At 46.6% G+C, this 116,767-nt stretch overlaps 1 protein-coding gene across 1 annotated transcript; it reads left to right on the top strand.

The window, feature by feature from the left end:
• The first annotated feature begins 22,934 nt into the window (after window positions 1-22,934).
• Window positions 22,935-83,215, top strand: HK2 (hexokinase 2). The gene is made up of 18 exons (XM_079792354.1): window positions 22,935-23,459; window positions 40,231-40,393; window positions 57,124-57,272; window positions 61,133-61,252; window positions 61,855-61,950; window positions 62,768-62,867; window positions 63,187-63,370; window positions 66,326-66,481; window positions 67,733-67,966; window positions 69,422-69,726; window positions 71,409-71,557; window positions 71,779-71,898; window positions 75,072-75,167; window positions 75,616-75,715; window positions 75,813-75,996; window positions 77,291-77,446; window positions 78,864-79,097; window positions 80,895-83,215. Exons 1-18 carry the CDS (start codon window positions 23,397-23,399, stop codon window positions 81,037-81,039), a joined length of 2,754 nt encoding a protein of 917 aa, XP_079648480.1. The 5' UTR covers window positions 22,935-23,396; the 3' UTR covers window positions 81,040-83,215.
• Window positions 83,216-116,767: the final 33,552 nt, after the last annotated feature.

Consider the following 116,767-nt stretch of genomic DNA (forward strand, 5'->3'; position numbering starts at 1 on the left):
AGTGATGCTGACAGAGTGTAGAGAGGACATTCTTCTATGAAAGTTAAAGCCACTAACCAGAATACACAGAGGGCCAAGAGTCTGCCCCGAAAACTACTCTGGGTGTGTCCAGTACAAGCTCCAACATGCAGGGAGAAGCTTCAATTGTTCTTCATTCAAAAGCATCATTGTAACATATTTTTTTTCTGGAAAAACTTCAAAGAGTTGTGACCAATTTCTCAACATGGCCATAAAAAATCATCAACCAAGAATCCAGGGAATTTATAGTATTAAGCAATATAGCCTCCCACTGAATCTTCCAAAATTATAGTCATCTTTTTTATTTGTTTGTTTGTTTGTTTTTTAATCCTCACTGAGGATATTTTTCCATTGATTTTTTTGAGAGAGTGGAAGAGACACAGGGAGAGAAACATTGATGTGAGAAAGACACACTGATTGATTGCCTCCCGCACGCGCCCAGACCTGGATGGGAGATTGAGCCTGCAACTGAGTTATGTGCCCTTGACCGGAATCTTCAATCTGTGGGCCATCGCTCCAGCTAGGGCCAAAAATATACTCACCTTAAAATAGTATTTCCGTATGACTCAGGGATTCTCAGCCTTGGCACTCTACCTATTTTGGGCCAGATAACTCTTTGGCATGGAGGCTGTCCAGTGCATTACAGGATGTTAGTAGCTTCCTCAGCCAGCTTCTACATACTAGACGCCTGTAGCATCCTCTGCACACCCTGCCACCACTCACTCCTCTAGATGTGACAACCAAAATTGTTACTAGACATTGTCAAGTGTCCCATGGGGGGCAAAATTGCTCCCGGTTGAGAAATATTGAATAACTAAATGATAAAACTTACCGAATAAAATTGTTGAAAATGAGCCAATCAAATGTTGTAGGACTAAAGCCATGAATGACTATGCTGATTTTAGAGTGGTTGGTCTTGGATCATGCTTTCTGACAATTAGGAATTGGGCTGATCTGTTAAGACATCTCGTGGTAAAAGAAGATAGCATTCGGTCAGCAGTGTAGACCAGAATGGCTGCCTTTAGTGCATTCCTTTCAATTCTCAATAGCAGGAGCATATTCAGCTACACATCCCAAGGTGGTTCTATGTCAATATATTTAAAGTAAATACAATAAAGCCTAAGGAATTGGGGCTAAAATATGCCAGAATTAACTTGCCTAAAACTAGTCTCCAATCTGCCGGATTGTTCCTCACCCTGAAGGTGACTGTAAGTAAAAAGTTCTAAACACAGGAGTATTGCTCAGAGCCTCTGATCTTTACTATTTTCTGGTTTCAGTCTCAGAGGTAAAGATGTGGTCAAATAAATGCTGAAAATTAATCCATTTCTAAATGTGATGGCAGAAACAAAATAGATAATAAATGCTAATTATCTTTGTCATTATTATTGCTATTATTATTATTACTAGAGGCCCAGTGCATGAATTCATGCATGGGTGGGGTCCGTTGACCTGGCTGGCAATTGAGGCCTATTGGGGGGCTGGCCAGCTGAGGGGAGGGAGGTTGGCTGGCCAGGGCCCCAATTGGGACCTATGGGGCGGGGGCTGGCCAGCCAGGGGGAGGGGCTGCAGGAGGTTGGCTGTGGGAGTGCACTGACCACCAGGGAGCAGCTCCTGTGTTGAGCATCTGCCCCCTAGTGGTCAGTGCGCACCATAGCAACTGGTTGACCAGTTGTTCTGGTCATGCGGTCGCAACGGTTGCTTAGGCTTTTATATATATAGACTACTACTACTACTACTACTACTACTACTACTACTATTACAACTGGCAATCACGGAGTGGCTTTGCTGGAAGCCTTGCATGCTGATAGTATAGAACATCTCTCCGCCTCCTAGTTCATTAAAGAGGAAATTTGAACAGAGTATAATCCAGGCTCTTTAACAGAACCTTCAAGACCCTGAGTGATCCAGCTTCTGCCTAAATCTATCCTGATCTTTTTTAGTTAATCCTCACTGTGGATATTTTTCCTCCATTGATTTTTAGAGAGAGTAGAAGGAAAGGGGAGAGACACAGAGAGAGAAACATTGATATGAGAGAGACATCCTCTGGTTGCCTCCTGCATGAGCCCTGACTGGGGCCGGGGATTGAGCCTGCAACTGAGGGACGTGCCCCTGACTGGAATTGAAACCTCAACCCTTCAGGAAGAGGGCCAACGCTCCAACCACTGAGCAACTGGCCAGGGCTAGCCTGATCTTGCCCCATCAGACTCTCTATTCCAGTTCTCTCCTTATATGCACTTCCTCCACTCCCTGCTTCTCCTACTGCAGAACCTTCAGGATTCTGCTCACACTGGGCCCTGGGAAGATGCTGCCCATTGGCCTCCCTCCAGCTTCCTATTCTTTAGTGGGGCCGGGGTAGAGCTCACTGCTGCTGTTTGAGACCAGTGAATCTTGTACTTGCTTTTTGGGCTTGAACTAGCTATGGACCCAAAGCACCTGTTGGGCAAACCCATATAAGTGATGAAAGCAGGACTTCAGTGACTAAAAACGAATGAGTAGGGGAAGGAAGGAAAGAGAAGGAAGGGAGGGAGAATGAGGCTGAGGCTGTTGAAGAGGCTGGTAAGAGAGGCAGAGAGCCAGTGCTCAGAGGTCTGGGAGCCAGTTCAGCCAGAACTAAAACAGGTCTGAGGATCTGATCGTTACCACCTGATGCCATCCGCAGGGCATGTCAGGAAAGCTCAACTAGGGGGTCCTGGGCCGGTCAGATTGAAATCGATTCTGCAGGGAGACAGATGAGAGGTGACCTGAGCTGGATATAGACTACATGCAGGTAGTCACTGTGCAGTGAGATTCAGAGCCCTGATTTTCTAGCTCATCCAGCTCCCTGACCTAGACACTTGCAGGGGATAGTGGAGACAGAGTGGGGGAGGGTACACCACTACAAAAGAAAGAGCTGCTGGAAGCGGTAGACAGTGTGCTTGCTTTTGTCAAGAGACCATCTCAGGAAGTGGTCAACCATGTTGCGGTAACAATGATGAGGCCTTGGTAGGAAAACCTCAAAAGCAGAGCCTGGAGCCAGAGACCAGGATTCCAGTCTTGATTCTGTTGATTAGACCTTGAGCAAGTCCTGGGCCCTCATTCAGCAAACACTTAACCCAAATAAGACAACATATGCCCAAAGTGCTTTGTAAATTGCTATACAAAAACAAGACATTATTCCCCAAATTGGGAAATTTTCATTAAGAGGGCAATCCTTGTACATGAGAGAACGCCTTCCTGAGGCGAGGGGGCTGCTGCTTCACACTCCAACATTTAAAAGCAGGCACTTGAGAGATTTATTTGCAAGCTTTCCTCCAACGTAACTTGCAGGCAACTCATTCCGTTCTTACCAGGCACACCCAAATGTCAGTGGCAGCTATCTCTGGATAGGATAATTAGAGTTGATTCTTATTTTATTTTTATAGGGCTCTGCATTAAAAAATAACAAAGTCATGGACATGTAACATAGTGGGGAAGGTTTGGGGGGACCACAAGAGGTCAGGTGTGACTGGAAGGTGGGGTATGTGGGGAAGTGGTAGATGGGGCGGGAGTTCGATGCCAGCAATAATGGATTATTGTTTGTGGGGTCCTTAACTGCTCTGCTCTGGGTTTAAAGCCTGGGCTCTCAAAGTGTGTTGCCCAGACTAGCAGCATTGACCTCACCTGGGAACTTGTTAGAAATGCAAAATTTCAGACCCAATCCTAGATGTATTGTACTAGAAAACCTGGGGTAGCCTGGCCAGGCATGGCTCAGTGGTTGAGTGTCGACCTATGAATCAGGGGATTATGGTTTGATTCCTAGTCAGGGTACATACCTGAGTTGCAGTCTCGACCCCCAGTGTGGGGTATGCAGGAGGCAGCCAACCAATGATTCTCTCTCACCATTGATGTTTCTATCTCTCTCTCCCTTCCTCTCTGAAATAAATTAAGAAAAAAGATATATTTTTTAAGAAAATCTGGGGTAGAGCCCAGCTCTATTTTAATAAGCCTGCTGGGTGATTTTGATGCATGTTGAAGCCCGAAAACCACTGATCTAAAGTGTTCCCAAGTTGGGACAATGCTCTCTGCCCCCAGGGAGCTAGCAAAACAAAGACTGTGCCCTTGATTATCTATTGGTCCATCCTCTGGTGTCTGGTCCCCTAGGTTGGTTCTCCAAGTCCCAGAAGTCCTCTTCTCTGACATAGTGGCAGTGAGGTGAGGACTTGCCTCTGAATGATCAGTTGGGATTTTCTTTACAGCCAGAGAAGTGGCTGTGGGGGACCGCCTTCACAGTGCTTGCTCAAATCTAGTTGCTTCTCATTTTGGGTTAAAAAGGTCTGGAAACAACCCAAAAGAGATCCCCAGAAGGCACTGAGTCATCTAGTTCTGAGTGTTACAATGTGTTCTCTGCTGGTTCTCCAGACTCTGTGGCTGTCCTGCTTGTTCCCATTATCCAAGGACAGAGCCTCCCACCTGGGCCTCCCACGGAACAGGAGACCAAGGGTGCATTGAATTGCTGTGAGTTCCTCGGGGCCAGATCTGCCACCTCTGACCCTCAGAGCCCTCACCTGGATGCCATCCCTGCTTCACCTGCACTTACTCTGCACCACACTACCTGGAATTACAGCCATCTCTGTATGTCTCATCTTCCTTACAGTTCACAGTGCTCAGCATAAAAAAATAAAAATAAAGGGCTCAGCATATAAGCTCAGTAAATGATAGTTACTACATTGTTATTATTGTTTTGTGCTAAACAATGGAGAAGAGATAAAGGGCATCTTTTAGAGGAAACAGGAGAGTCAGCTACATAATTTGTAGGGCCTGGTACAAAGTGAAAACGTGAGGCCCAATGTCCCAAACCATGTCTGATGGGTGACTCCAAGAGATTGCAACCTCTGTGCAGGGACATGCTTGGAACCTGGATCAGGGATGGGTGAGAGGCCCCCACTGAGTCACTTGCCAAAGACCATCACCAGGGCACTGCTAGCCAGGGCAGGGATGGCTGCCACTGCATCCTACAGGGAACATGCCCATCTTGACCCTGTCCACTCATGCAGGCCCTGGCTGGGGCTGGAGGGCAATGGAAGAGTGACCCAGTTGTTGCCCAGGCAGAGGGCAGAAGCTGTCATGGAGAGTCAGAGGTGTCAATTCTAGCCCTGAGGAACTCACAGCAACTCAATGCACCCTTGGTCTCCTTGTTCTGTGTCCCATGGAGTGGGAAGGGTGATATTGGACTCCCAGGTCAAGGACCAGGTGGCCAAGAACTCATCCCAGGGAAGTGGTGGGAGTGGGACCCCACATGAGCTGAGGCTTCAATCTCCTGGTGTACATCCCATTGGACTTTACTTACAGGTTCAAAGACATAATTATTAAGAATGTCAAGTCAGCGATCAGAGTATTAAATTGTAAGCATGGGGCCGCCTGAGCGCGAAGCCCTGTGTGACTGTACTGGTCCCATGCTCATGAGGCCAGATCTGTGGGACAGAATATGTAAAGATGTGGCATGTTAGTGGAATTGAAAGGTGTTCTACCACTAGAGAAGAGTAAATACTGAGGTGAGGAGGGACAGACACTGAGGTTGGGAAGGCAGATAAGGACATACTATTTAACAGGGAAAAGAAAAGCAATAGACTTATTTATGTTAAAGTATATAGTTTATATAGAAAATTTTGAAATAGGCAACTGTATTAGTCCTAGAGCTGCTGTAACAAATAACCACAAAACTGGCCTAAAGCAACAAACATTTATTCTCTCGTAGTTTAGGAGACCAGACATCCAAAATCCAGGTGTTACAGGGTTGGTTCCTTCTGGAGTCTCTGAGGGAAAACCATCTGATGTCTCTCTCCTAGCTTCCTAGTTGCTGGCAATCAGTCATTGGATTTTGGACCCACCTTAAATTCAAGATGATTTTATCTCAGGATCTTTAATTACATCTGCAAAGATTCTTTTTCCAAATAAGGTCATATTCTGAGGTTCCGAATGGACATGAATTTTGGGAGGGCACTATTCAGGTCACTATAGGACAGTAAACGGACAAAGGATAAATCACCCATGCTTCTGCTACCTAGAACAAACAATGTTGATAGCTTGAAATCAGCCATGTTGGAAGTGTTTCTGTAGAAATTGGCACATGCTACAAATCAGGACTTATTTAATAATTTTTAGAAGACCCAATTTACTAGTACATCAGTGGATTCTTACCTGTCAGAGAAGAGAGAGAAGAAGATTCTAGGCAGAGAAGATTTTAAGACATGAGGCAGGTTGACACAAAGGGGCTGGCTTGTTTGGGAAAGCCATCTCTCTGCTGTCCTAGAGAGGAGCTAACAGGACTAATGCTGGAGTGAAGGATGGAAGGTTGTATTGGGAGGGACCTTATGAGCCATGCAAAGGCACTGGGAGTTGTATTTTATAAAGATAATAACAGAGTAGTTGGTAGATGGATATGAAGTTGAACTGACATCAGCGAGACTGGTTAAGAGGCACCTGTAATAATACCGGTGACAACCACGAGAGTCTCAACAGAGCATCTCCAAGTCTCAGTTTGTGCTGGTCCCAAGGCAATTCTAACAGCAAGATTTCCTTCTGGACCTGAGCCCAGCTAGTCCCACCAAACTTCAAGTAAAAGTATAGTAAAATTCATGCTATTAATTAATTAATTAATTAATTAATTAATTAAATTTTAATTGCTTTTGAGAGAGAGAGAGAGAGAGGTGAGAAAGATCTATCGGTTGTCTCCCATATATGTCCTGACTGGGGATCCACAACCTGGGTATACGCCCTGACCAGGAATTGAACCCACCAACTTTTGGTGTACAGGACGACACTCTAACCAATTGAGCCCCCCTTCCAGGGCCTTCCTTATAATTTAAAACTTCAAATGTTTGCTAAACTCAGAATTCAAGTCCCATTTCAATATATCTCTGGAACCTGGTTATAGTAACAGGTTCCAGACAAGCAAACAGAATTTGGTTCCCTCTGGAGAGCACGAGGCTGTTTATTGACCAGCTCCCATCTAGGGAGCTGGGGGAAGGTTGTCAGAATTCTTCTAGCATCTTGTTCTTCCTCCAAAGTTTTCCTCCACCCTCTTTTAAAGCCCTCTCTCCTTTGGAGCAGTACTAGCTTGTCTTACCAATGAGCTCTGTGGGTCTTCTTCCTAATCCTTGATGTCCAAAGGACCCAGATCATGAGGTTGATCCACCCTATATCTGGGTTCAAAGTTCCCTGATCCCATGGTTGACTTAATAAATCTGTATTAAATTTTGTATTGTACAAACAGAGAATACACTATATTTTCCAGCACTCCTGGGATATTTACCAGGAAGAAGAAGTTATCACTATTCTCCAAACTCTTTCCTAACACATCACTTTTCTACTGTCTCCTTTGTTTTTCAGAAACCAACTCTTTTGAGGACCATGCCATCTGATGATGCCACTTTGTCTCATCACTGACATCTATGGTTCATGGGCATGTGACAAGGATAGTCACACAGGGGCCCACACTCAGAAGCACCCCACACTTACTTTAATGCTCTGCTCTTGGCATCTTGAAATTCTTAATAATTCTGTGTTTGAACTTGTGTTTAATAAGTGAAATCCGCCAAAACCAGTTTGGCTCAGTGGATAGAGCATCAGCCTGCGGACTGAAAGGTCCCAGGTTCGATTCTGGTCAAGGGCATGTACCTTGGTTGCAGGCACATCCCCAGCATGGGGTGTGCAGGAGGCAACTGATCGACATTTCTAACTCTCTATCTCTCTCCCTTCCTCTCTGTAAAAAATCAATAAAATATATTTTTTAAAAAAATAAGTGAAATCCAATGGGACAAATGGAGCATGCATGTGAACAGAGGAGATACATGCAACATGTGTGCCCACCATTCCTTGCTGCCTCAATTGTATTGCATTTATGATGCCCCAGGAGCACAGAATTCTGGCATATTCATGATGTGTGGGAGTTCAATGTGACTTAAAGTGAGTACAAGGTAAGTGGGTTACGTCAATAACTGAGTAAGTGAGGGCATTTACAGCCCCAGAAGCCACACTTTTCTGTTCAACTACAACAGGTAGCAAGTGCAGAAAGAAGGCATTAATAAAAAAACAGTCAAGGAACCCCATCAAATCCTTTCTAACTGTGTCAGCCAACCACTTACTCTGAAAATGATGACATGGAAGGAAAGGGAAAGATTGGGCAACGCATAGTTCCTTACTAAGGTTGAGTGTTGGTAGAAATATGTATACATTGGGAAGTGAAATACAAGCAGGTGAGTTAGTTTTGTTTTGGTAAGAATGACATACACATGCATGTACCAGTTACAAAATACAAATTCTGTGATTTCAGTGATTCCATGTCTGTGTTAAATGTTTTTTATGTGCATTTATAACTGACATAGCACAACATAAAGATAAACAGTAAAGTTCCTGATAATAATTTAAAATTTTAATTTTCTGTACTCAGAATGACATTCAATAGTAAATTAAACACATCATGACCAGTCAAGAGAAAGAATGTGGAAGAAAAAGAAAAGCTTTACAGAGCCACGGGCTTCCTCTCTACTCTAAGACTTGGGATCACACCCTGCAATTTCAACGTTCATTTGATTGATCCACAGTCCAGAGATAAATGTTTTATTTTTATTTTATTTTTTCAAGTCATCATGGCAGGATATTGGGAAAAGTTTTCAATTAGCAACAATCGCGCCTCGGATAAACCTCATTGACTATGATACTGCCACTGTGCAAAGCTGAGAGAGATAAATGTTTTAGAAAAGACAATGTATTGTCTTCAGATACAAAGTCATATGTACATGAAATACTTAGAAAATGTTTATTTCAATATTTCTTAAAATAGCATGAGTTAAGAACCAGAGATAATGTGGTAGGTACATCAGGAATTTATAGTATTGAGTGGAAAGGCAGGGAAAACAGAAGGAATGATTCTTGAGTTCCATAAAGCAACATGTATTTACTGGGAATCTGCTAATGCCAGGTACAAAGCATGTGTATGAGTACATACAGGGTAACATGAAAGAGCCAGGTAATGTATACATGAGTAGTTGGTTACATTATAAGAGAAGAATCCCAAGTTCAGGGTCTTTTCTAATGGGCAGTAAGCCTACCTGAACTTTGGCCTGAAGGGATACACTATCTTTGTTATACCAAACAGTAAACAAATTTGCCCGTGCTTTGGAGGGATGCGCTATTTCTATCTTCCAAGACTGTTTGCTATACTGACATTTAAAAAAAGATAGTGTGGAATAAAGGCACAGTGGTGTCTGCCCCCAAGATATGAAGAAATGCCTGAGAACTGTGGAGAATTGCCTCTTAACATGACATGGCTCTGATCATGATGACAATTTCCTTCACTCCCTCTTTTTTCCATTGGATCCGTAATGCACAGGTGACTTTTCCAGTTAACAGAAAAAGTCAAACCTCTATTACACTGACATTCTTTACAATGTCTCAAAGATCTGACTGCTAGCTATTTGAAATTCTAAAGGGATGTTCAACTTGTTTGCACACTGTTAGTTTAATGATTCGTCACTGATCGGCTCTTCAAGCTACTTTGATTTGTTTTATCTCAAAGTTCTCAGATTCCTTACTAACTTGAAATTTATTTATTTATTTTTTGTTAATCATCACCTGAGGATATTTCTCCCATTGATTTTTAGAGAGAGTTGAAGGAGGGGGAGAGAGAGAGAGAGCAGCATCAATGTGAGAGAGGCACATTGATTGGTTGCCTCTCACACCTGCCCCAACCAGCAATGGGGATCCAGCCTGCAACCAAGGTACATGCCCTTGACTAGAATCAAACCAGGGACCCTTCAGTCTTCCAGCCAAAGCTCTAACCACTGAGCAAACCCAGCTAGGGCACTAACTTGAAATTTTATAAAACTGAATCAATCTTATTTACTTGGACCCAAATGCCCAGCTCAAAATTAAGAGATATATAAGGAATGTTCAGAAATTCTCCTACATTTTTTTTCTCAAGTTTGAGAGAAATAAAATGCATGTAGAGATTTTCAGATAGGAGTTGTATAATAGAGCAGCTGACACCCCAATGAAAGATTTTATGAGGCAGTTAAAGAGAGTAATTTTCCACATCTTGAAGGTCTTTCTAAGTCACCAGTCTTGTTACTTTACAATCTGACCAGACAGGAGATTCATACTCTGGCACCTTCAGATGAGGATGAGTTGTAGCAACAGCCTCAAAGGTAGAACCAGGCCAAGTCAATGCTCTACACGGGGTGTATCCTCAGCTTTTTCTGAGATAAGAACACTCAAATAGGGGCTGCATCCTATTATAGTGGCTCAGGCCTGTACACTGAGTGAAACTTACCTTGTTTCTATTATAATGATGGACTGCACCGGGGATCATTATCGATACCAAAGGCAACTAGGTACAGATTGGACATCATGGAGCTCGACCCATTGAGAGGTGGATAGGAGAAAAACCTAACTCAGTACAGGGGAGCCATATTGGATGGGACAAACAAGCTCAACCAAATCCTCTCTATTGAAGAAAAAATACAAATGTCAGATCCACAGAGAGATGTTGACATACCCTTAGTAAGCAACACTGTTGGCGTTTCAGTTCTCCCCGAGCCCAGGATATGTTGCAACCAGACAAACTGAAGAGTTAAGAAGAACAAACAAATCCTGCATGCCTTCACGGTCCTTGTTCTGCATCCATTCTGAAATCTTAGAATGTAAGATTATTATGCCCTGAAACAATTAAAGGGCCTTTGACTCAAGGTGTGACTAGAACCAGAATCAGAAGTAGAGAATAAATTGAGGATTCACACATATGTGAGAGCCGAGAGCCTGGGAAACAAGGCCTTCATTCTACTCCAGCCCAGGACACCACAAACACCAAGTTGGTGCAACACCTGCTGGTAAGGAGAGAAGTTAGCTTCACTGTCTTGTTCTGTTAAAGATGAAGGCGAGGACATGCTCCCAGCTGCTCAAGAAAAATGTCATGTGATGTGGTCCACATATGTGGGAGACTGAAAATTTTAAGCACGTTTGAAAATAAAGCTTCTTTGTCCACACTTCTCCTACCCCCAACTTGGGGTTCATCCTTACCCAAGGCTTTAAATGCAACCTTATGCTGACAACTCCCATATTTTATCTTCGGTCAGATCTCTGATACAAAGAAAAACTCATAGAACCAGCTGTCTACTTGTCATCGCCACTTAAATGATCACGAGCATTCTAGTTTAGCATGTGGAAAATGTAACTCTGGGCCTAACCACTAAATCTGATCTCTGCATATTCCCCTGTCTCAGTAAATGGTACTACCCATTGGCTTAAGAAACTTGGAGTCATTCTTTATCTCTCACACCCAATCTACCAGCAATTATTGTCAGCTCAATCTGTAAACATGTCTTGATTCCATCCATTGTTCTCTCTTTCTGTAGCCACCGTCATTTGCCAAGTCACTTTCATGTTTTGCCTGGTTGACTCTGTGATCTCTTAACTGGTTACCTCTTCCTCCTCCTCCTCCTCTTCTTTTTTGTTAATTCTCACCCGAGGATATTTTCCCATTGATTTTTAGGGATAGTTGAAGAGAGAGGGAAAGACAGACAGAAACATCGATGTGAGAGAAACACATCAATTGGTTGCCTCCTGCACAAGTTCTGACCAGGGCCCCGGGCCAGGGAGGAACCTGCAACCAAGGTACGTGCCCTTAACTGGAATTGAAACTGGGACCCTTTGGTCCACAGGCCAATGCTCTATCCACTGAGCCAAACCCGTTAGGACACCACTTCTTATTCTGCTCTCTTCTAATCCATGCTCCAGACATCAGCCAAAGTGTCTTAAATATATGTATACATTGAACCATGTTACTCACCTGCTTAGTACCCTTGAACCTTCCAATAGAATTTAGAATAAAAATCCCACCTTCCTCTCATGGCCTTCCACATTCTCCATGAATCTGAGCCTCATTTCCGCCCCTCCCCTCCCACCCCCCCCCCGCCCCCCGGCTTCCTCTATGTTGCCTCTATTTTGTATTTCTAGCAGTGGCTTCTCTGTGCCGAGATGTTTGCTATTCTGCTGCCTTTGGACATGCCTTTCCCTCTCCTGGAAGTCACTGTGGCCCCGCTCTGCCATGCACAGTTTTCTGTGTGCAATGTCTGTGCCTGGAGCTGTGCATCGAGAAACCCCTTGTTCCTGATCACACAATCTAAAATGGAATGCCGGCTTCTCACTCTCACGGCACATTTCCCCCCTCATAGCATGTAATATAATTTGTATATATTTATTTGGGTTTATGCTTTTTAACTGTCTGTATCTTCCCTAAACCATAGGCTCCATGGAGGTAGGATCAAAGCTATCACATTAACCACTGTCTCTCTGGGTTTGATATAGTGCTTGGCATAATAGGCAGTTAATGAATCCTCATGGAATGAATGAATGAATGAATGTCTAAAGGGCAAGGGGGACAGGGTCCTACAGGGCTGGGTAAGGAAGAATTAAACAGCTGCCCAGTATCAATATTGAGAAAACTTGGAGCTTGACATGCTGGGTGTTTCTCTCTGAGAGTCCCATCTGTCCAAGCTTTTAGAACTGTGTGCTGAGCGTTCTCTAAGTGGGGATAAATATTAACACACTATCATTACCCTGAGCGTGAACTCAATCTGCGCAATATTAGTTGAAGACATTATCTCTTGATATGATTGATCATCAGACACACAAAATAGAGATTGGTAGTCTCTACCTTGGCCACGCTGAAACTCTGCCTTTCTCTCTCCTCTTCTTTGCCTACTCCATACCCTGATATTCTTTGCCATCTCAAGGCGATGTGTTCTGCCTCTGCTACTTATTTATGTTTTGGGTACTCCCTTCTCCATGCCAGAAGGCTGCCATTTCTTTTGGTCACTGCGTTCCAGAGGGGTCTCAGGCATTTTGGCCCTTGACCTGGGTCATGACTGCGGAACCAACAACCCCTGTGCTCATGTCTTTCCCCTGGTCTTGCTGTCTTGGCTGAAGAGCCCCTGCCCCAACCTCCACTGGCTCTCACCGATCAGTGTGTCATATTTGAGACCTGGCACCCACTCTCTGAGGCTACATGTAGCTCTCTCTCAGAGGGAGGGAGAGCCATTTCTCATGCTCCTATTTGAGAAAGCAGGCATTACTTCATCACCAAGCGCCTGGAGAAACCAAACCCCAGAATAAAAACAATACACTCTCTCTCTAGTCTCTTTCTACTTCCTTTTTAAATTTCCCTTTTTTTGCTTGTTCACATGTACAGTCAACAGAAATTAGGACTATAACTCAGTGGATACCCAAGTTTCTGCTGGGAAAACTGGTAGCATTTGATAATATTTATTATTGTTATTTAAAATTTTATTTCATTTTATAATGATGCACATACTAGAATATTCAATGGATATAAAAAGGTAAACACGAAATGTTAGGTCTCCCTCCAATGCCCACACTGTCCCCACTTCCCCTCTGTCAGTTTCTTGTGTAACCTTCCTGAGATGTCTAGGCACTTACAAACCTGCATATACTAGTGTTTTCACGCTGCTTCGCCTCCCCCCTCTTACATTGCTCTGTGTCTTGCTCTTTTCTCTGAATATGTTCTGCATCAATAATCCAATAGCTTTACAACTTTTTATAGCTGCACAGTTTTGCATTATTTGGACATATCACAATTCACATTAATGAAATGATGTATGTAATTTCACACATATTTAAATACATTTGTGAATACATTCTTAGAAATCAAAGGACATGCTTATTTTTAATTTAATAAAGATTTGTCAATTGCACAATGGAGAAATTTATGAGAGTGCTTGTTTCCATATATTTTTGTCAGTATAGTTTCCAAAATCTTTCAATGTTGCCCATCTGTGAGCTGAACAATGCATTGCCATTGTAATTTTAATTTTTCTTATTATAAGGGATCCTGAGTATATTTTTATCCATTTAGAACATTTATATTTTCTTTTCTATGAATTATTCATAGTCTTGCCCCCCCCCTTTTTTTTCAAATGGGACAATGGTCTTTTTCTTAGTGCTTTGTGAAAATTATTTATATTTTAAGGAAGTTTATTTATGGTGGGTTTATCTTGAGGAATTAAAAATATTTTAATGTAGCTAAATTCATCTTTCATTGGAGTCATCTGGGTTTTTGTGTGATGCTTAGAAAAGCTTTAATTGGAAGTTATTACCAAAATTCTCCCATGACTTTTTCATATAATTTAATGCTTTTACATGGAGTTTGGAATTTATTTTGTTATAAGCAGTAAGATAAGAATCCAAAATAATTTTTCTTCGCAGATGGCCACCCTGATGTTCCAATACCATTTATTAGTCAATCTGTCTTTTCCTTGCCTCTTTGAAGAACTACATTAAGCATATACTAAACCCTTATGTGTCTCTGGATCTGTTTCTGGGCTTTTTACTCTGCCCACTGGTCTGTCTGTTTAATAAAGTCTGGCTGCATGTTTTAAACTCTTTAACTTCTATCATTATGTTAAAGGGGTTATATCAAGATTTTAGGCTAGTGTTAGGGATGCTCTTGATATCTGGCAAAATGAACTGGCCCTATGGGGACTGAATCTTTAATCCTGGCCCAAATCAGTCTTCATTCAGCCTTTGCCAATCACAATAATCTAACACTTAAGGAGCAATGGGCCCGGGAAGTCTAGACACCACATCCTGTTCTCAGTTAAGTCTCACAACTACCTCACAGGGTAGTGGGTTCCTCAGGTTATTTTGGTCATAAGAAGCAGAGACTCACTGGGGCTGGTTCAAATAAAAAGGGGTGCATTGTGTCTCTCTCTCTCTCTCTCTCTCTCTCTCTCTCTCTCTCTCTCTCAAATTTTAATGATTTATTGTAATCGGGGATATATATATATATATATATATATATATATATATATATATAGAGAGAGAGAGAGAGAGAGAGAGAGAGGAATCCCAGCCACCTTGTAGGAGAAGCCACACAAGCCCACATAGGAAGGACTCATGCTTTTTTTCTTTTTTAATTGCACATCACTTATGTAATTTAAAAACATAAGCGTACAAAACTCATTTTACAAGAGTGAAAATCTGCATATTTAAGGACTTATATCAAATGTATTATAGTGATGGCCTATGACAAGGGCTGGGGAGGAAAAAAATTTAGGAATCAGGGTTGAATGGTTTAAGAAAATGAAAATGAAAAGAAATAAAGTGCAAACAGAGGGAACTTTCATGGGTGAATGACATTGTGCTATGCATTGAAGAATAGCAATTTATATCTGAGGTCCTTTAAAAAATTAAAGGTCAAAATGTAAGAGGCCAGGCAGAACCCACAGTTTATTGGACTCCTTGAGTTAGGTCTCTAGTTGTTGGGCAGGTTCCATGGGGACTGAGGTAGCGATGGGCTCTTCTCATAGGACGAACAGAAAGCACAGGGCAGCTAGGGTCTCATGGACACTTAGTTCCTTATCATTCAAAATAAGGTCCATGGATCAGAAGTATGGCCATCACCTCGGAGCTTATTAGAAATGCAGAGTCTCAGGTCTCACTCCAGATCTATCTTTTTAAAAAATATATATATTTTTATTGATTTCAGAGAGGAAGGGAGAGGGAGAGAGAGATAGAAACATCAATGATGAGGGAGTCATCAATCGACTGCCTCCTGCACACCCCCTACAGGGGATTGAGCCTACAACCCAGGCATGTGCCCTCACTGGGAATAGAACTTGGGACCCTGCATTCCACAGGCCAATGCTCTATTCACTGAGCCAAACTGGCCAGGGCACTCCAGACCTACTTAACCAGAGTCTGTCTTTTAACAAGATCCCCGATTACAATAAATCATTAAAATTTGAGAACCTCTGCTCTCAGACATTTGTACTGTGGGAAGTGGAAGGTTGCTTAGGATCCAGTGTAGCTCAACCTACTCAGTCATCTCACTGTCCCTCCACAGTGGTCATCACAGCTTTGACTGCAGAAGGGAAGCAGTTCTGCGTGGTGATATGGTTTAGGATGTAGCCTCAGAGAGAGTGACCAGAGTACAAAGAGGGTGAAGGTCACTGGGTTTGGAAAGGTCAAGAAGCTATAAGGCCAGGATGTTTGATGGCTGTCCATAGGTCACTGAAGTCACCCTGGATTTGGCAGGACTTGTAGAAGACAGGAAACTATGATCCAGGTGCCCAAGGGGGCAGTGAAAGAGAAGATGTGACCAGATACCAGTAAAATGAGAAAAGAACTGGGGTGATCCAGCTGGAGGTCATGAGTCATGGGTCCCTAAGCCTGGCGGGTGATCTGGGCCGATTGGGGTCATCTCGCCCAGTCCGGATTGGGGCCTGCCGGTTGAGGGGAGGGACCAGCCTGGGGAGGGATGGGGGGAGGTTGGCAGGTCATGGGAGGTTGGCTGTGGGAGTGCACTGACCACCAGGGGGCAGCTCCTGCATTGAGTGTCTTCCCCCTGGTGGTCAGTGTGCATCATAGTGACTGGTCGACTGGTTATTCCAGTCGTTCGGTCTAATGGCTACTTAGGCTTTTACATATATAGATTTTTGCCAAGCTGCTGAGTAAAGCATGTATATTTAAAATCTTCACTTTTACTATTCTGAGTGATATTAATCATCTTTTCATACATCAAACAGCTATTTGTTCTTTTCCTGTGAACTTTCTGTATCCTTTACCAAAGGCTTCTTAATTTCTCTTTCTTATTAATTTGAAGAAGCTCTTTATCTAGTAGGAAAATGAGCCTTTTGTATCTGATATATGTTTCTGTCTAGGTTGTCTTTTGACTTTGATTAATAGAAACTTTTTTATGGGTCATTTATGACATTTGTGTTTTTAGTCTTTCTTAGCAAATGAACGAAGTTATTTGCCTTGGTTTGCAGAATTTTGGGTGATAGTCTTCTTTAATTTTTTGTATGAATGTTAGAATCAGCCTTTTTTCAATGCATTATTTTTAGTTGGATTGCATTTACAACTAAGAGGAAATGAAATTCAGTGAAGCAATGTTAAGCCTCCTTACTTGTTCTAGTCATCTGAGTTCCTTGTACCTTTAAATTCCTAGACATTTTGTCTTTTTGTTCACTATTACAATATAAGAAATCAAATTTCTTGATTGTTTATATGGCATCAGGATTTGTAAAAGCTCTCCAGCTGATTCTAGAACAGCCAAGGGTGATAACCACTGTCTTGGAGCCTTTTCTGTCCCCACCCCTCACACTCAATCATTTATCCTGTCTTATTTGGGCCATCTCTTACTTTTCTCACTTCTTTCACTTCTCTGTCCTGCCATAAGCCTAGTAGAGACCTTCGACATCCTGCCCTAGGATTCGGTCTCAGTCCCCACCAAACTGTCCTCCACATTGCATCCAGTCCAGGCGCTGTGTCTTTGAGTGCCGATGGGATTCTGTTACTTTTCTTTTGGCTGTGCCTTCCCTGCCAACCTGCCTAACCTTCCTCCTGCCATCCTCCTGAAATCATCTCTCTAGACTAGAGCATCACAGGCCATTGAGAACAAACCGATCTCTTCCATGTTCTTGAGATTCTGCTTTTGCTGTTCTTGACATCTGACATTTTCTTTAATGACTGAGTTCTTTTTGCATAGAAGACTTGATATCATGAATGATGCATTTAGGAAACTGGCAGTCAGGGTCTACTACGTACCAGGCTCTGAACTAAAGGCGTTGCCTATTCCATCTCATGATTTCCACTTTGCAGAAGAGAAAACCCCAAACCAAAAGGAAGGCCCAAGACCACACAGTGTTCCCATGCCAGCCTCAGCATGTCACCATGCTCTTCTCAAGCAGACTATTTGGGGGATACATGTCCCTGTGGCCACCAGAATGATAGGTTGAGCCATGATAGCCCTCAATATTTGGAATGGAATTGGAGGGGGCCTCCTGGCAGTATTTCACAATGGCCTTTTCCTCATTTACTGTGACACCGACTACATCATTTAGCCTATTGACTGCTTCCTCCCTAATATACCTCCCATTGAGAACAGATGTGCTATATTTTAATATTTTTGATATATTTTGGAATTTTAAGAAGCCAATTTGTCTAAGGGCACTTTAAATTTTCTGATGCAGCATATTCAGTGACTACTGGGTGTGGCAACTAGCTGTAAGATGTCAGTTTGGAAGCAAATACTGTAAAGAAGGAGGTGCTGTCCTGGTTGGTATAGCTCAGTTGGTTGGGTGTCGACTTATGAACCAGGAGGTCACAGTTCAATTCCCAGTCAGGGCATATGCCCAGGTTGCAGGCTTGATCCCCAGTGTGGGGCATGCAGGAGGCAGCCATTCAATGATTCTCTCTCATCATTGATATTTCTATCTCTCTCTCCCTATCCCTTCCTATCTGAAATCAATCTTCTTATATAATAAAAGCCTAATATGTAAATTGTCCCCTTGGGCAGTCGTTCGACGGGGGAGTTTGACCGCTCACTATGACATGTGCTGACCACCATGGGGCAACATGGAACATGGGGGGCGTTGGCAACATGACGCCGGCAGCAGGTGGCAGTGGAGGTGCTGTTGGCCACGATGGGCTCCGACGAGAGCAGGACAGTGGCAGGATGGTGAAGCAGGTGAGGAGGTGGCGCCAGGCTAAGGTGGGTGTGAGCAGGGGCCTGATTGCCCCACCGATCGCCCCGCAGATGGCTCCCAGGCGCTGAAGGAGCTGGGCAGGGGTCCCGGCCCCGATCGATTGCCCAGCAGGTGGGATGGTGGAGCAGGTGAGGGGGTGGCACCTGGCCAAAGCAGGGTGCCAGGCCGGGCTGCAGGGCTGCGAGGCTGGGGGCATGAGCTGGGGACTGATCTCTGCAGACCACCCTGAGGGACACCACCAGTGCACTAATTCGTGCACCAGGCCTCTAGTAAAAATATATTTGTCAAAGTTAGCTGTGGCATGTCCGGGCTCCTAGTTTAAAATCCTGTGCCCAGCATCAGTAGTGTGGGCAGAGATGCCTGAGCCCAGTGGCCATAGCACTAGCATTTCCACTAGTGGAGTTCAGTGGTATGACTTGGGTATCACTCTTGGATGGCTATCCTCTGAGCCTGATTCTCTGGCTCTCCAAAAGGTCCTGAAAGGCACTAAATATTCTTCTGTACACTCCCTTTCTGCTTAAACTAGCTTGAGTGGGTTCTATTTTCACATGTGACTGATAAAATGAGGTTGTTGTATATCCCATGGCTTCCTTTTTTTTTTTTTTTTCGATTTAAACTGCTTTTCAATGCCTTTCTTTCCCAATCTTCCAAATTCACACATTATAATTGAACCATGCAGGTTATTAGGACCCAGTATTAAAGACAACATGATGTGAGGAGTCCTATGTATTTACACTTAGGGCAGGCCCACCCTCAGTCTTTAAGTCTCTACATAATTCCACACGAACAAGACGCAGCAAACTTGATAAGTCCTAATTAGAAAAAGGAATCTATGGCAGATGATGGTCTTTTTAGTAAAGAAATATCTTCCAGAACAGCTTCCTGAAGCCTCAGCCGGGCTCAGGTCAGTCCTATGTGAGGCCAGACCCAGACTGGCATTTGTATCCACCAGACCACCTTTGGCTGGGGCTTGTTTTTCCTCCTCCAGAACTCCATCACCTATAAAGAAACACACACATCTGGCTCACGATGGTAGACTTTTCCATTCTGTAATCATTGTTTTATGTATGCATTTTATAGCTCCGATTAAGGAGATAATCCCCGAGGAGCCAGGACCACATCTTGTGTTTCTTTCGCATTTCTCACAGCACTGAGCAGACTGTCTAAACATCATAAGGGTTTGTTTAATGAATATTTGCTGATTGATTTCTCTCTTGGGGCTACGGGATCTAAATTACATGGTTGTCTCATCACTCTTCAATGAGAGAGAGAGAGAGATCTGAGAATCAATATATAATAAACGCCGAGCACGAAGTTTAGAGCCAGAAAAATTGAAGACACAAGTCTCAGCCTCGTGTGAGTAATCGACCTTAGTTTGTCATGTATAAATTGAGGTTGAAATAAACCTATTCCAACCACCTCCCAGGATTGGGAGCATTGTAAGATATAATATGCACTTAAAGTATATTGTGATTATTATCTTGTCCACGTAAAATGGGACCAGAGAGGGAAGTGGAGAAGACAATCAAAATTAGTGTGTGGAGAAAGGATTATAGCTGATATGACTCATTGGGTTTGGTCCCACCTGCCTGGGGCCAGCGGGTTTTGTAGCACAGGCCTATTGGGTTTCTAAGTATATTAGGGAGCAGGAATCCTTTTCATCCACCACTCCTAACCACAGCCATCAATTCTACCTCAGACTTTAAAATACCTAAACCCACGCCCTAGCTGGTTTGTCTCAGTGGTTAGAGCGTCTGCCTGCGGACTGAAAGGTCCTGCGTTTGATTCCAGTCAAGGGTACATGCCCGGGTTGTGGGCTTGATCTCCAGTAGGGGGCGTGCAGGAGGCAGCCAATCAATGATTCTCTCTCATCATTGATGTTTCTATCTCTCTCTCCCTATCCTTTCCTCTCTGAAATAAAAAAAAAATATATTTAAAAAAATATCTAAACCCATACCTCATGTTCTGTCCCACCCTCCCCTTGGTTCAGGCCCTGGTTCTCTCCCACAGCTTTGGCTGCTTTCTGTCTCTGGTCTTTGATCCTCCACACTCCCTCCCTCTCCCCCATCCACATGGAGGCAGTCTATATAGACTTAGTGGTCCTTGTCAGAGATTTGAATTTTCGTCTAAGATTGGAAGCCATTAAAAGTGGCTTTGAGAGATCAACCAAAGGACTTGTGTGCATGCATATGAGCCTAACCAGTGGTTAAGGACAACAGGGGGGTGGGGGCATGCGTGGGGAGGGGTGTGGGATGGGAATGGGGGGATGAGGACAAATATGTGACACCTTAATCAATAAAGAAATTTAAAAAAAAAAGAAAAAGAAAGTGGCTTTGAGCCAGAGAGAGATGTAGAATGATTTATATCTTAAACAGGCCACTTTGGCTTCCCAGTGAAGGAGAGCCGATAGGGGTCAGTGTAGAGATAGGTATGAACAGATGTAAGGGGCAAGGTAGGATGGTGTGGTATTGGCTCTGGCTGAGTTGTTGGTGGCTTGACTAGGACGTGTCCAAGGACATGGAGAAAGTGGTCAATTACAGGTTCTATTTTATGGGTCAAATTGACTGCTTGCTGATGGAATGACTAGATATGAGGGTGAATGGCAGGAAGGAACAAGGATGGCTGAGGGTGGATGGTGATGCCATTTGCTGAGGCAACTGGGAAAACAGTTTTGGGAAGAAAGGTTGAGTTCATCTTTGGACATGCTAAGTGTGAGAAGCCAGTCATTTTAGTGGACATGACACATGGTAGTTGGAGAAATATGTCTGGAGTTTTGGGAGAGGTCCTCACTGGATTTACAGGTGTGAGTCATATGCATGTAGATGATATAACAGTCATGGGGCTGGGAGGGAATACCAGGGGAGAATGTAACCAGATCAGAGAAGAGGGAGGAGGACAGCCCTCCTTACTCGTAGAAAAAAACCAGGGCTGAGTTGCCAGGAGGCTGAGGTTAGAGGGAAAGCAGGAGGGTGGAGCTTCCCGGGCTCCAACAGAGGAAGGTGTGTCCAGACGGAGATTGTAGTCAACTGTGCCTGACGTCCCTGAGAGGTGTAGTAAGACAAGGGAAGAAAAGTGATGAGAACCCAGGATCTGGTAACCCGTAGGTCCTTATGGTGATTATGACAAAAGCAGTTTGGGACCCAAGCCTGACTGCAGTGCAGAGAAGGAGGGCTGAGAATGCGTAGCTGGCAAGGGTACCTAGCTTTCAGGACGTTTTGCCGAGAGGCTGGATCATGGGTGCTTTTGCTTTTCCTATTGGTTTATTCTTATTTTCCAACCACGACCATTTATTACTTGTATAATATATACATTGCAGATAGCACTTCACTGTTTATGAGAAAAAGGATGAATTTCTAGTAGAATATGGCAGACCTTCATCTTCCTCCCTTTACCGTGACCTCTCCAACCCCAGGCTTGCTATTCTCCACAGGCACCAATCTCTTGTCTGCTGCAGTCATTATTTCACACCAGCTTCCACAGTGTATATAAATTTGGAGTCTGGCGCTAGGCATCAGTGGTGGCTGTGGCTCCCATTCCTCTTAGCACCCATAAGCCACCCCACCCCACCCCACCCCACCCCACACATGTCCAGGATCATTTGGTTACCCATTTGCCACCCACCCAGTTTCACCCACGCATCAGTCCCCCAGCTGCAGAAAAAGCTCATTTCCTCCTGCCTTCTACTTTCCTGGCTGGTAGAGTGGCAGGATGGGGTAATTGGGAAAAGAATAGGGCCTCCAAGTCGTACACATACGGATTCCTTCCTCCACCCGCCACTTATTATCAGTGTGACCTTAGACAGGTAAGTCTATCCCCTAAGGGCCCTGTGCCTCAGTTTCCTCACCTGTAAACGTGGCTAGTGAAAGCCACATCCTATTAGTTTTGCGATGCCTGGAATAAAGTAAGCAGCAGCAGCGGTGGCTCATTTTGCATCAGCGTTGCGAGGATGGTGGAGCCACAATAGGTGAGAACCAAGACGCTTCAGAAATGTGACCTGCCAGCGGGGCTCCTCACATGACTGGGAGATGCCAGACTGTATCTCTCTCCTCTCAGAGGGCGTGTGCTGGTCGGGTGACCCGTCTTTCCAGTCGCCTCACACACCAGGTCTGTGATCACGCGCCCCCCACCCATAGTTGAGCCTGACCTGGCGGCGGCTCATGCGCCTTTCCTGCCCAGCCTCTTGCCACGGACCACACGTCGCATCCCGGCCGCCGGCCCCGCCCCCGACCCCAGGCGCGCCCCTCTGGCTTGCAGGCTCGGGTGTCTGAGCGGCCGCGCCCACGGGCTCTGCGCGCTAATTGGCTGCGCCGAGGCAGCGGGCGGTCCGGGGCGCACACACCCTCCCCGCGCAGCCAATGGGCGTGTACGCGTCATTGACTGGGCGGCCCGCGAGCCGGCAGCCCCTCAATAAGCCACATTGTTGCACGAAACTCTAGCGCTGGACTCCCGGGCCGCCGCTAGCAACGCCGAGTCACCAAGCCCAGAAGATCTGCGGGCGAGAGCAGCGCGCGTGTGAGCTGGAGAGGTCCGATCACCCCAGTGGAACCGGGTTGAGATTCTTCCCAAGTTGAGCCTTAGAGATCCTGTGGCTGAAGTTAGCGCCTTGACAGCGGGGCAACCCGACACGTCGCCGGGAGTGATTTTTTTGGGGGAGCCTTCTAGCGGTTGTGACTCCCCAAACCTGATTCTAGAGACCGGAGACCCTTCAGCCGGCGGGCCATCGCTGTTAGCCTTCTTTGCGGGCCGCTCGGATTCACCGCTCCCGGTCCCACCAAAGCTGTCTGACCGCGCCGCCCTCCTTCCCCACAAGCGCTCCAGTCTTGGTTTCCCAACTCGGCGCCGTCGGGCCGTGGCAAAATGATCGCCTCGCATCTGCTCGCTTACTTCTTCACGGAGCTCAACCATGACCAAGTGCAGAAGGTAAGTAAGCGCGGGCGGGGGTGGCTGGCTCGCCTCTGGCAAAGTTGTGTGGTCCCCGGCCCGCGCTCCCGGGTCCCGGCCGAAACTCTCCTTCACCTTGCGGGGGCACTCTTCTCCCCCATTCGGGGCGGAGGACGTGGGAAATGTCTCGGCGGCCGGGGAACTCCTGGGCATCGGGAGCCACGTCCGCTAGTCACGGGCTGGCCGGTGCGCGTGTGCTAGGCAGGGGGCTCGCGCTCGCACCGCTCCCCCGCCCCACCGCCCTGCGCGCGCTCGCGCTTTTCTTTTCCTTTTTTTTTTTTTTCTGGAGGGGCGGGTCACTTGGTCAGTAGTCTTAGATTGATGGGCCCACGTGGGAGGAGCCCCTCGTTCGCTGCCTGAATTCCGGCGAGAGCACGTGGGGAGAATCGTGGCTTGGGGAGCAGGCTCCGCTGCCGCGTGGGGCTGCCGGGACGCTCCCGCGCCAAAGGGCCGCGTTTTGGGGAAGTGTGGTTCCCTTAGGACTTCCACAAGGCCCTGCAGAGGTGGGCTTGGGGAGAGGCTGACCCGGGAGAGAGATGGGAAAGAGGCAGGGGAACTCCGCCCGCCGCGCCCCCTCCCCGGAACTGAGGTGCCCGGAACTGAGGCTCCGCGTGGGGCGTACATCACCTCCCCCAAGCTGCCTCGGAACCGCCCCGCCTGGGGCCCCCAGGGCCCGCCTCCAAGTGAGGGGCGGATTTGGGATGTTACTTTTGGTACTTCTGCAAGTTACTCGGAGAGGACCGACTGCTCCCGCGCCCGTCTCCCAGAGATTTTTGTTGTTCCGAAAATCAGCTTTTTCCTGACCTTGGCCCTGACCTGTCTGCCCACTTGGCTCTCAGCAGCCCCCACCTCCCCCTGCCCCCACCGGAGTCCTATCTGCGGCGCGGTCATTTACATAAGAAAGCGCCTCTGCCCGGGCCGCGAGCCTAGCTCCGCGTGCCTCCGGGTCTGGGTTGGGGGTGGGGCTGGGCTGGGCCCGAGCCGCTCTCCCTCTGGGTTGAATTGTTTCTCAAATGCTCTGGATTTCAGGATTGGCTCTCCTGGCCTTGGGCTTCAGCTAGATTTGAGAAGAGGGGATGGGCTGGGGCGGGGTTGGGGGGGTGGGGGTGGGGTGTCCAGTGCTGTGAGGCTATGACAGAGAATTGCTCAATTACCTCCTTGAAATTTCTGTGTTTTAGTGGGAACGTATTTTTGGAAAAATCTCTTGACATTGTCATGTGGTGGGGCAACCTGCTCATACTCCCATTTTGGGGTTCCTGAGAGTAAAGGATAGATGGTGGGTTGCGGTTTGGGTATTTTTAGAGCCGTCGCAGATGATCACTCACGTAAAGCATGGCGTTTCCCAGCCTCAGCCTGGAGTAGGGAGCAGAGGTTGGCTGTTTGAGTTGAGTTTTACTCTTCGTATCTACAGCTGTCACTCTCTAACTCATTCCTGGGATGTCGCCGTGCTCTGCACTTTAGTTCAGTTTATTTAAGAACATGCCTGTGGGCCGGCAGGATCTTGGCAAACTACTTTGGGCTTCTCTGCCCAAGGAGTGAGTTAACACTTGGAAGACTGTCATCCCTTGGCAAGTCCTAAAATACAAAGCTGTTGTATCTTTCCTCCAAGCTGGGGGTCTTCTTTGTTGGGCAAATATCCATCACCCCAGGACATTTGAATTCTTTTACAAATTCACTTTTTACCCAATCCAGAGGGAGGAAGTTAGGGAACTGTGGAGTTGTACCACTCTCCGGTCTGGAAGAGGGGGCCATCTCTTCGGAAAGAGAATTAGCCAGGGTATCTGGGAATGAGTTCTAATCTCTGTTTTGTGGTGTGGTTTTTTTTGTTTGTTTTTGTTTTTGTTTTTGTTTTTAAACCACGCGACCCCTGAGCACGCCACTTTGCCTCTTTGGACTGTCGATTTCTTTTTGTAAAGTGAGGATGACAACAGCGGCCTTGCCCACTTTATGGAGTTGTGATGACTAAGCACAGCAATGAGAAAATGTCCTTCTTCTAGGCTTCTCTTCTCTACCCTGGCAGCTAGCTTTCTCCTTTCTGCCTGCGAAGTGTCTGGGTGTATTTCCTCTAAATTACCAATGGGGGCAGAGTTGAGTCAGGCCTTTAACTCATCAGGTGTCAGAACCTAAGACTTTGCCTCCTGACTTAGGTGAGCATACTAGTAGCTATTTGATTCCAGCTGCAATTACATAGGAAGGAGGAAGAGAATCAGAGAGAATACCGTGGGAGTATCTTTTCATGTTGCCGCTAGAAGAAAGAATAGGGAGATAAGACATGATTTTAATTTTAGAGTCTTTTGAAAAGGCCTTGATTTGGATTCTGCAGAAATCTCTATCCTCTCACATCTTCTGGGTTGTAGTCTGAGGCATGGAAAGCTTAGGTGCACCTGCCCAGAACTAGCCCTGTCAGAGTCACTTGTCTCTTGATGGACAAGCCTAGTGTTTTGTGCCTTTAAAAGGGGAGTAAGGGCTATTTGTTCATTTTTGCCCATTGACACTTTGAAAATCAAGAGAAACACATAATAGCATGTACTGTTTTAAGCTCTTCACATATGTTAATTCATTAACAACCCCATGAGGTAGATACAATTATAATAAGTCCTCACTTACTATAATAGGCATGGCTCAGTGTTTGAGCGTTGACTTATGAATCAGGAGGTCATGGTTCGATTCCCAGTCAGGGCATATGTCTGGGTTGTGGGCTCGATCCCCAGTCTGAGGCGTGCAGGAGGCAGCCGATCAATGATTCTCTCTCATCATTGATGTTTCTCTCTCTCTCTCTGTTTCTATCTCTCCTTTCCTCTCTGAAATCAATAAACATATATTTAAAAAAATAATAGGCTCTATGACTTTAACTTAAATGATGTATTATGTGGTTAAATGAGGTACAGTTTGTCTCTTATTCTTTCAACTTGTAACCGAATACTTAGTATCCTAATACTGTCCCTTCCATGCTCAGAAGATAACTGATGGCAGTAGGAATATCTTTTAGCTTTTGCTAACCATTCATTTGTTTTGTATTATCAAACTTCTATTTCAGAGAGCTCTAGGAAGCACTTTGTTCTTTATCCCCGAATGAATTAAAATTCCCTCAGAGGCTCCTCAGACAAAGCCAACATTTAAAAAAACACACACATTTTTACTTTCAAAGTTAAACGTTTTCAGCACCCAGAGGAGTTTGAGGGCAGTGAGGGGCCCTTTTACAGGGGGAATCAAAACAACTCAAACCACGACAGTTTTCTCGAAAAAATCTGGCAGTCAGAGTAAGAGGATCTGAGGTACTAAAAGAACTCAAGAACCCCAGAAAACTGGCTTCCTTTGTTCAGATACTTCTGGTTTATAAGACAACTCTTGATAACAGGTTTCTCATTATCATTGTTGGGTTTTGAAGTCAGCAAGTTTGGTTTGTTTTCCAACACTGTGTGTTGTCTGTCTTAGCCTTTCTAAAGCAGTAGGCGGGCGGTGGGGAGTGGGGGGTGGCAGAGGGGGGGCAAATCAAATCCCAGAGTTCATTGGCTGTGTCTTAATATCACACTCCATGGGTCACAAGGCATGCTTCCTTGCACTTGGGTGGCTGTTTCTGCTAATTTCTAAAGCAGGTCTCTCCACCTCAGCGCTATTGACATTTTGGGATGGATAATCTCATGTGAGGGGCTGTCCCACCCTATCTCAGAGCAAGAATTCCACTCTACCCAAATTTACAGGGGCAAAACCTGTTTTATGTTGTTGTTGTTGTTACTCTTCCTTTAGAGCAGTAGTTTTCAAATATTCATAATGTTTGGAAACATTTTTGGTTGTTTCAAGGAAGGTGGGTGGCAATGTGTTATTACGTCTAATAAGTAGAAGCAAGAGGTGCAGCGAAACATCCTACAATGCACAGGACAGCCCCGCCACAACAAAGACTTTTCTGGTCCAAAATATGTACAGGTTGAGTAAAAAACTGTGTTAGAAGATCATGGTCTGTACTCTACCTCGCCCCCCCCCCCTTCAGTTTTACAGTGGTCTTACAGCCAGTTAGCAGCTGCAATGAGCACCATAGCTCTTAGCCCTCAGTGTGCCATGCCATGGGACAGTCATGGTGGGAGTGGCCTTTCACAAAAGATGAATTTAAGGTGATCTCTGCAGATCCACAGTAACGAGAGCATCTTCATTACCCCTGGCTGAAGGGTGGGCTACCTGGGTTACTGTTTTTCTGTCTTCAACCAGGAGCATGTGAGCAATATCAGCATTCCAGAAAGCCAGTGGGAGAGAAATCTGCTCAGTTGTCCCCAGGAGAGTCTCACCCTGCTGTTGCTGGGGTTTCCATGGAGGCCAGGCCGCTTCCAGGTGTCTGAACAAGGCAGGTGTGTGTGCTGGATGAACGTGAGCTCGGGAGCTTCCTTAGCTGGGAGCAAAGAAGAGGGGCCATTGACACCCACTTAGGGACAGTCCAGCAGTCCCTGGAGAGGCTTCGTGGTGAGGTATAGAACCAGGCTCCCTGGGCTTGAATCCTGGCTCACCATGGAACCGGCTGTGTGCACTTGGGCTGGTTAATTTAACCTTTCTAAGCCTGTTCTTCCTCTAGAAAAATGGAGAGTGTTTGGGTAACACCTTGATAGGGCTGTTGTAAGGATGAAATAGAGAGTTAATATATGTGAAGCTCTTAGAGCTGTGCCTGACACATGATCAATACTTTGTGTGTGCAGGATCAGTACATAGAGAAAGATACACTTAGATACCCTACTGCACTATCCATCTGGGCAAGAGCAAGATACACTACTTCTTTTTTTCCCAAGGGCTTTTAGGACATACAGGTTTGGCCCACTTACGCTCTCTGTCTGATGTCGGATTAGAGCAGAGGACAGGGAGGGTGGACGAATGGAAAGCTCCTAAAGCTGAGGTATAAGGAAGCGTCCTCATTGTCCCTTCAACTGCTAAACCCTTCTCTTTCTTGGACAGAGGAGACCCATCTTTGAGCTCTTCCTCCATTTGCTCTCCTTCTGGTTTTCTGGGGAGATAGCACCCCTACTGGGGAGTCTCTGGGTCGTCTTGGTCATTGGTGAGCCTCAGATTGAAGCGTCCTCCTTGGGAAGCCATGAGAGACACAGTTGCACTGAAGAGTCACAGCATTAGTTCAACCTCTTTCACTGTAGAAACCTAGTCCCCTCCTCGATGCCCCTTCCTGCCCCCCCCAGCCCCCCAGAGGGCAGAAGGACAGAGGCTCCCAGGGCAGTTGCTGAGGCCACTTTTGCTGGCGTTGGCCAAGGAGACACTTGCCCATCCTTCCTCACATCTGGCCCTGGCTCTGGCTCTGGCTTCCCATGGGAGAACCTGCCTGAGTTGCCCTGGGCTGTCATAGGTCTAGGTCATGGTAGGTTTTGGTCCTACTGACCCCTGTGGTTTCCCTGAAGGGAACAGTCATTCCCACATTGTTTTGTCACATTGGGTGTAGGGTCCTTAGCCATTTTGGGTCTCAGCAGAGAATTTTTTGGCCCTCATATATAGAATCTGGACTGTCCAGTGTGGCCCCTCCTGACACTGGGATGTCTGGGGTTCTTGACAGAATCAAGAGGACCTTCTGTGTGGGACCCACACTCTACTCCCCTCATCCCTGTCCAGCCTTTGTCTTATCTAAACCCAGTGGGGAGTCTTGGCTTTGTTCCCACGGGAACAGAAGCCAAAGAATCCTGTTTCCCCTGGAGTGCTGCCCTCTTTTAGTGGTGGCTGTGCTTTTTGCATTTTCATCTGTGGATCTGTATGCATTTCCTTGATATTCCTTCCTTGGAGGGACTTTGATTAAAACTTATCTTGGAATTAATCAAGAGAGTGAATCAGGACCGAGAACTTGGTTGTGGGAGCCCATGGCACCCACCCACTCAGCCATCCTGCCCCTCCTCACCCTCAGCTCAGCAGCCCCTCCCTGGAGAGGGTCCCTGTTTTTGAAAGGCCTTATTCCCAACCTCTTCCTTCTGGCATCTCCATATTGTCTGATAAAGGAATGAAGCCAGATAAGCCATCCGGCGGCTTTAATTAGGGTTAAATGAGGGCATTTGAAGCTACCACTTTCCATCTGAGGGACTTTCCCCTGCTGCTTCCTGCTTCCTCCCCAATTTTCCTGTCTCAGCCCCTCCCAATGAAGCCTCCCAGTCTTGTCCCATCAGTTCCTTTCCCCCTCAATTCCCAAAGGTCTTAAAACAACAAACAGCAGCACTTACCCAGTGCAGGGCCCTTTACTATAACTCAGGCCTTCCGCACACAGCCCTCCAGGGTAGACACTGTTATTACCTAGTATTCAGACAAACACACCAAGGCACAGAAGGTACTGTTCTTGCCCAAGGGCAAGTCAGGATTCAAACCCAGGCAGTCTGACTCCAGAGCCCAGACCCTAATCCCCAGCCTGGGGCTCCCGGGATAACTAGAGATGGCCAAGTTGTGTTTCAGCTTCATGGGATTATGAGTCGGGTGCCAGTTGAGAAGGAAGACCATTGGGGTTATCTAGTCCAGCCCTTCATTTTACAGATGAGGAACAGTGTCCCTTAGTGCTGTGCACTGGGGACCAGCCCAAGCTCCAGAGCAAGAACCCATTTGCTCGGTTCCCATCCTGTTCCTTTCAGCACCCTTTGTGCAGTACGGGCTCTCATTGTTCGGGCGTGGGTTCCCTGAAAAGAGAGGCAGGCTTTGCTTTGTGGCCTGTACCTGGGGTGACCCAATCATTTATATTGTCCAAACTCGGTCACTTTTTTGTTTTGTTTTTTGTTAATCCTCACCTGAGAATAGATTTCCATTGATTTTAGAGAGAGTGGAAGGGAGGGGGAGAGACAGAGAGAGATTTGAAAGTGTAAAGGAGAGGGAGAGAGAGAGACAGAAACATCAATGATGAGAGAGAATTATTGATCGGCTGCCTCCTGCATGCTCCACACTGGGGATCAAGCCTGCAACCCTGGGCATGTGCCCTGACTAGGAATCAAACCATGACCTCCTGGTTCATAGATTGACGCCCAACCACTGAGCCACACTGGCTGGGTCAAACTCGGTCACTTTTTAGAGTGAAATGAGGCACCATGAATAGTTATTCTGCTACCACAGTGTGAGCTGAGATTGTCCCAGGCAAATGGGACCTATGGCGGGTGTAATTGTGGGTGGGACGGCAGACTGGGAAGGTCTGGGGCTGAACATGGTGCAGAAGCACAGACACAAATGGATCTGGTCCAGCAGGTGGACAGTGGGCACCAGGTAAAAGTGGGGGCTGTCCAGGGGAGACAGAATCTGACCCTTAGGGGACCTGGGGTATTGGCCAGGGCAGACAGGTAGATGGAGAGGAAATTGTGCTGCTGCCAGGATCGTGGACAGCAAGGACCCAGACCTGAAGAACAAGGTCAAGCTCAGAGCCCCTGGCAGTCTGGAGGAGCCAGTCCTTGCCCTTCACCCAAGTTACTCTGCTCCTTTCTTTGGCACTCCCGTGGCCCCTTGTATGTAACCGTAACAAATACGTCTTGGGCACCGAATATATCTCGGTGCTGAGATAGCTGCTGGCATCACAAATATGAAGTTGGAAACAGGGAGTCAGTGTCTTCAGTCCTTTGGGACCCATGAGGGTGAGAGACACAAGGTGTCAGAAGTGCCTTGGCGTCATGGCTGGGGAATTTGGGGAGGCATTTGGGGAGAGGCCCTGAAGGGCAAATGGGAGTTTGTTAGGCCAGAGGAGGAGGACATTCTAGGCATGGGGTCAGCATATATGCTTTCCTAACCTTTGCAAGACAAACACTCCTCAGAATTGTACTGATGTGTGTGACAAAAAGCAGGGGTGGGTGGGTGGGTGGGAAGAGATCTACCAAAGACCTTGTATGCATATATGTATAACCCATGGACACAGACAATAGGGTGGTGAGGGCCTGGGGTGGGGGGTGCGGGCGGGCTATAGGGGGTCCATAGAGAACAAAGGGGACGTATGTAATACTTTCAACAATAAAGATTTAAAACTTCTTTTTTTAAATAAAAAAGATTTAAGTTATTATGAATCTGTATTTTATTACAGTGAAAGAAACTGCCTAATCCCTGCCCTGACCTTCAGTTGGTAATTATTTGCTGACATATTTGCCTCCCACCAATGGACTGAGCTCCTTGCAGGCAAAGCCTGGGGTTTCCTTGATGCCGGTGTCCTCAATGCCTGTCCTTGGCACATTCACTTTAGTTTTCATTCAATATGTGTGGGTAAATGAACTGTGCCACTCCCATGCACAACTGGGACATATTATTCCTTTGTACTGCTCCCCACACTCGGAACAAAATGTTTGAGGACAGGAGGGTCCCGTGGTGGTTGTCCCAAATGCCCATCTCTGGACCCCTGACAGGTGCTGCTGCCCGAAGTCTGTCTGGCTGTAATTTGAGGCAGCTCAGAGCAAGAACTGGAAGAACAGGAAACCCTGTGACTCACAATCGCGCAACAGGATCCTGGAGGAGTGCCTGTCAGCTCCACACTTACCCTGCCACCCAGGGTTGTTAGTACACAGCGCTCAGAGCTGGAGTCTCCCAGAGGTGGCAGGGTGGGCCTCTCCCCAGTCAGGGTCCGCCTTGTCCCATCAAAGAGTGTTGTGGCTTATCTATTCCTCTTGGTTAGCTGTGTTTCAGAGGACTGGAGCCTTAAAGGATCCAGGATCTGTCCCAGCCAGTGTGGCTCAGTGGTTGAGCATCAACCCATGAACCCAGAAGTCCCCGGTTTGATTCCTTGTCAGGGTACATGCCCTGATGTGGGCTTGATCCCCAGTGGGAGCGGTGTGTGTGTGTGTGTGTGTGTGTGTGTGTGTGTGTGTGTGTGCAGGAGGCAGCCTATCGATGTCTCTCATTGATATTCCTATCTCCCTCTCCCTCTCACTCCCTCTCTAAAATCAATAAAAACATTTTAAAAAACAATAGAATCCAGAATCTGCCCTGTCTTTTCCTCCCCCACTCATCTTTTTGCTGCTGTTTGCACAGCCTTTGTCTTCTCAGGAGTCTGAAGGCATTATTATTGTTTTCTTCTCTTTCTTTTCCTCTTTTCTTTTCTCTTCTTTCTTCTTCTTCCCCCTCTCCCCTCCCCTCCTTCCCTCCCTCCCTCCCTCCCTTCCTCCCTCCTTCCCTCCCTCCCTTCCTTTCCTTCGAGAAAAGAAGGGAGACAGAGAGAGAGAGAGGAAAAAAACACATTGATGTGAGAGAGAAGCATCAATCACTTGCCTCCTGCATGCACCCTGACCAGGAATTAAACCTGCAACCTCGGCATGTGCCCTGACTGGGAATGGAACCAGCGAACTTTTGGTGCATGGTACTATACCCAACCAACTGAGCCACACTGGCCACAGTGACATTATTATTAATGAGGTCACTGACAGCAGTTACCTGGCTTTCCTAGGATGCTTACACCTGTGCCCCAGCTTAGGGCATTCACCTGGCCACCAGATGTGTGGGTCCTGCCTTGGTTTGGGAAGCTTCTCCATGCCTTGGGTTCCTCATCAAAGATTTGTAGTAAAACACTGGCAAAGGAATTGCACAAAAAAATATGAAATTCTTTCTTTTAAAAAAATTTTTTAATTGACTTTTAGAGAGAGGAAGGAGAGGGAGAGAGATAGAAACATCAATATGCGAGTGAGACATTGATTAGCTGTGCATGGGATGATGCCCAACCACCTGAGCTACACTGGCCAGGGCTGAAATTCTTTCAAAACTAAGTTGCAAATAGGTGTGAGCACATAGTCATTGGAAGGCCATGTGTGACTACATTTAGATTATGGCTCTCCCCTCTGGTTTGACCTCTCTTGAACTCTGAACTCATTTGGCTCTCTGACCATGCATAGTGGATAGACTAGGGCTTAGTCAATGCCTTGCCCTTGTTTCTTCCTACATTTTCATTATTTATTTATTTATTTAATTAAAATATTTTTATTGATATCAGAGAGGAAGGAAAGGGGGAGAGAGAAATAGAAACATCAATGATGAGAGAAAATCATTGATTGGCTGCCTCCTGCACAGCTGTAACCTAGGCATGTGACCCTACCAGAAATGGAATCATGACCTCCTGGTTCATAGGTTGATGCTCAACCACTGAGCCATGATGGCTGGGTTCTTCCTACATTTTTTAATTGGAGATTATATACACAGGAAACAACACCACCCAGATCCAGAACATCTCAGCACCAGCATCAGCACTAACCACTACTTAATCACTATGCTGACTTGTACCAGCATAGGTTTATTTCTGTCCTTAGTATAAATGGATTTAAATATGGTGTCTCTCCTATGTATGTTGTTAGATGTGGTGGTAGGTGATGCATTCTTTACGCTGTGTAGTATCCCTGCCCTGCACCTCCAATCCTGTTTTGACTTGTTGAATTAAAACAGAAGAGGCTTGTCAAGAGGGTATGGTGCTTCCTAAAATTCTTCTGGAGAGGCTAGGTTGGAGCCATATATATTTCTTGACTATTTATATTACCTTATTGTATCTTTAGGACAAGAACACGAGTACTAGGAAAGCTTAAATTCAATCAATTGGTCTACTTGAGGTCTAGAAGAAGCTGAAAGGTAGGAATTAGCTAGTGTTCATCAGCACTTCCTAGAGAGAAGGCTTTAGTTACTAAATCAGAGATACCCAAAGATTAGAGGAAGTCCAGCGGTCCCTCTGTGTCCTTGGCCCTGACGCTTATATACTTATGGAATTGCTTTCTTATCCGGTTTGGTCACTTGAGTTCATTCTTCTACCAGGAGGGTGTGTCCTGTAGAAATGAGCATTTGTTCAATCATGTATTTCTGTCTGCTTACTAAAAGGCTTAGGTGATATGGTTCAGCTTCCAATAAAAAAAAATTCCTGGCATAAAAAAATTCCTAGAACAAGAGTCAGAACAGGCAGGAATGATTGCCAATAAAACTTAAGACTGAGGGTGGTTCATTGGAGTTGAGTAAAAGGACAGCTCTTGCCCCATTGGTGTGGCTCAGTGGTTGTGCGTCGGTCGACCTATGAACCAGGAGGTTATGGTTGGATTCCAGGTCAGGGCACATGGTTGGGTTGTGGACTCAATCCCTAGTAGGGGGTATGCAGGAAGCAGTTGATCAATGATTCTTTCTCATCGTTGGTGTGTCTATCTCTCCCTCTCCCTTCCTCTCTGAAATCAGTCAAAATATATATATATATTAGAGGCCCAGTACACGAATTCATGCACAGGTGGGGTACGGCTGGCCCTGCTCCAATAGGGACAGGTCGGGGATCGGGGCCGGGTCTGGGGAGGCGGGGGGCGAGAAGGAGACGGCAGGAGGTTGGCCAGCTGGCTGGCAGGCCCACCCGAATTTGCCCGATCAGGGCCAGGTTGGCTGTGGGAAGGGGCCGGCTGGCTCCACCCCCCTTATCGGGCTGGCAGTGGCTTTTTATATACATATATATATATATATATATATATATATATATATATTTATATTTATATTTTATAAAAAAAAAATATATATATATATTTTAAAAAGAACAATTCTCCTTGAGTTGGTCATTTTAATTTCATTGGTCTGTAGCAAGAGGCATAGCAAGTCTGGGCAGCCAGACTTCCTCCTGACATTAACCCTACAGAGAATTGACTGGCCAGTGAACAACAGTGCAACTTTACTCAGTGGGGTGATCTTTATGATCCTTCCTTCCCATGATCCCTTGATTAAAAGTAATAGGATTAAATCATACTAATTATGAAGGCATTGCATTCAGGAGGCAATGTTATATAGTGATGATGGTGAGTAGCTTTCTGGTCCTAGAATTCATAGTCTCCTTCCAGGATCTTGGGCTTGCCCACATCTCTGAACCTTTTCATATGATCTCCCTACTATCTCCAGGTCAACATATACCCACTGACTTATATATGTGTATATTCTTAACCCAGAAGCAAATTCCCCTGAATGCTGATCTCACAGACCACTTATTCATACCTGTGACACTCCCCACGGGGGCCTGACATTGTGCTTGCCTTTGTTATCTACTGAAACCCATCCCTCCATTTCAGAGACATTTATTGGGTCTATAATATGAGCTGAGTTCTGTGCTATCTTGTAACGTTCTAGGGAATAGGAACCTTGATTTCTTTAAAAGTTTATTTTGTGTGTGTGTGTGCATTGCTATTGTTGTACTATCCATCTCCAGAATTGATTTCTTTTTAAATTATGTTCCTGTACACCATTGTGCTTTGCATAAACTGGTTTTCAATAAAGGCTATACAATGGGAGAAGCTGGGGTCCCAGCAGTGGTCAGTGACTCAGGGGTTAGATACTGAACTGCTTTGCAAAATCACAGCTTTCTGACCCATTTTATCTTGAAGCGTGATGGAACACACACACACTTGCCATCTTACAGAGACAAATATCCAAAAGAACAAAAATATTCAAAAGAGACTAAAATAAAGCAAATACAAAAGCCAACAACCCATTTGCAATATGATAAGGGAAAGAAGGAATTCAAAGAAAGAAAGTAGAATCTTAAAGATTTAGATGTTGAAATGTAAGGTTTCTTCTTCACTTCCCTTGGAAATCGCCTAAGGCAGTGGTCGGCAAACTCCTTAGTCAACAGAGCCAAATATCAACAGTACGATTGAAATTTCTTTTGAGAGCCAAATTTTTAAACTTAAAACTTCTTCTAACGCCACTTCTTCAAAATAGACTCGCCCAGGCCGTGGTATTTTGTGGAAGAGCCACACTCAAGGGGCCAAAGAGCCGCATGTGGCTCGCGAGCCGCAGTTTACCGACCATGAGCTTAAGGTATTCAAGGTAGGATTTACAGTACTTTAGATAACCAACTGTCAAAGTTGGAATAGTGCTCTATTCTACATATAAATAGTTTGATCAGGACCATTTTCCCACTGGGACTCAGGAACCAGGCAGTAGCACCAGCCATTAATAGGAATCAGCCTGCAGGATGACACGGGCCCTTATGGACTTGTAGTAGGATTGCCATTTATTGTTTTTAACAGTAGAGTAAGGTGTCTGGGGAATCCAGATTCTAATCTCAAGTGTGTGGCCTCGGGTCAAGCCTATTCCCTGGCCTCAGTTTCTTTGAGATCCCTTTCTAGATCTCAACCCCCAGGCCATTCCTAACAGGGCTTCCGCATACCTGGCACGGGCTGTGTCTGTCCCACCAGGCTACTGTACACTTTGAAGTGGAGCCTCCTCCAGGGTGACCTTCTACTCCCTCCATTCCTTGCAGCGTTGCTGTGACATGATTTCCTCTCCATTTAGTGCTAGTCTGGAGGAAATGAGGGCCCTTAAGGAGATGGGCTTCCCACTTGGGATGCCGTCCTATTTCATAAGGAGTTTGGGGTTCATTTCCCTTTAGAGCTCTTCCTGCCTCTACCCATAATTTTGTAGAGGAAGTGTGTGTTATGGGAAGAAAGAAAATGACCCAAATTGCCCCAATAAGAAGTTCCAATCTCCTCAGTATTGCTAAGTAGATGTCCTCTGAAACTTCTGTCTCTTTCTCTTTAGTGCACACCCTTGTCTGTGCAGGCGGGTGGCCTTCCCATACCTCAGCCAGGCTTTGTTTCTGGCCTACCTCTGTTTCCCCAGCCTGGAATGACCTCTTCTTTCCCTTTTTCTCCCCAGTAGAGATTTAAAGAGAAGTGGTCCAGGGTAATAGGCCACACACCCACCACAGAAAGAGAAGGGACATGTTGGAGAAACAGCCTCTTTTTGTTAATCCCGAATGTGACTAAATAGAGTTAAGAAATGTCTTTGATCCTCCAAGGGTGCCAAGGGGACTCTGGGAGAGAAAGGAGAAGGGATGCAAATAAAAGGGGATTTATAGAGCTTTACATTCACCACCCCATTTATGCCAGTGACTGTTGTGTAAGGCTATGCATCCCTGCATAGGGAGGAAATGAGCTCAGATGGAGAGTGATTCATCCAATATCACACACCTATACACATGCTAGAGCCTGGATTTGAACATTGATTTTTCCGGTGCCACAGCCTGCACTTTACCACCAGCAGCTACAACATGAAGTTTGGCCTGAATGATTCTGCTTTGATAATTCCCAACAAGTACAAGGTTTGTCTTTCCATTCCCAGCACCCAGGATCAACCATTTCACGCTTAGCCTAATATCTTAACTATACGGACTTTCAAAGACCCCAGGCAGAAAAGTGGTAAAAATGACCTTGAGCAATGTTGGCCAGAACACAAGCCCACCATTTTCACATTATTGACTTGGTGTGTATTAACCGAAAGAGAGGGGAAGATGTTCAAGCACCCAGCCCTAAAAGCATCAATTTGGTTAGTTTGAAACAGATCTTTGGAATTCTTAATGTTTCTTAAAAAAAAACTCCTCGTGTCATTCTGATATGCAGCCAAGTTGGGAACTCTTGCCCCAAGTGGCAGCATGGAGGCTAAAACAGAAGTTATCAGGAAATAGATTTATCTTAGACTGAAGAAAAGCTTTCTAGCAAATAGAGCTGACCAACAATAGAAACTAACTTCGAGAAGCAGTGAGCCTGTTAGCTTGGAAGCATTCAAACTCAGGCCCGATGACTTATTGGGGTCAGAGAGACACACCAGACAGACTCGAATGCTGTCTGTGTTCAGTGGAATTAAACTTGTTTCCCCAAGGGCCTTTCCTTTCTAAGAGTGAGTATTTTCTAGCCTAAGTCTCCCAGTCCCGTGCACATTTGTTATCTCCTAAATGACTTTCTCCCATGACTTTGGGCTTGGTGCTCCCTCCCTCTGGCTGCACTGTGGGTGAATGTTGGCAGGACTCTGCAAAGTGCATTCACTTCCTCCCCATTCCGGGAAAACTCTCTTTGTATGGAGGCTGCTTCTAGCTTCTGACTTCTGCCTCCCTTGGCCACCCTTCACCCAGCACAGCAGTGCCCGCCATGGCTGGGTGGGCCCCAGTGGTGTGTTTAAGAAGCTGTGACATTAGATAATTAATCATCCCTCCCTGAATAAATTCAGGGTGGATATGCCATCATGTTGTGCAAGAGGGGAAGTTTGGGCCAAGGTGCTACAGTCGCATTTTTCATAGCTGTTTCACATCTTTTCTTAGTTTCATGTGACAGAGAGGAAATTAAGGCCCTGGGGTCATCCAAGAAGCCACAGGGCAGAGAGTGTCTGCCCATACTAAGAGGACCCAGAGGACAGGTGAGAGTGCTGGTCCAGCGGCATGGCTTTAGAACCAGATATACCTCACTTTTAGCTCTGGCCCTCACAACCAAGTGACCTGTAACAAAAGGATAGTGAATGCCTGGCCAATGTGGCTCAGTGACCTATGAATGAAGAGATCACGGTTCAGTTACTGATCAGGGCACATGCCCGGGTTGTGGGCTCAATCCCCAGTAGGGGGGATACAGGAGGTAGCTGATTGATGTTTCTATCTCTCTCTCCCTTCCTCTCTGAAATCAATAAAAAAAATGTATAACACACACACACACACACACACACACGCACACACACACACGCACACGCACACACAAGGACAATGGAGGTCAAATCAGTAAAGCCATAGGTTGGTGTCCTGATTTTCTAGCCCCACCCTCCATAGCTAGCAGCCTCCCCTGTCGTGTACACTGTTGCTGAGAAGAGGGATATTGTGGAAACCTGTGTGCCTTCTTGGATGGATTTCTATTCAATCTTTTCCTAGTAGTAGAAAACTGGGAATATTTATGGCCAAAGCAGATGGGTGTTTCCAAGAAGGAAACTGTTTGAGAAGGACTCCCAATGCTTCTCCTGGTTTTAAATCTGGGAAAAGTTCATGTAAATTTATATTGGAAACAAGATCAATGAAATAACTATGGAAAGTTGCCTCTGAGGGGAGGGAGAGGTTGCATAACTATATGTGTAGAGTCTCTATTGTGCATCAGGCATTGTGTTATGCTCCGGGGATGCAGGGAGCAGAGAGACAAGGCTCTTTTTTGGTGCTTATATTTGGACACTATTAAATATATATTTCCAAACTGTGAATGGTTTTGTGAAGAGAAAGGTCTGAGTTCTTAGAATAATGGGAGACCTGACTATTTTATTGGGAGAAGGCCTCCATGGAGAGAGGTTTCAAGTATTGGTAGGAGGTCCTATGGCAGCTGAAGAATGAGGTGAGGAGCTGTAGGGCCCTTGTGAACAGGCTCCAGGGCAGGACGTGTGAATTGGGTGAGTTGGGGACTGAACCGAGGATAAAGTCTGCACAGGAGTGAAGAGACATGCCATGAGATTAGAAGGTGGAGGGAGGCCAGACCCTATAGGGCCTTGGAAGGATTTCCAAGGAGTTTGGTTCTAATGGAAAGCCATTGAAAGAGTTTAAGCAGGGGAACAATAGCCAAGTCTGCTGGGGGTGGAAAGTGGATGGGCGAGATAAAAGTAGAATTGGGGATTGTGTAAGTCCAGGCAAGAGGTGATGACTGCTTGGCCTACATTGAGGGGTGATAGGATTGGCATGACTGGCCTTGTGAGGTGTGTGTGGGGGCACAAGAGATGAGGGTCAGTAAAGAACTCTGGTTTAAGGGATGTCTTAGACATTAAAACTCAATGTTTCCAAAAAGAATTCTCCTTTTCCCTAATAGGCCTTTCCTCCATAAATAAAATTAAACCTATTTTTCTAATTTCAATTTTAGTTGAGTTTCTTTTAAAATACAAAATCCTAAAAAAAATAGATTCTGGTTAAATGGTCTTACATAATAACCTTCTGTTTATGACAGATTTTATTCTTTTGAAGAGCTGAGTGATGTTCTATGACATAGATGCATACTGTACTTTACTTAACTTATAGGTGTCTACCCTTGTTTTTCCCCTTCTGCAGGTTGACCAGTATCTCTATCACATGCGTCTTTCTGATGAGACCCTTCAGGAGATCTCCAAGCGGTTTCGCAAGGAGATGGAGAAAGGGCTTGGAGCTACCACCCACCCCACTGCTTCAGTGAAAATGCTGCCCACCTTCGTGAGGTCTACTCCAGACGGGACAGGTACTGTCCTGTGGGGCAGCGTGGTGGAGGGCATGGCTCTGGCTGCTCCTTTGCTGGTGGGATATTTGGATGGCTTTGCTCAGGGACCTAAAGAACTGTGTATCAGTGAAGGTTCTTTGGTTTGAAGCCTCAGAAATCAACACTGGCTAATTTAAGCATACAGGGAATTTTAACGAAGTCTGTGGGACGGGTTAGACAGGAAGACTAGGAAAGCAGGCAGCCTTGGCAGTTAAGGCAGAAGTATATCCTTGTCAGCCCAACCAGGGCCTCTCTGTCAGGCGTTTGTTTCCCGTTCGTGTGCTGAGAAAGGCTGCTTGGCTCAGTCTGTGATTTTATGGTCCTGCTGAGATTCTACTCAATGATGGTCACGAACAACAAACGTGCCTAAGATGGTCATGGCCATGGGCCACGCTATCTCTGGCCCACCTGACTGGCACATTCCAAAGTCTTGCTGGAGAAACAACATGGTACAGATTGTCCTGGATTGTTCTTGAACTCCATGAAAATAGAGTATTACAAGTCTGAATAAACTTAGGAGAATGTGAAGAGCCACAGTGCATATCAAGGTTTTAAAGGCTCTGAACTTGTGCAATAAGAATCTGTCAAGCTTTGTTTAACCCCCTTATTTGGATACAGAATTCCTATCTCATGGTGCAGCACCCGGCAGTGAGAATCAAACTGGAGAAAAGGGCCATGGTGGATTGAAATTGGAAGGTGGGCTGGGGCTGGATCACAGAAGGCCTTGCATGCCTGCCTGAAACATTGAGTCTTTCTCCAGTCTGCACTGGGGAGCAGCTGAAAGGTTTTGAGGGATGGGAGAACTGTCTTGGCGTAGCAGGTAGCATCAGCAGTACATGCAGAGTGTGGGAGGGGTGAAGCAGCCACAGGACAGTGGCGCAGGTGGGATATGGCGGACAGGGCTGAGAGAGGATTGAAAGTGATGCCAGGATGTTGGGCCCAGCTGTCTGGGGGTGGCAGCATCCTCAGAGAAGGGAACAGAGCTAAGTTGTGTCACACAGATGGTTTCATTTAAGCCTTCTAATAATCCTCCATTTTAGAGATGAAGTATCTGTGGGGCCATGAAGGGTGAAGGGTGTGGGACAGCTACCCACTTCTAGAGGGTGAGAGAAAGAGCCCAAAAGGGCAGCTGCCAGGGCAGTGGAGGAACCAGGAAGTCTGAGAACTTGAGGGAGAAGAGAGCCAAGAATCCGGTCACTAGTGAGGCATTTGCAGAGAAGGCCTGAGGATGGGGGTTGGGGGAGGACATGGGATAAGGCTTGTCACACGCCACGTGCCTTCGGTATTTCCATCACACCCGTGTCCTTGAGGCTTATGTGCCTGAGAACCTCTAAGGGACCTAGTTTGTCTAACAAGACTTTGTACCTTTCTATGATTACTAAAATAAGTATGTGTTTGCCAAGGCCTTGGGACCCAGCCTGGACCTGAGGGTGTGACCTTGTTCAGGATTGTTCTCTGTGTGTGTCTGAGCCCTTCAAAGAGCTCCTTGAGTGAGGGCCTCCCCTAGTTCTTGAGTATCCCTCAGATGCCCTCGATATTGGCACGTTTTTGGTACCTGCCGCTCCCTCTGACTGGCGGCCACACCTGTTTCTATTGTTTCCATTTGACATTCTGATAAATTTACCTTCTTAGGACCAGGGACCTTGTCTTTATTTCAGGCACTAGCACTAATCCGGTACCAGAATATTTACTAAATCTATAGTATGGGTAAGGGCTTTTCTGAGCTCCTACGTGCATTAACTCATTTACTTTTCACTAGACCCTACAAGGAAGTAGGTACCAATTTTGTCTATAATTTTTTCAGGTGAGGAATTTGATGCTTGGGTGATCAAATAACTTGCCTACGGCCACAGAGCTAATGAGGGGCTGAGTCAGGGTTCAAACTCATCTATGCCACAGGTCAGGCATCAAGAGCACAGATCCATCCTGTATGTGAGCACGAGCAGAGAGCACAGCACATGATTAGCTGAGATTTTTAAAAAGATGTCTTTTTATTGATTTCAGAGTGGAAGGGAGAGGAAGAGAGAGATAGAAACATCAATGATGAGAGAGAATCACCGATCGGCCTCCCCCTGCACGCCCCACACTGGGAATTGAGCCTGAAACCTGGGCATGTGCCCTGACCATGAGTTGAACCGTGACCTCCTGGTTCATAGGTTGACGCTCAACCACTGAGCCACCCTGGCTGGGCACAGCTGAGGTTTTTTGAAATCAGGTTGGGTTTGGATGCCTGGCCTGTAGTACAGGCAGGTGAGTAAGTTTGCTGGAGAGGACTAGGTATGGGACAGGCTCTTTTTCTTCTCACTGCTTTCCTGAGATTGCAGGCACGGAGATGTCCCTCTGTCTCTTGAAGTTTGCACTGATTGGTCATTAGTCTCCTTCCTTGACCTCAGGCAGAGTCCTGAGAGCCCATCTGCATTTGGCCTCTGTGAATGTGAGTTGCCTGGACTAAGGACGGGACCCAGAGGCTGACTCCTGCAGCCTTCTGGGGCTGAAGGGTCTGGGGAAGGACTTGGCTGCCTCACCTCCTTTCCATGCAGGAACAGTAGGACTTGACATGACTTTTGTGAAACTCAGAGTGCTTATTTATTTATTTAAATCTTTATTGTTTTAAAAAATAATTATTGTTGAAAGTATTACATACCTCTCCTCCTTTTCCCCCCATTGACCCCCTCCAGCCTGCCCCCGCCCCAGGCCTTCACTACCTATTATCTGTGGAGGGTGACTCTTTATAATCACAAATTCTACAGTGTAAATGGAGATGGTGTATTGGAATACTGGGTATTGATGTTTGATTCTCTAAGCAGAGCAAGTGTCCCCTGAAAGAACTGGAGACCAGATGGTAGGAAACCCAGCCCCCAGCCCCTTGGTTTTTCACTTGGTGAAGGGTCCATGGCCGAGCTCCTCACCCCAGCTCTCTGGGACTCAGCCTTTTCTCCTTTGTAAAGTTAGAGGTGGATCCAGCAGACACAATCTGTTCTGCACATGTACTAGAATTAGTGTGTTTGTGTATTAATGCACAGAGTTGCTTGGAAGAGTGTAAAGAGGGAAAATCCCGAATGCCCACCAGTTGAGTACTGGTCAATTATGCAGAAAACAGCCCTCTGTAACCATCCTAAAGCATGAGATAGATTTATCTGTTTCTCTATTCTGTAAAGTCATGTATGTATGTGCATGTGCACAGGTGTATGAAGTTTCAAGCACATGTCCTGAAATATTGATACTTGTTATCCTGGGATGTGAGGTTGGCAATAACTAATTAAGTTGAAAATGTGTGTATATGACAACTCAGCAATTCCACTTCCAACTATACCTTGAGCAAACTCCCATATGAACCCAAGGAGACATGTCCAAGAATGCTCATAGCAATGACGCTTATAATTGACAGCATTTTGGGAAAGTTTACGGAATATCCATGTGTTGGAGTCTATACAGCATTGTACATAAATGAGCATATATAAAAATGGGTACATCTAAAAAACAATGAGTGACACATTGTAGAAGAACGTGAACCTTGTAGTAGTTGAATGTTAGTGAAGAAAAAAAAAAAAATCCCCCAGAGCAATGCTATCCATTGCTTATGGACATACACACATAAGGTTATTTAAACTGGGAAATGTCCACCAGATAAATGATAGGGGTTGCCTCTAGAGAGAGCAATGGAACTGCGGAGGGCAGCATGAGACTATGTAATTGAAAGTGGTCCACATCAAGGTTCTCAGCCTGATGTTTTGTTAGTTCGGGCTGTGAGGTATGAAATGACAGCAAGGGCCAGGGACACTTCAATAGATAAAACCCTTCAAACGTGAAAATTCTGAAGAGCTCTCAAACAAAGACCAAAGTAGAAGTGCCTCTAGGACCACAACTGGGGCCAGAGGGGGATTTTCCCTATAAACTCCATTAACAAAGCATCTTCATTCATCTCTGTTTCATAGATTGGGGTCCTGTATTTTTAAAAATGAAAATTCTTGCCCGGGCAGCATGGCTCAGTGGTTGAGCATTGACCTATGAACCAGGAGGTCAGGGTTCGATTCCCGGTCAGGGCACTTGCCCAGGCTGTGGGCTTGATCCCCAGTGTGGGGGGTGCAGGAGGCAGCCAAGCAACGATTCTCTCTCATCGTTAATGTTTCAAACTCTCTCTCCCTTCCTCTCTGAAATAAATGAAAGTATTTAAAAAAAGAAATGAAAATTCTCTTTTGTTTATGGTTGGCCCAGTAAAGTGCTGAGAGGAGCAGAGCGTGTGGAACTGTTGTCTTTCTTTCCCCTGGATGTAGCCACACAGCCCAGGGGGCCTAGCTGGGGCGTCTGTGTCCAGAGCCTGGGCCTCAGTCTGGCCTATGCTGCTGTTATTGGTGATTCTATCCCTCGAAGGCCAGAGGCCTTTGCTCAAGAGGTGTCGACCCCACGCTGGCTTACTCAGAACCTTTCTCAGCCCATTCCTTTCAAGGATTACTTTTTAAGTCTGGGGAATGAAACCTCGGATCTAAATCTCTGATCTAGAGGGGCCTAATCTTTAAATCAGTGGCTCTCTAAATTTTCTGAACCACATACTCACAGCCAGAAACACGTAGGTATAAATACTGATACACCTTTCTGGGACCAATGTTTGTTCTTGAATGTGATGCAATCCGATCTACTGCCTTCTATTCTTTAAAAAGTTGCCGATTACGACCCACGACATTGTTTTCCGCTTGCAGTTGGAAAGCCACTGCCTTCAGTGCTCCGCACCAGCCTTGTGCTGGACGGGCATCTGTAAAATTGGCTGCTTCTTGCCAGGGACGAGAGGTGGTTTCAGAACAGTGCATGGTGAGGGGTGAAGACCAGAATTCTAGGTTTCAATGGGGTTGAATTCAAGCTGCGTGTTGTAGAGCATTTCATTTATGCCCCAATCCTCCATGTTCTTGTTTATAAAAAGGAATCATTAGAGGGTTGGCTAAACCAAGAATTAATGGACAATCAGATATGTGACTTTCTATAGACAATCCTGTGTAGCCACAACCCCCCCACAGCAAGAGACACGCCCAGCACCAGTTTTATGGAGAGAGGGTCAGTGAGCCTCCCAGGGTCCTTTTGGAGGGAGCAGGTCAGAGGGTTCACCCCCGTCACCAGAGGCCCTGCATTAGGAGTGAGGACCAGACCCTGGCTTTCTTTTACTAGGATATAGGTCCTAGCTGTCTAATGGTAGTCGAAGTCCTGGTAGAAATGTGGGAGAGATGTCAGGAAGTTTCAGGCCAATCATTTAAATGATGGAGACCTTCATTACACATTTAAATGATGGAGACCTTCATTACACATTTAAATGATGGAGACCTTCATTGCACTAAAGAACAATGAACCCCAAGCTATGGTTTGAGTTCTTGGTGGTAAGGAAGGGAATGGTAGAAGCCACTGAGCCCTGTGGTGGCTGATTCTAAAATACCCACGCTTCATAGACGTGTGGACTGCTCAGTGGGAATAAATATGGTTGGTGCAGATAAAAATGAAATATACAGCCCTCGCCAGTTTGCTTAATGGTTAGAGCCTCAGACTGAAAGGTCCGAGGGTTTGATTCCGGTTAAGGGCATGTACCTTGGTTGCAGGCTCCATCCCCAGTCAGGGTGTGTGCGGAGGCAACCAATCTATGTGTCTCTCACATCAGTGTCTCTCTCTCTCCCTTCTATTCTCTCTCTAAAAAAAAAAAAAAAAAAAAAAAAAAAAAGTGGGAAAATAAATATTCTCTGGTAAGGATTAACAACAACAACAAAACCCCCACAAAAAATAAAAAACCTCACAAGTGAAATATATGTAAATGGTCCAAGAATATCTTACTTAGATGACTGAATTTGGTGTCAGCCAGGATATGCATATAAAAAATGCTCTCCACCCCCACTCCCTGCCCCAAACAGTTTTGAAAAGTTGAAGAACTGTGTGATGAACATCCATACACAGGTCTATCTAGATTTTACATTGGTATTTACTAGGTTTGCTTTATGACATTCCTCCATCCTTCCATGTACCAGTCTGCTTTGTTTTCTTTGAGGCATTGCGGAGTAAATTGCAGTTCAAACCTAACACCTCAGCATGCACATTATTAAGTAGAGTTCAGTATTTTCTCTTGGTGCAAAATTTAGTATCATCTGATGATTTGACATACACCCACCTGTTTAATGCAGCCCCTGTTAAGTAGAGAACATTACCATCAACCCAGGAAGTCCCCTCATGCCCCTTCCCTGGCAATCTCTATGCCTAGAAGCAAACACCATTTAAACTTGTTCACCTCTATTAATTTTGCTTGTTCTAGAACATTCCATAAGTACACTCAAACAGTATTTTGCCTTTATGCAAGGCTTCATGTACCCACTACAATGCAGGCTTTATCCATGTTGTGTGTATCAGTAGTTTGTTCCTTTTTGGGTGCAGATTCCATGGTGTAATTGGAATCCTATATGACCTGAATATTGGCGAGTTTTGCCTAAAGCTTCTATAAACATTCTTGCATGAGAATGTCCTCTTTGTGAATACATGTTTTCATTTTCCTGGGTAAACAATGAGGACTGGAATTTCTGGGTCACAGAGTTAGAGTTATATTTAATTTATAAGGAACTTCCAGATCTTTTCCCAAAGTGGTTGAACCATTTTACAATCCCACCAATGATATATGAGAGTTCCACTTGCCCCATATCACCAATATTTGTTGTCTGTAACTCACCTTACCCTGCTCGCCGCCCTTTTGCTTTTGGCAGTGCAGAGTTGAGTAAAGAGGGTGTTCATTTGTATTCGCCAGGAATCTCACCATCATCACCTCTGTAGGCAATCCTAACCTAAGCTATGGCTATGTATGTGATTGTCGTGCCAGCCCCAACCACAGTCCTGGGGCTCACCACACACATCACAGGAGACTGATAGTTTCATCTTAAAGAGCAAATGCAGGAATAATTGGCACCATTTAATGAGCACCCACAAATGTCTGTGTTAGGCTGCTTACATAAATAATCTGTTTTACTCTCCATGCAAACGCTACAAGAGACACATTCCTAGTTTAAACATGAGGCAGCTATTGAGGGTTGGTGCCTGTGGCCAGTTAGTGGCAGAGTTGGGATTTAAGCGTTGGTAGTCCTGACTCCATGGCCATAGTCTATTTACATTGGTTTGTGTTGCTGAATACATCTCTAGAGCAAATCAGAAGGTTATCTTTTTAAAAAGATCATAGATATAGGTTGGCTTTGTAGCATTATAAGAAGAAGCTCAATAGAGTACAACCCATCTGAAAATCTTTGAGTAGTCCAAGTGCATGTTCCCACTTAGAAATAAATGATCTTTTCGTGTCTCTATCATCCTTGTCTTGACATTTAGATATAACAAATGTCTTATGGATAGAGTGAGATGAAGGTTTTCCTGTATTGATCATTTGACACTTCCCCACTTCCCTGAATCGTGAATTATTTTCACAGGTGAGTATATCTCCACCTTCTAGCCAGACTTAACCCCTTGAGAGCAGTGATGATGACAGTGATAATAATGAAAAGCTGTAGGCTTTCTAAATGCCAGGTACAGTGGTAAGCAATGCATTTGAGCTATTTTATTAATTCTCCCAGTGACCCAATGCTAAGCATTTTGAACCCCATTTTGTAGAAAAAGACTAGATTTAAAGAGATTAGGCAACTTGCCCAAAGTCACGTAGTGAGCAAGTGGAAGAGCTGGGATTTGAACCCAGCTAGCTGTGTGCCAAGCCTGGGCCTGGACATTCCACTAGCGGTGCATCTTATGCTTATCTACCACCTCTCTCGCGTCCAGTGCTAACACAATGCATTAATTTTTCTATTAGTAACTCAGCCTTACTGTTCAGTTCATTCAATAGAGACCCCTCTGAGGCTGGTCTTCTGTATGGCTGAGCTGCCATGTGTCCTGCCTTTGAAGAGGGAAAATTGGCCTGGGGAGGTAAGCTTACACAGGTGAAATGATTACAGAATGATATAGGCCATATAATGCAAGCACATGATATGATAAAGAGAGACTAGGCTCGTGATAGATTGCATGGAGGCTGGCAAACCCTGAAAGGAGCCCTTATCTTGGTTGCTCAGCATCGTATCAACAGCCAGGCCGTGGAGATAGAGCAATAGCACACACGCAAGTTAATAAGTGGGGTTATATGGTGCCTACAATATAAACTGAGGATTGTGTTGATAAATGGCCTCCTTATAGTAGTAGCTAGAGTTTATTAAACATTTACCTGCACCAGGCATTGTGCCAAACACCTATGCCTTCTTTGCAGCAATGAATCTTGACCAAAAACTTTGTATGTGTGTGTATGTTTCCCCGTGTCCTGGGTAGTGAAAGGGGGGAGGTGCTGGCTAGACAGGAGGTTATTACTATCCCCTTTTAGCAGATGATGAGATCCGAGTATCAGATTTCTAATAATTTATCCTAATTGTATGGTTAGGACCTGTTCAAACAGGATTTGAACCCAGGTCTGCCTGCGTAAAAATTTTAACACACTCAGCACCTACACAGTATTGAAACATAATCATGTTTTAGTCCTTCAAAGGGTGCTTTCACATCTGTGGAGCTAATGCAGTACCTCTCTGTGACTGGCACATATTTTGAGCTTAAGAAACATCTCCTGATATAAAACCACCAGGCAGGTGCATTCCAATGGTGTTCTGGATGCTTTGGGGTGGGGGGCACTTACAACGTGTTTATGTACTCCAGGCCCCTTCCTTCCATCGGAGCAGCTCTATTTTTCTCTATCTCTGCATTTTGGCATTTGACATCCTGTTGCTTAAAATAGTTAGAAAACCAATGACGGAGAAGATCAGATTTCCCCATTCCTTGACTGTGGTGGACACCAGCATTAACTGACTGTGTGATTTGATACCTTTAATAACATGGAGTTACTTTATTTCTGAACTATTGAATGGAGACCGGCCTTGTATTATAACGGAACCTTGGATTTTAAAAAGAGGCTGTCTGAAAATAGAGGCTGCCAGATGTGGTCATGGCTGTGGTGGTCCCAGGCACATGGGAAACATAGGTCTTAGAACCTGTGTCTGGCAAAGTTTGTTTTGCTGGATTACCTACCCCGGACCTGGAGATTTATCTTTTTTTATTAGTTTTTTGTTGTTGTTAATCCTCACCTGAGGATATTTTTTCTATTGATTTTTGGAGAGACTGCAAGGGAGGAAGGAAGGAAGAGGAGAGAGAGAGAGAGAGAGAGAGAGAGAGAGAGAGAGAGAGAGAGAGATTGGTTGCTTCCCCCAGGCACCCCAACCAGGGCCAGGGATCAAGCCTGCAACCCAGGTACGTGCCCTTGACCAGGAATCAAACCTGCTACTACCCTTTGGCGCCCAGGCTGACACTCTAACCACTGAGCCATGCTAGGGCTGAAGAGCTATCTTTTTAGTTCTCTTAATTGGAGTCCATGCCGTACATTCTTAGAGCAGTCCATTGAGGTGTTCTAGCAGGCACTGGAAAACGAAAGGCAAACAAGGTCTTCCTCAACCCAGAGGAAGATTAGAATGTTCAGCACAGTCACCTGGGGCCCCCAAACATTCCTGCTTTTGCACGGTAGGTAGGACTAGGTCCCTTTTGGGGGCATTGAATTATTAGAGAGCCGATTCAGGAACTTGATGGGAAAGGATGGCTGTGTGTCTTTGACCTACCTCAAAGTTCAAGGCCGCATGCCTGGGGCAGTGGGTGCCAAGGAAGGGCTGATGCCCCAATGGTTGGATCTAACATGGCTCTCAGGTGACCAGCCATCCTGTTTTGCCTAGAACTCTCCTAGTTTTAGCACTGAAAATCCCATGTCAATCCTGGGCCCACCAGAGTGGTTGACCACCCTACGTGGCCATGGAACCCAGGCCTTCAGCACTTGAAAACACAAATCTGACCCTCTGCCTAAAAACCAAAGTCCTTGCGTCCTGGCCAGGTGGCTCACATCGTCTGGTATTCCGAAAGGTTGTGGGGTTCAATCCCTGGACAGGAGGCAACCCATCTATGTTTCTCTGTCACATCGATGTTTTCTCTCTGTCTATTCCTCTTTCTAAAAAAAAAAAAATCAATAAACATATCCTTGGGTGATGATTCAAAAACACACACACAAAAAAAACAAAGTCCTTAGCATTGGCATTTACTGCGTTCTTGTAGCCATGTTACAGGAGCCACTCTGGATGTGCCATTCCTTGAGCATGCCACGGACTCTATATGTTTCCTTTTCTCTGACTGGCAACTTCATACCCGTCCACTGAGACCTGGCTGTCTCGTGTTGCCTCCGGAGAAGCCTTCCTTATCCGAGCAGAAACAATTGTTCCTTCTCTAGCACTCCTACCCCTGCACTTGCCCAGCGCATCTCACTGCCTCCTTTCTCCCTGTCCAGTCAGGGAGTAGGCTGCGCACAGCACCAGGCAGCTAAGGAGCTTTTAGTAACTGTCTTCAGTGCTCAGTGTCCAAATAACTAACCACAGTGGAAAGTATTTGGTTGGTAAATCCTAAAACAGATTCAGTGTTTGACTCCCAAATTAGTGATTTTAAAAACATTTTTTAAGTGTGGACCCCATGCTCAACTTTAAGCAGAATGAAATCTTTTATGTTGAATGCCATCTGAAAGATAGTAGGGAAAAGAAACAAAACTGGAAGTGAGGAGGTGGGAGGTGATTCTGTGCCTTAGTTGGCCACCCTTAACCCTCACCAAGGCAGACCTTGCCACCTTCAGGGACCCCGGAACTCTGGGAACACTGTACAAGCCACTGGTTTCAAAGGAGGCTTCTGGATCTTGTGGTTCTGAAGTCCATTTAATCACCTGAAGAAGCCCTGCGGGCAGAGGCTGGGCTCTGGCTCCAACCTTAACCTGAGAGCCATGTTAGGTCCAACCATTGGGGCATCAGCCCTTCCTTGGGCACTGCCCCTTCTGAGCACAGTTGCCGTCCACAAAGGGGCACTGCCCCTTGCAAATCCCAAACCAAGCTGAATCTGCAAGTCACTCTTAGAGCCCTGGCTGGCACACCGCTCCAAGTGCCTGATGAGAGGAACAGGTGGAGATCTATTTTAATTAGTGGCAAATACCTAACGATTGAAAATAGACCCTTTTGGAAAATTCAACTGGCCTTGCCCCTCACCCCTCAAAATTGCATGGACATTGCCAGGTACTAAGCTACCTGTTAGTGTGATGTTAACAATGCTGGTGTTATGGCCTGCTCAGATACATTCCTGATGACGTGTCAACTAAGATGACGGTGACTATCATGTTTGGGCAGTTAGCCAAATGCCATCTGAGTCCTCCTCAGAGACAGGTGAGTTCCCAGGAGAAATAAAAAACCCTTTATCTTGCTGACCTAATGCATTTGTTAACAGCCTCACTGAAAGTGGCAGAAGGATAGGAAGTTCATGATGGGAAATCACTTAACAAATATTAGTTTCTCGTCCATAAAAACACCTGCATGTTGAGCCTTCAGTCAACTAAATCTCCCTCACACCTGCCTCTGTCAGCAAAGCTAACAACCTGATCTTAACTGTTGGGCAATTTGATGGAAGGTGACATGACCTAATCTCATTGCCAGTTCCTCTTAACTGTGGGCCAGCGTCACTTCTTTAAGTCCTATTTTCTTTTAGTAGAGGGTTGGTACCTTTTTTCTTGTCTATTTTTTTGGAGGGGGATACTTTTAATTAGAAAGACCTTCAGCTAAGAGGGCTTGGCGACTATCCAGTAAGGCGGGAGTAGAGGTTTGGTATAATTGCATGAGATGACACATACTTGTGGCTACAAAAAAGCCTGCATCAACCAGCTTAGTAGACTCTGGGTTCCTCTGGGGAGAAGGGCGTGTCACTTCTTGCCAGTGGGTGTGTGTCTGGCGCCTGCCACTCAATTCTGAAAGCATTTGGCCACAGTTACTGATAAAGATTAGGGCATCTTTGCTTTCATTTTTACCACTTTATGGCTTATTTGCTTCCATCCTGGATTCTGTGCTGGGCCATCCTCAGCTTCCAGGAACCAGGGCCACAAGAGATGTGGGTGTGGTGCAGAGAGACAGGCATGGGCTTTGGGGTCAGCCAATACCCATTGACCCCTGCATGACCTTAACTAAGTGATTCAATTTATGAACCACAGTGTCACTTCCTCTGCCACCCAGGCCAGCTTGGAGACTGCTGGTAACCTTTGGGTTTTTATGCTCTTGGCGTTGTGAGTGAAGATTTCCTTATTTAAGGATTGACAACGTGCCCTTGGGCAGCCTCCTTGCTCAACAATGTTAGTTTCTAGTCCATTAAAAACACCTGCATGTTGGGCCGTCAATCAACTAAATCTCCCTCACACCTGCCTCTGTCTTCCATTGTTTTATTCTCACAATAATCCAGATGCCAGTGGGAAAGTTTGAACTCTGTCCTAGGGACAAGAGAGACAAAGACAGGGTTCTTCGCTTCATTTTTCAAAACAGTCACATAAAGTGAAGATGAATTTTATTTTTTAACCAAACCGATGGTGAAACCTTGCTTCCTTTACTTTAGCAGTGGCGGTGACCACATTTGGAGGAATCAGAGAGATTTAGAAAGAGAGTGAGCTAATGTAATCTTCAGAATTTCTTGGGACATAACCTAAAACCCAGAAACCAGAAATACTTTGACAACATAAAAAATAAACATTTCTGAATGGCAGAAATACCACAAACAAAATTAAAAGACAAGTATCACTGGAAAAAATAATTGCAAATATACAACCAATGAAACCATTTTCCTTAATATACAAAGAGCTTTTTTAGGTTATTAAGAAAATGATGAAATTTTTTTAAAAAAAGGCAAAAGATGTGAATAGAAAATGCACAGAAAAAGGAATCCAAAAGGCCATTTAATAATTCAAAATGTCTAACCTCACACAAAAGAAGGAAACCAAGTTTAAAAAAGGAGATGCCACTTAGGCCTAGGAGGTTGGCAAAGATTAATTGCTGCATAACGTGGGCCACTGGTGGGAGTGAATCCCACCTGCTGGTTTGTCTGGAAATTGGTGAGAACTTTTAGGAAAGTCATTTGGTGATATCTTCCAAATTAAAAACACATCCTTGGAACCAGAAGGTCAAACTCTTTTCTTAGAATGTCAATTAACAGCCTTCCCTGTCTTGATAAAATAAATATATCTAAGGACACCCAATACACATTAATAGTGATTACTTCCTGGGTGTAGAGAAGAAAAGAGATGTTTGGTTTTCATTCAGATGTTTGTGTTTTGTTATTTTTAAAAAGGTAAAATGGTTTCCAAGTCACAACAGCACACTTAACAACAAAGGAAGCCTTACCTCTGACCTGAGGGTCTCACATAAATCCCACATTGGACACTCAAACATTTCGTTTAACAATGAGCAAATGCAGTATGAGATGTTTTCTTAGTACATTGCCTCAAATGCCAATTGCAACCACTCAGAATGATCTCTCTGGGCCTCACTGGGTCCTTAATAGGTTTTTATTAATTTTAGGGAGGGAGAGTGAGAGAGAGAAAACCTTCAGTTGGCTGCCTCCTGCATGCCCCTTACTGGGGATTGAGCCTGCAATTCAGGCATGTGTCCTGTCTGGGAATCAGGCCGGCGACCTCTTGGTGCTTGGGATGGCACTCAACCAGCCAGGGAGGCCTTGTACCTTCCTAAGAAACCTGATATTGGCATGTTTTCCTGCCCCAGAGCCTTGCTCCTTCCTGTCCAGTGTGACTGTCCCAGGCCCCTAGAAGCAATCCTCCTTCACGCCCCATCACACGCTCACCGTCTGCTCTGGGCTTCTGGAATGTCCCAGAAGGGTCACAGTGGAGACAGGACTTGAGCCAGGAGTAGGAATAGGAGTAGGTAGGGATTGGAGGGGTTGAAAAGAACTAGGAGGGGAGCTACATAGTCATACAAAGGAATAATAACGGTGAGGGTTATTGACTTACTGTGTACCTATATATTCACATACAACATGTCCTGTATTTCATGGAAGCTTCATAACCCCCAGAAGTCAGCACTGTGAGCCCCATTCTACAGGGAAGGTGACAGTGCTGAGCTGGAATTCAGAACGAAGTCTGCCCACCCGTCTCTTAAGACCCAGCTCTTAGCCGCTGTCCCGCGTGGGGCGAGGAGGTGAGCAGGAGGAGAGGGATCTGTTCACGGCCTCGAGGAGTCACCTGAAGATTTAGCTCCAGGATTCGTGGTGCTGGGCCTGCCCCCGAGATTGCGGACTTTGGAAAGAATATAGTCCTTGGCTGTGGTAGTGGGTGTGTGTTAATGTGGAGGTGGTGCTGAGGAGGAGGGATGCAGAGGAATGTCTGTGCCAGCGGATTCTGAAAAGAAAGCAAAGATGACATTCTGACCTGGGAACGGAACTATCGGCAGTACTTTATTATTTGTGGTTTCCCTTTAGTCCATTAGAAAATACTACTGCAAAACTGCCATTCTTTAAATTAAAATATATATATATACACACACACACACACATATATATATATTGATTTCAGAGAGGAAGAGAGAGAGAAAGAGAGAGACATCAATGATGAGAGAGAATCATTAATTGGCTGCCTCCTGCACGCCCCCTACTTGGGTCTAGCCCGCAACCCGGGCATGTGCCCTTGACTGGAATCAAACCCGGGATGTTCTATCCACTGAGCCAAACCAGCCAGGGCAAAAGCGCCATTTTCGATGGAGCTGTGTCTGTCCCTCCAGTGAACTGAGCTGGGATCGGGACCAGCCAGCGGGCAGCCTCGGCTGCCTCAGTCCCCCGTGGCTGCCGATTCAGCAGGTTGCGTGTGTCCGGCTGCAGAGTGCTGATGCGGGCAGTTCATCTTTGATTTTTTTTTTATCCCTCATGCAACCACACATAGCGTTTCCTACCATCTGGCTGAGGTCCCGCTACCTGGGGAGGCTCAGAATTGGAGTGCCTGGAAGCGTCGCCCATGGCCAGGTGGGGAGCAGAGTCCCCCAGGTGGGGCTGAGGTTGTCCCAGCTACTTAACAACTAGAGAGTAAAGCACGAGGGGGTTCTAGATGCCAGGGAGGGGACAGAAAGCTTGCACCCCTGTGGAGGAATGCCCAAGTCACGGGAGCAGGTTCCAGTGGCTTTTCTTGGACAGGTCACTTCAGCCTCCCCCGCGATGTTGATGTGACTTTTCAGTCTGAGAGGCAAACCTAACTCTGGGCCTGGGAGGCTCGGGTGTGGGCATTGGGCAGTGTTTGCTGGGAGCCTGGTGGAAAGTTTCTTTTACTTATTTTGTGTGTCCCAAGTTCTTGGCCCTGTGCTGGGTGCCTGAGGCACATTTTCTAGTTTTTCCCCTCACAATAACCACACCGTGTCTGATGTTGCCATTTTAGAGATGAGGCAGCTGAGGCTCAGGAAGTTGCCATGGCCAAAACGTGGCCAGAGTTCTGCCATAGGAATGTGGGCTCCAGTTCTGACATTCTCTGTGTATCAAACCACCAGGCCACGGTTGTGTGGAGGCGAGTCCCCGTGGAATCTTGGGTGGGTCATGTCCATCCCAGGGGCTGTAGGGGACGTGGGGCGTGCCCTCAGGGTGCCGGGCACACGTGGCTTTTCTCAGGGCCTGACAGTGAGCTGCTGAGGGGGCTGGGCACACAGTAAACCCTGGGACGGTCATTTAATCGGAGCATTTCCCTGGCCCTCCAACCTATTCCGGCGTACTTCAGTGGCAGTTTCCCATGGGGAAGGGGTTGTGTTGACAGACATGCCAATCAGTGAATCCCAAGGAAGTAACCCTGTGTCCTTCGAGAAGGTGTGCAGCAGGGAGGTGGGAGACTGGGAGCCCTCACGGTGGAGGAGGCTGCCGAGGGGGCGAGCCCAGCTCCCTCCCCCAGCCCTGGCTCTGGCCTCTGCACCTCTTCAGCACTTCCATTCTGTGCCATACAGCAGAGCAGGTCCCTGCAGCCAGCTGTATTGCGGCCTAGAATCGGGGTGTTTTCTGTGTGCACTGCTTGTTTCCCAGGGAGGAGGGACTTTGCCTTCCTGGTGACACCTGAGGATCTTGATCCACTGGGCCTGTGGAGATTCCCTCTTCCCGTCCGCCCAGCTCTGTGGCTGGTCCGAGCAGAACAAGCCCACTGGCCTGACTTGTTTTACATACTCTTGGGTCAGCCTTCTCTTACACGTGAATGAGCCTGGAATTTTTTTTGAGGGGCACCTGCTTAGCTCATTTACTAGGCCCCTTAATTGATAGCCATTTGGGCCCCAGCCCGCTCCATCATGTGACCCTCTCATACAGTGCTGTCACTGTATGCGAACGTTAAAAGTAAATTTGGACAGGGATCACAATTTGGCAGAACGCCCAGGGGCCCCCAGGCCTGTAGCAGCGTGCTGGGTGTCCTGGGGGCATGAAGAACAAAACGGTAGGCAGGGACTCCTGGCAAAGGGCTGGATGGGGCCCCACAGGCTCTACCGGGACTTGGCTGGAAGCCCCTGGGAAATAGCTCTGTGAGGGGGTGGGTGCCCATCATTGGATGTGAAACTGTCTCATGGTTTATGTGAATTCTAAAAGTAACATAAGAGTGCTTAGCATTAAGAAAAAAGACTCAGTACATAAATGTGTGTAGAAAAAATTAAGACCCGTCATACACCCCATTAGCAGGGATGACCAATACTTATGGTCTCATGGGTTTTAAGGACTCCCTGGGTATTAAGGACTCCGTTTATGGCAGGACTTGTGGGTTTTAAGTCTTGGTCTCTGTGAAGCCGTTTGAGCTTGTCTTTTCCGAACTAAGAGTGGCCCTTTCCTGTCTGCAGAACATGGAGAGTTCCTGGCTCTGGACCTTGGAGGGACCAACTTCCGGGTGCTTCGGGTGAGAGTGACGGACAATGGGCTCCAGAAGGTGGAGATGGAGAACCAGATCTACGCCATCCCCGAGGACATCATGCGCGGCAGCGGCACGCAGGTCCGAACCTTCTCTCAGCCGCCCGGGGTCTCTGGGCCCCACGGGGGGGGGGGGGGGGGGGGGGGGCACTGCTCCTCCTCTGTGTCTGGAGGGCGGAGAGCCAGGCTGGAGCTGGGATTCCCTGACCCCTCTGCATGGTGATCCCCTCCATGCTGGAAGCGGAGTGGGGCCTCCATCAGGAGAGGTGCACATGGTCTGGAGCGTGCGCATGAGGCCCTGGCGTCTGGATGTGCTGGAGCAGTAGGGGTTTTGAGGTCTGCTCACACATGCTGGTTGTTGAGGAAAGCCCGTTGTCAGGAGGCTGGGCCCACACTCAGGACACCTGGTTGTTAGTGGCACCTCTGAATGGTGAGCCAGGGTTTGACACTGTCACCTGCCACTGCGGTCACTCTGCAGCCCCTTTGGACGCACAGTTGTCACCATACCATCACGTGAAAATGGAACCTGCCCCTTTGCTTTTGTGGTTATTGGCCTTCTCTGTCCTTGACCATCGAAAACAGAAAGGGTTTTGCACGCAGGGATGGGAACCTGTTGAGGAAACATCAAAATCAAGCTTTGGGGCATCAGCCCCAGCTGGCATCCCAGTGGGCACCATGTGTTTCCGCATTGACCCCCAAATCATGCTTAGTTAGCCTCATACCTCGGTGGCTTCTAGAGCCACGTTTTGTACTCAGAACCCCCACAATAAAAGAAGTGGATAGAGAAGAAATGTGAAACCCAAGTAAGGGTCTTCTCAGTATTAGGAAAACTTGTACAAGGATGGGATTGCCATCAAGGTAGTCATCAAACATGGACTGAACACCTACTATGCATGGTGCATTGATCCTTGTTGGAAATCAAAGTCCTTCCTTTTCTCCTTCAGGGCTTAAAGCCCAGATGGACCACCAGGAACTGCCCCCCTCCCCACCCTCATAGAAAGCAGTAATGTTGTGTTGAAGGGAATGAGTAACCATCAGGAGGAGGAGCTGGTACGTGATGACCTATTGTCTGAGCAAAAGCACTTTATGGATATTCTCATTCTATCCTCACATGAGCCCCATGAGGCTGGGTTCTCCTGTTATCTCCACTTTATACATATGGGATTGGGCTTTGCAAAATGGAGTGACTTGGCCTTAGATCACAGAAATGGGAGGGGCCAGAGGCAAGACACAAAGCCAGATCCATGGCTAGAGCCTGTGCTTTCACAACTCTGGGGGGGAGGAAGGGGGCTCTGTCCACTTTGTAGGCTACTTGATGAGGTCCATGAGTGGTGCTCCCTGGGTCCCGCCTACCTGTCCCTGCTTCCAGTGTAGGAGGTACGCCCTAAAGGGGCTGGTGCAGACTTGAGATCCTATGGGGTAGGCCTTTTGGGGGTTCTCCCTCTTAAAGGCTCCCCCAGGAGAGCCCTCCTACAGAGGGGGCACTCATTGCCACCACAGGAATATCTGGTCGATGGGTGACCGCCACAGACCAGCCATTATTCTCAGCCTCTTTAGATTTGTTAAGTGTATCTGATGGGAAGGCAAGTGAGCAGATTCTCAGGCCAATAAAGAAAAGGAAACCTTTCTAACTTCATAAAATGATGCCCTTTGAGCCTTTTTATGGCAGGAAGGTAGTAGTTCTTTCTCTCAGCATCTTATCTTCAGATCATCAGCTAACAGAAAAGGAGATAGTCTTCTAATTAAGGAAGCAGATGGTCTCCTCTTCCCCACTTGATGTAGGTTCTTCCAACTCAGCGCTGTCCAATAGAACTTTTCGCAACAGTGGAACTGTTCCTTATCAGCTTGCGCAATACGGTAGCCACGAGCCACCTGTGACATTGAGCACTTGAAATGTGGCTAGCGTGCCTGAGGAAGTGGATTTTTAACCAGTTAACTGCCATGCGTCCAAACGGAAACCATCCTCATGTCAAAAATGCTTATGGAGTACAAAGGGTTAATTTTTGAAATTATATTCATTGAAATAGCCACGGATGGTTCGTGGCTGCTATACCGGGCAGCACGTTATTTAATGCCTCTTCACTGCCTCTCTCTCTCTGTTCTGCCTCCCTTGTTGGCAGGGCAGTTGGAAAGGGAACAGTGAGGGGAACCCATTTTGTTTTTACCTCTTCTAAAGCTCCCCTAGCTCTGATGATTGGCCTCATCTCTTTGCACAGTTTCTATAGCTTCCTCTTTTTTTTTTTTTTTTTTTTTTTTTTTAATAAAGACTATTTGTATTAAAGGTCTTTTTGACTAGAGTACCAGGAAGAAGGTGCTGGGCGTTTGTTTAACCATATCATAAATTTTGTCTCTGATTGACCGTCCAACAAAAGAACAGAACTTTCTGAATAGCTATCTAGAAACCCTATTTACATATTAAAATACTTGACCTCTGCTCAAGGGAGTTGGCACTTGTGAGGTGAACCTCTTAGTGAGAGGGCCCTGTCTTTGCTCCTGAGTATGTTTTGGTTCAGACTCAGCTGAAGTGACTTGCAGGTGATCAGAGACAGGATCCGTGCAGGAAGTTCAGTTAGAGCTGGCTACCTTCTAGATAAGTGTGGCCTTGTCTTCATGGATCCCTCCCACTGAGATATACCGGATATCCACCTAGCCTGTCACCTGGATGTCTTTAGTTCCTTTACAAATGCAAATACTTTTTGTGGTTTAGTGCAGTGGTTCTCTAACCACTGCTTCAGGATCAGCTGGAGGGCCCTAGAATTTGCATGGGCGGTGATAATACTGCTGGTTGCAAACCATACTTTGGGAACAGCTTGTTCAGTGGAATCTTCCTGACTTCTGTCCGGGGAGGAAAATGTTATTCTCCTTTATCCCCTTAGCTTTTAGATTTTGTCATCTTTGTCAACCTGGCCCTTGGGATCTGCTCAATCTCTTTGGCCTCTGCTTACTTTTTGTACCAGAATACCCTGGCCTCAGCCTCTAAGCATCTGGAGGGATCACCAACTTCTTTTTGAGGATGCTGAGTAGGCAAGAAGGAAGCCATGGGACTGTGAGCTTTGGGACTGATTGAAAACCTGGGCAATTGTCAATACAGGTTTTTCTTAAGTTTAGGATTTTTCCTAGGTGCTGCCAGTCCTGCTTAGCATAGTCATGGTTGTGAGGTTGCCCATCCAAAAAATCCTATTTATTCTTCAGTGACTTTCACGGGCTCATTGGGTGTCCCATTTTTTTAAATTTTTCTTTTAGAGAGGAAGGGAGAGGGAGAGAGAGATAGAAACATCAATGATGAGAGAGTCACCGACTAGCTGCCTCCTGCACACCCCCTACTGGGGATCCAGCCCGCAATCTGAGCATGCGTCCTTGACCAGAATTGAACCCAGGACCCTTCAGTCTGCAGGCCGACGCTCTATCCACTGAGCCAAACCGGCTAGGGCAAAAGTTACTTGCTTTTGTTAGGTCTCTTCATAGAATGCCAACAGAGAATGTCCCACCCACTCTCCCAACCAGAGGAGACAGGGATGTTAAAATACTTGCCACTGTGATGGGCTTCCCTTTCTGGTAAGGCATTCAGCTGTGCATCAATGTCAAGGGGGGTTCTGACAAGGCCACCAAAGGATGTTCTGTTTCTAGGGCATGCAATGCCTTTCTGATTAGCTCTGGCTGTGCTTTCCCCCGCCTCATGGGATTATTTTGATAGTGGTTTGGATAAGTGGTTGAAGTGGAAGACAGCACTTAATAAGCACTAACTAGTGTTAAGCCCTTATGTGTACTGCCTCATTTAATCCTTTTGGTTAGCATCCCCGTGCTTTAGACTGAGAAAATAGACTTCACAGGGGATGCATACCTTGCATGCATTCAGCTAGTTCCTTTCAGAGCCCAAAGTGTGTGCTCTTAATCGCTGTGCCATTTTGCCTCCCTGCTCATCTTCCTGTCATGTACCCTTAGCTGTTTGACCACATTGCCGAATGCCTGGCTAACTTCATGGACAAGCTACAAATCAAAGACAAGAAGCTCCCCTTGGGCTTTACGTTCTCATTCCCCTGCATCCAAACGAAACTAGATGAGGTGAGTAAAATGAGTTCTTCAGACACTTCTGTTGTTTCATTCTTTGGGCTGGGAGGATGAGGAGGAACTCTGAGCCATGTGCTGCTATGGTGTGGGAGGTGGCTCTGATAGTTGTGTGGACGAGGTTTGTATATTGCGAGTTCTGAGCTTCTGAGTGAGTGTGTGTAGGTGTGGAGGGGATGGTGAAGAAGTATCAGAACAGTGCACAACCCTACATACATTGCACATTATCCTTATCCCTTTTAGGGACACAGAGTGAGAAATTAGTCAGGAACTCTTTTGATCTAAAGTGTTGTGATAAATATCTTTGAAAGAAAGATGCCTGGGGAGTTTGATCAGAGGTTGCAAATACCTTATTTTGGCAGTTCTATAGCCTGCCCTTTGCACTTTGGGGGCAGTTGATCATGAAGAAATAATTTAATTTTCTTTCTGGGTCTTTGATGGGGCTCAGGCTTCTTCCTACGCTAGTTAGGAAGCAATATACACATTCAAGCATGGCACAGTTTAGTTAGCCCCATGGCAGAGACTCTACTAATGGTTGTTTGAGGAGTGTGGTCTGAGTTTTGTAAAGAATTAATGTTCAATCCTTGGTTCTTTTCCAGAGTTTCCTGGTCTCATGGACCAAGGGGTTCAAGTCCAGTGGTGTGGAAGGCAAAGACGTGGTTACTCTGATCCGGAAGGCCATCCAGAGGAGAGGGGTGAGTAGGGGCGGCGGGGATGGGGAGGCAGGACTTAAGGTTCTTTTGAGTCCACTCTGAAGCCTTCCCCAGTCTGTCCTCAACACAGTATGAGGACCTTTGTGATTCTTAGGTGAGGTTTTCTTTCTTCTTCCTTGCTATGTTTACTCAATAATATATATTTTTATTTTTTTCCAGTTTTAATGAACTATAATTGACATACAGCTCTGTATCAGTTTAAGATGCACCACATAATGATTTCACACACATATATTGTAAAATAATTACTACCCCAAGAATCTTATAAATGATCAGATACCTTTGGGGTTAAGATTATCATGATGGATGAAAATCTTAGCCATGGTACAAGAAGATCCCTTTAGTACTTAACCTGAAGAAGACTTGACGATCATTTTCAAGTAAGAAAGTTGGGATGCTGTTGGCATTAGGGTGGAATGGGGCAGAGAGAGGACAAGATAAAGGTCACAGAAAGATAAGACTTCCTGGGAGGGAGAGAGGGAGAGAGAGGTAAAGGAAAAGAAGAAAGAGGAGAAGATGACAATGATGACATGACAGGCTATTCTTAGTGCAGTGATGGCTTTGAACTAGACCACAGGGCTGGTGTCGGGAAGTCCTCCAGGATGGGGAGTGAGATGCAGCTGTTAGGTTAGATCTGGACCTGATTTCCAGCTATAACTTTCTTTGGTTTTGAGTAAGGTTAATCAGCAGGCAGTCCTGCTACTCTTGAGCTGTGTGTCTTGCTACTCTTTCTCTCCATCTTCACATCTGTGACCTTTCTGTGATGGTGAAGGTCAGATCTCTCCTTTTCCCTCTGCAGGACTTTGATATTGATATTGTGGCTGTGGTGAATGACACAGTTGGGACCATGATGACCTGTGGTTATGATGACCAGAACTGCGAGATTGGTCTCATTGTGGGTACGTGAGCACTGGGTGTGAGGGCTGATATTGGCCAATGGAGTGGGGTGTGGGCTGGAAAGGGAGGAGGGGGTCCATGGCCTGGATGTCCCTTTGTACTTCATTTTGGAAGATAATGGTATAGTCACTTTGGAGGGCTGAGCCAGTACTAGTGGAGTTGGGGGCGTTAATGGAGTGGACCATGTTGGAATGGCCCAGCAGTCGGCTCGGAGGAATCCCAGCCATCCTGGGCAGTATCAGGATGGTGGGGCAAGAGGGAGATGGGTGCTGGGCAGAGGACATTGTGGTTATGCACTGAGCAGTCCCTTGTTTTGGCCAGGCACGGGCAGCAATGCCTGCTACATGGAAGAGATGCGCCATATTGACATGGTGGAAGGCGATGAGGGGCGGATGTGCATCAACATGGAATGGGGGGCCTTTGGGGATGACGGCGTGCTCGATGACATCCGTACTGAGTTTGACCAGGAGATCGACATGGGCTCCCTGAACCCCGGGAAGCAACTGTGAGCAGAGGGCTTGGGGAGTGGGTTTAGGAGTTAGGTTGGGGGCTGGCCAGGCTGGGTGGTAGTTCTCATTTTTGCTTTACAGTCATATCCCTCAAAGGTTGCCAAGGTGCCCATTGGTCATGGGAATTTGTGCTCATTCCACACATGGTGACTGTAAATTTCTGAGGGGGCTCTAAAAAAGACAGAGCAGGCAGACACACCAGGTAATAAGGTGCTTTATCCTTCAGAACAGTAGTTTCAGAAAGTCATATTCTGAGTCTAAGTGTGTGGCCCTGCTCTTTCTTTCCACCTTCAATTTGCAAGTTGCCCTTAGAAACAGTTTGTGAGCCACATAGAAAAGTGTTCAGATGGCCAAGATTTGGGCCTGTGAAAACTCCTTTTGTAGCTCCCACCCCTGTCACGGCCCAGACGACGGCGAGGCTGTGATAGGTGGCTCCTAATGACTGGCTGAGGCTCTGACTTAGAGCTCCGGTAGAGCTGCCTCTGAGCTCAGCTGGACCCCATGGGAGTCCCAGGGCCTCTCACCCCAGCAGTACCCAGACCCAAGGCCTCCTTGGCCACCTTCCCTGGACCTGTGGCCGAGCAGGGGCCCTGGGGTGAACTAACTGGAGAAAGGGCTCCATCTGGACCCTGAATATTACACTCTCCAGCCTGGCCAGACATGGTATTTGGTTACTTTTGACTCTTACAAAACATTATTTCACTCTCACAAACATTTTCCAAATATCCCTTAAAGATCTTGAAATAGGGGTTGCTGCAAGCTTCGCAGGCAATTACAAAACCTCTTGAGCAGTTCAGGCTCTCTCTGGTCTGGTTGCTGGGACTGAGAGGAAAGCTTGTAGTGCTGATCTCTGCATGGAGAGGAAAATCCAACCCTACAAACCAGATCAACAGTGGGGGCCTTTTTCTTAACAGGGAGAGCCCTTGCTTCATCAAGGACGCAGCATTTATTTAAGTCACAAGCTTTCCCACAGGTTGAAACGAGAGTCCATTTACTTGTAGCTTTCACAGGAACAACCTGGCTATGTCTGCCATGGCTGGCGAGGAATTTATGGACTGAAAAGTCTCTCATTCATTGCCTGCCTCCATCGACGAGACAACCCACGCCATTCCTAGGAGCTATGTGCCCTTTGAAGTGTTAGAAGACAGAATTGCCAGTCCGGCCTTGGCATCCCACCCCTGGCTCAGCCTTAGACAAATCAAATCAAAGTCTGGGAGGACATATCCCAGTGTCAGCCGTGGTAGTCCCGAAGTTATTTTTGGGCTTGAGGAGAAACTTTGACTCTTTATATGTCTCTAAATAAATATTTTTCAAACATTGATGGAAACAAAGTGTTTTTAAAAACTTTAAAAAACTGCCCACGCTTCAGAACCCCACTGTCCCCCCTTTCCCCCCCCCCTCCCCCCCCGCCCCCAACCTCCCACAGGACCACCTATTTAGAGAAGTCAACACACGAGTTCCTTGCTCTTGAAGCCGGTCTGCCTCCCAGGCAGTTGGCTGTGCTGGCCCTCAAACATTTCAAATGCACCCTCTGTTTAAGCACTTTAGCCAGCTCTTCACTTAGCTCCAATTCTGCCATACTTGACCTTAGGTCTTGAGCAAGTCTCTTCCTGAGGGCCCAACTTCCTCTCTTGTAGACAGCACCGGAGACCTCGGAGTCCCTTCCCCAGCCCTGCTGTGGGCCTCCTCGGTGAAGCCTGGCCCAGTTAGTGCCTGCAGGCCCCGAGGGCCTCCTCTCCCTAGCACCCAGATCCTTTCTGAGATATCTAGAAAGGGCCTTCTTTGCCAAGAAGAATTGTAAAGGCTTAGTTTCCCATCACAGTCTGAGACAGAAAGACTGTCTTCTGAAGAAAACAGTGCCATCTAGTGTTGAAGAAATAAATTCCCCGACTGCCCTCTCAGCTTGGGCCCCTGCCCTGGTGGTTCTTAAACATGCTTTATCTTATCATCACCAGCCTGCTCAGGAACTTGCAGCATCTCTCACTCCCATATTCCTGAGAAACTTTAAGGCATTTTGAGCTCTTTCTCAGCCGTCCCAGCCTGCTTTTCTAATCTTGCCCCATCACTCCTTCTCCCTATACCCTCGGAGTTTTTCACACGTTAGAAATTCACAAATGGCCTGCAAGGGGTCAGGGGCAGTGTGAGCTGATGAATTGCTGGGCTTACAACCCTCCCTACCCCCCATTTAATCATATTGACCTTTCTCTCTTGTAAATAAATATTGGGGTTCATTTTACATTAGGTTTCATTTTCAAAAATCACTTCCTTGCTAGAGAAAAAAAAATTTTTAAACTCACTACCTTAGTGTAACTTACTATGCTGAAGTTTCAGACTATTACAGTACTAGTAGCCCTGCGCACAAATCCATGCGACAGTAGCTCTCTTCGGGGCCTGGCTGCTCTGTGCCTGCTGCCCAGAGGCTCTCCAATGCCCAGAGGCCCATCCACGGCTGGGCACGGAACGCTTGCCTCATCGCTGCAGCAATGAAGCAAGCATTCTGCCAGGCCACTCACGCTGCCCGCTCTCAGCGGCCGCCCCCTAGGACTGGGGGGTTCCGGCGGGGCTGAGAGGACTGGGCACCGCCATCTTGTGGCTATGGGCGCCGCCATCTTTGTGATTGAGTGATGATTAATTTGCATATTACCCTTTTACTAGATAGGATGTCCCACACTCCTTGATGTTTTGTTTGCCTGCTATTGGCCCATCCACTCCACAGTTCAAGGCCCACCTGCCTGCAGAGACAGCCCAGGCTCCCCAGCTTCTCCAACCCTGCCAGGGCTGTCACTTCATACAGCTCATTCCCAGGCGGTGCCACACAAGTTAACCCTCCCATGTGCATCAGCCTCTAACGTTGTTGAAGTTCCACATGTGTGCATGTTGCCTCCTCTGGGAAGTGAGAGCTCACAGACAGCAGGGACTTCATTGGTTTTCTGGTGTGTATCTTCCTGCAGATTTGAGAAGATGATCAGTGGGATGTACATGGGGGAACTGGTGAGGCTTATCCTGGTGAAGATGGCCAAGGAGGAGCTGCTTTTCAGGGGGAAGCTCAGCCCCGAACTCCTCGCCAAGGGCCGCTTTGAGACCAAAGATGTTTCAGATATTGAAGGGTAAGCTTTCGGGTCCCTCTCTGTTTACTGAAGAGTGGTCAAGCCATTGGGGATGAAGAAGGGGCACTGGCCCTTGACCCCTCAAATGTGGACAGCAAGAGGGTCTCGCCCAACATGGGCCATGGGGGGGGGGGCAGTGGTTTGAGGTCATTTAACAAATAGTCTCCGCTCTTGTCCATTAAGCGTGTCGATTTCCAAAGTGCCTCCTGGTGCTGACTGGCCTCCATGCTCAGCGGTGTCACACTTGCATTCCTGCTTGGCGTAGAGTGGGGGTCGGGGTCTTGGCTTAATACTAGAGGCTCCCCCTGGGCCCCTTAATGACTCATTTCCATCCATTTCCCTGCCCTTCTGAAGCTCTGTGTTTCATTCTCTATTGGCGATTCTCAAAAAGGACTCCATTCTGACCCCTGCTTCCTAACAGAAGAATAGGTCCTTGGATGGCCCAGAGAGAGATACCCATTTAGTTCCAATGGCTGGAGCCGAGGCTGCATTTTCATGGAGCAGCAGGGGTGGGAGTGAGGGTGGCCTCATACTTGTCTTCCATTGAACAATATCCAGAGTTGGGCCTCGTTTCCTGTTCTTGAGACTTGCACTTGTGGCTTGAGGAGGCCCTGTCAGAGGAGGTGATTTGGGTGTAAAGGAAGCAGTGAAACAGTTCAAATGACTGGAAATGGAAACTCTTGAAGGAACTGTTCCTACTTGTTAAACCCCGAGGGGAGGAAAGTCCTCAAATTTGCGAGGCACTTAGTTCCCCTAAGAAGGGTGCTACTCTCGTAGCACCAGCCCGTCATGACCGGATTAGCACGAGTTAAAGCAGTGCCCACTCCGTCTTGAAATGCAATCGGCTCTGACTGCTTTACAGAAAGTAGAGTGGGCTCCACAGCTGGGATCACACGGAGGGAGGTGGTGGGTAGCAGGGACACTGTTCCCTCTACCCCACGACACAAGCAAATGCACAAACTCTCACACACGCAAATTAGTATATAAAGCCCTGAGAACAGGTCTATTTCTTAAGAAATAGTTTTACTCACCTGGGGGGAGGGAGGGCAGGGTGTCTGTCTGTCTGGGAGAGGAGTCTTATTTGTGTTTCTCCTCTTTGTTCAACCCCTTATCAGTGGGCAGAGCAGTGAAGTGGGCATCTGCCCTCACTGGGAGATGACATTTGCTGAAGCTGCGGGACTTCCTGGCCTCCTCTTCCACTGGCCACAGAGGGTTGGACACGTGCCCACACACTCTCTTTCTGTTTCCCAGGGAGAAGGACGGGATCCGGAAGGCTCACGAGGTCCTGGTGCGGCTGGGCATAGAGCCGACACAGGAGGACTGCGTGGCCACTCACCGCATCTGCCAGATCGTGTCCACGCGCTCAGCCAACCTGTGCGCGGCCACCCTGGCGGCTGTGCTGCGGCGCATCAAGGAGAACAAGGGCGAGGAGCGCCTGCGCTCCACCATTGGGGTCGATGGCTCCGTCTACAAGAAACACCCCCAGTGAGTCAGCGTGCGGGACCCATAGTGATGGGGCTCCCAGAGCACTTGGGGACCCCTGACAGCCTCGAGAGAGAGCCCAGTGACTCTAGGCGCCAACTCTGTTTTACATTCTGGGTGGTGGGGATGGACTGTGGAGTTGAGGGTCTTTATAGAATAAAATTCCCAGCTAGGCAAGCGGGAGCTGGGAGGGTGTCCTTCTTGGCGAGGGTGGAGGTGATTTCTGAAGGCTGCTGGCCACTGGAGTCAGGGGGTGGGTCTACTCAGAGCTCTACTGGCCACTCGGGGCTCTTGTTGCCACTTCTTGTTTAGGAGTTAGTGTTTCTCTTTACTTATTTCTTTGACTCTTTCATGATTCTTGATGGTCCCTTCAGATCCTGTGTCCTCTGCCAGGGGCCACCCCAGCCCAGTGGATTATCATCAGCCTCTCTGGCTGATCTGGGTATTGAATTGATCCTTCCCTGTCCTTCATGATTTTTTTTTTTTTTTTTTTTTTTTTTTTTTTTGGTGGCACCCGGATATTCTGAGCTTTACTAAGGATTTAAACATCCACACATTTTACAGAGGACGGAAGCCTTCATGTTTTGATTCCTTGGGTCATAAGTGCAAAACTATGCAAGTTTCAGTTGGGACTTAGAAGATCTATCTCTGTTGTGCCCACTTAGCCATCGTGTTCACCTGTTATGAGTGCCAGGTCTGTGGGCCTTCATTGACTGAACTGTTTGATGCAGAAAGTCTCAGCCCTACCACTCAGTCCCTGGCCTCCCAGTCCAGGGCTTCAAGCACTTTAAAGTGCACACAGATCACCTGGGGATCCTGCTAAGAGGCCGATTCTGATTCAGAAGTTCTGGGTTCAGAATGCTGCGGGCCCACAGACCACACCTGGAGTGGTGAGGGCCTGGAGATCATGACTCAAAGCAGCCACCGCCCAAGAATTTCTTGCTGAGCATACCTACCTGTTCAGACATCTTGGGAATCTTTGGCAGAAATTGGCCAAAGACACCAAAGTCCAGAATAGCATTTCAACTTTTTCTGATTTGGGTCTTTCCTAGGGAGCATCTAATGAAATGAATGATGAAACATGAATAGTAGTTGGTGTCAGAATCACCTGATTCCATTGGGTTCTTCCAGCAGAGAGGATACCAGGTGGGGCAGAGGAGCTGTGGCCTGTGGGAAGAGGAGGTCTGTGTGACCGCCTGCAGGGGATAGTGGCTTCCTGAAGAGTCTTCCCTTTCAACAGGCATTGGACCCAGTCAGGGTGGACACAGTTGGACATCTGAGCTTTTGTACAGTGACCTCTAACTTGGGAAAGAGTGGGGAGGGGATGTTCGGGGCAGATTTGCTTCTGCGGGTGCCTCTTGGCATTTGTGCTGAGGTGGTGCGCTAACGCTCCAACCGTTAGCACCATTGACCCTAGCTGTGGGCACCCATTTCTTAACCCCATCTCGGTGACTGCAGTTTCGCCAAGCGACTTCACAAGACGGTGCGGCGCCTGGTGCCTGACTGCGACGTCCGCTTCCTCCGCTCCGAGGATGGCAGTGGCAAGGGGGCAGCCATGGTGACAGCAGTGGCCTACCGGCTGGCCGACCAACACCGGGCCCGGCAGAAGACCTTGGAGTCTCTGAAGCTGAGCCGGGAGCAGCTGCTGGAAGTCAAGAAGAGGATGAAGCTAGAAATGGAGCGAGGTCTGAGCAAGGAGACTCATGCCGTTGCCCCGGTCAAGATGCTGCCCACCTACGTGTGCGCCACCCCTGATGGCACAGGTAATGGCAGGGCTGCCACTCAGCTCGCCACGGTGGGCCTTAGTCCCGGTGTTGACACTCTGGGAGATCTCCTTAGCCTTAGCCTTGGATGTTTGGACCAGAACATATTTCTCCAGCTATAGTACAAATGCTCCTCCACTTACGATAGCGTTACATCCCAATAAACTCATCATAAGTTAAAAATGCATTTAATACACCCAACTTACCGAACCTCACAGCTTCCCTAGCCTACCTTAAATGTGCTGAGAACACTTGCATACATTAGCCTACACTTGGGCAAAATCATCTGACTCATGAATATACTGTGGAGCGCTGGTTGCTTACCCTGGTGATCGATGGCTCACTAGGAGCTGTGGCTCGCTGCTGCTGCCATCACAAGAGTATTATACCACATCACTAGCCCTGGTAAAGATCAACATTCCAAATATGGGTTCTACTCAATGCGAATTGCTTTCACACCATTGTAAAGTAAAAAAATCATTAAATCAAACCATTGTAAATTGGGGGCCGTCTGTACTAGGAAATTCTAATGCTCAATAAGCTCAATCAAGGCTAAAATTTGAGCTGTGGTGATTTAGTAAGTACTCACTGAATGCTTACTATGTGTCAAACACTTCTCTGAGCACTTAACACATGTCAATTCATTTAATCTTTACCTGTTAACAGAGATTAGTAGTTAATTTTGTTTGTTAACAAACTGTTATGGTTGGCACAGAGCTAAGGCACAGAGAAATAAAGAAACCTGCCCAGTTCACACAGCTGGAAAATGGCAGAGCTAGGATTCAAACCCAGGGATTTTGGTTCAGGGCCAGCTCTTGTAAGCCCTAGGTCAGGGGTTGGCACACTAAGGCCCACAGACTAAATCTGGCCCACCATCTGTTTTTGTAAATAAAGTTTTATTACTGCACAGTCTTGCCCATTTGTCCACGTACTGTTTATGGCTGCTTTGCACTACCATGGCAAAGCCATGTGGTTGCAGCAGAGACTGGCTTACAAGGCCCAGCCCTTTACAGAAAAATATTGCTGACGCCTGGTCTACGTCTCACGACCAAAATGATGGCATTTCTCCCCCGCCCCCCAATTCATTGGAAACAACCACTGAGCAGCCAGTGTAGCACACTTGGTACACGTTCCAGAGGCAGAGACTGGAACTTGGCCCCTGCTCCACCCTCTGCTGGCTGTGTGGCCTCCAGCAAGTGCCTCCCCCCTAGGTCAGCCGGGTCGTGGGCCCTCATCAGAGGGGAACGCAGTGCCTCACTCTCTGGGCTGCCTGAGGGTTGCGTGAGCTCTTTGTGAGGGAGGAGCACATGGTGATTGCTCAGCAAAGGAGGGTGTTTGTCTCTGCCGTTCCTTCTCTAGTCTATTCTAAATAAGGTGGCCTTTGACTTAGCATGAATGGCATGTTAGATGTTTTTGAGTGCACGTCGCCCTTTCCTCTGTTGTGATTGCAGAGGTCATCGTGACTTCTGGGCCCCACCACTTGAACTCATTTGAGAACCACTAAGGAGCCAGCAGGTCTCTGGTCCTGGGGTCTTAAATTCTTTATGATGCTCACAGTCCATCACCCCTGAGGTTGTCAAGGGCTCCCCCCCAGGAGACCTCCCCATTAGGGGAAGGTGCTTTAGACCCTGTCACTCTCTGCTGGGGTCACGTGGTCATCATCTTCCCGGGTTTATTTTCAGAGAAAGGTGATTTCCTGGCCTTGGACCTTGGGGGTACCAATTTCCGGGTCCTGCTGGTGCGTGTGCGGAACGGGAAGCGGCGCGGAGTGGAGATGCACAACAAGATCTACGCCATCCCGCAGGAGGTCATGCACGGCACGGGGGACGAGGTGAGGCAGGGCAACACCTCTGGGAGGGGACCCCAGTGCTCCCTCTGCTCACCATGGTCCCGGGGAGGGCTGGGTGGGCCGGGACCCAGGGCTGGCCTTACTCAGGATTACACCTGGCTTGCATTTCTCCTGGGTGGAGGCCTCACTCGCGCTCAGGCCTTGCTGGGGGAAGCCTGCCCTGGCCAAGGGCCCCTCCCTGAGAGCGCAGCTTCTCCCTGCAGCTCTTTGACCATATCGTCCAGTGCATCGCCGACTTCCTTGAGTACATGGGCATGAAGGGCGTGTCCCTGCCCCTGGGCTTCACCTTCTCTTTCCCCTGCCAGCAGAACAGCCTGGATGAGGTAAGAGGCCCTTCCTGGAGGGCTCTGCTGTGGGTTTTATTGACTGTATACCAGCCAGAAAGTTGAGCTTAGAGGAGGAAAGAAGGGCATGCATGAGCCATTGGGAGGAGGGGCCTGTTGGTGGGAATGAGTGAGTCAGAGCTGGCCGAGGATACCTAGCTTAGCTCGGCTGTAACAAGCAATCTTTGGGATCACAATGAGGATGCTAATCAAAATATTAACACTTTTTAAGCAGTTTATGTCAGGTCCTGGGCCAGGCTTTCTATACACGTTATTTCATTTAACCCTCATGGCAACCTATAAGGTAGGTGTTTAAACACCCATTTTGCAGAAAGGAAAATAAGGTCTCTAGCAATGCCAAATATTAAAACCTGCTGTTTCTTAGGTTGCAAAACCTAGACCAGGTCAGATAACTTTGGAATGACCAAGCCACAATTTAAATTCTGGTTTCCTGACACCTAAGCCCTTGCTCTCAATGAAGCTCAGCTGCTCCGGTGGCTCTTGTTTTGGGCTCAGGACATTTTCATTCATCTCCGGTCATTTGGGTGCCCTCGCTCTTCTCTAGTCTCACCTTTGCTTTCATTCCCTTGGATGAAGGAAGCAAGTGGCGAATACTGGTGCTCCCAGGTATTCTGGACATGGGTGTGTTGTGAAGTGTCAAGAGACTGAGTAGGTGATGCTCAGACTTGATCTGGGTCCATACTTGGTTGATTAGGTGTCAAAATACTGTCGTTGAAGCAGTTGTTCCTCTGTTTTTGCTGGGAAGCTTGCGTGCATGGTACAGGTGGGGAGTATGCTGTGGGTGGAGTTGCCAGGGGACCAGAGGCATAGTTCCTGCTCTGGGTGCTTACAAAGAGACTGGACTGATGAAGCAAGCTTAGGAAAGCCAGAGCTGCCCTTTGGAATGTGGCACCAATGGGTGCAAAAGTCCCGAGGAGGCGTGGTGCAATGTGGCTGAGCACATGCATGGAAGGCCTGAGGAATCCTTGGACCGTCTCAGTCAGGTGGAGGGGTTGATAGGGCTGGAAGGCAAGCAGCCTGCAGTGGGGAGGAGGGCATGCAGGTGGAACAGTCACAGATCCCGTGAGCTTGGCCCCGTGGTGAGAAGGGCCGCGTTTTCTACAGGGTCCCCGGAGCAGCAACCCTTAGGTGGCTCAGCTGAGTTTTGTAACTGCCTCCTACTCCTCCCCTCTGAGAGCCAGATTCACCATGTGCACTAAGACAGCTAAGGTTTGGGGCCGATCTGCCTTAGAAACCCTGCCTAACCCAGTATTTCCCAATATCTGTTAACATCTGTCCAGTGTTGCTTTTAGCTTTTCCAGTTTCTTTGTCTCGGCACATTTTTATCAATGTCATTGGGTTTTCAGAGCCTTCACAATTGCATTAATTTGGCAAAGGAAATTATCAAACATGTGGATAAAATTTATGTGATATTGGATGAAACATAGAAATAAGGCTAATTGTTCAATGGTCAGGAAATATTTAATAAATTATGAGCCATTTACTGCCTCATATCAGTGACTAGTTAAGAGAAGTCTTATCTCTACACTATAAAAACATACAAAAAATGCAATTAATAGGAAGATAAAACCATAACATGCCAGTGTATATACTTCCAGGCTTTTCCTACTAAAGTATTTTAAAACAGACACTGTCTTACTTTACATGCCAACATGTTATGGTATACTGTATTTATATTTATCTGGTAGCCCCAAGGCATGTTAACTGTTTTTGCCCAAATTGCCAGATTCCAGGCCCAAGTTTCTACAAGGACCATGTGTTCAGTCTAGAATTGTAAAAATTTAGAGCAAATAAAGCAGAGGCTGGGTTCTGCTCTGGTGAGATCATCGGTTGATGGGAAACCAGCAGGTGCTGAGGCCTGGAATAATGTTATTTGAACATTTCATAAACCTGAAAGTGGCCATAATACAGAATTTAATCAGAGACGTGAAGTTAATTTGTCGACAAGAAAGCTGAGTGGAGATTAGCACACAGGTTTTGTGTGTAGGTGTGGGAACCAGAACCTGCTGGACTGCACTGCTTTTCTGAATCTCCCAGATCAGAACACAGTGACACATTCACATTGCCTAGTGATACCGAACTCCTGGGCCATGAAATGCCAGGCTGGTGGGCATGAACAACCAAACAAGGCCTGGGAGAACTGTGTGAGGGGGTGGATAGTGAACACAAAGCCCGTTTATAGATTCTAGTGTCTTGGGAAGGGGGCCTGGATGTCCTTCACATTTGTTTCTTTCAATATATATATATTGATTTCAGAGAGGAAGGGAGAGGGAGAGAGAGAGAAACTTCAGTGATGGGAGAGAATCACTGATTGGCTGCCTCCTGTACGCCCCACACTGGGGATCGAGCCCACAACCTGGGCATGTGCCCTCACCAGGATTCGAACCATGACCTCCTGGTTCATAGGTCAACACTCAACCACTGAGCCACGCCAGCAGAGCCTTCACATTTGTTTCTTGATGGGCTATAGCAGCAAGGAGGGAACCAGAGAACAAACCCTTTCTCTTTTGAACATTTCTCTCATGGTCAAAGCTACCATGTTACCTGTTCCTGGAGGGTCCCATGGCATGGCACAGGGCCACAATAAGGATGAGAGGGCTGTGGGGGAACTCCAAGGAGCTCAGAGTGCTTCCCTCACGGGGAGGGTGGTGAAGCTTAGATGTCACCCCAACTATGGGCAGGACATTTATTCACTGTTTACTTAGTTTGATGTAAATGTAGGATGGGGACAGGGTAAACTTCCTTTCCCAGCAAAGGAAATGAGCATGTAGAACTTAGTTCCCTGGCAGGCACAGTTGTGTGATGCTTGTGGCCCGTCCATTGGAGTCGCTGGGCCTGGGAGTGAGTCCTGCTCCTCTTCTCCAGGCTGCAGGCCTTTGGCCAGTTACATCAGAGCCATGGTTACCTGTAAAATGGGCACGATAATGATAGACATTGCACTAGGTTGCTGTGAGGGTTAAATGCTGTGATGCATGAGATGTGCTTAGCCTGGTACATTGTAGGCACTCAGTAAATCCAAGTAAGAGAAACAAACCTGTTTGGAATCATTGTGGGCGAGATGATTGGTTACTAAAGGGCATCTGTATAACCGGTGTAAGGGAATGACCCGGGAGTCCTCTGATGCCCTAACTGCTGCTCCGTGTGATTTTTAGAGCATCCTCCTCAAGTGGACGAAAGGTTTCAAGGCGTCTGGCTGCGAGGGTGAGGACGTGGTCACCCTGCTGAAGGAAGCCATCCACCGGCGAGAGGTGGGAGAGACACGGCGGGGCCTGTGTGTGCAGAACGTGGGGAAGTGTTGAGTGCGGTTGAATTGGTCAGGTGGAGAAGTAACATGGTCCTTCAGCAGTCTGTGGGTGTCTGCTGTGTGTCAAGCCTGCTCTTGGCCCTGGGGACTCAGGAACGACCATAACAAACTTGTGCTGTAAGCGAACCCAGGAGCTAATGTCAGTGCTGTAGAGCTATGACGAGAAATGAAGTTGGGCGAGAACATAGTGAGTGGGCTGGGGAAGGGGCACTCTTTTCAATAGTTATAACCAGGGAAGGCCTCTGAGGGGGTGACCTTTGAGCAAAGACCTGCATGAAGAGAATGAGCCATGCTGTATGTGTCTTATGTTCATGGAAATCTCCCTTGCAAGTGTCTGGAGGAGGAATGTTGTGATTCATTTGTGGACTGGGGATCTGCTTTTGCCCTCTCAGGAGTTTGACCTGGACGTGGTGGCCGTGGTGAATGACACGGTCGGGACTATGATGACCTGTGGCTATGAAGACCCTCACTGTGAAGTTGGCCTCATTGTTGGTAAGGACGTAGGCTGTCCTTCCCACATGGGGTCACCCGGCCTCGGGTGGGTGGGAGACGGTGCTGAGTGAGGCCCTGACATCTCTGTGATTGGCAGGCACGGGCAGCAATGCCTGCTACATGGAGGAGATGCGGAACGTGGAGCTGGTGGATGGGGAAGAGGGGCGGATGTGTGTCAACATGGAGTGGGGAGCTTTCGGGGACAATGGGTGCCTAGATGACTTCCGCACGGAATTTGATGTGGCTGTGGATGAGCTTTCCCTCAACCCTGGCAAACAGAGGTAGGCGCCCAACTGCTTGTGGCCTCTGGGTCGTGTATCCCAGAACTGGATGGAGACAAGTAATCAGATCCTCTACAACAGCAAATCCCACGATGTTCTTTCTCTTGAGATGTTAATAGAAAGGATTTCCTTGGGAAGGGTTTCTTATCCAATACATCTGGAAAGTTCTGGGTCCTTTTCCCCCTGCTGGACGGTGATGCTTTCTAAGCCCAGTTGGGAAAACAAATCACAACAGTATATTGCAAGGGGATTTCATACAGGGGACCGGTCACAGAGGTTTTAGAGGGATGAAAAGACAAAAGGGGACACAGAGTTAGTACATGTAAGAAGCAGCTCCCGCCCCTACGACTGTGAGAACAGGTCAGGGAGAGAGTGTTGAGACCTAGCTCTGGGATGGTAGGAAAAACAAATGAGAGTTGAACCCGTCATGCTACCAGGATGAAGAAGGAAGCATCACTGGGGTGAGGCAGATGGGAACAAGAAGCAGGCAGGAGCAGACCTCCTCCCTCCATCCAGTATGTAGCGCCCTCTGTTGTCAGGACTGGATGAGGGGGCAGCCCCAGCAAGCGCCACAAAGCCCCTAGTGTGGTGTGGGGGAATCTGAGCTGAGAGACTAGTGTAAGATCCAGCATGCTTCCCACTAGGAGGATGTAGTGTTTCCTAACCACATTAATCAGGGACCAATGTACTATGCAATATACTTTGCAAAACATCTGTCTAGAGTAGAGGTCACAGACAACATTAGTGAAGGACACATGCTGGGTTAAAGCAAGACAGAGTAGCAATGGGATCTTGGTTGAAACTGGGGACCTCCTTGACTTTTGTAAGACACTCTTCGGGGCCCAAAGGCCCTCGGCCACTGAGTAGTCACATTCCGTTTTGGTGGCTAGGACAGGACGACTCCAGCTGGCACAAGTTACTTAGCTGATAATGACTAGGTGTAGAAGAAAGCATGCTAAATGCCTAGTGAGATTAAGGATTAAGACTCCTCCCCTTCTCTGGAAGGGTGGTCGCTTTGGGTTTATATTCCTTCTTGAGGCGTCAGGAATAAGCCTTGGAAAGAAAATGAGCCCAGAAGATGGGCCAATCCCAGGGACCCTGTGGGCCTCCGGCACTGTAGCCAGCTTCACCGCACACGAGGAATCCTGTGAATCGGGTAGCATTTCCTTTCCCACCAAGCGGAATCTGCATGCCCTCTGCTGTTACATTGTTAGGGGACTGAATTGGTCTGTCCTGTCTCATCATATCCCACCACCTTCCTGCTTAATCTCCATGGATGTCACCCACATTGCAGGTTTGAGAAAATGATCAGTGGCATGTACTTGGGCGAGATTGTCCGGAACATCCTCATTGACTTCACCAAGCGTGGGCTGCTCTTCCGTGGCCGCATCTCAGAGCGACTCAAGACAAGGGGAATCTTTGAAACCAAGTTCCTGTCTCAGATTGAGAGGTGAGGATTTCGGTCCTGGAGTAGGGTACGACTCTGTCCTCTTCATGGACAGACACGCTGAAGGATTTCCACAGCTCAAGTCCTATCAGAGCGTGGCTTACAGACAGGTCAGTTTAGTTGCTGGCACATTCATATCTGTAGTGTATATTCCAAGTATCTTTTAAAAATATATATATTTTTTATTGATTTCAGAGAGAGGAAGGGAGAGGAAGAGAGCTAGAAACATCAATGATGAGAGAGAGTCATTGATTGGCTGCCTGCTGCATGCCCCCTACTGGGGATCGAGCCCACAACCTGGGCATGTGCCCTGACCAGGAATCAAACCGTGACCTCCTGTTCATAGATTGATGCTCAAACACTGAGCCACTGTGGCCGGGCTATATTTCAAGTGTCTTATGAACAGTTGTCATTTTAAGGGAAAACATATAACATTCCCATGACAAATTATGCTAAGCTGGCATGAGCCCATGCAAAGTCATATTGGGCTTCAGATCAAATATCCAAGTTAGAAAGATACTTGCTCATAAGATGCAAATCGGAACGCACAGAGGAAGAGAACCCATTAAAGTACTTATGCGTGGCCGAGGGTCTTCCTCACTGCCGCTGCAGTAATAAGGCACCCGGGACTGAGTGCAGGTGGCTCATCAGGCAATGCTGAAGCAGGCCCTGTGGCGGCTCATTATAGCAAATCCTTCCCTCTCCAGTCTAATGGCAGAAGAGTCTGCTCCAAATTAGAACAGTGAATTTCAGAGCCCTTTAAAATGTAATGCTCTGTCATTACTCTCAGGCGTGTAGAAAAACAGGAACCGACACAAGTGGGGCCCGAGGCTGTGTGCACATAGAAAGGACATATTCCACATGTCTGCTTATGTAGATGACTCCAGGGTTCTCAGGTACTTCCCTTTATACACTAGGGTTTCTTTTCTTCCTACAATTTTATTTGCATTTGTTTCGTAAATAGTACTCAAGTGGATTTCAGACCACCCAGGGTGGGGGAGTAGGAATAGAACATGGATCTGATGTTGGCCAGTGATGCTTGTCCTGCTCACCCATGCACAGCATTGAGAGAATGGACTTGAGAGACTTTGCAATCGCCACATGAGTGTTATCTTGTCTTTATTATGTCCAAGTGAGTGGAATACCAAGACAGTGAATTTCCTTTAGTTTTGTGTATCATTTCTGTAGTAGCATTGCTGTACCTCATCTAGGCCAAGTGGAATAGGGAGCTATTTCTTCGTGTTACAGCCGGACCCAGGAAGAGATTGTGTGGTCCCATGGGATGAGCTCAGAATAGGAGCCACTTTGCAGGGCGCTGGCCTTTACACCAGCTCCTGGATGGCCAGGCTCCTAGAGTGGCCTCTGACCCCTGACCCCTCTGGCATGTGACTGACCCCTTGCTGTCTCCCTCCCACCCCAGTGACTGCCTGGCCCTGCTGCAGGTCCGAGCCATCCTGCACCACTTGGGGCTCGAGAGCACCTGTGACGACAGCATCATCGTCAAGGAGGTGTGCACCGTCGTGGCGCGGCGGGCTGCCCAGCTCTGTGGCGCAGGCATGGCCGCCGTGGTGGACAAAATACGAGAAAACCGTGGGCTGGACACTCTGAAAGTGACAGTGGGTGTGGACGGAACCCTCTACAAGCTCCATCCTCAGTGAGTGACCACACTCCCTGCCCATCTTTCTCCCTCTCTGTCTGTTCTTTCCTTGCTTTCCCCCAGAGCAAGCCATCGGCATTCCAAAGAGTATATATTATAGATTAGATTAATGGCCAGAAGTAGGCCGTTTTCCCCACCCAAGTGCCCTGTGAGCCCCTTCCCAGTTGCACCATTCACTGTTCCCTGCCAGGGGTAAGTGCTATGGTGGCTCCATCCCTTGCTTCCTTTCCCCCATGTATCTATGTATGCACCTACATAATTTTGAACCCACCATAGGGGAATCATATGGCATCTCTTCTTTTGGGTCTGACTTTCCCCACACAGCATTTAAGGTCTGGACATGCGTCTACCTGGAAGTATCCATTTGTAGTTCATTCATTTTCAGGGCTGTATAGTGTACCTGTGTTATTCTACGGCTGTTGAATGTTGGGTTATTTTTAGATATTAACTACTAGAGGCCCGCTGCACGAATTTGTGCATGGGTGGGGTACGACCTGGTTGAACTCCCAGTTGAACTCCCGGGTCGAGGGGACAATTTGCATATTAGCCTTTTATTATATGGGATTGCAGAGAGTGTTCCGGTGAACATTTAGTATATGTATACTGAAACATACATTTCTGGGGGAAAGTTTTTATACAGTCTAAAGCACAGCCTGGCAGACTACAGCCTCAGCTTTTTGTATATAAAGTTTTATTGGAACACAGCCACGCCCACTCATTTGTATCATCTATGGCCTGCTGTCAACTACCATGGCAGAGTAGTCACAATGGACCCTATGGCCCTCAACCCTGAAACTGTATCTACTGTCTGGCCCTTCACCTTGAACCCTGGCTGCTTCCTTCCCTGTCTTTCTCCATCTCCTTTCTCAACTCTGATCACCATGTCTCTTCTCCCTTCTTCATGCCTTTGCATATGTTTTGAATAAATTAATTCAGAGTCAAGGAATGCCCTAGTCCTTCTCCCCTGGAAGCTTTTCAGCTAGAAACTAAAATAATAGAGCTGTGTTCCTGGCCTGGACTACAGGTGGGATGCAGTGAGGAAGGAGAGACTTGTCGATTGAGTTGTTACCTGCTGTCACTGGGGTTGCTTCAAGGAGCTGAGAGACTTGCCCAGAGTTTACACAGTTAGTGAAAAGCATGGCACTTGAGAAGTCCCGAGTCCCTGTTGTTGAAGCTCATTGTCACTGTGACAATAGGAGCCTTAGTCCCAGGTGAGGGCTGGGAAGCCGACAAGCCCAGCTACCAGCACTGGGGGGTGTTGGGAGCCTCTGTCCTTGGCGTCACAGGTGGGGAAGGCAGACCGTGTCCTGTCCCAGCAGCAACCCCCTGAGGCTGCTCCTTTTGCCTTCACTGACATTTTGGACTCAACTGGGCCTGATGTGAGTCAGTACTTTTGGAAAACAGAATGCGGGGGGCGGGGGAGGGTCCTTCCCTCCAGAGTTTATGACCAGGCTGTGCACTTCTGCGAGGCTCACCTGTGGCAGCCAGGATGGTTGAACTCCTCTTTCACTGAGTAGTTTTTTAAGAACGTAACTCACCCAGATCTCAGAGGTTAAAATCTTAGCCCTCCACTTGCCCGCTCTGATGTAGAATTTGGGCATTTCGCTCGTGGCTCCAAGCCTCCGTTTTCTGATGTGTCATTTGTGGTAAGTGTTTATTTAGAACACAGCAGCGGTCATCCTCTTCTTCATCTAAGTATTCCTGGGTTTCCAGCATCACTTCATAGGGTCGCAGCTCTGGGACACAGAGCAGTCGTGACTAAGGTTTTTTTTCCCGTCTCTTCCCAACCTCCAGCTTTGCCAAAGTCATGCATGCGACGGTGAAGGACCTGGCTCCGAGGTGTGACGTGTCCTTCCTGGAGTCGGAGGACGGCAGCGGGAAGGGGGCGGCTCTCATCACTGCGGTGGCCTGTCGCATCCGCGAGGCCGGACAGCGATAGAGTCCCCGAAGTCGGCAGGGACGTCCTCGGGCTCCCCTATCCCCTGCTTTAAGTTGAGATGCCATCCCCTGTGTCAGAGACAGACTCTCGGCTCGTCCTTGGCGGAGAGGACCCTGCCAGCCTGCGTTGTGGCTCTGTGTGTCCTCACTGTAGAGTTTGGTGCCCACACCTTGGCCCTCCTGAGAAAAATGCCATTCGAGGTACAGATTTGTTCACATTAGTCACAACCATTCCCCTCGGCTCTCTTAAAACTTAGAACAAATGTTAACCTTTAGTCAAAACCCCCCTGGCCGACTTCCAGGTCCCTGTGCAATCCCGCAGGGTGGGGACACTAATGAAAAGATACGGTTGCTTCACCTTGAACCCTGGCTGCTTCACCTTGGACCCCGGACATGGTATTTCTAGGTGGAGAGCATCCCCCGGCTCGGAGGTTGGCACTGTTTCTCAGAGACCGGGGAGTTCTCCACTAACCTGAGCCTGATTCTCCCACCGGCAGAACGTGGCAGGGGCGGGGGGGGGGGGGGGGGGGGCGGTGCCATGGAGGGAAGTCCTGGAAGGCCATGCGAAAGCCCCTCTTCAACCTCATGTGCAAGCATCGCCTGGTGGGTGGCTGTTCCTGGAATCAGAGCGCCCTGAGTCTGAGCGTGCAATACCAAAGCCACGAGCTGACACGTCGTGCGCATAGACTTGTCGCGTCTCCTTGTGGGTTCACCAGTCATCCATGGGCAATGGACCTTGAGGTGAGGGTGGGGACTTTTTGGTCTGTTTTTTGTTTTTTTTGTTTTTTAAATGTTTCCTGCCGAAGTGTAAACACTGTATTTTCATTTTAACTTATGTTTGAAATTTATTTAGTTCCACAAAGCACGTGTGTTCCCTCATCTGGATACTGGATGTAATGATCGGTTGTATGTATGTATTTATATGTTAGTTTGCCATGTATATAGATACACAGTGTCTCCTCAGACCTGGCCTGTTAGTAGATGGGTAAAGGATGGAAGGAGAAGATACTGATGGGTTAGTAGAAATACCTCATTCGCCTGTGGGAAGAGAAGGGAAGCTCTTCATGGTGAGTGAATGGCCGAGCACCTCCCTCCCGGTTCCTCCTTTCCCTGCGGACTCTGAAATGTGGAAAGCAAGAGAGAGAGTGAAGGAGGCTGGGCCTATGGGTTGAAGAAATCACAGCCCTAGCTGCTCTGTAGGAACTTTCCTGGGGCAATAATACCCGTATGTTAACCAAAGGACTCAGACTCATTGCTTAGGAACCTTTATTCTTAAGGCATTCGGTAGAATTTAAAAGCTCTCTAACAAGACAAGAGAAGCCACCGAAAACATTAAAAAAAAATTGTGCCTGACCGTTGATAACAAACCAAAATAATGAAATAAACAATGGAATGAAGCCTCGGGGACAGCACTTTGGAGATTTGTGTCCTAGCAAAATTGGGTTTGTAAATGTTTTACGAGGAGCGTGTGGAGGGTTTCTTTAGCCTGAGCTGTTTTTATACACAGTATTTATTCCAAATTGCTGGGGGATAGGGGGAGCAGTGTAAAACCTTTCATACCCTACTCTCCAGGAGTGAAGTTAATTCTGAGTCCTTAAGCCCACTTCATCCCTAAAATATGAGGCCCACACACGTTGAGCCTGAACACTGAGTTATAAAGAAGGGATGGCCTTGCAACACTATTGACCTGGACACAGGGGTCAAGACAGAAAGATGGAAGAGGCAAGTTGCAACAGCACCCAATTCTTGCACCTTTATCAGATGTGTATTGAGAACAGTGTCTAGGTTTGTGTGTCACTCAAGGATGCCCAAGAATTAGAGGTGAATTTTAACTTTTAAACTTGACAGTTAGGCTTCTTCTAGGAAATTGCTCATTTTTTCAAGGTCGAGCTGTGTGTGGCTATGAAAGATGTGCTGTGGGTTTCCAAAAAGGAACACTGGCAAGTGCATTTTGAATGTTTGTGTTCCCACAACTGGGTGACAGTTCCTTGCTGATGCTGCTCTGCCTGATGTAAATACAGGGAATCTCAATCTTGGACTGGGATGTGCCGAACAGTGGATCATCTCAAATCCTCGAGCACTCTAGTCTAGTGAAGATGTCGTGTACAATAAAGAATTAATTGCATTAACAATGTGATGTTAAGTATTATTAATAAATGTTAACATTTTTCAAAATACGCCATGTGTGATTCGTGAGTATTTGCAAGAGTGCAGTCACATGTTTTGTGCATATAAGTACTTCCTGGCCAGTATGAATAATGTATGGGTGTCATGATTTTGACTGCATGTGCTTGGACAGGTGTACACGTGAAGCAGGAGGCTTCGCTAGAATTAAATGACAACGTTTTATTCAAGGGCCTTAAGGTGAATTGCAATTCAGGAAGCCCTACCAGCTAAAAACCGAGGGTATTCTAGAGAAAAAGAAAAAGTTGAGAATTTTTATAGTAAAAAAGCACATCCTTGAGAAGAATCAGTTCTGCATTTTTAGCCTCTGGATATCTTCCAGATACCCGATGTTCTGAACAATGAAATAATCTTTCCTAACTTCCTCAGAGGGTTATCAGGAGGACTTCTGTATGTCCAGACGTTGATGCACATATGAGAGTTCCAAAGTTGACGTTCGCAGGCTATTAAAGGAAGATAACATCGATTCCTCATGTCTCCGCCCACTCTGATTTAAGTGGTTTCGTTAGCTTGACTATAGGAACTCCATTTTGTTTCTTCCCTCTTTCCTCAGAGGCCTGTGGCCAGGACTTGGCCTTGACCCCAGATATTTCTCTTCCCAGCAACTCAGCACTGCAACTGGAAGATGACTTTCCCTGGCCCCTCGGTTTCAGACATGGATGAAGAATCTCAGCTGGCCCTGAGGGGTCAGTTTAAGCAGTTTGTTGAGATATAGTAGAACCCTCCGGGGTGCGGACTGCGTTCTGCAGGCACATGTAACTCATACCCAGGATAGACAGCCCTTACGTGAACATCTAACGAGCACTTGCCTGTATGGTCTCCCTACCAACCTTCCTCATCTCCCTAATATGCAAAACACAAACCTGGGACATAAATTCCTCTCAAGTCCCTAGTGATACCCACGGACGTTGACATGGCCCTGCTTGACTGGCAATAATAGGGAGGAAACTGACGAAGGGTCACAGGAGGCTAGAGATAGCCGGAAAAAAAAAATTGGTCCTCACTAGTGGTGAAAGAAATTAAAATTAGACCCTAGATTTCCAACTTCAATTTGGAGAGTGTAAGGGAGCATTCTCACACTATTGGGGGGAGTGCAAATTAGTACAATCATTTAAGAGGGGAAAAATACACATCAAAACATGTTTTGGATAATTTTCTAGAAATTTGTGCAGAAGAAATACACATAATTGGAGACTAAGATTTGGCTGTAAGGGTATTGACTACTGTATGACTTTTAATAGCAAAAGGGGGGCACTCCATACGATGGATCGGCTCATCCTGTATCAGGGTCAAGGTCAGGAAGACCATCCGCTTTATTCAAACTTTAAAACAAGGACTTGGGCCCAGATGATGTGGCTCAATAGTTGAGCGTGGACCTATGAACCAGGAGGTCAGGGTTCAATTCCCAGTCAGGGCACATGCCCAGGTTGTAGGCTTGGTCCCCAGTGTGGGGCATGTATGAGGCAGCCAATCAATGATTCACTCTCATCATTGATGCTCCTATCTCCCTCTCCCTTCCTCTCAGAAATCAATAAAAAAATTGTTTAAGAAAATAAAGTAAAACAGGGACTTGATTATATAGGTGATGGGAGAGCTGAGAAGCCAAACACGGGAGAAGCACCCCAGAGATTAACATAAAAAAAAGCCACTTCTACCTCACTGGCTGGACCAGAGTCCAAAAACTGGGGAGGGGATGCAGGAGCTGGAACCACAGAGCAGGAGTGGGGTGGTTAGAAATACCTTAACTGCTCCCTCTCACTCTCTCCTCTTCTGGAGGGTCTCCGCTGTGCTGAGCCTGGCAGGATGCCAGCGGGCAAAGGGAATCTGGGAAATGTAGTGCCTGTGACTCAGAGCAGGGGAGGATGGGCCTGGGGCTGAGTAATAAGTACCTGGCATGTATCCTGTAAAACAGTGATATTGTTTTAGAAGAATATTTACTATCACAGGAAATGTTGCCAAAAGTATGTTATAGTCCGTATATTATGATCCTGTTTTTTGTGTTTTTGTTTTTTTTTAATTAAAATACATGACATGAGGTATAATGTGTTTCCCTGAATGTCTTCTTGGCCTGGCTGGACTGTGGGCATGAGGAAGGCCTCTCTACCTTGGTGGCAATGGCCTCAGCTCTAGTCCTACCTGCCCAGGTCACTGCTGCCACCACCGCGGAGCCTTGGGGAAGAGCTGCTCTCACAGTCTCACTGGGGCCCCCTGGTGGGCACAGACCCTTACGTTACAGAACAGAAAGAGTTCACCCACTGGGCGCTAGCAGAGCCAAACACTGGACACTGAGAAATACTGGCTATTTTATTCTGAGTGGTTTTGTTAGCTTGCCTATAGGGACTCCGTTTTGTTTCTTCCCTCTTTCCTCATTGGCAAGTGGCCAAAACTTGGCCTTGACCCCAGATATTTCTCTTCCCAGAGACACAGTACTGCTAGAAGCTAATGCTCAAAAGCCCAAACTCCCCCATGGCATGTAGATTACAAATTACAGAGGGCAAAACAACAGACACTGTGGGTTAGGGTTCGGGTGGTGCTGGGAGCTGATTGGGCGGAGGTGAGGTAAGGATAATGAATAATTTTTGCAGGTTTTGAGAAGTTCCTAGTTTTTTCCCAGCATCCCTCTGTCTGGTCTCATGGGAAAGTAGCCAAGAGGTGGTTCCACCTTTGGGCTCAGGCATTGAAACATAACTTAGGTCAAGATGTTATCCTTAGCCTGCCAGAGGCCCAGACCCTGAGCCCATTAGTCTGTTTGAGCTACTGTCTTACTGTCTTTTGCTGCCTGGGAGGTGGTGGTGGGGGGGGGGAGACTATTTATATATATATATATATATATATATATATATATATATATATACACACACACACACACACACACACACACACACACTAGAAGCCTGGTGCACGAATTCATGCACTGGTGTGGTCCAACTGGCCTGCCTGATGGGGGGCCCCCATTTGGGGTGGGGGAACCCGTTGGGGGGTGGGGCCAGCCAGGGTGAGGGGCCACGGTTGTTCTGGTCATTCTGTTCGTTCCACCATTCTGTCGCTAGGCTTTTATTACATAGGGGAGAGAGAGAGAGAGAGAGAGAGAGAGAGAGGCTTTCTAGGGCTAGGATTTAAAACTAAATTTAATTGAAGTCATACGGACCCTTGGTTTCACTTAATGCAGACAGGGCACTCCGGAGGGAATTGCAGTGTGTAACTAAACCCTGGCTTCTGCACCAGAGACCCTTAAAGCCCCTGGGCCACCTGTGCTCAGTGCTTTCCCTGGGGCTGCCTCCCTGCCCAGTCCTCCCCTCCTCTGTGGGCCCCTCACCATTAGGTGGATCATTTCCTTCAAACAAATGGACAGCCCACACCCTAGGTGCGTGCAGCTTGGAAATAGCTTTTCCCACTTTTGCAGAGCCCACCCAGCTCTTTCGGTCTTTTTTTTTTTTTTAATTTTTTTTTATTATATTTTTATTGATTTCAGAGAGGAAGGGAGAGGGAGAGAGAGAGATAGAAGCATCAATGATGAGAGAGAATCATTGATCTGCTGCCTCCTGCACGCCCCCTACTGGGGATTGAGCCCCCAACCTGGGCATGTGCCCTTAACTGGAATAAAATCCGGGACCCTTCAGTCCTCAGGCCGATGCTTTATCCACTGAGCCAAACCAGCTAGGGCAACTTTTGGTCTTTCTTTGTTGCTTTGTTTTCTTTAGTTTGGGCCAGAGGTGCAGAAGGCTAAATTACTCCTACTCCTAACTCAGTTCTGGGCATTTTCTAGTTTTTACAAGGACCTTTCTTGCTTTTTTTATTTTCTTACTGCCTTTTGTCCTCATTCCTCTTAACATTCTCCACTTGCAATCTGCAACCATGTTACTGTGTTGAGGTACAATGTATTTGTGTCTTTGTGAAGCATATATTGTTTTGTGTACATGTGGTTTTTTTTAATTTACACAATGCTATTGGCTAAAAGTTTTACTTTGTGTCTCCTCCCTCCCCGCCCCCCCCCCCCCCCCCCCCCCAAGCACCGTGCTTTGAAAGACTCCTGGCAGCAGCTGTGTGCCCATATAATCCATTGCTTGTCCTTACTGCTTATATCTCACTGTGTGGGTGGGTACACTGTTTCTACCCACACTCCCAGTGATGGGCAGGGGGGTGGACTCGGCTCTGGCTACACAAACATAATCACAAGAGCATCTTTGCACATGTCCCCTTAATCATCTTTGAGATAATCTTGCTGAGTGTGTACCCAGGAGCAGGAGAGCTGGATTATAGGTTGGGCTTTTGCTTAATCTGACCCCTCCCCCTCCTGCCAGAGTACTCTCTTAAAAGCTGCCCCAGTCCCCCATCCCCCGATCCCCCCAGCAGCAGACCTCTGGTCATTCTTGGCATTATCCAGCTTTCTAACTTTTATTAATGTCCTGAGTGTAAAATGAGGTTGTATGGTCGTTTGAATTTGCATTTCTCTAATTAACTATGAGTTTGAGCATCTCTTCATATATTTCTTAGCCTTTTAGGTTTTCTTCAGTTAATTGCCTGTTCACATTTTTTGCTGATTTCTCAACCACAGTTCTTTTTCCTTGATGATTTGCGAGAGTCCCTTGTTAGATGTAGACATCAGTCCCTCACTGGCCTTACATATTGCATGTCTCTGTCTCAACTGTTACTTTTGTCCATGGCATCCCTTGTTGACCAGGAATCCTTTCTTTTGATGTAATCAATTTCACCAATCCCTTTTGCTTTTATAGTTTGTACTTTTGACCTTTTCCACTCTTAGCCTGCTAATGTTGTCTTCTATTAATTTTATTTATAGGTTTATTTTGTATTTTAAAGGGTTCATGTAAAACCCCTAGGGAGTCCATCTTTTTATGTAATATCAGGTAGGACCCAGTTTTGTGGTGTTTTTTCATGCCGTTAGAGTTAGTCTGCCCTTGCCCACTAATTCTGAAATACAATATTAAATTCGAAAGGGTCAGTTTCTGAGTTCTCCTTTCTGGCCCATTCATCTCTTTTGTTTATTTTGAACTAGTAACAGACTGTTTTTATTACCTTGACTTTCTCGTGTGCCTTAATATCTAGCAGGGCAAGTCTTCCCTTTTTTCTTCTCAAATTCGACTATGCAATGCATGGTCCTTTGTTCCTTTATGTAAACTGTAGAATATGTTTATTGAATACCTGAAAAAAAATCAGCTTAAATTTTGGTTACAGTTGCAATAAATTTGTCGACTTTGGGGGTGGAATTGACCTTTCATGTGTTCACAAGAGCATAGAATATCTCTCTGTGTAGTTATATAATCTTTTTAAAAATATGTATTTTTATTGATTTTGTTACAGAAGACAGGATAAGAACCAAGCAACACTTAGAGAGATGGAGTTACACTTTATTATTATTATGCGCGGGCCGAGAGATAACTGTATTTCAAATTCTGGATCCCAACATGGAGGAACTTTCCCTATTTATATGTTTTTACCTTCTTTGTCTCCCAAATATGGGGTGTTTCTGGCCCCCTTTGCAAGTTCTTAAAGAGCCCTATGTGCTGGGGCTTTGAGACCTCAACCAAAGGCCTGGCCTTGCGCCAGCACTGATAACTTTGTCTGGGGAAGGTTTATGGCCTCTCTGGAATGGGAGTAATCTTATTTTTCTTATTATTTAAGCAAACAAGCATTTACAGAAGCCAAAATAGCAGGGTTAAAATTTCAAACAGCAGTTTTTATATAAGATGGAGGTTACTATGCTTCAATTTCAGAGAGGAAGGGAGAGGAAGATAGAAACATCAATGATGAGAGAGAATCATTGATTGGCTGCCTCCTGCATACCCCCTACTGGCAATCGAACCTGAAACCTAGGCATGTGCCCTGGTTCATCCGTCAATGCTCAACCACTGAGCCACAGTGGCCAGGCAGTCATATAATCTTTTATGCCTTTTTTCAGAGTTTCAAAGTTTTCTCTGTAGAGGGCTTGGGAATTCTTTGTTAAGTCCATCCCCAGACAGTTATACTTGCTGTGCATGGTCCTTGATTTTTATTGTATTGTCTGACTGGTTATTGAGGGTTTCTCAGCCTTGGCACTATTCACATTTAGGGCAGGATAACCCTTTGTTGTGAGGGCTGTCCTGTGCATGGTAGGATTTAGCAGTATCCCTGGTCTTGCCCATCAGGTGTTAATTGTACTTTCCCCCAACTGTTATAAAAAGTCTTTAGACATTGTCAAACGTCCCCTGGGGGTGGGGTTGCCATATACAATATTGACACCCAGTATTCTGTCCCAAATATTGCATGGGATATGTTTTACTAAATATTTATTGCTTCTCTGAAATTCCAATTTAACTGGGTATCCTTTTAAACTTTGTTTAATTTATCAATCCTACCTTTAGAGGCAAAATCATTCCTGATTGAGAACCATTGGTGTAGAGAAACATTAGAAATTTGTGTAAGTTGATCTTATTAATTATAACAGGGCTTTCATCCTGTTGGTTTTCTATGTAGATGATTATATTTTTTATAATCTCCTTTAGTCTTTACTGTGCTGAAGAACACTGATTCGTTCTCTCATAAATCTTCCTTTATTGGTGGCATAAACTGTCTTTTAGTACACTGATCTTGACTTGAGCAGATGTAAATTTAATAGTTTAGCACAACTACTTCAAAGGGGTTGTTGCATTATTCTTTCGTTTTTGTTGTGTCTGTAATTGTTCCCCTACCCCCTTGTCATTGTGTATTTGTATATTTCAACATGTAATTTCTTCATCAGCCCTTTTCTTGATCACTCTTGCCAGAATTTTATTTCATTCATCTTTTTACAGAATTAGCTTATGAGGTTTGTTAATGTTTTGCTTTTCCCTTTCTTCACTGTCTTGATTTTTGCCTGTATTTTCCTTCTTGTTTCTTGAACTTGCTTTTTTCTCCTATTCCAACTTCTTAAGTGAACTGTTTAGCTTGTATTTGAAGTTATAAATGTTCCCATATCAACTGTTTTAAATCCTACAAATTTTGATACATTGCCATTTCATTGTAATTCTAAGCAATTAGTAATTTGTATGTTTTCTTTCTTTTTCACTTCTCAAAATTTAATATTCTCTTATTTAGTTTCCAGTAATATGTTTTTTAAATGACTGCTTTGTTACTCATTTCTAATTTTGGCATGGCAGTCTGAGAACACGGTCTGTTTGATGAAATTTAAAAGGATACCCAGTTAAATTTGAATTTCAGATAAGCAATAACTATTTAGTAAAACATATCCCATGCAATATTTGGACAAAGGGTGACATTCGCCACTGTAGATCATGTGGGTGACACGCCCATCCTTCCAGGCCTCCCAGCCTGCTCTGTAAAATGAGGGGATTTAAGCTCTAGCCCAGCTGGAACATTTATGTTCTGTTATTTATTTGTGAGCCCCATCTGCTGTTGGAAAATCCTGGCACCACAGGCCATGGTCCAGGCTCAGGTGCCAGCCAGCATCTCAGAAAACCTGACAAATCGGGCCCTGGAGGAAGAGCACGATCCGAGGGGAGGGGAGAAGGGATGAGCCTTCCTGATTGCATTACCAGATGATGTGGCCTTTCCCCTTCTTTCGTTGAACCATAAACATGTTTCTTTCTCCAGGCTGCAAGACGGTTACCAGGGGAGGCAGACATGAATGGCTCCAATCAGAACGCTGAAACAAACACCAGCAATCAGTACGCCAGGCCACAAAGGGACAAACGTGTGTTTTCCGCTTTATTAAATGTTTTCCTTCGCAATAGAGCATCTCTGACTGCGGAGGGTGCAGCAGTGGGCTTGAGAACTTCTATTTTTCCATTTGCTCAGTCACGCCAGGAATGTCCTCACCTAGGGGCCCTGGAATCGTTCTATCTGGCAAGACCAAGCGACCCTTTCCTGGGCAACTTTCTACACATTTCTAAGCCCCAGATGTATCCCTAAGGCCATTTCCCCGTGCTCCAGAGTTTGTGCATGCGTATGATTCAGTTTATATACATAATGCATGAAGTGGGTATGAATTTGCCTCACAACACTTTGTTGCAAGAAATGCCACACCGCTGAAATTAGCTCTGAGCTCTCCCTCACCAAGATGACGAGATACCAATATCTGGTATTACTGGGGTGCTCTTCCCCTTTCCAGGAGGGAGCGGGAGTCCCTGGGGCGACACAGTCCAGAGGCACCTGAGAAAAGGCCTGTCTTCAGGGCATTGTGATCACCCTGCTTTTCTGTTGGAGAGCCCCTGGGTCTGCCAGCCTTCCGCGGCCTCTGCGCAGGTATCCGCCCCACCTGGCACCAGACGCTGGCCCAGGAGATGGCGCCCCGGAGGTGGCACTGACACCTCATTTGGCAAATACACATTCCCGTGCTGCCAGCAGCTCCGTCTCAGAGCGCCCTCGTGTGGCTGCCTATGGGAACTGTTTCCCCTGCAGGAACCATCCCAGCGTTTTCGGGCTGATTATCTACCCGACCGCGCTCCCCACCCCCAGCTCCTCTTTTGAGTATTATTTGCCATAAGGACTGGAGGCTGTTCCAGCCTTAGACACTGAATGGATATGTTTTTAATTTAGATTCTCTCAAAGAAGCACATCAGTTTAAATTATGCGTGTTTGTACCTTATAGGCAATATTTCAAAGGAGGAGGGGAAGGGGAAGGGAAGAGAAGTTGCTAAGCATGCCTGAACACTCCAGAGGGTAAACAGGGAAGCAGGAGTGAGGGTGGTGAGGTGCAGGGAGAACCGCAGAGGCTATGGCTGGCAGGTGTATTCAGGGCCCTGTGAATGCAGGTCCCTGACCTGCAGAGGTGTCCTGAATAGTACGACTCTACCACTAGAGAGAGCTGACTGTCTTAAAGAGATGGCCAGACTTGTCAAGGCAAGTGGTCTACCCTGGACAGTCTACAAGAAAAGCCACAATGATTTACTGTAAATAAACAATTTAATAAATCAAAAATCAGTTAGGTTTAGTGCAAATCAATAATATAAATTTCCCACCTGAATTTTGTGGTGGGAACAGAGAGCAGCCTGGCTGAAGACGGGCACTCTTGTGAAATGCACACCCGGACTGCCCAGGCCTCTGGCTGGGACCTTCCCAGGGCCTCCCTGCGCTTTGTTTGGCATCTAGCAGAATACAGAGGCTTCCGGGCGCTCCGGCTTTCTTGTCTCTGGAAACACAGGAGTGTTCATTTTTCTCCTGCTCACACTATTTTTTTTTTTTTTTTTGCCTTTATATCATTGTCTCTTCCAGCTCTCTGCAATCAATTTTCTTGCTATGGTTCAATGCTGAATCCTGACTTGTCTGTATACAGAATGAGGGACATTTTTGTAGAAGACTAGGAAGGGATGTTTTAATCAAAGAGTGTGGGGCAGGGGAGAGCTCTGTAATATTTCTCATTGACAACACCTCACTAGGTAGAGGGAGGTCAGGGATCAACAACACCCCGCCTCCCGGCCAAGGCTAAAGGTCAAGTCTCCAGGCCCCTCACTGCATAAGCCAGATGCCCAAAGTCTACTGTCATTGGGCAGAGTCCACCCTAAACAGGCAGAGCCAAATCTTCTTTCCATCAGATCCAGTATCTGCCCTGGAAGCGGACAAGGTAAGAAGGCAGTTGGAAGCCAGGTCATATACATGGCCTTACAAACCATTGTGAGTCTTTGGACTTTGCTCCAAATAAAACGAGATGTCGGTGGGAACGGTTTTGAGAAAAGTAATGCCAATATCTCAGTTATGCTTTTAAAAAGAGCACTTTAGCTGCCATGTAGAGGATGGGCAGACACAGAAAAGCCAGTCATGAAGCTATGGCAACAAACCAGGTGAGAGATGATAGACCAGGCAGGTTGCAATGCCAGAGATGAGAAGCTATCAGTCTGGGTACATTTTGAAGATAAAGTCAACAGACTTTCGAATGAAATGGATAGGGGTGTGAAGGAAAGAGATCAAAGCTGACCCCAAGGTTTTTGGCCCGAGCAACTGGAAGGATGGAGTTGTCATCCACTGAGATGGGGCAAGCTGGGAGAGGGGCAAGTTTTCAGGAGAAAACCAAGAGGTCTATTTTTTTTTTTTAATTTCTTTATTGATTAAGGTGTCACATATTTGTCCTCATCCCCCCATTCCCATCCCACACCCCTCCCCATGGATGCCCCAACCCCCTGTTGAACTTAACCATTGGTTAGGCTCTTATGCATGCACACAAGACCTTTGGTTGATCTCTCCCTTCTCCCCCCACCCTCCCCTATCCTCCCTCTGAGGCCCGATAGTCCGATCGGTGCCTCCTTGTTTCTGGTTCTGTTCTTGTTCATCAGTCCATGTTGTTCATCATTTCCCCTAGATGAGCGAAATCATGTGTCACTAGAGATGTACTTATAAGAACTGAATGTGCGACGGGCAATAATAGTTATGCTGACAGGCAAAAAATCAGTCTGTAGTGAGTTTCTTTCTGGACCAACAGTTCTTTTGAGACCCAATATCAATGTCCACCAGTTCCTTATGAGTACATGTCGGCACTGACCCCTCAGCTCTGGATGGTGGACAAATGGTGGTAATGCAGGTCCGACTCCCTCTGGTTTGGTCTCGGCCGGACCCAGGGGGGGCACGGCTTCACCCGGACCCGGGACCCAGGCTCACCCGGATCCAGGGGCCCGCGGCCTCACCCGGACCCGGGACCCAGGCTCACCCGGACCCGGGACCCAGGCTCACCCGGATCCAGGGGCCCGCGGCCTCACCCGGACCCGGGACCCAGGCTCACCCGGATCCAGGGGCCCGCGGCCTCACCCGGACCCGGGACCCAGGCTCACCCGGATCCAGGGGCCCGCGGCCTCACCCGGACCCGGGACCCAGGCTCACCCGGATCCAGGGGCCCGCGGCCTCACCCGGACCCGGGACCCAGGCTCACCCGGATCCAGGGGCCCGCGGCCTCACCCGGACCCGGGACCCAGGCTCACCCGGATCCAGGGGCCCGCGGCCTCACCCGGACCCGGGACCCAGGCTCACCCGGATCCAGGGGCCCGCGGCCTCACCCGGACCCGGGACAAGAGGTCTATTTTGAACCAACTCAGAAGCAACAATCACCACAGCATCCAGAGTGCGGTCTTGAAATCCGTTTCCCAGGCTTGCTGATCCCAGGTCTGGGGCAGGAAATGCACCAGGTGATCCTAGAAGCACTAGATAGAAAGGATGCTATCGAAGACAACTGGGATCCTGTCAAAAGCACTAAGTCACTTAGGAAAGGTGGGGACAAGTGAGCATCACTAAGGATTAAATTGCAATGTATTGAAACATCATCAAAGATGTTTAAATCCATGAGTTTATGATGACATTGAAATTGGTTTCTTAATTGCTCTCTGTTGGAGAATGATAGGGAACCAACTCATTATTTTGAAAACTGGCTAATAGAGTGAAAGAACCAAGCATTTATCCTGCCTTTCCTATACAGATATACCTCAGGGTACCAAATATTAGACAAGGGGATATTTCTCTTTTTTTTTTTTCTCTTTTTAAAAAAATATTTTTTAATTGATTTCAGAGAGGAAGGGAGAAGGGGAGAGGGAGATAGAAACATCAATGATGAGAGAGAAGCATTGATAGGCTGCTTCCTGCACGCCCTACACTGGGAATCAAGCCCGCAGCTCCGGCATGTGCCCTGACTGGGAATTGAACTGTGACCTCCTGGTTCATAGGTCAATGCTCAACTACTGAGCCATGCTAGCCAGGTGGGGATATTTCTCTGTACAGAAGTATGCCAGCTATTGAATGAAGAAGAATGGTAGATTTGAATGTCAATCTTAATGAGATAATGGACCCAGGCAGGGAGCATAAACTGCTCTGAATGTGACAAAAAGAGAGGGAAGCAGACATTTTGTGCCTTCTGATGGAAGGCTACACCATCATCTCTAGAATCAAAATGCCAGTTTGTAGGTAATACTGAGGAGGAAGAGATATGTTGAATAACACCACTGGTGCAATCAGCAAAATCCAAAATGAGAAAATTCTATAGGACAAATGGCCTTGTTTCCACAAATAAATTGAAGAGAAAGAGAGAAGGAAGAAGAACCTATAGATTAAAAGAGAATTAAAAATATATCAAGTAATCACATTATGGAGATTTTATTTGGATCTTGATTCAAACAAACCCACAACAATTATGAGATAATTGGAAATTTGAATACTCACTGGCTATTAGATGATATTAAGAAATTGTTATTTTCTATGACAATCATGTTGAAAAGTGAGGTCCTATTTTTTAGAGATATACACAGAGGAAATGATGCAACATCTGTGTTTGGAATTGGCTTCAAAATACTACAGTGTTTGGGGGATGAGAAATAAGATTGGCCATGAGTTAGTAATTGTTGAACCTGGATGATCGGTAACATGGGGATTCAAGGCTGTCTATATACTTTTTTGGATGTTTGAAATTCTTCATTGTAAGTTAAAAAAAGGGAAAAGATAATAACAAAAAGAAAAGAAGAAAGGAAGGAAGTAAAGTAGGGAAGAAGGGAGGAGGCAGGGCATAAGGAAAGGAAAGAGACAAGTTTTGTTTTGGGCATGTCATGTTTGAGCTGCTAATCTGATATCCAGACTGAAGTTCAGGACAGTGTTAAGGCTAGAGAGAAAAAAATAAGGAGTACTAAATGTATAAGCATAGTACAATCATGGAACTGAATGACAGCACCTTAAAATAAGTATAAGTAAGAGAAAAGAGACATCACAGAGTGAATCTTGAAGGTCCCTCAAACTGAGAGGTCTGTAAGATGAGGCAGAAAAGGAGCTGCAGGGCTGCCCTTGGCAGAGGGAGGTCCCAGATGACCTGGACCAGAACAGTTTTGGGGGAGGGAGCGGTGGATTCTGAAAGGCAGAGAAGGAGACCAGAGGCAGTGCACGTGGTTGAGTCTTTAGAGGAGTTTTGCAAGAAAGCAGCAGAGAAGGAGACAGAGGTGTGAGTCGGGTATGGGGTTGACAGGTTATTTTTCAAAAAAGGGAGGAATTATAGCATGTTTTCATTCTGATGGGAATGATCCAGGAGAGAGAGAGAGAATAAATCATAACGGGGGACAGAGGAGAAATTGCTAGTTGGACGTCCTGGATCACCCACGTGGTCCTGAAACAGGTTCATGAGCAGGTTAAATATGATGCATTTGGTGTTATGACACACACATTTCACTGTCAGAGGCTGGATATCACCCTGATGGTCTTCCCAGGGACCCTGGGAAAGTGCTGATGTAGCTCATGTGGCCATTCTGGAGCCGGTCCACTGCAAAGCAATCGATGGCTTCCAATTCCATCACCACCCACAGCTTCCAGCAGCATCCCATAACTCAGGCTGTGCCCTTGTAGCTGTCCATGATCAAGGACACAATGACAAGGTATAGCCAGACCACACCGACCACATGCTGGGGAAGGACCTGGGAGAGCCAGCTGGTCAGCCCTGGGGCCCACACTGAGGCCAGGTTCCGCCAGGGCCGGCAGTCTAGATGCTACTTCTGAGTCTGAGGAGGAGGCCAGAGACGAGGCTGGGGTTGCAGCTGTGGATGAAGTGGTTCAAGGAGCTGTGGCCCCTATGTTTTTCTTTTGATCAGCACACCCTCTTTCCCCATAAACAGTTGCCCTATATTAAATCTCATTTTATTTCCATTATGTTAATAATAGTAAGTCCAGTAGACCCTTGGGTACCAATCAATCTCTATCACCGCTGATTGAATCAGCCTTCTGGGCTGTCTGCATGTGGCTCCTCTAAACGAAAGCCTCAATGCACGCACCGGAGCTCCGAGTGGCTTCCTCTGGCCACTGCCCACACCTGCTGCCCACAGGGAGGGGCCCTGGATGCAGAGTGCCCTCAGTTTCCTGTCCCTGGTGTTAGCTCTGGTTTGGGTAAGTGGCAGCTCCTCATTTCTCCCAGCAATGTTGGACCCTAGGATGGCTTTCTGAGATGGAATATTGGGAAGAGCCCTGGTCGGAAGGTCCGGAGATCTACGGCTTATTTCAAGCTTTGCGCTGACCTGCCTGGGCCTCACTTTCTCAAGTTTAACGTGTTTTATGTTTCAGGCACTAGAAATGCAGCAGCGACCAAACAAAATTCCTGCCTGCATAAAACATATATTCTAATTGAGGAGAAATGTAGTAAGTAAATTAAGCCAAATATATAATACTAGAGGCCCAGTGCACGGATTCGTGCACCGATGGGGTCCCTCAACCTGGCCTGCGGGGATCGGGCTGAAACTGGCTCTCCGACACCCCCAAGGGGTCCCGGATTGCGAGAGGGCTCAGGCCAGGCCGAGGGACCCCCCTGGTGCACGATTGGGGCCAGGGAGGGGCCGCAGGATGGCTCCAGGGCATGCCCTGCCTGTTTGGCCAGTCCCAATTGGCTGGACCCCACCAGCAAGCTAACCTACCAGTCGGAACATCTGCCCCCTGGTGGTCAGTGTGCATCATAGTGACTGGTCGAATGGTCAAATGGTTGGACACTTAGCATATTAGGCTTTTATTATATAGGATGCCAGGCAGTGACAAGTTCTATGAAGAGAAATGAAGCAGGGGATGGGGTGGGGAGTGCTGCTGGTGTGTGTGTGTGTGTGTGTGTGTGTGTGTGTGTGTGTGTGTGTGATTTTAAAGGGAAGACTTCCATGAAAAGGAGATATTTGAGCAGAGATCTGAAGGAGAAAGACACATGGTTACCTGGTGAGAACATTCCAGGCCGAAGGAACAGTCGGTGTGAAGGGTGAGGATGAGCATGCTTGGTATCCCAGAAACCCCCAGGGCCCAGTGAGGCTGGGCAGTAGTGACTGAAGGAGAAGGTGGTAGGAGATTAGGTTTGAGAAGTGGGGACGGGGTTGGCAGAATATGTAGCCTCTTGCTTACCCCGAGACTCTGTCTATTCCACTCACTCAGATGGAAACATTGGAGGGGTCTGGGAAGGGGAGGGACACGGTTAAAAGAATCACTCCGGTGCTGGGTGGAGAATGAGTTGAGGGGCAGAAGCAGAAAGTACAGTAAAGAAGCTATGGCAGTGGCCCTGGCTGGGTAGCCCAGTTGGTTAGAGTGTCGTCTTCATATGTCAAGGTTTTGGGTTTGATCTCTGGTCAGGACACATATAAGAATCCCCCAATTAATGCATAAATAAGTGGAACAACAAATTGATGTGTCTCTCAAATCAATCAATACATTTTTTTTTTTAAAGAAGCTATTGCAGTTATCCAGGTGAATGATGTTGGTGCTTTTGCCGAGGCATTAGGAGTGGCCATACCCTGGGTAGTTTTAGAAAGTAAGACAAGGTGTGCTGGCGGATTGCATGTGCAGTGGGAGGGAAAAAGAGAGGTTGAGTCATTACCACTGTCCACAATATTTCGGTTTTTTTTTTTTTTCTGGGCACATAGTAGGTTTGCATTCCCCTTCCTCCTTTAGGTTGGGTATGGCCATATGACTTGCTTTGGATAACAAAATGTGAGAAGGGAGGTGTATGGGACTTAAGTGTGAGTGCAGGCCCCTTCGCCCATCTCAAAGAAGGTGGAAATATTGGGTCTGGTCCCTAGTGAACATGGTGGACATGAAGAACAGAAGACACATTTGTTGTGTTGTGCCTCTGAGATTTCAGGGCTCTGTGCTATGCGGCATAACCTCATTAATCCTGACAATTTCAGGTAACAGGACGAGAGGGTTTGTTCTGAGCAACCCGAAGATGGGGGTTTTCATTTCCTGAGACAGCAGAGAGTGTGGGAGGAGAGGTTTTGGGGGTAGGATTGGGAGTTTGTTTTTGGACACGCTAAATTTGAGACGCCTCTTAGGCATTCAAGCACAGATGTGCGTCAGCAGTGGGATACAAGGACCTGAATTTCAGGGGAGAGTCAGGCTGCAAATAGGTACAATTGGGGGTGTGAGCCGGAGGCCAGGGGAGACCCCCAGGAAGTGGGAGCAGGTAGAGAAGATTGTAGAGAGTCTAGGGCACCGAGTCCAGAGACGCCACTGTGCTGAATGCTGCTGACAGGCCACCTAAGATGAGGCTTCTCAACTGACTTGTGATGGCAACGTGGAGTGACCCGTGACCTGGCCAAGAGCAATTTGGGGGGAGCCGTGGGAATGAAAACGATTGAAGTGGGCTCAGGAAAGACTGAGAGGTGAGGAAGTGCGGTCTGGGTATGATTAACGCGTTGGAAGAGGATTGGTGTCATAGAATGGTGATGGCGGCAGAGAATTGGGGTCAAGGAGGTTTTGTTTTGTGTGTTTTTTCTTTAAATGAGAGAATTAGAGTACACATGTATGTTTCTGAGAATGATTCAGTAGAAAGATAACATTGTTCAGGGAGTGCGAGAGGGGCCAGTGGATCAAGTGGCGTCGTGAGTAGGCAGAGGATGAGAACCAGCTGGGGAATGCGCAGTTTACTCCCTCCTGGCCAGGGAGGAATCCGGAGGGGTGTGGGGGGGGGGGGGGGGAAGGAGGGATTAGAATTGAGGACACAGAAACGTGGGTTGATGCCGGGCCAGGGCGGTTGCTCTGGATGTGGGATACGTTGTCTTTTTTCAGGTCTAAAAATTTATCTCAGAAATGAACTTTTTGATTATAAACTCGTCGTCAGCTCTTTCCTATCCCCATCTTGCAGATCCGGGCTGTCAGTCTCCCCCATGGATTTCACCCACCGGGCGGGTGGCTCTAGTTCCCTCCTTCTCCAAACCACAGCGCCGCGCCCTCCCCCGCGCGCAGGCTCTGCTCTGTCCGCGGGGGAGCGGAGGCCTGGCCCCCTGGGGACTCGCCCTTGAGTCTGGCTGGAGTCTAGCGGGAACTCGGTGGCTGGCCGCTCTTCCATCGGTAAAATTGGAATCACAATAGCACTTACGCCACATAGGCCATTGAGAAGATCGGAATAAACAGTGAGTGCCAAGCGCTCAGCCCATCCCTGGCTCACGTGCGTTTGAGCTACTAGTCGTCTCACCGGTCCTCACTTTTGCAGCTCAGGCCTCTGCGTTGGAACCGCTGCTGCTCGCGGCTGCCACCCGGATCCGGTTCGAACTTCTTCAGCCGCCACACCAAGCCCTCCCCGCGCTGGCCCCATCTCCGTGGCCAGCCCCTGTCCCAGCCCTCCCACACGTCTCTGTCTCAGACACTCAAACTGCCCCTCTCCAACCCGTGGCCTTTCTTTTCGCTTCCGGGTTTTACAACAGACACCCCTCCTCCACCTCCCAACCTGGAGAAATCCTCATCCTTCAAGATGCAATCTAAGGATCGAACTTTCCTGGAAGGTTCCCTGAGCCCTCTGGACACCTCTGATCCCGGCTGGCGCCTTCTTAGCGCGGCCCCCGCCTCCGAGTTTGCCTGGCTGTCCTCGCTAGGAGCTCCCTTGCAAGTAGGAGCGCCGATTTGTCCCCCCACCCCCTTTTTTAGTGCCTTGGACAGTGCCTGGCACCAATAAACTTGTTGGGGAATAACTGCGTGGGTTATTCCCTCTGTATCCACTCTTTCCCAGTCCATGGAACTATTTGCTCAGGGTCTGTCTTCTCCAGCAGCCATGAATGCCGTGGGCGCTGAGACCTTTTAGCTGCCCTTGCACCAGAGTCTGACACTCAGCAGCGGCTTAATAGATGTTCAAGGGATAAAGTGGAATGAAAGGACCCACCACCTTCCCTAACAAACTTGGCACCCCCGCAGATCTCGAGGTGGCCTCCAGGTGGCGCCCGCCGCTAGGAGATGCCGGCGTGCGTGGGGGGCTAGTCCAGGCCGCCCCGCCCCACGCACAGCCCCGCCAGGCGGGATCAGCTCAAGGAGCCGGCGGGATGGATACGCCACAGACGCGGGGCCTGCGTCAGGAGTGCGTCCCCTTTCTGGGCTCTAGCGCTGCTACGAAGATATTTTAGGAATGTTAATGGGGGGTGGTGAGAGGGCTGCAACCTTCCGGTGCCTGTCTCCTCTGGGGCGAGGAGGGGTGTTAGCTAAACCTCTGGTGCTAGCAAGTGAAGGCGTCACATCTCTGCTGCTGTCGGACAGTTGCAACACACACACACACACACACACACACACACACACACACACACACACACACATTTATCTGTCATCTATAATAATAAAAGCATAATATGCTAATTAACCAGACGTCCTTCCGGACATCCTTCCGTCCTTCCAGAGGAAGCCCAGGTCTCTGGTGCCAGAGGGAAGTGGTACCAGCAGCCTGGGGAAGGAAGGCCTACTCTTGCACGAATTTCGTGCTTCGGGCCTCTAGTAATAGCAAGTGCGTGGCTTGTCCAGCGTATTTACTAGTTGTCAAGCACTGTCCTAAGTGCTTGATATACATTAACTCAAAAGGTACATAATAAGACGATAAGAAGAAAATCACATTTCATAATCAGGAAACTGGTAGAGAGATTAGGTGACTTGGCCAAGAGTGCCGATCCAGCTAGTGGAGGTAGAGTTAGAGCCCAGAATCTGGTGCCAAAGTGTGCAGGCTCCTCGCTCGGCAACCCCGCTTCCCTCTGACCGTTGAGCTGAGTTGCCATGTAGCTGTCTGGCCAGTGAGACTACATTTATGAAGCAGCTACTACTGTTCCATGTACCTTGCTTTGCATTGAGGGTGAGCAGGTGAAGGAGGGAAAGTACCCATTTCGGAGCCTCCATGCGTCAAGGGGGAGGGAGTGTGGGGAAAGGGCTGTACCAAGCAAGTGTGCAGGAGAGGAGCTGGTGTCCTGTCTTGTCATCGACTGCGATGGTCTTGTTCGGACTCCCTGTGCTGGTTATGAAGGTGATGCCTCTCACCTCAGACCCACTCTTCTTTACTCTGTGATGTTGGGGCTGGGGCTCTGCTGGCTGAGTCTCTGTGGCCAGCTGGCTCCAGGCTAGGCTCCGCCAACAAGGTGGGTTGCAAGGCTGGAGGAGGGAGCAGGGACTTGCTCTTGTCCCTGTGAGCATCACCCCAGCAAGGACTCTTCACGTGCAGTGACAGTTCCTTCCAAGAACAGGTGCTCCAGGTTCCAGCTTTTTCTGCGCTCCCAGCACCAGCCTCAGAGAAACAGGCAGTTGCTTCCAAGTGATTAGCACCCAATCTCCTTTCTTCGTTCTCCCACCCAGCCATGGAGCTGCCTCCTGCCTCTGTGTTTCCCTCAATATCCCCTTTCCACCCTTTCAGCCTCCAATACCTGCTGCCCCTGTGGCCTAGATGAAATTCTCGCTGTTAAAATAACTGGTGTGGTTTCTGTTTTCCTCCTTCCCGCCCCTCAGAGACATTGCCTGAGAAGCAGGTAAGAGTGTAGCCTTACCTGCCTGGGCTGCTTCGGGGAGCCTGACCTCAGAAATATTGTCAGCAGCCCTCGTACGTCAATCTCTATGGTAAAAGGACTCCATCGCAGGAAATGTCTCCTAATGTAACACAACCTTTATAAACAAACTCACTCCAGGGGGGAGGGTTTAATTTGAGAAAGCCAGAAGGGACCCTACATCTTTTTATCCCAATCAAAGCTGTCAGAGCCAGTTAATGCCAGAGCTTGTCAGGTGGCCCCAAAGCCGCTGTCCGCCAGGCAGCCCTCCTGTCACCAAGGAAACCACATGTCAGAGCAGAAAGCCATGAACAGGGCCCCCAGGAACCAGCCCGAAACTCAATTGTCTGACATGCTTGTCATTATCAACTCCGCCGAAGGGCAGCATCTCTTGCAAGAATGACTCTCTCCTGCCTCAGTCCCCTTGTCTTCTCTTTCCCAAATCAGGTGTACGTCCACCTCTGAGAAAGACAGTTCCTAAGCCACAGATAAGGAAGGCTGCCTGCTGCATTCACACCAGGACTAGTGTCTTTGGGGCGCCCCCACCTACCTTCTCAGGCCCCAGTGACTTCTGGTCATCTAGGACCTTGCCTGGTTGGTGGTCATCAAGTCTGCCCACCCTCCCCGGGCAGCTGTACCGGGAGAGCATGCGCCTACCCTTCCCTCTATCTAAATGGCTGTTTGACATCACCACTCTGCAGATAATCACCCAAACCTCCACTCGTCAATGACTGGTAACTTCAAAAGTGACAAGAGGATTTATTCTCTTATTCAGTCACTCCACATATATTCATTGAATATCTCCTGTGTGCCAGGCTCTAAGCTGTGTGTTGAGGTTAATAATAATAATTAACCATTTATCAGTGGCGAATGGAGCCAGTGGACACTTAGGGTGATCAGGGAGGGCAGTTCTGAAAAGGAGACATAGCAGCTATATTCCAGGTATCTATTGCTATGTAACAAAGCACCCCCAAACCTAGTGGCTTAAGACGATGACAGCAATTAGTTTGCTCACAAATCTGCAATTTAGGCAGGGCTCAGTGGGAATGACATGCCTCTGCTCTAGCATCAACCTGGGCCTGGGGGAGGGGCTCATCTGAAGACTTCCTCATTTACCACGTCTAGTGGTTGATGCTGGCTGTTGGCAGGGACCTCAGCTGGGCTGTCAACTGAGACCTCTGCTGTGGTCTCTTCAGGTGCCTGCTTGCCCTTTTCACAGCATGGTGCTTGGGTTCCAAGTGTGAACCGAGAGAGAGAGAGAGAGAGAGAGAGAGAGAGAGAGAGAGAGAGAGAGAGCCAGGTTGGAAGTTGCATCACCTTTTCTGACCTAGCCTTAGAGGTTACACGGAGTCACTGCTGCAGCATTTTACTCATTAGAAGCGAGTTGCTGAGGCCAGCCCATAATCTAGGGGAGGGGAGAAACAACAGTCCATCTTTTGAAAGGTTGAAGTAAAAGGATCTGTGGACGTGTTTAACACCACAAGCTGTGACCTAAAGAAGACATCTATGGAAGAGCATTCCAGGAAGAAGGAGGTCCTAGTATGGAAAGGCCCTGAGGGTGTGTTCAAGGCAATGAAAGGCTAGCAAGGCTGGAGCACAAGGATCTAGAGGGGAGATGAGGTTAGAGGCATTGGAGTCATATTAAGCAGTCACAGGAGATTAGATGTTATTCGGGTGCAGTGGGAGCCATTGACGATTTCAGATTTATGTTCACATCTTGAAAGCACCCTCCCGTTGCTCTGTAGAGAATGGATTGGGGTGACATAGGCACAGGGAAACTGGTTAGGACACTAACTGGAGTGGCCTGGTGGAGAGATGATGATGATGATGATGATGATGATGATGATGATAATGATGATGATGATGATGGCTGGAGATGAAGAGATGTAGATGCTCTTGAGAAATGATGGGAAGAATTTCTGAACAGACTGGACGTGACAGTGATGGAAGGAAGGTAGGTAAGAAGGACTCCCAGGTTTCAGGCATCTGTGTGAACAGTGGAGCCTGTGGTTGGAAGACTATGGGAGGAACTCATTGATAGGAGTGAAGGTACAGTCCAGAGTCCATGTTAAACATATAAAGTTTGAGATGTTTGTGAGATAGACGCGAGGCAAGGAATACAGTTGAATATAGGAGCTTGAAACTCAGGGAAGCGTGTGGAATGGAAATATAAATTTGGGAATCATGCCATAGCTGGTTTGGCTCGGTGGGTAGAGAGTCAGTCCATGGACTGAAGGGTCTCGGGTTCAATTCCTAGTAGGGTGCATGCGGGAAGCAACCAATCGATGTGTCTCTCTCACATTGATGTTTGTCTCTCTGTCCCTCCCCCTCCCTTCCACTCTCTTTAAAAATCAATGGAAAGCCCTAGCCGGTTTGGCTCAGTGGACAGAGCGTCGGCCTGCGGACTGAAGGGTCCCCGGTTCGATTCCGGTCAAAGGCACATGCCTGGGTTGTGGACTCGGTCCCCAGTAGGAGGCCTTCAGGAGGCAGCCGATCAATGATTCTCTCATCATTGATGTGTCTAGCTCTCTCTCCCTCTCCCTTCCTCTCTGAAATCAATAAAAACATATTTTAAAAAATCAATGGAAAAATGGTCCTTGGGTGAGGATAAACAACCAAACAAACAAATTTGGGAATCATCAACATACGGATGGTACTTAATGCCATGGCCTGGGGAGAATTTAGATTGAGCCCTGGAAAGAGCAGCCTGCAATGTAGACTGAGAAGAAGTGACCAGAAAGTTAAGAAGGAAACTGGTCATTGGATGTCATAGAAACCAAGAAAGGAGGCTGGGAAAGAGGGAATTCAGAAAGAAAGAATTGATCTGAGTGACTCTCAACTCCTCCAAACCTGAATTTCTATGATTTTACGAATGTCTCAAATCCCTTTAAGCTGGTAAATCCCATGACTCTGTTGTATCTTTGAGAAAACAAGCTTCCTGATGAATCATTGGGCTTCTCCAAAGACTATAAAAATGAGTTCTTGGCAATGATAAATTTTGTATCTGGGCCTTAAAATTACCATAGGTAAGGTTAAACCCAGAACAAAAATCAGGATCCCTGGAGGGAAGCTCAGGCAACCATGTAAATGGCAGAATGTAAATGGGGTTATTTGATCTCCTCTCCCAGTAGGGCTGGCTTAGTCATGCTAGGCCCCTGTGGGTTGGAGACAAATGGCAGCCTTTGTCTTTAGTGTGGACCCCTATCCTTGGATTGCTCCTGTTGGCTGGTGTGGGATTGTTCAAGATTGGGTCACGAGAATGGTGCTGACACACTGATTTAGGGTGATTCTCATATCAGACACAGTTGAATTCAGGGCACTGGGCTACTGGTGAGCTACTGCCAACACATGGGCCAGAGCTGTGTGTGTGAACCCCATGGCTCAGCTCTCACCCATCTATGTTCCAATCACAGTGTCATCTCTGATTTAGATTTTCAAAGATTTGGAATGGTGTCAGGCATTCTTTACCCTGTATACCCCCTTGCCATTGGCACCTAAGGTTATCCTCCCACTTAGGCTCCGCACCACACAATCAGGAAGTCCTCCAGGGGTGTTTATGGCCATTGCCTTGCCATGCTGAAGGGTCTTCCTACCAATGTCCTCTCTTGTCTCCAAACGCCCAACCAGGAATGGACACTCCTTGTGTGAATAGGACTGATTTTCTTGTTCTGTCCATGTTTCCACTTTTCCTCCCTGTTGGTGGTGGTTTGTGGAAGCAGGAGTAGAAGCAATTGCATTGTAGAAATGCCTGATTATGGCCTACAGAATTCAAGAGAATACATGATTTGAAGATGTGTTGTTCTATGTTAATGCTATAAAATTCCAAACAGAAAACTTAATCAGAAAGTGGATCATCACTCACATTTTCCTGAATATTCTGGGTAAGATGGTCATTTCTAGTCATCATCAATGGAGCACAAAGGCAACCTTTGAGAGAGTGATTGGAAGCTGGTCTTCACAGATGCTATGATGGATGGTGCAGCATCATGAGTAGTGATGCAAACAGCATGAAAGAAATGCTATTAGAGCCCTAACTAGTTTGGCTCAGAGGATGGAGTGCTGGTCTGTGGACTGAAGGGTCCCGGGTTTGATTCTGTTCAAGGGCACATGCCCTGGTTGTAGGCTCTATCCCCAGTGGGGGGCGTGCAGGAGGTAGCCCATCAATGATTCTCTCTCATCATCGATGTTTCTACCTCTCTCTCCCTCTCGCTTCCTCTCTGAACTAAATAAAACCATATTAAAAAAATAAAAGAAATGTTATTAGAGAACCATAGGGGCGTAAACAAAAATCAGGGAAACAAAAGATCCAAACCCCAAGTAATATTGTTTTAATGCAAACATGTTTCAAAGATACTTTTTAAAATATGTTTTTTTTTACTGATTTTAGAGAGAGAAGAAGGGAGAGGGAGAGATAGAAACATTGATGAGAGAGAAACATCAGCCAGCTGTCTCCTGCATGCCCCTCAAAGGGGATTGAGCCCACAACCTGGGCATGTGCCCCGGCTGGAAATCGAACTAGTGACCTTTTAGTGCACAGAACAATGCTCAATCCACTGAGTCACACTGGCCTGGCCTTTTCAGAGTCTTGATATTGTGAGCAGTAGCAGTGCTGCTGTTCCCCTTCTGATAATGACAATGAACTACGTGAAGAAATGGAGTGGGCAAAAACCAGGTAGGTGGGCACATTTAATCTTCCCAAAGGGGTTTCCTTTTTTCAAGCTTCTTTGCCACCCTGATCACACTGTAATTGATTAATTAATCACGTCATTATTGATGTTTGTGTCCCCTCCAAATTCATATGCTGAAGTCATCACCCCCAATCAATCTGACTGCATTGGGAGATGGGGGCCTTTAGGGAAGTAATTAAGGCAGTGGTTCTCAACCTTCCTAATGCTGCAACCCTTTAATACAGTTCCTCATGTTGTGGTGACCCCCAACCATAAAATTATTTTCATTGCTACTTCATAACTGTAATTTTGCTACTGTTAATGAATCGTAATATAAATATTTGTGTTTTCCGATGGTCTTAGGCGACCCTGCTAGTGGTTCTCAACCTGTGGGTCGCGTGACCCACAGGTTGAGAACCGCTGCTGTAGATATTTATATTACGATTCATTAACAGTAGCAAAATTACAGTTATGAAGTAGCAACGAAAATAATTTTATGGTTGGGGGTCACCACAACATGAGGAACTGTATTAAAGGGTTGCGGCATTAGAAAGGTTGAGAACCACTGAATTAAGGTTAAATGAGTTTATAAGAGTGGAGCCCTGATCCCACAGGACTAGTGACCTTTTAAGACAAGACACTAAAGATCTCACTCTCTCTCTGCATGTGCACTAGGAAGAGGTCATATGAGCACACAGTGAGAAGGTGGCCATCTACAAGCCAGGAAGAGAGCTCTCGCCAGGAACTGAATCTTGGAACTCTCAGCCTCTAGAACTGTGAGAAATACATTTCTGTTGTTTAAGCCACCCAATTTTATAGTATTTTGTTAGAGCAGCTCAAGCAGATTAACATAATTAATTCAAATCATGTGTTCCCTCTTAGAAGTCATGCATCTCCATTTCCCCAGTATCACCAGTGCCTGGCATGGTGCCTCTCACATGGCAGGCAGACACTCAGTAAATATTTGTTGAATGAATGAATAACTAGTAAGTGAATAAGATGGTAGGTATTATTATTTTCATGTTATAGTGGAGAAAATGGACACCTATAAAGAGATACTTAAATACAACCCAGAGACACAAATAGCCTTTCATTAACCAAAGTTAATTGAAACTGGACCAGGATGAAATAACATGTTCAAGCACCAATTATATTAGGAATTGCTTTAGATGGCTAGTGAAAAGGGTCACATTTGCTCTGACTTCACTCTGGTGTCCTCTCTAATCAGCATCAGAGATTTTTCAATTTACATCTGTTTCTTTTCCTATAAATCAATGCTCTCAGAGTCAAGAGACAGATCCAAAGCTTGGAGGAATTTCATTGCCAAAGGCAATGTGGAGATTTCAGAAGATGAGTATTTGGCTGTCTCCCAAGAGACCTCACAGGGTGGCGCTGTCTCTGCCAAAGGTCTGGTCTCCACCGTGCAGGTTTAGAAACTGGCTCAGTCTACTAAGTGTAGATCCATCTCTTAGCTGTAAGTCTAATTAATTAAGCTTACAGAGCTGATGCATGAAACCAGAATGCCTATTTATTGATTCACAGGAGGACTGGAACTGCTTCTGTGTCTGGAATGCTTGTCTCCACATGGCTTGCACGTTTTTTCACTGAAGACAGACCTCCAAGGAAGGCAAATTATCAGAAGATTGCTTAGTGAGCATGGAATCCAAATGAGGGAAGTGAGTTAGAGGATTCAAATGTTTAATGGCTTAAGCTGGGAAATCTTGACACCACCATTTTTACTATAGAAATGGCCATGCCAATAGAATATTCACATTGACTGAGGGGCCATCTCCAGTGGACACTTCTTAAATGTTCTTGGCTGATGCTCACCATCATGATGTTCCTTTTCCTATGCTTTCATGGCCAACTAACCCTGCTTTGACTAGCTTTGTGTGGTTGTAGAGCTTAATTCTCAGAGGATAACCTATTTTCTCCCCACCCCCCCACCATTTTTATTGATTTCAGAGAGGAAAGGAGAGTGAGAGAGAGATAGAAACATCAATGATGAGAGAGAATCATTGATTGGCTACCTCTTGCATGCCCCCTACTGGGGATTGAGCCCGAAACCCAGGCATGTGTCCTGACCTGTAATTGAACAGTGACCTCCTGGTTCATAGGTCGATGCTCAACCACTGAGCCACTCTGGCAGGGCCTATTTTCTTAATTTAGACATACTTGAGGAAGGCCTCACCAAATTCCTCAATAGCCAAAAAGGTCTCTACTATTCTTGTGGTTCTATCTTTATTTAAAAACATTTGAGGACACTTGTCAGAGATCCTTTGTCTCATCTTGGTACTATGTCAAATTACTAACTTACTCCATTTTTAGATAAACTCTATCTTAATTGCCACTTATTGATTTTTAAAACTGGCCCACTGATTAATTCTTCCCAAGGCACAAGATTACATAAGGTTAGTGCAAATGGCAATAATGAAACAGAGTACGTTTCTTTCCATGATGGTGAAACCCTGTTCAAGTCACCTTTAAGTATATAGGTTCACCCAAATTGTCTTGGTTGAACATGTGGCTGTTTTTTTCCAGCAAAAGATTAGTTTGCTGCTTGATGGTTTTAAGTGGCTTCACAGCAGAGGTCCTCTCCACCCGCACACCCCTTTGGTGATACTCCTGCTCTGAACATTTTTCTACCCAAATCTTACCAATTGTCCAGGTTCTGGTTCTCCATCCTGAAACTCTCTGACCTCCTTATTCAACTACCATCTCACCCTTCTCTGGATCTTTACAGTCTTCATAGTTTGCCCTGTAGAATCCACTATTTTAAGTTGTTCTCCGTGTGCTCCTATTTGGGGCAGATGGCAAAACCTGCAGTGTCAGGATCATTTTTCCTCTCTTGCATTTCCCATGCCATCTGGCTTGGCTGGAGTGAACAGCCAGTGTCCCCTCAATGCATCAACTTGACCCTACAGAGGTCCCGGGAGACGCTGAAATAGGAGTTGCTGAAGACTGTGGAACTACTCTGAGAACATTTGTTTGAAGGAAGAGTTTTCACCCATGTTTTTGAAGGCTCGAGAAAGGAATCTGCTCTCCCGGAAATTCATACTTTTCTCTAGAGCATGTAGGACCACCTGTGTTTTGTTAAACTAGGTAGACATGGAAGCTTTTGAAGATGACATGAAGACCACAGAATGTCAGAACTGAGAGAAACTAGGATCAATCCAGTCCTCCTCATATTTATTCCATAAACAGTGATTTCCTGTTGTGTGCTGGGGCTCAGAGATACAGAGGTGAATGATGGAGTCCTGGCTTTTTAGGAGTGTGTGGTTTCCTGCAGAGATCACAAAGAGGTGGCTCAAGGGCTCCATGGGGCCATTTCAAAATGAGAAGTTTTGGAAAATTGGAAGATCCAGTAATCTGAATTTGCATCCCTATGGCTGCTTCATCATTTATATCAGGAGTTGACAAACTTTTTCAGTAAAGGGTAGATAGTAACTATTTTAAGCTTTTACTCAGTAAAAGTACTCAGCCCTGTCTTTGTAACATGAAAGCAGTCATGGAAAATACATAAACAGATGGGTGTTAGTTGGGTTTTAATAAAATTTTATTTACAAAAAAGAAAATATGGCCATTTCAATTTGGCCCATGGACCACAGTTTTCCATCCTCTGGTTTGTACCATCAGCTTGACCGGGGAAGGGATATGAGTTCACTATCTCCAGTGTCGTGAAAGCAAACTTTACAGATATAGGTGGCAAGGTTAGCACAGTTGTGGACAGGTGCTGTAGGAGCTCAGGGTTGGGTGAAGGTTCTAAATCCACTGGGAGGAAGAGAAAAGAGCATCCAGAAGACTCTCAAGTGTCTGGTTAGTAGACCATGTGAATGTAAGTCCCAGTCTCAATAGAGGAAAAGTTACCAGGTTGAGTTTGAGGTGAACATCTATGCAGGCATAAGAGTGTTTATTGTACTATTCTTTTAACTTTACTGTATATTTGAAATTTTTGTGGTAAAAAATAGAAAAAAACAATGTAATATGCGATTTGCAAATATAAATTATAAAAATTGAATAAAAATGTACTAAAAATTAAAACTTCAGAACCTAGGAGATAATTGTCTGTTGAAAAGTTGAGTAATTCCTTAACCCTCTTAGGTTTCTGCTTTTAGACTTCAAATGGGGGGGGCAGTTGACCTAAAGAATAATTGAGTTCTAAATTAATTAATCAAAAACTAAACAACCAATAAGCATTTATTAAGCAATTACTTTGAAGCCATTTGTTAGGTGCTGTGGAGAGTACAAAAGAAGTAGGACTTGAACTCTGCCTCAAGGAACTTAATGTTTTGGGAAGGCCCAAATGGCTATTCATAAAACAATCAAGGAACAACCTAGGACGTTGTAGTCATCTAGGATTTCCAAAAAAGAGAAAGAGAATTGAGAGTCACTTGGCTAGAAGCCAAGAGATAAGAGAAACTCATTCCATTTATAATCAGTAGTATTTAAGTGTTCATCCTTAATTATATTTGTTTACTTTCTCTATTCAGAGTCTGGCTCTCTTAAAAAAGTAGGGCAGTGGGGGAGGTCAACCAGGAATATAAATTGGGAAGGAAATCAGGTAGGACAAAGGTTTACTCAGGAGACACAGGTGAAGTTGTGGTTGGGTATTGTGCAGGAGCCCTGGCTGAAACATTAGAAGTGGCTGTTGGGAAGTTGCTCTAGGATCTGGGGCAGGGTCAAGATAAGAGGTGAATTTAGCGCAGCCACCAAGGCTCAGTGGTTGTACGTCGACCTATGAACCAGGAGGTCATTGTTCTATTGCTGGTCAGGGCACATGCCCAGGGTGCGGGCTCAATCCCTAGTGTGGGGAGTCTAGGAGGCAGCCGATCAATGATTCTCTCTCATCATTGATGTTTCTATCTCTCTCTCCCTCTCCCTTCCTCTCTGAAATCAATAAAAACATATTGAAAAAAAAAAGATATTCTATTCCCAGTGCCCTAAAGCCAAAGTTGTTTGTTCAGACTCCTCCCTGCAAAGGTAATTATGTCCTCATTCATGCCTGGCCAGGTAAGGCCCTGTTTGCTCCTGGAGTGATGATTGCAGTTATCAACATCCTGCAGGACCTGACCTGGTCTGGAAGAAGAGGTGTTTTATCTTAATGGTCTTTGATCTAGGTGAGTGTATTTATTCCCCAGGCATGTTTTCCAGTACACAATTCGAATTCATACCCTCAGCTACTCTTCGTAAACCATTTCTTCTTTCTTTGCAGTTTTACTATGATGGGAACATTTCCCTTTCTTTTTTAATTTTGTTATAATTTTTGAAATAACAAGAGCAACATATATGCATTGTAACCAAAAGATAATGCTAAGATCTGTGGAGAAAAACTATTTCAAAGTTAGGTGGAAAAGATTGGGAACCACTGTTTAAAAAATGTCTTTAAAAATATTTTTTATTGACTTCAGAGAGACAGGGAGAGGGAGAAAGAGATAGAAACATCAATAATGAGACAGAATCATTGATTGGCTGCCTCCTGCATGACCCCTACTGGGGATCAGTCTGCAACATGGGCGTGTGCCCTGACTGGGAATTGAACCATGACCTACTCGTTCATAGGTAGATGCTCAACCACTGAGCCACGCCAGCTGGGCTAAACAATTTCTTTAAATACCGAATCAAGAGTAGACTTAATCCTATCGTTTTAGGACTTAAAAACTTTTCCTTTTGTTTCTCCCTTTCCTTTTTCTAAATATACTTTCTCTTCCTGATGATTTGACTTTTAAGTGATTGAGCAATCCTGCATCCCAAGGTTTCTATGGCCAAGCCATGATACTTTATCCCCCCCTTTTTAATCCTTACCCAAGGATATGTTTTTATTGATGAGAGAGAGAGAGAGAGAGGAGAAACATCAATCAGTTGCCTCCCATATGTGCCCTTATTGGGGATTGAACCCACAACCTTTTGGTATACAGGACAATGCTCCAACCAACTGAGCCACATGACCAGGGCTATTTTTCCATTTTAAACAGTCCATGGATTATTTATTTTTTGCTTTAGCATGCCCTCTGTTATCCCTTTGATTTATTTAACATTTGACCCTACAAATATGTATATGTATATGTCTATATATATGGATGTATACCTATATTTACACATATACACACACAAATATATATACATACTAGAGGCCTGATGCACGAAATTCATGCAAGGGGCTTGGCCCTCACAGCCCTGGCTTCATCCAGAAGGTCGTCGGACGTCCGGAAGGTCGTCTGGCTGTCTGGTCTAATTAGCGTACTACGCTTTTATTATTATAGATGTGTACATATGTTTAAGTAACCAGATTAGGTCCAAGATGGAGTTGTTCATGCTAAGCCCTATGTCAGCAAATCAAAACTTAACTAAGTTTCTATTCTCGGCTCTTACAGAAAAGGAAGGCCTAGATCAGTGATGGCAAACCTATGACACGCGTGTCAGCACTGACACGCGTAGCCATTTCTGATGACACGCGGCCACATGCCGAGGATGAAACATTTGCTGCTCCTGAGGATGAAACATTTGCGACTAGAGTTTTGGAGTTAGTTTTTTCCTCAAAGTGACACACTACCCGAGTTATGCTCAGTTTTTTGGCGAAGTTTGACACACCAAGCTCAAAAGGTTGCCCATCACTGCCCTAGATCAATCAATCAATGCTTGCCTGCTCAACACAAGTTACCTAGCCTGGTTCCAAGGCCTCCCTTTGCTCCATAGAAGTAACCCTGTTTTAACCAATCAGCAAATGCCCAGTCTAACTTTCTTGTTTCTGTTCTCTTTGCTCTATAAAAATCGCTTGCCTGGTACAGCTCTTCAGAGCTGCTTTCTATCTGCTAGATTGGATGCTGCCTGATTCATGAATCACTTAATAGAGCCGATAAGATCTTTAAAATGTACTCAGTTGAATTTTGTTATTTAACACTTTAAAAATAGGACAACAGGCCCCAAAAGGAGTCACTTATGCTAAGTCACACATCACCAAACTGAAATGGTTTCAGCTCTGACAGAAATGGAATTTCAAATTAGTCAATCAGGATCGCCTGATCAGCACTAGTTAGGTAATTTGTCTGGTAGACTCTTACCATCCCCTCAAGGAAAGTAATCATGCAATAATCAACCTGCTTTTCTTTGCCTGCGTTCTTCTGCCTATAAAAGTCTTCCATTTTGTACAGCTCCTCAGAGCTCCTTTCTATCTACTAGGTTGGATGCTGCCCAATTCACAAATTGTTAAATACAGCCAATCAGATCTCTAAAACTTACTCAGTTGACTTTTATATTTTAACAACACATACAATTAATTTACAAAATAATTTAGAAATGAAGGGTTATTGGTTTCCTTTGAGTACACATCTCCTGGATAGAACTCTTACCCCAGGAGGGTAGATAATAAGTTGTCTTGAACCATTCATTCATTACATAAAATGTTCACATGATGTTTCTTTTTTTGCATTTTCTTCCTGAAGCCTTTTAAAGATAATTTTAGCCTTTCAGCCATATAGATTGATATGCAAACTTGTTTTGTGTGTAGCTTCTTTGACCTTCATCTTTCTATTTCCTCTGTTCTTTTGCCACTGAAACTGAAAGACAGTAAAAGATAATTCTCCCCTTTAACACGATTTAGTGCCTTTCAATTCATAGGCAGGGAGTCCTATGTGGCCTATATAAACCTCTTTCTGTTAGTCATAGTAAAACTAGGGAAAGGAGTATGGGGCTAGGCCCGTGGTCTGCAAACTGCGGCTCGCGAGCCACATGCGGCTCTTTGGCCCCTTGAGTGTGGCTCTTCCACAAAATACCACGGCCTGGGCGAGTCTATTTTGAAGAAGTGGCATTAGAAGAAGTTTAAGTTTAAAAAATTTGGCTCTCAAAAGAAATTTCAATCATTGTACTGTTGATATTTGGCTCTGTTGACTAATGAGTTTGCCAACCACTGGGCTAGGTCAAGTGATAAAATATTCATGTGACGAGGAAAAAATAAACATTGTGGGGAAAAGGGGGAGGGGGAGAGAGGGAAATGGAAGAAAGGTAGGGAAAATATAAATAAATAAGAGAAAACTGGGAAGAAGGGGAGGTTAAAGGGAGAGCCCTTTAAAAGCCAATTTGACTTAGAACTTTCAGGCGGTCTTAATGAATCCTGCCCACACAGTCGTCAACCTGTACTGTTAACTCAGAATTTATGCCGCCTCTATGGTAAACGGGAACATGGGCCCCTTCCCTTGCTCCAACTCCCCATCCCACCCTCTGGGAAATAAAGTGAAGGCCATCTGTACTGTAAGCAGACTGAGACCTTGGGAACCTGACCAGCAACTTGGTCGAAGAAAGGCCAAAGAGAAACTGCTTCTAGATGTGAGCCTGGATTGTAAACAACTAGTGTTTGCATCCGTCTACCTCTCCCTGCATGCCCTGTTTTTCTCTGTTTTCTGTACTCTATAAAACCTTGTGTGGGTGGCAGCAAAACAGTAGCATTGGCCAGCTGGCCCTGGTGTGTCCTGTCCACAGGCCGGATGGGACTTAGCGGGATGACTTCACCAGTGGCAGCTGGTACGGTGGTAAACTTCACTGGTTGGCTGCCACCAGTGCACGCGTAAGTCCTAATAAACCCCCGTCTTTCACAGCCAGTCCTCCGGGTTATTACTTTGGAACCCACAAATTATACACTGAGGTTTTCTGGGACCTCAGCACTTTGCGTAACACTGCCATTAGTCCTTATCTACTTTGAAATACTCTCCATGACGTGTTCTACTGCAAGGTGACACAAGAACCTGACCATGCTTTTACACAGTGTGGAACTTTCTAGGTACAGGAGTATCCACAAGTGCAATCTGAAGGTGGACTCAGGACTGAGGTCCTAAAGGAGGCTGAAGTGAAGTTTTCAGTGACTCCGGCCCCTGCTTCTGAAGATTGTAATCTTGGCCAAACCTCTTGCTCTCTGCCAATCCAGTCAGTAGTGTTTGCCTCATTTGGAATGGAGAGTGATAGCAGATGTTATCCAATTCAGCCTCATCTTGGCTGCACCACATTACCCTGTGGGTGACGTCAACCAAGCATAATAAAATCAGGAGGCTTTGGCTAGAAATAAATGATAAAGATTTATTCAAGGGCCTTAGGGTTTGCAAACTGTAAACATAATTAGGCATTATCCTGAGTGTTCTGAAGCAAAAAGAAAAGCTAAGAGTAAAAGTACATTCTTGAGAAGAATCCATCCTGCACTCTTAGCCTCTGGATGGTCCAAGATGGTAATATTCTAGAAGATGACTGGTGGTCTGGGTAATGGATGTCAGACAGTTTGGATAATGGATATTAGGAAGCCTGGATACATGAATATTCTTTCCTTAGTTCTTCAGGGGGTAATCAGAAGGTAACCTGGAGGTTTGATGTATATCTGGGCATTGATACAGGACTGCAAAGTTCAAAAGTTTAAGTTCTCAGGTTAGTTAAAACAAGAATATAATTGTTTCTTCACATATGAACCTATTTGATTTTAGGAATTTAACAACTTGACTATAGTGACTCCACTTTTTTTCTTCATTCTATCCCTCAGTGAATTAACCATCTGTCTCAATGTTCTCAACTGTAAAACAAGATTAAAATATTACCTACTTCAAAAAGGGTGTTATTAAAATAATGTAAGTCAATACGACACACATAAATGTAAAACACTTTGAACCATGCACATAGTAAGTGCTTAAAAAATGAGAGCTATTAAAACAGAATTGCC

Source organism: Cnephaeus nilssonii (genome assembly GCF_951640355.1).
Source record: "Cnephaeus nilssonii genome assembly, chromosome: 15".
NCBI classification, from domain to species: Eukaryota; Metazoa; Chordata; class Mammalia; order Chiroptera; family Vespertilionidae; genus Cnephaeus; species Cnephaeus nilssonii.

Bases quoted from the DNA above. Each gene is read 5' to 3' on its own strand.
- HK2 (XM_079792354.1), top strand. From the start codon at position 23,397: ATGATCGCCTCGCATCTGCTCGCTTACTTCTTCACGGAGCTCAACCAT. The intron at 77,447-78,863 runs GTGAGGATTTCG...CTCCCACCCCAG, and splicing joins TTCCTGTCTCAGATTGAGAG to TGACTGCCTGGCCCTGCTGC. The intron at 79,098-80,894 runs GTGAGTGACCAC...CCCAACCTCCAG, and splicing joins CTCTACAAGCTCCATCCTCA to CTTTGCCAAAGTCATGCATG.